This window comes from Centroberyx affinis, unplaced genomic scaffold, assembly GCF_046629955.1.
Source record: "Centroberyx affinis isolate AG114_WGS23_722 - 3 ecotype Tasmania unplaced genomic scaffold, CSIRO-AGI_Caff_v1 ptg002593l_1, whole genome shotgun sequence".
NCBI classification, from domain to species: domain Eukaryota; kingdom Metazoa; phylum Chordata; class Actinopteri; order Beryciformes; family Berycidae; genus Centroberyx; species Centroberyx affinis.
In genome coordinates this window covers 246,948-391,126 of record NW_027280796.1, presented here as the reverse complement: position 1 = coordinate 391,126, position 144,179 = coordinate 246,948, and the positions used below count along the sequence as shown (strand labels likewise).

Genomic DNA, 144,179 nt, shown 5'->3' with positions numbered 1-144,179 from the left:
ACATAGTTCCAGTAGGGCGGTGGGAGCATCTGAGACGGGAGGGGTCATGGGGGGGAGGGAGTAGAATAACTCTGAAAAAAGCTGAGCAACACTTTTGCCAAGCATGCCGTGGAGAGCAGGGGTCCTTCTGTCAGGCGTGAGGGTTGGAAAAAGTTGGTATTCTTTTCACGCATCAAATGCCTGTTAATGCTTAAGGCTTTACCAAGAAGCATTTTATCTGAAGCCAATCACATGTAGTTGGGTTTTCTTGTTTTGTGTGTGAATGGCAGGCTTGTCCAGTCTGCATGGGGGGGAATGTTGAGTATGCTAATCATTTGATAGATACCTCTTTGATGAAGAGTAATGGCCCCCTGAAGGAGGATCAGTCAATTTTGCACCATGGAAAGCATGAGTACACTACTATCCAACTATACTAACCTGTGGAGGTGGCAGAGGGCAAAGACCACTTTCACTCTATGGTCACTGGCTTCCCAGAAGCCCACTTTGACTCATTTTTTGGTATTGACAAGACCAAAAAACAATGAAGGCTGTCAAAGAAGAGTTTTATTGCAGGAAGAGGGAACAAAAGCAGGCTTTTGAGCTGCATTGTACATTATTGTTTTCTGGCATAATGCTGATTTATGTTGACTCTCACTGACCTATACCGGAAACACACCTATGATTCAGGCCTGCTCAAATTTATATGCCAAATGTTGGACCCCAAAGCTTCGATGGGGATACTGACTGGTTGACTGGAATGTTGAAGATGAAAGATGATGCCATCTCTGACATTATCCTCATTAGAGCCCCCATTTCATATTGTGTTCTCTCAAATGTCTCGCACCATTTCACCCATGCTTACGCTACACAGCTGCTTAGTGCTTTGCTTCATTAACAGCTAGGAGTTTGTCCAGGAGACCCAAATGAGAATTTTAACCCATGCAACTTGCAGTATTGTCAAGGTTTGTGTTTTGTTCCTTTGATGGTGGCCTCCTAGGGAACTAAGCTTTACTATGTTACGGGTATCGACACCAAAGCCTGAAGTATCCTTGAGCAACACTTAACCTCTACCTGCGTCAGGAGGGCCACACTATCTGGCCTGCACCCCAGTCAGAGGGCAAGAAGAGAATTTCCCCTTTGGAGGATTAATAAAATCCATCAAATCAAAATCTGTCCACCCTCTCCAGTGTATTCAGTGATGGCACCATGAGAGTTTTAAATGCTCTGCCCTGTCTTTGTCATTGCACATGAAGAAGGGGATGCTAAACTGTCAGAAGTAGATCCGTGGACAATTGGGAACGCATAAGAGCCGTGTCACTGTGCCAAGAAGGGGGCATCCCGACAAGCTGGCCGGTCTGTAGGTTGCCCGTGCCAACTGGCAATCGCCTGGCTCGTCTCCTGACTGACACCTGCTTCATCCAGTCACTCATGTCATTCCCATCCCATGTCACGCTGTCTGTACAGCCAGCATATATAATACACCAACCCTCCCAGACACCAACCAAACACTTCAAGCCCACGCTTCTGACCCACTTGTATATGTTCTCCAACTCTACTCTCGTTGTACTTTGTCTCTCTCCTCTCCCTCTCCATTCGTCAGTGCCGGCGTCAGGAGCTGTAGATGGGTGGGGTGTCTGCTGGTCACAGTGTCCTTGCCCCGAATCGACACCCCGTCTCCTGTTACCCAGCTGTCTGCTGCCTGTCCTCCTCCAAGTGGGAGGTTACCAAATTAGTCTCTGTCCAGGCTCCTACTACCACATCTCCCCTTCCCCCCATACAGCATCGGACATGACGCTCCATTTGTTTTTATTTGTCTTTATTATTGTAGCGCAGTTGCCTGGATTTTGCATAGGAAGTCGATCAAGACATTCTAGATGAATATATTTTCTGCTATATAGGCAAGACTCATGACCTTCTCACAGTGTTATGAATCAAACAGAATGGTAGCAATAGGTTTGACTAACTTTTTTTTCCTTCAATAAGGAATTTAAGCATTAGCTGAGAGAGAGAAGGAAGTGGTAGCGCCTGAGAATGCGACTCCAGATACAGTGGCTGCTGACGTTTTACACAGAGCAATTGAATAACAGCAGTCTAGAACAGTTATGCAACAGGGCGGTGAGATGATGCATGTGAGCCTTCTTCTCATGTCTGCCACGGATTCCCTCAAGCTCGACAAGATATTGAAACCCCACAGCTCAGGCCACAGGAATACTCGCACCTCGCACTTACTGAGGGCAGCTACGTTGTATTTTTATGAAGGAAAAAAAAAAGAAAGAAAGCGTCACACCCGTAACCCTCCAATAAAAACCACTGTGGTACAATGCAAAGAACATCCTGCCTTCTTGAGGGTGGTGTCTTCTGCATGCAGAGTTTGAGAGAATTATGCATTTTGTGTGATATGATTTTTTTGGGGTGGTTCAATGCTTCCATTAAAGTGCGCAAAATAGCAATAATGGAAAGTAGTTTTTGAAACCTTACAGCATTGAACTTCAGCAGTTCTTCCTACTCCACTGAGTATGTGTCAGAGGAAGTGAGAATTGGTTTGCAGCCTTAGAGGACACCTTTCTTGAAACCTACACGACTTGACCCTTGGAAGGAATCCATGTCAACTGCACTGACCTGTGTCAGAATAGCACAGTGGCAAGCTTCAGCTGTGTCCAGTGCTACACTCTTGAGTGTTAGGTGAGGGTGGAAGACGCCGGATTGGTCAGGATTGGGGAATATTTAAAATTTCAGACCCTTTGCCAAGATTCTTCATACTTGTCAGTATTACCTTTAGATATTGAACTGTTTCAATCTGGTAACATGAAAATTATTGGAAAAGTTTCATTATGTGCCTGGCAACAGAATACAATGACGTTACAAGTCTCTATAAATAACACCTTTATGGAGGACTATATTTATATCTTCTCTCTCACATTAAATTTGCCACCTGTCTTTAGAGAACTGACTTCGAGATGCAGATCACGTACATAACGTGAAGTTCAAGGAAATCTATTTGGTTTTTGCTTTTGCTTACTCTTTAACATTTAGATAGCTAGAATACTTTGAAATAAATGTTTGAGTAGGCTTACAAAAGTTGGAGCACAAAATTTGGCCATATTTTTTTTTTACCCTACCATTTATTTGTCTTTGAAAATGCTCATACATGTTTCCATTAGTTGTGGCAGCTTGGCGTATGCTCTAAATTTCATTTAAAAGAAACTGTTTTTTCAGGCCCATAGAATGCATTTTATAAACTGACGGCTCAGAGGGAAACCCAAATTGCATTTTGTACCGCATTTGTTTTGTTTGACATTTTAATGAAATGCTGAATAGCTGAAAGACAACAAGCACCACTCACATTCATGCTGATGATGAATCAGTGTCTGGATATTATGCATACTGAACTTTCTTTTGCAGGCCTATGTAGTGAGTGAGGGTGGAGGACTTTGCAGGACGTTGCAGCCACGGTGTTGGTGGCTGGTCTCAGCCCATTGAAACTGGAGCCAGCAGGGTCACGTGGACAGAGTGTGGTCAGAGCGAGGCTATAATTATACCAGGCTTGGTTGTCCATCTGCACCCTGTCAAACACCGAGCCCCCGCCCACCCAGGACACCGATTCAATTTCATCGAGTCAGTTCTTTGTCCATCTCCCTTCTCAGACCAGACAAGACATCTCCTAGCTTAGGCTAAACCCTCACAGGACATTTTAGCAGTACAAAATAGTAGAAAATTCAGCTACACATGTTAGTAATCATGCTACACCAGTGATGAGGTGGTAAAATAAAATGCGGGTAAACTATGACCTAAAGTCAGTGATCACCATGAGGCAAACAACCAATCTGAGAGGAGAAGCATAAATTTATAGATTTTTGTTCAAAGGGCCAGCTATCTTCTTGTACCTTATCACTTTGGCAATACTTAGTATGATGTCTACTATGAGTATACAGTACATTTTAAAGATTTATGTCTGGCTAAAAAGGCAAGTGAACTCTACTCACCTTTTTTGTTTGCATTGTAAACTGGGATTAGGTGGGTTTACCCTCCACCACATCCCTGCTCTACAGTATTAAGGAGTGAGTAATGTAGGCGTTGCTACTACATACTGCACTCTCAATAGGATTAACTGGACCAAAACACATGAACACAATGTGCTCTAGTTGTAAAATGTTTATTTAAGCATACGGAATATGTATCAGAGCAAGGCAGGTATTCTTGAAGCCTGCAGTACAGTACATGACTATGGGTCAATGAACATGTGATGTGACCACAAATGACATAGTGTACTGTGTAGTGTAACGTGAACCTATATCCACACATGGCTCAGTGCCACATCCCTTGGGAAAATATGCACATCTATATATATATAGAAAGAGAGAGGTATACACAGGTAATGGATTGACTCAAGGATTCCCTTACCATTTATTAGTGCCCAGTGTTACTTGAGTGGCTCTATTTTGAATGGGAGCTTTATTTTAAGTGGTGATCATTAAGTGTGTGGGTGCCTCTGGCCTGTCTTAACCCTTAACCAGGTTTGGAGGAGTTATATTATTAGAGGGGATTCCTGTTCATCCACCTAGAGTGGAGCTAATGATCACATCATCCCTTCTCCAGGGGTAAAACTGTTGATTCAACTGTCTCACCACTTGAGTGGATCAGCTCACGGAGCCAGAGGTCACCCCGAACACACACTGGTCAATATGTAAAAAAAACCCCACAATGCACAGGGGTGCAGGGGTAGACGACAGGTGCCAACTGTGCTATAAGGGCATCACCTGGTGTGGGGGAAGTGGTCGCAGTTTAAACACAACGCAGCCAACACAAACACATTTCCCTTTCACAGTTTGTGTCCTGTGACACATGGCATGGGCCATATAGCTGATGAAGGGAATTATTCCTTGTTTTTAAGTGACAGTGTATGATGGGGGAACCAATGGGTTTTATAAACTTTACAAGCAAATCTCCACACATTAAATGCATCCTACTCTTTGGTTTTATGAGTACATGTGTATAATACCTGTTATATGACTCCTTTGAACTTTTAAAGGCTGCTAGCTGTAAAGCAAATTGCCCTCTGGAGATAATATGCTCAGCCCAAGCCCAACTGTGGAGGGTAGAAGAAGCTGACACATGATGGATTTCTTTTTTTGTTTAAACACCTGTCCATACAGCAACACATGTCTAACATTTGGCAATGGCGATTATGTCCGTTACATAATCTTAAACTGTCCTACTCTGCAAACAGTGCCCGTGGCCTCAATCAAAGAGGCACTGGAACAAACACTTATCCCCCAAGCTTTGGCATTGCATTTAAATATAATCCACTTTCCATTGTGTGTATTCTATGAGCGCACACTTTGGCACAAAAGAGAGAAAACTCCATATTACTATATTGTGTTGGCCTGAATTAGCCCAGCCTTTAGAAACAGAATCTGCTACCCCCTGTTGTTCCTCTGGCTGTCTGCCAGCCATGTAATCCTTATAGGGTCTGGGTCTTTCTTATGTCACTGGCAGCTGAACCATAAATTAACCTCCACACCACTTCAACAACAATTGCAGATATAATCTCTCTCTCTGTCTCTCCACCCTCTAAAACCACAACCTAGATTTTTGAAATACCACTCATGTTTTAGGGGGATTTTCACATATGCAAGAATCCACAAATGTCATTCATATGGCCTATGGCAGCGCAACCAGTAGTGACCATGGACATCCCTCTACCAAAGCTAAACAAATTGTTGATCTTTGATGGCATACAGCAGTTTTGTGTTCACAGGTGTAGTATTTATTCAGTTTGGTAATGCTCACAAAGCGGAATAACCAACATTACATCATCAGCTGGTTGGCAGGCAGCAGTTGTGGCTTGCGATGCTGAAATTCTGGGAAATAACAGTAAAACTAATGTAAGACCTACTTTTTGACACGCTGCCATCTAAGCATTGATTGTTAAACTGTTCATGCTGCAATGTACTGTATATATATTTTTTCAGTTCTAAGCATCAGCCGTTTGTCCACTGGGCGTTTGCCACCTATTTTCAGTGATGACCCTGCCACCTAGAGGCACATTTGCTCACTCTTCAAGATGTGTGAGCCTGTGTGGCCTGTGTGCGTTGGTGTTTTGTTACATGGTAACACATAGTAATGCCTTCAGGATGACGTTCATGTCCAAAAATTGGCCGTTGTTCCACTTCAATTCAAGGTATGCCATTGCATTTGTCTCTCAGGAGCTGCTGTATGAAAAGCTCTGAGGAACTCAACAAACTAGTTACTGAAACTACAGTACTAGTTCTGAAAATTGTACTACACTTGAATGTAGAGTTTTTTCCTTTCGATTCCTAAATTAAAATCCAGAGGAAATTGAGTTTCATCAAACCTTAAATCTAGCTGTAAATGTATGTCTACATATACAGTATGAAGCTGAGTTTACAGTTGACTTGCACCTTAAAGCACGCTGCTGGAATCCACCAGATGGAGACATTTGCTGTGCAGTAAAACCACTCTGACCTTCACCGCTGTCTTTGCTGCACTGTGAAGACACTGTAAATGAAGTCATCTGAAGTTATCGTAATTCAATGTCCCAAAAATGCATGTAATTGATTGAAAAGAGGTGTTTTGGGAAGCTTTGGCTATAGCAGGACTGGGCCAGTGAAAAGCATCACCACACAGATAATGATGAAACTCTAGGCTTTCCATTGTCCTTCCACCTCATACATACAGTAAAAAAACATAGACAGGTAGTTGTATTAAACATATTTTAAATGAAAGACACAAATAGAGAAACAGATTGTGAAACATAAAAGAGAAATGTCTACTATTTTTTACTGCAGGATTTCAGTAGTGCTGCTATTTTTAGCTACTGAACATAAAGACAACACTTCTAATTCCTCCACTATCCCCTTCTCCTTAGTATTAGTCATTTACATTCAACTCACTAACCGTCCTCTTTAGGATATCATTGATTTCATCCCCAGTCGCTCTGATTTGGGATGCTGGACTCTGCTGGCTTCTCATTTTCACATTAAAGTGTGTGATACGATGCTGCATCTCATGTTCCTCTTCACATTATTCCTCTCTAAGGAAAAATTGAACATTTCACTAACAAAACACAAGTTTAAGAAAATAAATGCTAGCATTTTGCTAGCATCCAGCCTGTGTTAAGCTATACCCCAGACCATTGATCAGAATCCCTTCCTACTATTGATTGTTGGTATCCATTTTCACTTCCATAAACTCCCAGAGTGTATCTGAAAGTGTATCTTGAACACCTCGTTTGCCACCCACCTTGTTCTCCACTGTTTATCATTGGTTCAATAGCAGGAAGAGCAGGGACTTTGATGTGCATCTGAGTGGAAGCATCACAGAGTTGGCAGTAAGAAGTTTAATAATTGGTTGGCCAGCAGCTTCTTCTGTATGGAAAAACTTCTTCTGGAGTCTACACACTACACACAATGCTTTTTCCCAAGCTGGTTACTTCCGCTGCCACTCTGGGATTCACACCACTGAAGTTTCAGTACCTAGGATATTTAATAATAATGATAATAATAATAGTAATAATAATAATATATTTTATTTGTAAGTGCTTTACATAGTACTCAAAGACACTTTACAACAGCTAGGGGAAAAGAAAATAAATATATAAAATACATTAAAAAAAAACATTGATACAAAAGTGATGATAATAAATGAAGATGATAAAATCATGACAAGAGTGTGAATTTCAGTTCTGGAGAGGCAGTGGGAGTCAGGTATTGTAGGCCTTTTTGAAAAAGTGGGTTTTGAGTTTATTTCTGAATGAAGGGAGTGAGTCCGAGTTGTGAAGGGAGGGAGTTCCAGAGGGTCGGGGCAGCGATGGCAAAGGCTCTGTCCCCCAAGGTGCGGTGCTGGGTCCTGGTGATGGGGGTCAGGAGGTTGGCATCAGCTGATCTGAGGTGGCGGACGGGGGTGTGGCGATGGAGAAGGTTTGTCAGGTATGAGGGGGCGAGATTATTCAGAGCTTTGTATGTGATGAGGAGGATCTTGAAGTGGATTCAGTGCTGTATTGGGAGCCAGTGAAGGAGTTGAAGGATGGGTGTTATGTGTAATTTCATCTTTGGGATGGGAGAGTCCTCAACTTGGATGGGAATGGCAGTCATAACTGTATGTGTGCTGCTGGCATTACAGATGCTGTTTCTGTTGTTGCAAAGTGGCTGACTTGTCCATGGTCAGCTCCTCCCATGTTTGGCTGGTCCTGCTGATCCAGTTCTGTGTGTTCATGTGGACAATCTGTTGCATGTTCTGGCACGTTATGGTTCCCTCTGGCTTAGTATAGGAGCTACCTATTCCACGATGGACCAATATACTGATCTCAGAGGAATATTTGAATCTGGTATCATCTACAGAAGTATTTGCTCTATAGCTGGGATAGGCAGGTGTTTCTGGGTCTATACTGCATCTAGCCATCTAGACCTACATATTTTGTCTTGGTACATAAAGTTACAAGTAGAATTATGACTTAGCCTAGTTTTAGGATGTAGATTTCTGTTCCATCCAGTGTGTGTGATATAATAAAGATGACTTATGAAGAAGTTGACTGTTTGAGTAGGACACCACCAGCCTGCCAATACTTCAAAGCAATGTACTGTATACCAGATACTAAAGCAATGTTACTGTTTCTTCATCTCTACACTAAACCTTGCTTTCACATGAATATGACATGCAATTTATAATACAAAATCTCACAGAACCACAGCATCATGTCTGTTTCATCAGTAGTTAGACCCTTTCAAATATTTCTTGGGAAAATGTAAAAACATGAATGATGGAAGTACATTCAGGAATAGCCACATGGAAACAATGGAAACAACCTTTTCATTTATTTTGGTCCTGTGAATCTACTCATAGATCCTGGAAGAAAATGTCTGTGATTGTGTGTCATCTGCTTGCTGATTTTTGTTCTTAAACTTGTTCTTTGGTTTTATTAGTTTGAGGGAAACAGGTCTGCTGCTCTGTATCTGACCCCAGAGAGAGTGTTTCCCAACAGGGATCAATTTAGTGTCACATTATTGCCTAATAAAACCCTCACTGCACGGAAAACAAGTGATTTAATTTCCAGAGGCTTATTCCTCCTTTCACTCTTTTGTCTAAACTAAACCTATATTGTCCCTTTCTTTACATTTTGCTTGACTGCCTGGAGTCATTGGTACTATCATTTTGATCAGGTAGTTAAGGGGCATCAGTTAGTAGGCTATTCACAATACTGTGTGAGTTTGAGTTATAGTAATTAGCTAATTTATTTCAATCTCACTATTTTCCATGCACACACCGCTAAACAAACAAGCAAACATACACAACTACTACCACTAATAATAATAATAATAATGATGCTACATTTCACATACATTTCTAAATATGTTTAGACATTCATTTCGAAATATACACAAATTGCCAACAAAAAATATGTCCACATAGATGATATTCAGTGGAAATATTATTACTATTATTGTTGTTGTTTTCTTTTTTCCTTTCTTTCTTTCTTTCTTTCTTTCTTTCTTCATGTATTTATTTTGCAGTACTGGAAAACTTGCAACGTGCACATTTCTAAATAGTTACCAATCCAGACCACAAAGTGGTGTCGACAGGTTGTTTCCCCCAACTATTAGTAACAGTAACGACAATTTAACAACTGTAACTTTAAGAAGTCAGGGAGCAGGGTGCATTGCATTGCATTGCAACACCAGGGTGGGGCGTAGACTATCGACTATAATAAAACACCGTAAAGACTTCCTGGTCGAATGTGTGTAAAAGTAAATCGCATCTGTCCACAACATGTCCGCCGTTGACTGGAAGAAGAGATGCGAGGCGGAGTGGAGCCTGCAGGGCGCCCCGATGCCCGACCGCCTGGACTGGAAGTCCGTCTATGAAGCCAAGCCGCTGGGAAGAAATTTACTGAGGAACCCTTCGCCTCACGGTACTACAGCACTATTACAACAACACACATGGCTGTCAGTGTTCAGTACTGATCCAGACTGGGTTTTAATGCTCAGTACTAATCCAGATGGGTTTTTAATGTTCAGTACTAATACAGAGGGGTTTCAATGTTTAATACTGATCCAGACTGGGTTTTAATGTCCAATACTTATCCAGATAGGTTTTTAATGTTCAGTACTAATCCAGAGGGGTTTTAATGTTTAATACTGATCCAGACTGGGTTTTAATGTACAATACTTATCCAGATGGGTTTTTAATGTTCAATACTGATCCAGAGGTTTGTTTTTTTCCAAGTTTTGCAATATCCTGAGGAAGTTTTGAAATTGAAGTCTCATCCTGAAGAGTTTTCAGTCTTCACTATCTATCCTGAGGAGGATTCAGTATTCATAGTGTGGTGTCTAGATGGCCAGTACTTCCCTTTTTCATGTATTCTTTAACCCTTGACTCCAATGAACACCTTTTCTACAAACAGACTAATGGTTTGGAGAAGCGTAATGAATGGTCCTGATGATGATCCTGAGGGAGTTCCAATGTTCAGTACTGATCCCAAAGGCGTTTCAGAGCTTAATACTGATCCTGAAGGGATTTCAGTGGTCAGTACTGATCCTGGTCAGGTGTAACTGTTCAATACTTATCCAGAGGGGCGTTCAATGTTCAATACAGATCTAAGTGTGCACTTACCTGAGAGTTTTCCTCCATTGCTTTTCGTTTAACACACTATTTACTCCGACACAGATGAAAGGCCAGTGGCAACTGGGGCTGCACAATTAATAATAATAGTGATAATAAAATGATAACAAGTTCCTGGCCCAGTTCCTGGCCTATAAATTAAATTGCACATTGTAAAATAAAAAAAATAAAAGAACGTTCATTGTATTCACCCACAGCAAATATTAACATAGTTTTTATTAAAAATGTTTGTTTGCTGAAAAATCTAAAATATTGAAATATATGAAATAAATAGAACCCTAACCTAACCCTAACCCTCCACATCACTGGCTACATCTTAGATTAGTGACTGGGACAGGGATTTTCAACTGCTTTTGCATCAGGACCATATTTTGACCTTTTCCATGAAACTGTTGGCAAGATGTTAGTCAAATTGTTCTTTATGAGAAAAAGCAACAAAGTACCAATGAATGATAAGGTTATGCATCACAAAACCAAAACTATCCTGTATGTTTCTGGCAGGGCGGCGGATGCGGGGTCTTTTTATGCCCTATGGGTCTTGGAAATCTCACATGGCAATATAGGCAAGAATAAATGAAAATAGGTGAATAAATTTGGACACAGTGATGTCTGAGAGCTCCAGTGACCTCTGTTCATCTGTGTGAAAAAATATAAATGTAAAGTTTCTAAGAAGGTTTTCTTTCCAATGGGACCACAGACAAGCTTATCAGAGGCTAAAGAGCATCCCAAAATGCACGTATGCTGTGCTGGTGACTAATACTAAAAAATATCATGTGATTTTTTTTAAAGAGACACACCCAATGACTCTGTCAGAAAGATATATTCTTTGGTTTTGTGGTATGTACAGTGGAATTATGGTGGCTACAGTAGGTGTGGTGTCTTTTACAGTTGTGCCTTTGTCTCATGCCCTGCACAGGGTTGAGTAAGGACATTCCCCCTCCCGAACCCGAGGTGACCGGTGTGCCCAGAGATGAACCGCCGCGTTTTGAACCCGAAGGTGAGACAGAGGAGAGAACAGTATGTCTGACAATGGAAAAAGAAATTAAGTTTGTTAAAGCGATCCATCAATCTGACTGACCCCTTGACCCCCAGGCGACTTCACCGGCTGGACAACCAGCAGGGAAGACCTCCCCGAAGACACAAGCGGCATCCCACCAGGCGTTGCTGTCTGCCAGCTGCCCCAGTACAGGTGAGTGTTACCTGGGACCAGACATCAACCACACACCTGCTTATAACAGGGATTACCAGTAAACATCTGCTTCCACCACCCAGCTTTCCGGAGCACAAGCCACAGCAGCCCCTCTGCACCTCTTCACCACCTGTACAAAAAAACCCAGAAAAAAGTCACATGTGAAAACCCACATCTGAATTCAAAACACACTTATTCTGGGCATGTGTTGGTTTTCATACGTGAACAAGTGAAATTTCCCCGTTTCCCGTGCGAAAGTGACATTTGCACGTGGGAATTGACACTTTGTATGTGAAATTGAAGTTTTTACATGTGAAACAAATATGTAATGGCAGGTGAAAATGTGAAAAAAAAGTTAATGTTGAAAAAAACCTATAAATTGAAATCACATCTTAACTAAAAACTGTCACGTGATGTCAGAATTCAACATGAAAAAAATTGTTCACATATGAAAATGAACATATGTCCAAAAAGCACAAGTGCGTTTCTCAGGGGTTTCGTTTCACTCTCATCTTCCTCTCTGCCCTCAGCTGGTTTTCCATGGAGCAGCTTGTGGACCTGAAGGCAGAGGGACTATGGGAAGAGCTGCTGGATGATTTTCAACCTGACATAGTCATCCAAGACTGGTGGGTTACACCCCCTGCACCCCCCCCCCACACACACCCCACGGATAGCGGAGCGTTTGTGATTACTTATCACTGTGGCCTTATCAACTCTGTTGGCACCATGCGTCGACGTGATGCAAGACACCATGTACAGTATATGTTTTACAGCCTGTGCATTTGTACGTGTGTCATGTAGGTTTGCCACATATACTGTAAATGCTGGGATGGTTTGGGCATGGGCGGGTATTTATTATCAGCTTGTATGTATGTGAAGATATGCAGAAAATGGCTACGGCTATACAAACTTTACTATGATTGGGTACCAATACCAACCCACTAGTTGCACTCACACACACACAAACACACACACACACACACACACACACACAAGTGAGCCTCTTTTGAGTCAACAGGAAGAGAGAGCACTCATCAGACTAACTCATCAATTACATCCAGTATTTCATCTTAGTCACATAGTGCAAATCCCCTTTGACATTATGGTAAGGGGATTCATCAACTAATGTCCTTAATCAATAAAGCAGTGCACTAGAAAATCCAAATGATTTTGGGGGTTTAAGAAAAGGCCAACAGGCTGAAGGGGTCAGATAGAATTCTAACTATCGTTTTCATGCATGATTTTGAAAATCCTAACACTGATTTGTACAGAAGGACGAGATAATTCAATTTAAAATTTCAAAACGTCTGTCAGTTGATGGGGCTCTGACTCTGCTAGACACAAAACTGTGACGTTGGGAATGACAATCAAAGGTCAACCTCAGTGTTTTATGATCTGTATCAATATTCCTTTGTGTTCATATTTCGGGGTTTGGCTGCATTCAAAGTGTTGCGATTTGACCCCCTTTTGGATGTATTTGCATGGGGAGTTTGCTCCAAATAGAGATCCTCCTACATATCAAATGTCATAGTGATGGGTTCCCCGCCAACTCATAAACATCTCTTTATAAAATCTCAAAATTACAGGTAATTCTCTTGTTGTATGGCCCTCCTGAATGAACCTGTGTTTTGTCAGGTATGAGGAGAGCCAGCTGCACGAGTACATCTACCAGCTGCGTGTGAAGCTGCTGGGCGCCGACAAAAAGACGGTGATCTCAGAACACGCCGCCAACCCCACCGAGGACCGCAGCGCTTACTCACACACCTGGAAGGAGGTACGCTACCGAGCCCTTTGACAGTGAATCTGCCTGTATGGGAAAACACTGTGCTCTGAAATTCACTGTATGTCTCTCTGCCGGCCTGTAGGTGTCACATGTGTTCTCCGGCTACGGACCCGGGGTGAGGTACGTCCACTTCCTGCACCGCCTGAAGAACCAGTTCATGGTGGAGTTTTTCCCCACGCTGTTCACTGGCAGCTCAGTGATCGTCAGACCAACCAGATCCAACCGCTAGGCCGAGCCCCGCTGGAAAACCTTAATGCAGACGCAGTGTTCATCGCACTCAGCCCAATCAACACATATTTGCTTTTGGAATGATTATGTTTAATTTGGTTCAATGCATTTACGGTCATTACAGACTGTCCAATCAACAATCATTTACTTTGCTTTAGAATGCTGATTGTCTAGTTAGATTTTTCTTTCTTCTTTTTTTTGCATTTACTTTTGGTCATTTTGAAAATAAAGGAAAAAAAGGTGCCTTTTTGCAGCGATGTTCATAATTTCTTTCTTCACAACTATCCCAATACACAATCAGAGGTATAGGTTTGTTGATCTTCAGGGACTGTATGCTATTGTGCAATTATAAAACATCTACATTTTTCTTATTGCACAATTTTAGACATTTCACTTCGATAGTGAAACCTAAAAAAGTTTCCGTCTCAGGCAATGCAATGATGTCATGGGATTGCATTTTCCTTGATACTGCTATCTTCAATAGCCTAGTTGAACATTGAGCAATGTTTAGTATTGTTTGCCTAACCTGTCTAATGGGTTTGGTACTTGACTGGATGGATTCATGACAAGACAGATACACAATCTATGGGGTTGAATGGTGAGTGCTGGCAGTGCTGCAGCACATTGTTGCCCTGGGGCCCTTAGCAGAACAATCCAGGCCTGAAATCTAATGACTGAAAAATAATGGAACAGGAAGCAGTACTGGTAAAGTTTAAGAAAATATCTTCTTTAGAATAATAACCTAAAAGTCAATTTCAGTGGAATACCCCTTTAAAAACATCCCAATACTATGCCAACTCTCCACAAAACTGGGTTAAAGTTGTGTAAAGATAGTTTACAGCAGGTTTATTCGGTCATGTATTATTTTTCCGTAATTTGTAACAAGACAAACCTGTCCACATTCCTCAAATTCACCGTATGTTCTACTGTGCGCTCTTACAAGGCGGTCCATCTGGCACCAATGAAAAGACGGTCAGCTTGGCGGTTGCGCAGTTTCCCCTGCGTGTGCTGCCTTCGGGTGCTGTCGAAAATATCTAGAATGTGTAGTGCATACATAAAAGACCCAAACACAACTGGGAAGCGGGTTTATAGCCGCGATGTGTACATTTCTGTAAAATACTTCGAAATCATTTCCAAAATAAAACAACAGCCACCAAACAGTCTACCTATACGACTATTTCGTTATTATTTCCGACCAAAAGCACTCGAATGCGCCGACAAGTCGTGTTTACGACTACGGAAAGTCGGACGTAGGAGCTTACGACGAGTCCTTGAAGGCAGCATGTATTCCACCGCATGGACTCCCAGCATCACCGTTAGTTCACGGGAATGTGAGTTAACGGGAAAGTTCACTCTGTGAGTCCAGCTGTGTGTCTAGACGAGGATAGTCTTACCAGGGGTCTGTTTCCAGAGTTTCAGAAGCAATGCCAGCCTGTGGTGGAGCTGTGCCATAAGCCAAAAGGTAAGAGGCGATATTAAGGAAGGAAGGAAGGAAGTAACAGGTGCGTCGGTTGAACTAAGGCAGTTTGGGGTGGACTGCTATCCGCTACTCACCATCTGCGGTTTTGATTTATCCGATAGAATGCAAATAAAATAGCGTAAAATAGGTCTAAACTTATAGATATGAACTAGTTAAGTGCATTGTCGACGCTCTGACTGTTCTGCATCAGTGTAATGACAGAATAACTTAAAGCTGGGGCTCCCAAACTTTTTCATGTCAAAGACTTCTACATAGATATGCATTAAGGCCAGGGAGCCCCACTTGATACGAGTTTGTCCCAAAGAACCCTATCTAAGAGGGTTTTAATTGTAAGTTATGATTTAGCTTGGAATTGCATAGCTGTCTATAGTGTGAGAGGGAAGAGGGAAGAGGGAAGTGATGATGAAAATACCCATTCTAATATATTCTAACCTGATAGTGACATTATAGGGAAAGAAAACTATTCTGGAAACCCCTCAAGGGCCCCTGGAGGTCCCTGGACCCCACTTTGGAAACCACAGACTTAAGAGTATTCATACACTTGAGATGTGATGTGTTGTGGGAGTTTCGTTCATAATAGTAATACCTACACATACTACCTTACAGATAAAGCTGATACTATATCTCGTTACCTCATATGTCCTGACGGCACATATTGAGGTGTAGATCAATAGCCTTTCTCTTTGATTGTCTATGAAGTGATTGATTTTAAATGAATTAATATCAAGTTTATGATAGAGGCCGTTTGTGCGGTGCATCCCAAAGTTTTTGCCACATAAAGTGGTCACTATTTGACTGAGATGTGATTATAGTTTACAGGTGTGGCATTTTTTAGGCTACAATTTAAGTAAGTATTTAATTTTTTAGATTTCATCCTCTAAGTTTATGTGTTGTTATGCATGATGAAAGCTATTAGAAGCTGTTTTGAGACAGGCTCTGTCCAAAAGGCTTTCTTAATGATGAATAATAAATACACTATTGATTCTTGCTTCCATTTACCTTGGTTATTATACCAATTTTCTTTCATGTCATCCCATCAAGGTCTGTTGACGTGTTTCTTCATTCACAGCCTCAAGGTAGATTTGCAGCCCTCATCCTGCATTTATTGTAGCTGTGAATTGCCCAACTTTCTCTTTAAACTTCCATGATGTAGCCTCGTTTTCTGTGGTTCCACTGCAAACACTACGAAAAGCTTCCTAGTCTTTTCACTCCAGTTGCTATTCGTAGTAATTCCCATCAGTGTGTATTGATGTCTGTGTGTTCCTGCTGGACACTTAGAGGGCCTCTTATTGATTTTATTCAGTGAAAGATCTCTCATCTGCTTCCCCGCTGACATTTCCTGAAATTGGCTGAACTTCAGAGTTGACATTTAACAGGCATAAAAACATCGTTCATTTAGCAGATTGCGGCGCTATGTACTGTATCCCACTCAGCCATCTCTTGTGTCTGGCTGCCCATGAGCCTGTTCAGAGTTGATGATGTATGAGACATGAGGCGCTGACTGCAGGATACACCCCCAGTGCCAATCCATTGTGTTTGATTACGCACATGATATCACAGATATCACTTTTCAGAGAAGCATCGTGAAAATGCTCTGTGATGACTCTTCCAGTTTTCGTTTCCTTTTTCTCGTACTTTTGCATCCCTGTATTCTCCGACATTTCTCACATGTGTCATAAACATGTTACAGCCTTTATTCACCATATTCTGGACAGTTTTAAGAATGGATTCCATTAGTCTTTAATGATCCCTGTGGTAAAATTGTGTCCTTTCAGCAGCGAAGAATCGTAAGAGAGATCAGAACAGAACAAATAGAACGTATTGAAGATAATACAACACATAAATATACAGTATCTTTGCCATGCTAATACAGAACTCTCGCTTTGGTGACGTTGATGAGGACCGATCTTTATCAGCATCGAAGCACGTTGACGAGGTAGACAATATGTGCTGGGGTTCAGAAGCTAAATCCAAGCAATCTGCCACTAAAGCTCCCTGACACTTAGACTGAAATGCAACCGCCCCCCCGCGCATGTGTCAGCACAAGTAAACCAACGCTGCTGCATTGTATGCAGGCACTGACACGTGCCCCATCATAGGTGCCACAGGACAAAGGGTTAAGAGGAAGAGCTATACTACACCTCACGTTTCTCTCACATTTCCCCCATGGATCAATCAGTAAAACTGTACAGTTCATCAGACTCCCTACCTGAGACCTTTTCATCCCCTTGATTTAGAGAGGCCTACAGATGGGTCTCCTTTCCCCTGAGAGAATCCCCCTAACAGGATCATTATCCCTCCTTTGGTCGCCAATGAGTAATGCTGTTGAAGATCTCGGTTGATCAGACTAATGATTTGTGAATGTTATAAGCAGCTGTCATAAATTTGTCATTTAGTTCTCTGTAATAGCTGTCGGTCACAGCATAGTATAATTCTGTTTATTTTACACTGGGGGGATAATAAGACTGGAGCTGGCGTGTTCTTTAAACATGGGTTTACATCGCTTTAGGTTGTAGCAATGTGTGTTGTAGCGGGTCGTATTTACCAGTCTCACTGTGTGTGTGTGTGAGCGAGAGAGGGAGGGAGAGTGAGTGGCTGTGGGGGTCTGTTTTGTTTTCTTTCACCCCCTGGTCTATTGCTTTGTCTGTCCAGGCCTGCTGGCTGCCTCTGCACTTTTTGTTAGCATTTTGTTGTTTCAAACTAAATTGTTGTCCTGAATTCAAGCCGGCATGGTGAGGAATAAAAGGCGCCGCTACGAGTGCATCTGAGATAACATGCTTGGATAGATTTAAAAAAAAAAAAGAAAAAAAAAGTTTCAAAGGGAAATAATGGTTAGGGGCTTGTTAGATTCCTCTTCACAACATTTTGTGTTATCTTTTAGGTTGTTCCACCAATGGCATTTAATTGGTATGAACATTTTACTCAATATGTCAACTCAAACTGGGCCATAAGTGGACATATTTCCCTCAATGAGTCACGTCAGACAAAAAACCTACAAGCTTCTACCTCCATTTCAAAGAGTAGTGATTCTTCGTTGGGGTCTAGTGGCGAAACTCCTATAGCGTGATCGCTGAAAGGCAGGAGAGACAATGTTTGTCCATTTCTGACATGACCAGATTGTCATATCGCTCCTCGCAGCCAGCGAGTAGTGGGAATGCAGTGTGTACATTCTGTGTGTGTGTTCATTGTTTCTGATGATGTCCTGAATATTGCATAACTGGTGTCTCTGTCTGGGTTTGTACTGAAGTTGAGAATGCTGTTCCTTCTAAGGTGACAGGGCCGCCAGTGGCTGGGCAGGGTGACTCAGGTAATGGAAACCTCAGGAGCTGCTGTCTGCTGGCTGTCAGTGGTTTGTCTACCAACCCCTTTCTGTCGACCTCGCCTCCGGCCCCACGCGGCCTCCCCATCTCTCTCCTCGCATTGTTCCATAAGTGCCGTCCCGAGGCACGTGCGGAGCAATCCGAGGGAAAAGGGAAGCGCGTGAAGTTCATGAGCAGAGACTCCGGGGAGAGAGCCGAGATCCGAGAGAGCGTCTCGGAGATGTTAGATGGATCGTGTGCCTCGGTGCGTATCGGAGTCAAACAAGGGGAAGGAAAGAAGAGAGAACTGAACTCTGAACCGACCCCTTGAGACCTCAAGGAGCCCTGGGGTGAAGTCTCGTGAAATCTCTCAGTACGTAATCTATCCTTAACCTGAAATCACTCAGGGATGAACGCTGCGTCAGAAAATAGGATAGCATGTCAGGGTTTGGACAACTTGTTCTTCTCAAGTGATCAGATGCTGTGTATACAGTGCATTTACAAAGCTTAGTACAGTCCAATCTGTATTTTTGAACAATTCACAAATCTCTCTCAAAACATGAAACTAGAGACACTAATTTATGCCTAGAGTTGCTCCGTTGACAAAGAATAGGAGGCTGAATTCATGGACATTTTCTGATCTTTTATGTCCAAGCAGGCTTTACATTGTGGCAGTGCTAAAGGTTCCTAACCAGAAAATGTGCCTTCATTCTCCAAAAATCACCCTGATACTGTCACAGTCACGTGTTTCATTTGATATCACAGGGCAGCGCAAACTCTCTCTTGTGTTTCTGGCTATCGTAGACTGTCATAGATGTTACAAGTACAGGTCAAACTTTTCTGTAGAACAAAAATAACCGATTCCAAAGCTATATATCACTCGTATTTCCCATTAAGCTCATTGCAGTAGAGGTTGAAAATTCACCACTGGACTTGAGTTGAGCGGGTCAGAGGAATGGAACTGAATGGTGCCGGTTGAAAGTAGATCACCATACTTGAGCAGTTGACCGGCATGGCAGCGTGCCGGCCGTGCTGTAAACTAAGCCATGTGCTCAGCCAAGCTTGCACCACTGCTGTCCAGATTGATGGTAATTCTGACCCAGTGGACACAGAGAGAACAGACTGCGCTAGACTTGGGTTATCTTTCCACCGGCACGTCTACATGGACTTCTCGACGAATCAATTAATTCCTCTGGGATACTGATTGAGCCAGCCTAGTTAATTTACACACCGACTGACTTCACACAACACAGAGAGGTGGAGGAGAATTTTGAGAAGCAACAACAGCTAGGCCTAAATATTGAAATATTACTTGCATGCATGCTTAAGCGTAACTAAACCAGTGCGTGAAACTGCCTTTCTATAGGGTCACATTTTTCAGGAAGCATTGGACAATACTAAATGCAAAAGTCTTAGAAAAATACAAAAGGGCTAGAGGAAGGGTGACTCTAGTATAAACTGCACCATCATGAACAAATCAGTCTTTGAAAATATATTTGCATGTACTTTTTAAGACCCACTTCCAGATTCTACAGATCTTCGTAAATATGCAATTTTTATCATCCACATACATACATACATAGAGGAATTTTGGCTGTGAGAAACCATATTGGCTAGAGGAATCATTTTCAGAAAACCATTAATGATTTGCAAGCATATGCATTAGGAAATGTGTTTCGGTTCCAGGATCCAAAGATTTTAACATGTTTCAGATGTTTAAAGCCACAGTAGGTAATTCTGAAGGAAACATCGACAGGAAGAACGCACTTTGCTTTTACGGCTGAAATGCTTTCACATGATGTGATAAATTGTAGATAATAATCAATGTGCTTGCTATATTGTGTATGTTTGTTGTCAGGGATATTTGGAAATAGTCATTTATCTTTTCGGTTTATGACATTTCTGTACACTTTTCAGCTTTTTTGAAAAATAGTCAACAGAATTTATTTCAGCCATTTTCTAATGGGGCATTTTCTGATGCTTTCACTTGAATTACAAATGGTCCCTTTGCCATATTTCCAAAGATCTTCAGAGAATGTAAATTGTAAAAAGGATGCAAAACACTGTATGCTAGGGTCACACTACATGACTTTAAATTGAATTTGGGTGTGATCGGGATGTGTGCATGCTGACTCTGCTGTATCTCTGACGTTATCTCTCTCTACACTGCTTGCTCTGTTTTGTCTTATTGATGAAGATGCACAAACACAGTGCTGTATACAGTCTAATTTTGTGTGCACAAACAGGTTTAATGCTTAGCAAGTAAGCTTTGGCAGAAATGTCTCTGATACTCTCATCCTATAGCAATCTTTTATTGCTTGTTTGCAAGTTTATTGCTTGATAATTGTTGACTTGAGCCTGAATCAGGGATCCCTGTGGATCCAGTTGTTTAATGTTTGATCTAATGTGTCCCTTAGTTGCAAGGCATTCACACCTTTCTGACAGAATGAGTAATTTTTTGTTAAGGCCTGTTGTTTAGTATTAGATTCTCTCTGTTGGGATTTGAAAAGTCTTGCAGTGTGTGGCCAACATACCTTAACTTGTGCGTGGGAAAACTCTTAAACTTGTTTAAACATTTGTGGACATTATGCTCTGTGGAAAAAGTCACATAATGAAAACAACATAACCAGGGAACTGTTTAACAAGCCCTAGTTTTCTTTGCAGATGCTCCTTCTTTTGGACCAAAGGATTTAGGGCTTGTATGCATATAAATTATAAGAGTTCTGAACAGACTGATAATCATAGATCACCGCCTATTCTTAGGACATACAGGATACATACAGATCCTGGTTTAGCCTACACAAAAAAACATCATCTTGTGAAAGAAGTATGCAGATTTCTGACTTTGGGAAAGACATGTTCATGTTCTAAAATAGGGATTAGACTATCCGAAACCAAATGAGTGATATTCCCCTTTAACTCAACAGTCAAATCACAGATATAGGGAAATACAATATACACAATGTTATTAATTGAATTTCAGAAACAAAATATCAGCAGTTGAATTTGGGAATGAAGGTTGTGATAAGCCTTTCCTTCAGTCAGGAATTACTACTAAACAAAATCAATAGGCTACATCTTGCTGCGAAGTTGACAAGGCCTGTATAACATTTATCATGCAAAGGAGGAGAAGACAAGAAAAAAAATGTAGATGTATGTGTATATGTAGGTCATGTCAGGATTTGGCACCATCTGTGAGGACTGCCTTTTTTAGACTAGTCCAAACCATTAACCACACGTTCTGTTGCTTTAAACAAGACACAAAGGGAGAGGGCAGTCCTTTGTTTACTTCTTTGCCTAATGGCCACATACAAACTGTTCACATTTACATAGCCATTTTTTTAGCAGATGCTCATGTCCAGAGTGGCTTACAGTGAATGCAACAGTAGATCAACCCCATAAGATTACAAGTAACCGCTGGTAAGGAGTGCAAGGGCCAAAACCACAACAGACAATAGATGTAACAAATAATACTGTGTCCCTAGAATGATCATGTATTATACAGAGGTGATAGGTAAAGAAATAAGAGCCAGGCACATTTCTTTCTTTTTTTCAGACAGGAACAAAATGAGATCCAGGTAGAGGAGGAATTATGTTCAATCCAAAGAAGTCCACTGGCTTTCACACTCAAAAAGTGGACGCTTTTGGGCTGAGGTGCATTCTGTGTTATGGAAAGCGCCTTTAGTGTATTAAGATGTCTGTAATTGACTTCCAATTCCTTTGCAAACACCATGCAGTCGTCTTCTTCTGAGTCTTTTTAGTAGCGCTGTTTCTTTTAGGTTCAAAACACTATAATGGTGTTTGGAGACATTCTCTTCTACCAGGCTAATAAATGCCACAACAGTGGTTTGGCCCATTCCCTGTCTGTCTGTCTGTCTGTCTGTCTGTATGTGTTTGACCGGGACCAGAAGATGGATTATCTTACCCTCTGTGATTCATCTGGTTCCTGGATAGGTGCATAGAGCAGCTAGCCAAAGCCCGCCGTTACTTATTAAAGGGACGGATCTCTTTCCTTTCTTTAGTTTAACTGCAAACAGAGAGACGGTCAAACAGAGAGACAGTCTAACTGCCATGATTTGTGTGTAACTTGAACGGATGTCATTGTGCTGTAATAGATGTGCTTTTTTATTGCGCAAAAGGCTGCCAAGTAGTGAAGATGGTATGGAGGTGGACTCTGTGAAATCCCACTTGGAAAAGAAGGTGGTTGGGGTAATTCCCTTTGTATGTTACTAATTTGAGTTGGGCTCTTCTTCTTTTCCTAAAATAGTCTAAGATCCAGTCTGAAGTCTTTCTGTCTGACCCTCCAAATGCTTCCAACACCACCATTGGCATCTTTTCCCTCCTGAAACATTGACCACTTTAGGAGAAACAAAGGGTGATAAGTAATGATGTTGCCTTTGGGCCAGGAGGGAGCTATCAATGAACAACCAGTGCTTCGTGACCCTGACAGAACAGAAACTTTGTTTATTTTCCATTGATAAAATGAATGCAAATGGAAATGTCATGGATTTTCATTTTAAATGTCTTATAACACAATTGATTCAACCTATACCCAGTTCATGAAAGCTTTTACATTTGCTGATGTAAACACCGGGTGTCCGGGAGGTCTTTCCGGGAAAATTCCTCTGGCGCACAGGAAGTTTTACATGTCCAGCAGCAACAGCGGTTTGTTTGGAATCAATAGAAGAAGAACTGGGTAGTTAGCATGAGCAGTGATAGCCACCATGGCTGAACGGACAAAGAAAAGAGCGCCACCTACAGAAACTCAAACTTCATCAACAGAAAATCCAAGGAAAAAGACGTCACAGTACTGGACACTGTTTGATCTGTGGGTAGTACAGTGCAAAAAGAGGACCTTGGGGATAACTACTTTAAAGCCGTGGTAGGTACGTTTGAAGGAAAACAGGAAGACTAACGTACTTAGCCCCGCAATCTCCTCCCTCCACTCCCCACCCAGCCAGCGGCAATGAGCAACAGTCGATTGACAACTAGGACCGAAGCTCTCCTGCTCTAGTTAACCTCAATTGGTCAGATACCCATGGCTCAAAATTTACTTTGAGAGGAAAATAGAGCAATGACACTGCCAAATTGCCAAGTTTCTGATATATTGTCTTACTCATTAACCCTTTCACCCAACGTGGAGATAACTTTTTCTAAATTCAAACAAAATGTCAACACATGAAACCTACCCACAGAAGCTTTAAGATATTGTTTATGAATTATGAATAGCCTACTGATAATGTATAATATATCCCACTTATTTATTATTATAATATTCCGTACATTAAAAAGTTCCATATTGCAAACCCAAACCAATTTATGCTCCCTGTCTTGGAAGAGACATTTTACACAAATAGTTCAGGATGGAATGAACCCTGCAGGATCAAAAATCTGTTTCTAGCTGTAGAAAACTACTTTAAAAGTCAGGTCAAGTCCGGTGTGGATTTGTCCTTTTCCATTTTCCAAGTCAGTCATGAAACCTTCAGAACAGTCCTTATTGCATTTGATTTCAAGTTGTGCATACTCTAATGCTTCCATGTTTTCCATTAATAGTTTTTGTAGACTACATGTGGCCTTACAATGTCATCCCTGCACACTGAACAGTGTCCTTGGACTTTATGTATGTAACATCTTGTGTTACTTGACCCACAGATGAGACCATCCACATACATTACAGACTTTCATTCAGAATTAAGGTTACATCAGGATATCATATATCTTATTGTAGTGGTCAGCAGAAAAGGACTTAATGGGGCTCTGGCATGAATTAACATGTTGATTTGTGATTTTACGAATCATCCAGCCATAAGAGCCTGAAGAAATATTCTTTTTAAAAATGTGCAGCAGTGTTCTAGTGATGTGTCTAATGAGTGCCGCATGTGTTCTCTGAATGTTGGCAATGCAGTGGGTAGCTCCAGGTTTAAGTTGAAGTAGAAGCACTGGTTTTGATTGGTTGGCTGTGAAAGTGATACATGGCATGTCATTGCTGTACCTGTGCATATGGCTTACTTCCTGGAAAGGTGATCTTTGGCAACCAGCCTACAAGTTAATGTACAAGGCAATTTCTCCCTGTTGATGATGGATGGTGATTGGAGTAAGATGTGTGTGTTGTGGTACAGAATCAGGCCCTGGGTCTCTGCCTCTGACTGAGCTGTCAAGGCATAACGAGATCCGCATGTCATGAAAAAAATTTAGTCTCAAGTCTCAATCTCAAGTTTTTGCTTCAGTGTTTCTGCTTCAGTTCTCAGCAGTTTGTAGAGAGCTTTACATTTATTGGACAACATTCATGCAGTCTTCATACATTACCTCTTTGGACTACACAGCAACACTTAGTACTTCAGTGTCATTACACATTTGAACAAAGCTGAAACCAAGTGGAGTATGTCAAACTCTGAGTGAACTGGATCCCCAGATCTCACTAGTTCGCTAGCTGGTGGTCACTTTCCCTCTGCAAATATTCTCTCATTCTGCCCAGTACCTGGTACCTACTTGGCACCTGGAAGATCCCTTGGCAAATGAGTAAACACAACCAACCCTCCACTTGAGCTGACGAAAAGTGAATCCTTGTGTCCGTTTGTCTATCACCTCCCTTCCAAGTCTGACAGCTGGGCCCAAAGCCATATTGGAAAGGAATGCGATCTATTGGTGCTAATGTGGCATTACCAGTGGTGAACAAGACTATTAGTCCGTGAGCCAGGACCCCAAATTTGGGCCACCGGTACCATCTGGGGGGAATAATTCTCATAGTGATTTTTGGCAAGGTATACACCCCTAGTGCTAGAAAATATGTGATAGCATTGCAGTGGTGGTAGCTTTCTGGGTGTTATCACTCGATTTATAACCCCATGCCAAAACACACTTTTCAAAACTATACAAGAACAGAATAAAGCATTCTACTTCAAACTGATAGTTCTCTCTTATTATTGACCCTTTCTCTTTGAATGAGTGTTCAGATGATGTTCTGAATGAGAGAAAAAAAGTCCTAAGAAATTGTATGAAGGGAATTTTTTTGAAAATCACCTAAATATGACACCTTCTTAGCCTTTTTTTTTACAATGTAAGTCTATGGGAGGACTGTTCAAACCATGCCCACTTTGAACTCTAACTTCTCTTTCATACTTTAAGCTAGAAACTCCGTTCAAACTTTAAACGGGTCACCACTTTTAGTACTTTATTACTCTTATTCAACTGTTTGATACCTTTTGTACTTTTTGAGAAATCACAGTTGAAGTTTTATACTTTTTTCAACCTTTATAATGGGATCCTAGACTGCTTATACTTTTTCCTAAATTCACACATTTTCAAACTGTGACAGTTCACACAACTTTAACACTACATACACATATTATACATCAAACCCTTCTACAATCATATATAATACCACATTTCAGGGGTTTGTGGGGATGAGAAATCCAATTTTGAATTTATTTTGTAATTAACCTTAATCCTACCAACTGGGGTACCCGCAGACCCCAGAGGTATACTTTTATTCATATCTCACAGGTGTTTTTATTCTATCATTCCAATTTTTCATGACTTTGTCAATCAATTTGTTCCTAATGACTTAATATCATTGTTTTCTGTTTCTGTTTTAATTAGTGCTTTTTAAAAATACCAATGTATTGGGGTCCTGGGGAACCCCAGTCAAAAGCACCCAATTCCGCCTATGCAGTTTTAATAGATGGAACTATTTATTGAGGTCATGTTTGCCATGGGTCCTAATTTAAAGTATCACACACTATCGAGGGGGGGTAGGGGCCCTCTGTCAGTCATTTTGAAGGAGACAGACACAGATGCAGCAGACACAGATTTCCTCATGTACTCGACGGAATACTGCTCTTCCTGAGGTAAGATGATGTTCAAAGTCAGAAATACAATACATAATTTCATAATAAAATGTTTTATGACTATCAAATTAAATGTTTATGTTATATCATACAAGATAACACTGTAAAATAGTGTGCATATGATTGACATGCAGAGCATGTGTGAGTGTGGGAAAAAGCACAAATGTAGCCATTTTAGAGGCCATTTTAGAGGCTGCAGAGGGAGAGGGCAAGAAGGAGGTATGTAGTATGCAAGGAGAAGGATTTGAGGAGGTTTGCTCTGTTTCTCAGAGCTCCAAGATAAAATATGAATATATATATATATATATATTTTTTTCAGACGACATTAATTACATAACTAATCATGTTTTGAGAAGAAATAAGTTAACATTTTGCTATGATGGTTGTTTCTTACAGTAGTTTATTCTTGGGGTCCCCAGGGACCCCAGTCGGTAGTCCTTGTATGTTAAATATGTTGGTAGGATGAGGGTTAATTGTGTGTATTTTTTAAATTTTCAGGAAATGGAGGCATAGTTGATCAGGTATTTCTCTCCATACACAAATGTTATCTATTACTGGCAGTGACAACACAGGGACTATACATTACATGAGATGTACTTGTGTTTTTCAAATTTCCTGTGTTCCTCCTAAAGAATGAATACAATGTTTACATTCATAGATTCGAAGGACATTTATTATGACATTCAATAAACTAAATATAGTGTAAGTATGAGGCACAGGATAACTTTTACATCACCATTTATACATAGGCTACATCCACACTAATATGTTTTCTTGCTAGGCATAAACATAGCAAAAGTTATGTGTTTTAAAACGAAAACATATTAGTGTGGATGTAGCCATACATTAATATCACCTTTGCAGCAAGTGCTTTTTTCACCAGCAATGTTAATGTGATTTTTTCCTGTTTCAGGTACTGTGGTGGTGGGAGAGAAGAGTAGAGTATATTTACATCTGGAGTAGCTGAATTACTTTGCTTCAGAATGGAGAGCCATAAGCACAAAGAATCTATTAATAAACAGTGTATCATACACCAGAAAACATCAAAAGAAGATGATGATCATTTAGTTGGTCTTCAAGACTATGAATCCTGGAAAACATTACTTGAAGCAGCCAAAGTGAGAAACTGTGCCCCTATTTTAGACGTTGCTAAAGAACTTGGAGAAAAAGAAGTCCCAAGAATCTACTATCACCGAAATTGCCGAAGCCTCTTCACCATGAAGAGAGACTTAGAGACTCTGAAAAGGAAAGCCAAGGAAAGCATTACTGATGAAGCTGGTGAGAATACCTGTACATCAAAAAGGCCAAGTAGGAGATCTTCATCAGAAGCAAGGGTGTATGATCAAATCTGCATTTTTTGTAATAAGGTGAAGTTTCTGAAGGGCTCCAAGTCACGTGAAAAGCTTACACAAGCTGTACAACTCAGAGCTGACCAAACACTACGAGAATGTGCAACCCAAAAGGGAGATGAAAAGATTCTAGCACTAACAACCAGAGACATAGTTGCTGCAGAGGCCCACTATCATGTTTCATGCTATAAGGATTATACCAGAATCAAGAAAAAGCAACCTGAGTACAAAGAGAATGATGAAGAAACAGATGGTGATGAACTGTATAAAAGGATTGAAAGGGAAGCCTATAAAGACCTTTTCAAGTATATCAGAACTGATATTATACCCAACAAGATGATTGTACAAGTCACTTCTTTGGTCACAAAACTTGAATCTTTCATGCTATCTGGTGGAGTTACACTCCTCCAAGATTCTACCAGGAAGCACATTCGTAGGAAACTTGAATCTGAGCTGGGCAATTCAGTAGATATATTTCCAGATGACAAAGGAAAATTGTTGATGGTTCCTCAAAGTGTATCATTAAGGGACGTTGTCTTGGAAAATCAAACTCTACAGAGGGAACTCAAAGTTTGGAGGGCCAAGTCAACCAATTTCAACAAGATCATAGATCAGACTTCATCACATATCAGATCAATCATTAGACAGGAGATGACTGTGACTCCCTGGCCATTCCATCCATCTGATGTGAAAGATAGTGCTCATATCTCCATACCAGATCAACTAGAACGGCTTCTTGTTGGACTGCTCACTGGAAATCCTGACACCAAGACTCAAACACAGAGGGTCAGTGCTCTGGTTCAGTCATTTAGTCAGGACATAATATATGCTGTGACATGTGGTCAACATAAACCACCAAAGCACCTTCTACTTCCTTATGCAGTAAAAACACTGACCGGTAACACTGAGCTCATCCAAACACTAAACAAGCTTGGGCATGGGGTGTCTTACTCCCAACTTGAAGAGAACGACACTGCTCTGTGTCTCCAAAAGCTAGCAACAGCCTCTAACCAGAGAGTTGTACTTCCAGCCTCCATCAAGCCTCATGTCTTCACCAACCTTGCATGGGACAATATCGATAGACTTGAGGAAACTCTCACTGGAAAGGGTACATCACATCGAGTGAATGGCATAGTGGTACAGGCCAATGTCTATGGACCACATCTGCCAAGAGCTGAGCTTCCACACATTGAGAAACTGAAGCAGAGATCAGTCACCATTGAGGACCAAGAACTGGAAGTATATGTAGCAGGTGCACGTGTGGGCCCACAGCCTCTCCCAACCAGGGAACACTGTGTCCAGGAAACCAAGGAAACTGCTCTTCTTGCCTGCAAGAAGAACCTGGTGTGGACACTTGCAAGGCAAACAGATCCAGAGAATCAGACAATCCCAAGCTGGACTGGTTTTAATATCAGCACCAGGGACCAAGAACCAGTCTCACAAGATATTGTTGGGTATCTGCCAACCATCAATTCACCAGCCACAGAGTTGACCACAGTGTTTGAAATCCTGAACCAATCAGAGCTAATCAGGAAGGAACTGCATCTAGAAACAATAGTAGTAGTCATGGATCAAGCACTCTATGCAAAAGCCACTGAAATTGCCTGGAAGCACAAAGAGCGCTTCTCCAACATTCTTCTCAGGATGGGGACATTCCATACCATATGTAATGCCTTAGCCATCCTAGGAAAGCGATTTCGGGATGCAGGTCTAAAGGACATATGCATAGAGGCTGGAATTGTCGCAGAGGGGTCCATCAATGGAGTCCTTGATGGCAAACACTATAATCGTGCTGTCAGGGTCCACAAGTACATCTATGAAGCACTGATGAGACTCGCATGGGCAGAGTTCACACCGTGGGTTGACGACAATGTTCCAGAGAGGAGTGGGATGATCAAATCATTCTTAGACAATGTGACAGACATGGCCAGTGACTTGAACCAACAGAAGATGAACAATCTGCTGCAAAGTCCACTCTTAGCTGAGCTGATAACCCTGTGGACAGACTTTCTGGAACACCTCCGTCACAACAATGGAGAGCTCTCCACATTCTGGATGTCATACATTGACATGGTAGAGGACGTAGTACTTGGCCTTCTACGCGCCTCTCGTGAGGGGGACTGGGAGTTGCACCTCCATGCTATAAGAACCATGATCCCATGGTGTTTTGCCTATGATAAGATGAATTATGCCAGGTACCTGTCCCCTTACTTTGCTCAGATGATATATGGCTAGACTACTAGGGAAACATGGGCTTGTGGAATAAAGTACAATTGCTGTATGGTAATGAGATCATTAGTTTGGCCACATGAGTTATGACCAACTTGTAATGATGATTTATGCAGAGAGGTATTCTAAGCTGTTAGTTGTAGGCTATTGTAACGTATCAAATTTTGTGAAAATGCCCAAATTTCTTCATTGTATTGTAAAGAGAGAAAGGACGGCTGTCAGTTTCCAGCCCTTTCTCCCTCTCCAGTTTATCTCCCGTTATGGAAGCTTTAAATATCCATCTCTGTCTCAGCCTCTCACCTGAACGCTCTGCCTGTCAGGGTGAGCATCCCTCTTCCGACATTCCCCCACTGTCGGCGTACGGGCAGGAAATATTAAACAGTAAAAGGTGCTAACTCCCTTTTTGCTGGCGCTCCTATCAGTGTAAGTTAATCCGAGGCAATCACTTATCGGTGGCGCTGACAGACAGTGACCGTGTCGGAGGCAGTAAGGGGAGATGAGCTCGATGTTCCCGTGCAGCTAAGAGGCGATGGAGACCACGGACCTGTCAACACCCACGCGACCCCCGTGCCCCATTGCATAAGAATGAGTTGGAAGAAAGCGGTGTGAGATTTTTTTGATGCAGTTAGCTACCCTCAACTTTACCTTTTAGCGTGCAAGAAATGGAACTTTTTGGAAGAGGTCTGTAATTTTGGAACTGGTTTTGAAAGTTTTTTTTCCCCTGTGTTTTTTTTTAAAAGCTACAGCTAGACATTTGGGTTCCCTGTGAAGATGATTCCTGGGGCATAATCAGTGGACTTCAGTAGATATCACTGCAGAGGGAAGCTCTGATCTGCTGAGGGGAGGGCAGGGAGTGGAAGTCCTCTGACTGTCAAATCCTCTCCTTATGTGAACTCACAGAGTTTACTGGATCTCTCTACAGCAGAGACCAGGAAATACTCCCTTAATGCCATTATAATTAATCCATCAACCTCATCTCCACAATGATGTCTACAGAGTAGCTTGTAGGTGACATGAAAGGAAGAGATATGCTGCTATATTTAGGTGGAGGCGTGATAAATAATGCATCCAGCTCTTACAGCACTGGCTCCTTGATTAGCTAATCCTCTAATATTGCCCTCGTATGACTCTGCTGCATTCCACAGACCATCCCAGAGAAAAATGCACCACTTAACACACAGAACAAATCTCTTCCATTTGGGTCTTAAGCTTGTAAAGTGAAGCTACTTCAGTCCTCAAGGCCGACACACTGGTTGAGATAGTACAGGCAGTTTGAAAAGTGTATTTCCTGTGGCCTACTGCAGCTGCCCTGGGAGTATCACTGTACAAACGCTTAAGCATCTGGTTAGCCCTTTTGCTTTTTGTGTGGGAGTTGTTTTTGTTTGTAGCTCTGTGTATTGAGCGCTTAATTTCAATTTCATTTGAAGGGTTTCATGGTCCAGTATGGGTTATGAAAATTATGACCCTCTTGCTTATGAAACATTGGATGAATAAAAAAAATGCATGGTTGTCGACGTACGCTTGACTCTGACTTTTGGCCAGACATGCAGTATTACTATGATGGAGGGATGCTGCCCCGCCCACCCACGCTCAGTGGCTGAGGGATGTTATGTCCTGTCTAAATCTCGAAAAGATCTGCTATTCAGTTTGTAACTCCAACAAAAAGTTCCAAAAGGTGTGGGGACCTTTCCTGAAATACTTTCAAAACAGCCAGTCAAACTAAGGACCTATTCCCTCACTCGCTTTTTGTCTTTTGTCTCTCTGCTAATTCCTGTCAGTAATACAATCTGTTTCTTAACCCCCCTTCTTTTATTCATTTACTTGCTTATTTATTTATTTTCCTTTCTTTCTTTTCTAAATATAAAACCCTACTTCCAGCACCTTCCTGTATTACTCCAGGGACGAAGTACCCTTTTATATATGGAATTCCGGCTTGTAGATGGGGCTAGGGGGGGTGAGGGGTGATTGGGACAAGATTGCACGATGTGCTCCTCTATCATGGATGTTTTCTGCACAGTCGGCATTTCTGATGTGCTCTTTAAACTTGACATGTCTGTTGTGCACTTTACAAACTTCCTGTGTATATTTTGTTTACTTGTGTAAAATTCAATAAAAATATTCTTGAGGAAAAAAAAAAAGCATGGTTGTCAAGGTAAAACCAAGGCTGATTCTCTTAGTTCCTGAAAAATCGATATTTTGAATATACGATTATTTCATACGACAATGACAAGATGTTTGCTATATTAACCAGGCTCCTGTATCGCTCCACATCACTCTGTTACCTGTGCAGTATTGTTGTCCAAATGTGAATGGTGGGGAAGTTATTTTTGGTGCCCCCACCCCCCACAGCCCCCCCACTGGTGTAAGGTGGCCCTCTGTCTGAGGTCGTGGTAACCATAGCAGGCCTTGGAAAGTGAAATGCGATGCGGCGGACCTCTGGGCTGTGTTTCTGAATCACAACCCCATAATGAGCTGGCAGAGCACAGGCAGCATCAAAGATGCAGCACCCCAGTATCTGTTTCACCCCACAATGCACAACAATGCAGTCTCACCTATGCAGGGGGATTGGGAGGGAGGGGTGGGCCTGGGAGGACTGAGAGCCTGCAAGCTCTCTGCCGCTCGGCTATATTCACACCCATACGTTCTCTGACGTGCTTACACTGTAAACCACCTGCTACACTTTAACTTGTGTCTATTCAGTCGATCTCTATCTCTATTGTACCTTCCATTTAATTTGCTTCAACGACACTGACTGACTTGATAACTTTATGCAGACTCTGGCTGAGCTACATGTGTCACTCTTTGAATGCAGCTGGTTATGCTGTTCTGTTGTTAGTAAAGACCCTGGAATTAGATAAATTATAAATATGCATTTCAGCATCAATACATATCTTGTTCCATTAATTTAAGAACTCCTAATGTCTTTGCCTTGGTTAGAAATAGATTTAAAAAAAGATTAAAAAAAATAAATAAAAAAAATATACTGTATATATAAATATGGAAATAATAGTAGTTTTGACAGCTGAAAAAATAAATGACTTGTAAAAGAAAAGTTTGATTTTTTATATGGAACAATCCCAAGGAAATGCTACCAAGGCATGTTTATTTGAAAGCAGCAGCATGCTTGGTAACATCATGACTAAGTGATTAGTTAGAAGACCTTAAATGGTTAATAAATAAGTTATGGTGGCACGCACAACACACAAGGGTTACTCGTGCAGCTTACCTAGTGATGGGTGGTGAGGACAGTGACAGAGGTTACCCATAGGTGGCCTTGTGTTGCACCGACCCTGGTTAGCTAGGTTTCCATCCAAGCATTGTTATGATGTATCGGATTAGAAAAGCTGAAATGATAACATTTTGGTACAATTTCCTCAATATCACAGAAAAAGGTTTTATGCTTGCTTGAGGCGGCAATGTTTTTTGCTGATAGATTAGATAATTGCTAGCAATGGATGCACATTTTTGAAGCGATTCATGATTTTGAAGTGGTTCAGTGTGCTGTCTGTAGACATTGCCATGCCTCCTAACGTCCACCAGGGGCAGATAGGCTAACTGTGAGTGAGTGAGTGAGTGAGTGAGTGAGTGAATGAATGAATGTGAGTGAGTTACTTTCTGGATCCATGAGGTGCTTCACACCTAAAAACACTGCCTGAGTTTATACATTAGCTAGTACCTTGAATTAATAGAATAGTCATTCTCAATCTCTTGTTTCCTGCGTCCTTTTCATTCATCATTATCTCCTTTTGTTCCAAGGTACACAGTTTTTAGTCAGTATTCAGTATTGATCAGTGTTTTATTGCTTCTGTAGTTCACGTTGTGCTGCGTTTTGCAGTTTGGGATGTAAACTGCCACTCATTTGTAACGCAACAAGCTGTGTTGCAGGCTTGCGTTTATAGGTATAATCTTTTGTCATTGAATTTAGTTTTTTGCTCACACGTGTCCTCTGTCATATCAGTGTGCCTCATGTGCTGTCTTCATTTCTCAGCACGTGAGTGGTGATCTGGCATCTTGGCATTACTTGTTTCATGTGTGCAGCGTCTAGACAGATGATACATGATACAGACTTGGCTAACATATTCTTTTTTCACATCTAGTTACATTAAGTTTGAAACTAGAGAACCTCATGGTTCAGTGCAGTTGAATTTCAGAAATACCAAATGTACAAAACAGGGTAAGGGTGATAGATGGTAAAATGAAGGTTTTTAATTTTCGACAAGGGCTTCGACCAGAGAGAGACCAGAGAATGTCCGCCTGTGCCCCTTTCATTTTACACTTCACCCTAGTCTCACCAGCCACCCATCATTGCAGCCTAATTAGCACCAATGAATGATAACCACGGGAGCTGCATGGCTAAACAACCAGGCTTTAGTTTCTCAGAGGTAATTTTGACATGCAATTAAGATGACTCACTGGGGTCAGTTTACTCAGTCTTAACTGCTAATATTAACCCTTTGTGTTGGTGGCTATGGCAAAGAAAACAAAACAATCTGCATCCTGGCTGACTGTGCAGCACTGTCCTAAAAATAAACAGTATGAATGTGTGTGTTCATCAGTCAGTACAGGTACTGTGTGGCTCATCGTTGGCTCAAAGCGATACCGATGACTTCATGATTCAGTAGGGTTTCACACAGGAGTCTTAAGCAGTAAGGGAAGGAAGGAAAGGGCAACTTTGTCTCAGGTGATTGTGGAATTTGATTACTTGAATTATTCACAATACCACTTAAGTCCATTGAACTAAGCGGTAAACCCAAAGTCCAACAGCAACAGAAGGTTCCTATAGTAAGAACCATTTTTAATTCATCACAGTGATTCATTAAAGCTGCAATAAAGTTAAACTAATAAAGTAAACTGCAACATTTTCTGACCACTAGAGGGTGACAGACGCCGCAACACATTTGTAAATAACACACAGCAAAGCCACTGCACTACGGAGGCCTGCCAGGGACAAACATTGCACCATGCACAAATGTTAATAGCTAAGCTAAACGTAGTACCTCCGGAGAAGTCTCGCCGGTTACCAGTCTTGCTTTGCCAGGCCTGTCTCCCACTGAAGGCTATGTGTGCCACAAACAAATGACAAGTGAAGGAGTAGGTAGCAAGTTTACTAAGTTTACTCCCTCGCTTCATCAAGTCAGAGATCACGAGAAAATGTTCAGGAATGGGAGGGGGTGAGTGGCACTTTTAAACAGCGAGGGAGGAGCCAAGCTAGTTTTTAAAAATGGAAAACTACCGCATGGACCGAGAGGGCTTCATTCCGGACCAGAATTTGACAACAAGCTTTTGAAGAGGTGAAAACAGCAACGTGTGTAGAAATTTGTTGCTATCTCCACATAGCACACATTAGGTTCAGGATTGCTCATATGGTCTGATATCGCTTATTGCAGGTTTAAAGCTGCACTTGGCAACTTCGCACTTTGGTGGCCCCAAGTGGCTGCGAGAGATAACTGCCTGAATTTTTGAAAGTTTGATATTAGTAAACTGCGTACTACTTAGACCTGAATTTCTTCTTCTTTGTGGCTGGTGGGGGAGAAATTGGTGAAAAACAATCTTTTCGTAGCAGGTTAAGCTACTGTTGGTAAGTCCATCTTTCTCTGGACAAAGCACTCACTCACTCATGTTTAGGAGACAGTTTTGTATTTAACTCTTAAGTTTTGATTTGTCACTTCAAATCAACCTGAAATTAATTTGGGAAAATAGAGTGAATTTGCAGCGTCTCAATTAGGGTGAATGGGATGCTCTTCTCTGCCCACTTGTGATTTAGGCTGAAATTAGTTGCTTGTTCACGCACCGTCCTTTATTGCTGAGCAGTTACAAATGCAAAAAGGTGTGTGTGGGGGGGGAGTTGGAAGTGTCTTGAAATTCCAATGGGTGGGGAATTTATGTTCCAAAACAGTCTGGTCAGAAAATGAGTTTTGAAATCACAGCACCTAGGGAAGCAATCGCTGAGTCATTGGTATTGATCAACAACCCTATCAACCCCCTGCACATATGTGATGGTCATTTTGTGCTACTGTACAGTAATAATCGTATATATTTCTCTGTTTCTCCAGGAGAGTCTTCTGACCCAGCCGCTCCCCCCGGTGACCCCAGGCCCCACCTGACTCAGGGATAGCATGGGACCCCTCCCCTTTCACCCCTCCCCAGTCCTCTTCCTCCTCCTCTCCCTCCTCCTCCTCTGCCACCCCTGCACCTCCTCCTCCTTCGGGCCCCAGATTGTGGAGCGGGCGTCGGGCACCCAGCAGCCCCAGCCCCCGGGTAACGCCACGGGATCCGGCAAGCGGACGTGTGCGGGCCAGGTGGTGTGTAAACCCGGTATCCTGCTGCCGGTGTGGCTGCCGCTCAACCCTCCACTGGGGGAGCAGGCGGGGAGGGCGATCGTATACTTCGTCTGCCTCCTATACATGTTCCTGGGTGTGTCCATCATCGCAGACCGCTTCATGGCCTCCATAGAGGTCATCACCTCTCAGGTATCATTCAAGACTAGTCTTTTCACCATTTTGTCCTCATGTTTTTTTTTAACATGAAAACATGAAAACAGTGTCCTAATCAGGTGAAGCTCTCATGCTTATTACCCACAATAACAAACTGGGCATATGCAGACTGTAAACACATTATTTGTTTCTAATGTGTAAGCAAACAAGTGGATTTAACAGTTTTAACATCTTTGTCTTTTGACAAAGATGGGTTATTTTAAGGGTTATGATATTTTGAAGAGATGGGTGATTGCAATTACGGGACCTCACCATCTATGAAAAGCACTGTGAATCAGTAGGGCAGATTGTGCCACCGAGTGTTTCACAAACCTCTGTCTTTCTAGGAGAAAGAGGTGACCATCACCAAACCCAATGGGGAAACGACAGTAACTACAGTGCGAATCTGGAATGAGACTGTGTCCAACCTCACACTCATGGCCCTGGGCTCCTCAGCGCCAGAGATTCTGCTTTCCGTCATTGAGGTAGTACACAAGCGGCTTCACATCCTCTTAACGCACATACATCTAATTTGAAAAACAAAAACATAATCAAGAAGTTACCTTTCACTGTGAACGGGGTATTTAAAAAGTCTGAAAATGTATACAATTATCTAAATTTAAAGAGTAAAGTATTAAAATGTCTTACACATAGTTATTAGAAGTCTGAATATTTTCACCATGTAATGGCAGGTTTGTTTTTTAATGAATTTCATTTTGATGCAAATATCAGGGGGATCCCCAAGCGCCGGCTGCCGGCTATTTAGCCGTCTACTCACCTCTGTCTGGCCGGCTGCTTTTATAATTGAATGTCACTAAATGTTCACACTACCAGAACTTGGTAGTGACAACAGAATTTTTGAATGAGAGTGACTGCGCATGTCTGGTACACACTGGAGCAGACTGAAGTAAAATTTTGATTTATGCTTTCCCCTCCATATAACATACATCAGTTTGATACACATACTATGATGTACACTTGCTGTACACAAGAATTTTCAGTCCTGAAAAGGTGGGTAAACTGAGTTTACCCTGGGGTTAATACAATATGCCAGTCATGTTTTCTTTTCATTTGTGTCTGGTTTAATAAAAATAGATGGACATCATGTCGCTAAACTGTTGCTTAAATTTCCTTGTTTCATTTTTCATTTACCGCCCATTTATAGTTTCAGAACTTGCAGTATCTATGTTCAGACAGAAACAGGCCCATTTTACAGATTTTTGACAGATTGGTCTTAAATTCAATTCCAGGTAGCATTAAAACATCTTTAAAAAAAAATTATTTGGCTTTCTGCAAAGATTGTGACGTTTGATTTTTGTCTTTCCTTCTTTGTCCCTTTGACATTTGAATTTGCCAGGTGTGTGGGCACAACTTTCATGCAGGGGAGCTTGGTCCGGGCACCATTGTGGGCAGCGCCGCCTTCAACATGTTTGTGATCATTGGTGTGTGTGTGTGGGTGATCCCTGATGGAGAGACTCGCAAGATCAAACACCTGCGGGTGTTTTTTGTCACAGCTTTCTGGAGCATCTTTGCCTACATCTGGCTCTACCTCATACTGGCTGTCATCTCACCTGGAGTTGTAGAGGTGTGTGTGTGTGTTCATGCAGACTAGTTTGTTGTGTATTGTAATGTATTGTATATAACTGCTGCATTTTTAATAAATCAAGTGTGTGCTCATATTGCCTGGGTGTTTATTACCAGGTGTGGGAGGCCCTCGTGACCCTGCTCTACTTCCCGGTGTGTGTAATCTTGGCTTGGATCGCTGACCGTCGCCTGCTCTTCTACAAGTACATGCACAAGCGTTATCGCGCTGACAAGAGGCACGGCATTGTGGTGGAAATGGAAGGTGACGCGGCGCCCAAGGGCATTGACGTGATCATGGACGGAAAGTTCTCAGACAGCAATTCGTGCCCTGGAAACTCCTCCGGTGTGACGGTCTCCGTGCAGACGGGCAACGATCAAGATGAGGTAAGAGATTTGGATTGTGGAGAAATGGTGCCGCAGCCTCTCGTTGCAAGATCAAATGGTGTGATGTCATAATTATATGACTATATTTTCAATATCAACGTTTTCCTTGAAGGAGAGCGCATAGTCCGCTTCCCATAGTATTGTTTTTTGAGACCGCAGGAAAGCTAAGAGGAGTTCCCAAGCTTTTTCATGTCAAAGATGTACCAAATAAATATGCATTAGACTATGGACCCAGTTTGACAAGATGTTGTTCTAAGAAAGTCCATTTGAAATGATTTAACAACTGTCTATAGGGTAGTGTGTTAACAACAGTGCATTTACGTTTTTCTAATACAACATTCTCAGTTTACATCTGCATTTACGTTTCATCCACTGCCTGTCTGACCTGTGGAGTGCCCCAGGGGTCAATCCTCGGTCCTATACTATTCTCCCTATATATGCTTCCCTGGGCCATATTATCCGCAACTTTGGCTACATTTCATATCACTTTTACGCTGGCGACACCCAGTTATATTTGTCTGTTTAAGTCAGTGGTCTTAACAGACTAGCCACTCTCCAATCACAAGATTGGATGGCTGTCAACTTTTTACATCTTAACTCACTAACTGACAGAACAGAAGTACTCGTTTTGGGGCCGAATCACCAATCACAACTAATTAGTCAGTGCCTTGGTCCTCTTGGAATTAATACAAAGTTGTCAGTTAAAACTTTAGGTGTGACCTATTGTTTGTTTTTATCATGTGAAGCACTTTGTGTGACTTCTTCTCTGAAAAGTGCTGTGTAAATAAAGTTTTACTTACTTACTTACCTACCACTGATTTTCGTTGTGTCCCCTCATGGGCAGATGGTCCGCATCCTGAAAGACCTGAAGGAGAAACACCCCGACAAAGACCTGGATCAGCTGATTGAGATGGCCAACTACTCTGCCCTGGTTCAGAAGAAGAAGAGCCGCGCCTTCTACCGCATCCAGGCGACACGCATGATGATCGGTGCCGGCAATGTGTTAAAGAAACATGCTGCCGAGCACGCACGTCGCTCAGGTGCTGGCGGCCAGGGGGATGACAAGGCCACATGCTCCCACATTTTCTTTGAATGTGCCCAGTACCAGTGCACAGAGAACTGTGGCACTCTGAGCCTCGGGGTGATCCTCGATGGGGGCACAGGCCAGAACACTTTTTATGTGGACTACCGCACAGAAAACGGCTCCGCCAATGCTGGGGCGGACTATGAATTCAGTGAGGGAACCCTGGTGTTTAAACCTGGGGAGACCCGGAAAGAGATTAAGGTGAGAGAGGGGGAAGAGGGAGTATGAAAGGGAGGAAGCTTAAGTTATAAAGAGGAACTGCAAAGTATTCCAGGGCTGCGGTCAATTCAAAATTTGTCAATGTATTAAAATTACCTTCCCATAATTTGAACTGAGAATCATGCAGGAAATAGAACTGTTGAATTTTGATTAAGAGGAGTTAAAATCAATTCAGACAAAACCAAAACAGGGTTTTGAAATCAGAAGAATAATAAACATTCATTTTTGTTATTACCCTTAACTGGTAGTTAGCTCACTATGTTAACATGTGGTACAAAATTCTGTCCATGCTTCAGCTGAACCTATTAAACTGTATAGCCACAACCAATCAACAAGTGAACTTGCAACTTAAGGGGTCTCTGTACAGTGAAACAGCAGCGCTGCACCACCTTGTGATATTTACAACCAGTCAATTTTACAAATGATCACAACAGTCAACATTTGATGTCAATGGCACCCCAGCACCACCTTGTTACCAAACAAGCAAGAAAAGGGGGTTACTGGTGTCTGTGATTTTGAAAGTGTGAAAGTGTGATTTTGAGTCCGTTTCAAGTGTCTGCATTAAAAATGTCATGGACTAGTATCAAACCAGGCATGAGGAGAGTGACCCATCATTGTTCTCTGCTCTACAGGTGGGCATCTTGGACGATGATGTCTTTGAGGAGGATGAGCACTTCTTTGTGCGTCTTCAAAACCTGAGGTTGGAGGAGGCTGGGAATGAAGGAACAGGAACTCCACCCAAGGGCAGACTGGTGGAGCCGCTGGTTGCCACTGTGACTATCTTGGACGATGACCATGCTGGCATCTTCTCGTTTGGGCAACGGGTGTTACGGGTGAGTGAGAGCTCCGGCACGCTGGCATTGACGGTGATGAGGAACTCCGGCTCCAGGGGCACGGTGGCCGTGCCGTACTATACAGAGGATGGCAGCGCCAAGGCTGGGGTGGACTATGAGGAGGCCAGGGGGGAGCTGGAATTCACCAATGAACAGACCAGGTGAGGCATGGTCAACAACCTGAGGAAACGATTGGAAAGTTAGACTTTGGAAGCCACAGAGTCTGATGAATTTGATTCCTTGGAACATGAATCTATTCATTGCTAGGGAGGAAACAGCACCAGGCATTGACACTTAGTTGTACCTACCCAACCTCAACATAAGACAAGGGCCCCCAAACTTTTTCATATTAGCTACACATGCATGCTATGTGTAGCATTTTTAAACATCAATATATCATTATCAAATTAATTGTGATACCTTGACATAATACTGTAAACAAATGAGACCATGGTTGAAATAATTGGTATTCTCTTTCTCACACCACTGGTATTGTTTGTGTTAGTGTTTCTCAAAATTAATTCAGTCAAAGGTTTTCTCTTTGCTGTACTGAGGAGGATAAACATGTTGGAAGTGATTTTTCCATCGGCCTTTAACTCCTTCCACCATCTGCCATTGTGAGAAACTGTGTAAAATGCTACACTTAGCACATTTAATTCATCAGCATCTTTACTTTTATGTTCATATTAGACTGGACCAAAAGTGCTTGTAGGAAAGGAGCAACTGAACCCCAATGCAAGATTATTATGGGTTATCAGTCATCCACTCCAGATGGAGGAGCTCCTATTAGACAGAATTACCTGACGACTTGACACCTAATGATAATCCCTTCCCCGATCAGGCTTGGGAACCTCCCGTCACCCCATGTTAGCTGACAGATCCTTTTCCCATTAAATTTTCAGGCTATATAAGTTGTGTTTGCACATGGGCTAATTGCACACTTAGTGCTAAACTCTGTTATGTAACACGGTCTTACAGTAGGACCTGTACAGTAATGGATATTTGAAGACACGTGAGGATGATAGATAATGGGTGTGTGTGTTTACGTGTGTGTGTGTGTGTGTTTGTGTGTGTGGAGGAGGGGGGGGTGACTTATTGTTGACTTTTATTGTTTTTTTCTTTATATTTTGTCATACTGTGACCCTTATATAGTGTTTACCTGTACTTGTGACTCTACTAAGTTGTCACCCGTAATAGCAAGTTATCAAAGTATTCAACAAATTAACTAATTCTAGAAGACTCACCTAGTACTTTCCTGATATTCACATTTGAGTAATGGCTAATTTGTGGCATTGTAAGGCATTTACTTTGCTTGCGTGTATTGTTGGCCCCTATGTGCCGTTCCTGTGTGTGTGTGTGTGTGTATGTGTGTGTGTGTACCAACGAGCACACTATGTTTAGGCCTGAATTATTCAGATGTCCAATGTGATTAATTATTTAAGTCACTTTAGCTTGTGATGTGATTTAGATGGTAGAGCGTATGTAAATATTTAAGGGGTGGAGGTGGTGGGGGATCATTTCTGGAGTGCAAATTGTTTTCTATTTACGTGTATATTTGTATTTATGCACTTTATCTTTGATCACATTTTGTTTACCCTTGATTCTTTGCTAAAGAAATTGAAATGTCTCTGTTTTGTGTGTGTGTCTGTGTGTGTCTGTGTGCATGCTTGCATATCTCCACAGTCAGACCTTACAAGTGCGCATTATTAATGTGGAGGAGTACGAGAAGCAGGAAAACTTCTTCATCATGCTGGAGGAGCCTAAATGGCTGAAGCGAGGAATCTCCGGTAAGTGTGTCAGTGTTTTATATTTTAGCGTTAATGTATAAGCGACTCGCGTATTCGTGATTACAGTAGTAAAATGCAGCATCATATGACAGTCAGAGAAAACTCTCATTCTCATTCCCACTGACTAAACACTCCAAACGCACCGCAACAATATCTTGATCAGGATCAAGTGTCAAAACAATAACAACAGCTGGGGGGGGGGGCTGAATACTGGGCGTCTGCGTCAGAGGCAGTAACCGAAGATTACACGCTGCAGTTCACGGTTGTCTCTGTTTCACCGCGGCGCAGGCGCTGCAGCCAATTATGAATTTAGTATCAATTGCCTGTTCCTTGCATCCTCAATGTGCCAAGAGGGAGGTGCGGGAATTGGATATGTGATTGTTAGAGGAGGTAAAAAGGAATCGATTACATAATTTTGTAATGTAATTCATTTCATTCGACAAGAGGGGGAATGAAAGCTTGCAACAAGGGCGCGCCGTGCCAGCTGAACCGTTACTGAGAGAGATAGAGGGTTTTTTTTTTTACTGTATCTTTGCTGTAATGATGCTTTCTTTGTGCTCGTTCTCAGCAAGTGGCCAACCTACAGTATGGGCTCTGTCCAGACGTCATCACAGATTCTCTCAATTCGTTGTAATGTAATAGGCCCTGAAAATAGTTACCTGTATGTCATTGTATTGAATCTTTCTCTGTCTTTCTTCACAGCACTGCTGCTAAACCAGGGTAAGATGGTTTGCAAATTTGGGTATTAAAGGTGCTATGTGTAACATTTTTAAATATAAACATATCATTGTCAAATTAATTGTTATATCTTGGTGTAATTATTGTAAACAAATAAGACCATGATTGAGATGATTGGTAGCCTCTATCTTACACCGGCATTGTTAGTGCTACTGTTTCTCAAAATTTTCCATAAACCCTATTCCTTCTTATTGCAGAGGCTGTTGTTACTTGCCCTCCCTCTCCCTCCCTGGCGTCACTCCACATGTGTTTGTTTTCTCTTTCGGCTTTACTTTCACCTCCTTCCACCATTGCGAGAAACCCCTGAAAGCCTTAGCCGTTTGCGCCGAAAGAACAGCGCCCTCTTCCTGTTTTGTGCCGTAAAGCAATCCAGCAGATTTCCTATGAAATGCAACCTGTTGGCACACAATGTAAAACACAGTGTAGAAGCCGCCAGAGGCTGCCAATCATCTTGGCGATGGGCTTGTTTGTTTACAGTAATTATACTAATGTCTCAAAATTTATGTGGTAATGATTTATTGATGCTAAAATGCAACACGTCACACCTTTATGAAATATATATACCTTGGAAGCAGAGTGCAGTGTGTGGGATATCTTTTCTTTTGCATGTTTTAGGTTCTGTCCAGCACCTGTTGTTGAGGACAGGGGCATGTGTGTGCTTTCGTTTTTCTACGATACACTGACATTGACATATTTGGCTCTAATAATGTAATGTCTCCGCTCCCTGACAGGCCACCCCACCCCTGAGGAGGAGGAGGCCAGGAGGATCTCTGAGATGGGCAAACCCATACTGGGAGAGCACAGCAGGCTGGAGGTCGTCATAGAGGAGTCCTGTGAGTTTAAGGTGTGTGGGTGGGTGCTGGATGGCATTACACTTGCAGTAAGCCAACCATTCTTCATACTCAAGTATGTCTTTGAATACAAGGGCCAGACAAATATACTGTATTTTAACACTGACATGAGTGATGCATGCTAAATTCATTTATTAGCAGATATTTCAAAAGTGTCATTAAAGTGTTATTGTAATGTTGTGCAAATAAAAACAAATTTCATGTCATAAATTTGTCTTTGAAAGCAAAATTTGAGTAGCCTGTGTAAATTAAAGGTGAATTTGCTTTAAAATGTTATCCCAATGATTTAGGACACTGAAATTCACTACTGTCTCCATTAGCCAGAGATGTGAATAGTTTGCTCCATTCATCCCTTCCACCCCACCCAAATCTGTGATGTCACATCAATATACAGCTCCTTAGAGAATGAATTGGGAAAGATGAAAAAGTGAACTGTGTCAGTGTCCAGTGTGGTTTTCCAGGATGAAGGATACAATTGTCTGATTTGGACCTGATACAGTATCACCACTATAATACAAAGATCATTTGGATGTAAATGTCCAATCAGTTTGTATTAGGCTGCAAAATCTATCACACATTTGTTGTCAGTGGAACAGCTCCACATTTCATAGATTATAAGTTTTGGTTCTGTGTTTAGTAGCTTTGTGACAGAGTTGGTCATGTTCAGAAATACTGACTGGACTGTCCTATGGCATATGAATAGCATATGTAAATTGTTTATTTGAGTGGTATTCTCAAATGAGTCTGGCAATTTTATGCTATCCCAAAAAAGTTTGTGTCTATACAGTAGAGAGTAGAGAGTCAATAGCTTCTAGTAGTTTCTAATATATTTAATAATGTTGCTAATGGGGAGGGCTATTTAATACAAAAATATGTATTTTTGAAGTGTGTAAAGTGGCAGCATTTGTTTTGCTTCATTTAACAACTTTAACAACATGGCTTCCTCTCTCCCATCATACCCATCATATTGGACAGACTCCCAATGGAGTGCTAGACCCGGTACAGTTTCTGCCAGAATTCTGTGTGCTCTGGGATTGATTAGATAGGACTTTTATCTCCTTAAATTTCTTCTATTCCCAAACCTTTTCATGTTTCTGATTAAATACATTTATTATCAGACACTTTTTCTACATCCTGAACTTTTTCTCAAGCATGTCATGCATTTCGATTTGAGATGCACTGAAATAATGTGTGTGCATCAATATGTGCTGTGTATGTGTTGATTGGTTTGTACTTACCAGGGTTGGGGTCAGTTAGTTCTAAAATCAGTTCAAGTCAGGCAGCAGCATGGTGTAGCCATTAGGGAGTCCTTGTCCATCATTGAGAAGAATCTGGTTTAAGCTGCTGAAGTGTCCTTGAGCAAGACGCTTACTAGCTCAAGGGCTGCTGTTCTATAACTGACCCTGACCTCTGACCTCTCTGTGGAGGGGGGCAAGAGAAAAGATCCAAAGTATCACAAAAACGTGAAAACTTTCTCTCATTCTCAACTAGCCTATATAACAAGAAATAAGATAAAGATAAGATATCACTTAATCCCCTTGGGGAAATTCATTATAAGTAGCTTATAATGAGAATTTTCAAGAAAGAGGTTGTCAAATCTTTGTTTTTGAAGAAATTCCTGAATGGGTTGAAGTGACAGTAATTTGACCAAAGCCCTAGTCTATAGATTTATATGAGCTGTTTTCCTCTGCCTCTACTAACCCATTGTGTTTGTTCTAACAGAGCACTGTGGACAAACTCCTGAAGGACACTAACCTGGCGGTGGTGATTGGCACTCACTCCTGGAGAGAGCAGTTCATTGAGGCGGTCACAGTCAGCGCAGGTCACTCTTAATGCACTTTCATTTGCATAACGTTTATGTGTACTAGTTATATTTATTTTAAGTTTTCTTCACAAAGCCTTCAAAGAAATGAAGAAACAGTTCCAGGTCAAACTGAAAAATTTAAGTAACCACCCATATCTCCCAAAGCACAAGTTCTAATGACGTGGCATTTGGAGCCCATATCCTTCTAGCCTTGCTCTACAAATTTGCCTCCAGGAACCGTTATTGTCCGTGATATTTGTTATCTATTCACTGATTGGCCCAAGGGCTGACTGCATCATTTGCACAATCAACTAATAAAGGGCACAACAAATGCCAACAAGAACAGACTAGCAGACAATATTTGAATTGTTACATTACAGACTTGAAACGTTGACCTTTTTTATATTATATAGCTTGCTCCTGATTGGCCCAAAGGGTGACTGCATCATTTATAGGAGGCGACATGTTTACTGTTGCCTTGTTTAATGAATCCGCACTTTGTCTTCTATTAACAGGTGATGAAGACGAGGAGGGGGAAGAGCAGCGAATGCCTAACTGCTGTGACTATTTCATGCACATAGTGTCCATTTTCTGGAAGATTTTGTTTGCCTTCATCCCGCCCACCGAGTATTGGAATGGCTGGGCGTGCTTTATAGTGTCAATCGGCGTCATTGGCTTCCTAACAGCCATTATTGGAGACCTAGCGTCCCACTTTGGCTGCACTGTAGGCCTGAGGGACACGGTCACTGCTGTGGTGTTTGTGGCTCTGGGGACCTCCATTCCTGGTGAGTGTGTGTGTGTGTGAGAGAGAGAGAGAGAGAGATAGAAAGTTTTGTATTTCATTCATTTATATACCATTTTTATTTAATAGTCAGATTTTAAGACTCAATACTAAACTACATGACTTGGTAGGATGGACATTTTTACAGTATATCTTCTTCTTCGCCCCCATTTTTTTTTTACGCAGATACCTTTGCCAGTAAAGTAGCTGCCACTCAGGACCAGTACGCCGATGCATCTGTGGGCAACGTGACGGGAAGCAACGCCGTCAACGTGTTCCTGGGCATCGGAGTGGCCTGGTCTGTGGCGGCCATATACTGGGAGGTCAAAGGTCAGGTCTTCCGCGTGGACCCCGGCTCGCTGGCCTTCTCCGTCACACTCTTCACCATCTTCGCCTTTCTCAGCATGGGGGTGCTGATGCTGCGCCGGAGGCCGTCCGTAGGCGGCGAACTGGGAGGCCCGCGGATCCCCAAAGTACTCACTACCCTCAGCCTGTTCGGCCTCTGGTTCCTCTACATCCTCTTCTCCAGCCTGGAGGCCTATTGCCATATACAGGGCTTCTGAGAGAGCTGGCCGGGGGCTTTGATGGAACACACACAAACACGCATTAACCAGGGCAACATTCACCTGGACAGTACTCTTTATTACCATTGAGAAGACATATCTTCACTTGACAACTGCTGCCATGGTTCATGAAAAACACCTGACTCATGTAAACACACACAGACACACAAGCGCAAATCTGTATGTCACATCCGCTTGAGGACAGTTCCAGTCAGTAGAATTGATTGTGACAGTACCGATCATTTTCACTTACAGGGAATGGATGAAGGAGGGCAAATGGTCAGCATGTATTCTGTAAGTCACTGGCTTCTGCTTGATACAGGCTTGATGCCTGATGGTCCTTAACCTGAATTTCAAGTTTGGTCTTGTTTCTCCTCATGCTTACAGGGGCTCGTGAACCTCGGTCAGAGAACTGGTCTTGACAGACAAGGCTGCCTGTCCTACCTACTGAATAAATAAATCAATGTCAGCAGCTTTTACATAGATGAACTACATAAACTGAGCATAGTTTAGTTACAATCTACAGTTTGGGAGATAAGCTGCTGTTGTATAATATCTCTCACTGGAAAATTGTATATCTCTGTTGAGTTATGTGACAAGAGGCATAGTTTAGTATAATGTACCGCTCCTACTGGATTTGAACTCACTCTGAGTCTTCATAGTAGTAATGATCATGAAACACACGCCCAAGACTGGGCCCAAGATTGAAGCATACCAATGACAAAGAATTACACAGGCAATGAATTTCTAATCAGCTGTGGCATGAAAAAAAAAATGTATCTAATATCTGCCATTTAGAGTGACTGTGTGAAAAGCGATGATTCATTCACCCCCTAAGTCTTATCCATTTATTTATTAATTGTGTAATTTAATGTATTTGTAATTTAATGTATATGAACTGATATGGACAAAAATTATATTGTAATTTATTTTAAGTTGTCATAATTACAATGAAATTTTAACTGAGTGAGTCTCCACTTGATCCATCATCCAGACCGGTCGACTAAGTATGGTCTTAGCTCTTGATTAGTGCTCAACTGGGAAGAATGTTTTTTTCAAAGACAGCTTCTAGATGCTTGTGAGTGAGTTTTGAGAGAAGCATATAGACATTTTTATGAGGAAACAAGTGACGTTTGTTCTGGTAAAGGGCCCCCTGCCTTAAACCCTATTCATGCTCTAAATACCTGTGTGCCATATTCAATAAAAGACCGATTTTAGCTCTACACACCCGATGGAATCAAAACAGTGACACCACTGCTGCAGCTGGACTACGGGGAAATACTTTGATCCATAGATGGTTGTGACTTTCAAATATTGGTCAAACATGAGTTTAAAACACATTCAGAACACCTGAACATGAGCTTCATAAAAGCATTCACTTGTATTATCTTTCACTAGGTATTCATATAACGGGTGACCAGATATTTGATTTTTCCTGGGACGCTCCCATATTACAGCAAATTTTCAGGTATCACAACTTACATTGATAACATAATTTGACCTGCATTTTAAACAGACTGACTTTTCAAAGTATTTTCGAACTACAAGTCACAACTTCTCTGTTCAGCGTTCCTGTATAGCCATCTCTGCAAGACTATATACAGTATACTTCTCACACAGAAGCATCACCAATCTCCTAATATTTTTGCTGTCTCCATGAACTCAGTTCATAGCACATTTGTAACACCTGAACAACAGCTTCATCACAGCTAGGCCTACATGGCAACACTGATTCAATCCTGATTTCAGCTTCCATGTGTTCATGTAATACTTATATCAGTTATGAAATATAAGTGGAACCCTGTGTAATTTTTCCGAACACATTTTTCAAAATAAAGGTCCTTCTGGCAATTACCATTTTTAACTGAAAAACATACGCTGGATTTTAGTCATGAATATTGTGAAGCTGTTTTTCAGATGTATGGTTTTTGTCACTATCCATCATGCATTTGTTTTTCCAACAATACGTTGCATGGATAGTCTCAAAACTGCTGTGATGAGGAGCTTCCACAGGAAAGATATTCGTCCTGCGGAAATTGAGGAAACTCAACATCTCATAACCAGACTTGGTCCATTTTTATAGATCATTAAACCAAAACATCCTTACACCCCCATCAAGAACTGAATGATATCAAGGCAAAGAACAGAAGAAGGATTATGATCTGATGGAAAAGTTTTTCAGAACTTCCACAAGTCTTCACAACCTTTTGACTTCAGGCATTACGCACTATGACACTTGAATGTACAGGAATGTAGTTTCTCCACTGCACAATCATTTTCATGCATCTATCTATTAAGTACAACTTTCTCATGGTACACTGGCCCAATGCCCTCACTACACTTTACAGCTGCCACCATACTATGTACCACACTACTTGAGTATACATAGCTATAACAAATAATAACTTTTATTTGTAGAGCACTTATTAAAACAGAGACTTATAGAACAGGGACAGTGAAGAAGAAAATACAAAAGGACAAATGCATAGAATAATTAAATCAAGAATAAAAATATAAAAGACCATAGTTAATTTAAAAGCAAGTATAAAACGTGCATATCTAAAAGTGTTTTAAAGGACACTGAGATGGCTTGTCTGATCTAGTCTGGCAGGTTTTGCTGCATAGCCTAGAAAGCTTCTTCACCCTTAGTCTTTGATCTAGACTATGGAACCATTAAAATGACTGTGCTTGGACTCATAAGTGCTTAAAAGCTCAGAGATATAGCTAGGCACTAGTCCAGAGCATGCCTTAAAGGTGATCAATCAAACCTAACCTGCACAGACAGCTACTGAAGTGAAGCTAAATATGCTGTTTGTTGTTCCTTTGCACTGAATGTGATTTGTTTTCATTGGAGGTTTTTGGTCAACTTTGATTTCAGAGTTATGATAACACAATAGTTTAGAAATGCAAGACATTACTAAATGTACTGCAATGCCTTGTCTGCTGGAGGAATATGTATGCAGCTGGTTCCTACTGTATTTGATTATGGGAGTGTTGCTCGTGGATTAGCAGCTAAATCTCTGTTGAGGCTGTTAAAACATCTCCGATAGCTGCACTTTAGGTGGAGGTAGGAGAGATACCATTTGCAGATGGGTATCCCATGGGTTGCAAATTATTGGGTTAATCTAAAAGTGCAATGGGGTACACAACCTGCATGGATCCCTGTTGTGGCACCACAGTTGCTTGCATCTCCAATGGTTCACCTGCTGGAACTAAAAAGGAGAGTCAAAGTGGAAATTGATTTACTTTGTCTTATCATGTCGAGACAGAATATCCTCATTAATTGCAAATAAACACCTATGGATCAAAATATGCAGAACCGGGGGACTACAGGATCTACTTTTGTTGCTCCACAGTATAAAGCTACACTTGTAATGATCTGAGATTTTACACAATGGAGGTGTTTGCATTATTGATGCTACTGCAATGGATAGAAATGGTGAAACCTAGTAATTCTTTAATATGTTCAGATTCAGTAGGCTACTTGTCAAGACTGAGAGGATGATTCACCACTTTCACTTAAAAAATAGTTAAGTGAAAGTGGTGATTTTTTTTTTTATTTGTTTTTTATGAGTGACAGGTACAGAGTCGTTGAACAGAGTGTCCCCCACCAAAAAAAGCTGCATTCAAGTTCCATGGAAAAGAAGAAAGACAAGAACTTCGTACTAGATAAAAAACAAAACAAAAAAAAAACGTCGGCTCTTGGGTCGTAAATACTAGGCCTAATTGGGAACAGAAATACCTGTATCGAGCGTAGAGAATGAGAGTCTTTTCAAAATAAAATGTAGTCTAATTTTGCGATCACATTAAAATGCCATGGCAAGAGACAGACACTTTTTCAGTGTTTGGTTTGCTGTAAAACAGCAGCTCAAATGTATCATTCTGTAAGTGCCTGTGTGTTCTGTGTGATAGAGCTGATCAGGACAGGAGCAATACAAGTCTCCAGAAACTTCAGTCAAGGCGTCTTGGTGGGCACACCCAAGTCATTGGTTATTCCTGTCAAAACGTTGTCGCTGGTTTTTCCCTCACAACATGAATGCAGCATTAGTCGGGCACCGGGGACGGGACAACATGGCTGCTGCTGCGGGCCGCTATTACGGAGAAGGTGGCAGAGCAACGAAAAGACAGAAAACCGAGGACGGAGGGATGACAACGGTGAGAGTTGTATTGGCTGCCTTAGTAGTTTGAAGTTTATGATGAAGAATTCAGGTTGACTTTATTTTCCCTAGATAGGAAATTAGCTTGACATTGCGGTGCTAAGTCGGTACCTAGCTAGCTCATACCAAAGAGTCTGCTGCTCAAACGCTGACCAAGAGCTAACCTAAGCAAAACCGATTCATTCTTGCGTTAGTTTTGAGCAACGTTAACGCTGGCAAGGTGCTTACCTAGTTAACGTTAATGTCACCTACCTATATGGACGTTGTTAATAATATTGGCTAACGTGGCTCTTAAACAAATTACAGCTGTGTAAGGTCGCGTTAACAAATGTTAGTTTCAGCTGGCAAACTAGCTTGAGTTGTTGTCCTGGCTAGCTAACTGTAACGCTAACTAACTATATAGCTACTGCTCATCTCTGCGTGTCTGATGCCTTTATCGAGTTTAAATCAGTGATGTAAATAATGGGACCATGTGAGCATTTTGTCTGCTCCGTGTACAGGAGGGCTACGATGACCCTCATAAAACGCTCCCCTCCCCGGTGGTGCACATCAGGGGCCTGGTTGACGGCATCATGGAGGCTGACCTGGTGGAGGCCCTGCAGGAGTTTGGGGCCATTAGGTAATAATACCACACTGGACCATGCCATTTCCCGTTTTAATAAACACATGTGATTCCTGTGCTCCAGGTCTCATATTTTCCAAAGAGCTCCTTTTCTTTTCTTTATAAAAATGCATTATGATTCACTGGAGATGGGTTGCAGATTCTTGTTATCTGTCACAGTGAATTTACCTGCATGTGCTCCCTGCAGGGAAGTGGTTTGCTCATTCTCTTATGACATAAATTTGATAACTGGTGGCACTGGTGGCATGCTTAAGGGACAATATGATTTTGTTACTGATTGCTTTTAAGCAGTTATGTGATGCATATTGTGTATCAACCAAGCACAGTTCATAACCCAGTCCTGCTTGCTTGGTGTACGGATCCTGTAAAATTGCAGTGAAAGTGATGTTTCTTTTAATGTGTATACAGCTATGTGGTCATGATGCCCAAGAAGCGCCAGGCCCTGGTGGAGTATGAGGACATGAACGGCTCCTGTAATGCTGTTACCTACGCAGCAGAGAACCAGGTTTACATTGCGGGCCACCCTGCCTTCATCAATTACTCCACTAGCCAGAAGATCTCCCGGCCTGGAGACCCAGACGACACCCGCAGCGTCAACAACGTGCTGCTGCTCACCATCATGAACCCCATCTATCCTATCACCACGGTAACAGTACCACAGACACAAGACTTCTGTACAATGGGAGCGTAGAGTCATAAATTATGCAAAAGTGCGCTGAACTGGGTTAATTGCTGTAGGATGACAAATTCAGACTGGATCATACATTGGAGTACATTAATTTTTTTCCCCAAGCTTACATAGGAGCCATTTTTTAAAAGAAAAAAAAACGTTTCGCAGAGACATGGTAACTGCATTAAAGTAGGGACACTTGTTTTTACGTGTATTCATTCGCAGGAAGCACAGTTGGCTTCATGAGAAAAAAAATGAGGATTAGGTGATTTCTTTTTTACAAACTGCTGAAAAATACTGTTTGATTAGAGGTACTCATTCCGGAAATGCCTGATCAATATGCCTCAACAGGATGTTCTCTACACCATCTGCAACAACTGTGGGCCTGTACAGAGGATCGTCATCTTCAGGAAGAACGGTGTTCAGGCCATGGTCGAATATCCTTTTCCCAGAGCAAGCATTACCTGTTTGACTTATTTTCTTGTCCATTTGGGCATGTTGTATTATGTTATTGTACACAAATGTGTTGCTGTGAAAGTGTGCTTGGGCCTTCAGAAATCTTGAAGAAGAGTGTTGACTCATCAGTTCTTGCCATATAATCGAACTTCTCCTTGACTTGCTGCCGCCACATTCGACTCGGTCCAAAGTGCCCAGAGGGCCAAAGCCTCTCTGAATGGGGCAGACATCTACTCTGGCTGCTGCACTCTGAAGATCGAATATGCCAAGGTGAGTGCATGGCAATGTCTCGCAAACCTTTTTTTTTTGTATTTGATGAAGACACATTAGTGAGGAGAGCACGGTTTTCATTTTGGTTATGTGTTCCTCTCCATAGCCAGCACGCCTCAATGTGTTCAAGAACGACCAAGACACGTGGGACTACACGAACCCCAACCTGAGCGGCCAAGGTAACATGCGGTCCCCACCCCTTCCTCCCCCCTTTTTTTTCTTCCTCTTCTCCGCTCATGCCACTGTATGGGATGGTTAGGGTCTCCTGCCTCCTGGGGTATTGCCTTTGATCACAGCTGAATGGTTTCTTCCACTATTCAGCACGCTGCTCATCCCGGTGTTCAGAGGCAGTACTCCTGTGACGCTCTCACAGTCTTCATGCATTTTCTTGCCACACAGCAGGCACAAAGTAAGGGCACGAGGAGCAACCTCAAGGGCAGCCAACCTCAATTACAAGCGCATGCATGTTCAGTCGGCAACCTGTGAACGCACCCGTCACTTTAGCATATGCAGTCTCACCATTCCGCACATAGGTTCCCACTCCCTGTAGAGCATGCCACAGTCGCACAACCTCACATTCCTGCCTATTCTAGTCCGGTCAACACTCCAGAGCAGCATCACACCTTTGAGTATTTTCTTTCAAATGCCTCTGCACAACATACTGGAGATTTTGTCATAGCTTCCAGTAGGGATTCCGCTGAGTAGTTGACTTGTGAAACCACTAGGTACGCTTCTGGCGCGGTGGAGACTAGACACACACAAGCACACAAAATGTGTTTATGTAAAACGTAGAATACAAGCACGCTTGACGGTGTTAAATATGTTTTCTCTACATTGTTTAGCATTCAAACCTAAATTTATTAGTGACAATTAATTTGTATTGTTATGAGACACACTGGTCAACTTTGGCATTAGCAAGTTGTTAGCGAGTATCTTGCCTGAGCTCTTGTTTGTTTTACTTTTGGTATGAAGGTGGGTTTTTTCCTTAGGTTCTGTGTCTTATTGGTTAGCATGGTGAATTTTACACTTTTGCTGGGGGTTTAAGACCTGATTGTTGCAGTAGACTGAATTGCTTTACTGTAGCCGTGTGGTGGCGACTATGATTTTTTCCAGACACTGTAAAAACATGTAATTGTTTCTCTGGTACACAACCAGGGCCACAACATGTACACTATAAGCTTTATACAGGTGTATAACATGTCATCCTCTAAGAGATTTCTTGGTATTCCCAAGTTTTGGCTGCCTTGCAAGCAAGAGGTACTCCTTGTGCCCTCACTGTGCATACTCATACAGGCTCACCTCAACTCCTAAGCAGACACATGCTGCCAAAGCCACAGCGGCTTCTACAGCTAGAACACCACCCACAGCCACAACTAACGTAACTCCGCTCTGTGGCATACATCGGACACAGTGGGGCAACAGACACCGGAATCACACAACCTCAACTCTCAGTTCCTCCTTATCCCAAGTCCACCATCACCCCTATCTCCTCCACCTGACATGGGAATCCATTTTACTCTCGGTGGTGGACAGTAGCCGCCACGTTTGATCACATCAAGGCCAATGCGAACAGACACCCCGCATATCCACCACAGACTGATCTCTCGATACATTGATAAGCATCTACCATCCTCTGTACAAGTAAAGCACATCTCATCTCCAGAGGCCTGAGGATTCACCTTTTTTTTTGACACAACACATTGATGATGAGGGCGGGAGTCAGGTGTGTGTGGTCGTTGCGACCACGCCTCCCAGCCCTTGGGATCTGACTACTATAACACAACCACAGGGATCAACAGAGGACACACACTCAGCCTGACCAGGGAACAGATGACACCACATACCGGGGCAGTAAACAAAAACAGAGGCCACTCTCTTTCTCAGACGCTAATACCGCTCATCTCTTGACCTGGGTGTATGGGCTTCCTTTGCTATCACTCTCCCTTCCTGTGCTGAACACAACATGACAACACACCGAGCTGAATATCCACGGCAACACACAGAGCTGAATCGCCATGACAACACATCACCACGCAGATATTCCAGACGACTTATTGCCAAGCACTAGACGCCTTTTCACTTTGCCAGTGGCTGACATCTATTAAACAAAAAAAAAACAAGCATCATGTGTGCGGCCATTTGTACATGAGAAGAAACAAGCACGGGGGGGCCAACGAAGACACAAGCATCAAACACCCATCAAGCATACAAGCACAGAGGCAAACAGATTACAAATCCTTTCCCAAAGCTCTCTCTACATTTATGGACTCTGGTGCTCTGTTTTTTCCCCCCTCTACCTCCCCCCCCCATTTCCCCCCTTCTCTCTGTGCTATTCTTGTGTTGTTTCTGCGATGTTTCATTTTCCCTTTATCATGCACTGGCCCATAGTGATGCCTTTAACGCCTCCCGTGTGATGCAGGTTTGGCTCAGTGTGTCTGTGGACAGACAGCCCAGTCTCAAACGGTGCAAATATCCTGCTTTGCGCTCAGAGCACGGTAAGCTGGAAATCAGCCTCTAATAGCAACTCTAAAAACAAACCGGCAGCAAGTCAAAACCAAGCACGGACGTGTGGATGTACTTTCTCTGGTGGTGGGGATGGAAGGAAGGAAGGAAGGAAGGAAAGGAGGAGGAGGGAAGAATGAGTTGAGGCTGGAGTCACAGGGTTGGCAGGTAGCGTCCCTGCTGAAGAGCGCCCCCTACCTGCCCACTGTGTCCTGTGCTCCATGTGTGGTGCTGTAAGTACTTGTACAGACTGTCTTGATGGTTGAGTTACTGTAAAAGTAAAAGACTTGGCTGTTGTTGTCTATAAGTGTCAAGCCATCATGTGAATACTATTCTATGATATAAGCCCATATTTAAACCAGGTCTGGAATTTCTCAGCTATTTAAAAACAAATGACCTCAGTGGTGTTGCGATGGAGTGCAACAGATTGGCTCCTGATTCTCTTGGCAACTTATTGTTAATAAATGCTAAAATAGAATTTGATCAATAGCAGGTAATGGACTTCTTGAAGCTTATTATACCACATATTGGGTTGCCAGTACCCAGGTACCCAAGGGAATGAGTGGGGTCAATCAATATTTGAGAAATTTGGACTCTAAAGTGTGATATTTAGCTCACACCGAGTTCTAAAAGGGGTTGGGTTTTTCCAACTTGAAGCAACTAAGAGTCAATATGGATTTTTCACTTTGTCAGTGATAAAAGGGAGATTTTACAGACCTGGATTTTGTTTCACTGCTATTTGTTTTTCTTTTTTTTTTACTTTTTAAAAAATACATATATTTCTCAGGTTGTCACACTTTGTTGGTGACACATTACAGTGAGATTCATGAGATAACCACATGATTTTTTTTGTTTAGCATCTTCTTATTTAAAAGTAAAAATCAACCCAAGATTGACTAAGGATTTTGTTTCTGTTCATTTTTGTTGAACCAGAATATCAGTATTGTGCATATCCATGTTGTAGCAGCTTCCATGGAGTATGGGTTTTGGAAATCACACTTTTATATGACTACAAAAGTAGTCTTTGCACTTTTACAAGTCCCCATAGAAGGATTCATTCCAAACTTTGGGGATGTGTACCCCCAAAGGCATAGGATTAGCTTTTGGAGTGAGCTAATATTCACAAATCCTGCTAGAATATGTGGATTTGGATTTTTTCCTATAGTCAACTATTAGTGGCTGCATTCTGCACACTCATTGCTCAGTCCGATGTTAAGAGCTCCCTCAGTTAAGAAATACATTAATACTGTAGCATGAAGTTTCCCATTAAATGCATTCTATGCTATTAAATTATAATCCTTTCTTTATTAACACCAAACGGTGAATAGGCCTAGTAATATCAGGATAAACACATTGGGCTGTAGGTGTGATGCAGATCTCCCATACATTCCTTTAGTCCCATGATCACAGATAAGTCTGTGTTCATGAGGGCTTACGCCAGTATTTTTATATAAATATATTTTTTCAATGAACTAAAGCCTATTTACAATTTGGGTTGATTTTTCCCTCCAGACTGTCAACTGTAGTCCAAAGACTTTTTGTCTTTTCACCTCTGATGTTATCCTCTTTATCTTATCCTGGCTTGTATTAACTTTGTCTAGATCTCGTAGTTGTCAATAAAACATGCTTAGACTGTTTTCAGGTGCTATGCATAGTGTTGATGCTTATTTTATTCTTTGCAATCTTCTCAGGTTTATCTAGGTTTTAAAGGAATGTGTTTATACGTAAGTGTGGCCAAATTTATACTTTTTCAATGTTAATTTGGACTTGACGTGTGTATATGTGTACCTGCACAGATGCTGATGGTGAAGGCAATTGGAACAATTCACAAGGTGTGTGTTTGTATTAGGATGACAGATATGGGAGGTTACATTTAGAATTTTTTATGTTTAAAATCTTACAAAATCATTGTAAAAAAAATCTCCATTATGTTACATGTCTTAGATAACAAAAATAGAGCCTGCAGATTTTTTTTTTAACACGTAACATCAGACCCTTCTCTTGCATGTCATTCACAACCTTGTCACATAGCTCTTAGTAGGCCATGTGAGGTGCCTATTTGGTGCCTTAAGTGAGGAAGCTGTTTGATTGGCAACTTTTATCTCATGGTTTTAGATCCCAATGCCAATCCCAACAAGCGCCAGAGGCAGCCTGCTCTCTTGGGAGACCACCCACCAGATTATGGTAAATATCTAGGAAAGAATTTGGTCTGACACTTAGAGGAATGAGTCAGGCTCCAGCACTATATACCTACTCCGCAATATCTGTTTTTCCCCCGTAAATAAGGTGGCCCTCAAGGAGGTTATCACAGCTATAACGATGAGAGCTACGGGCCCCCTCCTCCTCACCGCATGGGGCCACCCATAGGTGGGCGCGGTCGCGGTAGCCAGCGCTACGGCCCTGGATATGGACCTCCTCCCCCTGAATACGGCCCCCACGCCGACTCCCCCGTCGTTATGGTGTATGGTCTTGAGCCCTCCAAGATCAACGCTGACAGGGTCTTCAACGTCTTCTGCCTCTATGGCAATGTAGAGCGGGTGAGTTAAGAGGGAGAAATGGCCTTCTGGTGCCGGTGTTGGGCTCTGTATTCAAAAAGTAATAAATTAGCCATTACCCATTACTTATTTCAAAACATTATTAGTTCACTTACTACTCCCTAGGAGCATCAGTTCGTTACAGTAGTCGTTACATTACTCTGCTATTAAACCCCCAAGCAAACCCCTTTCACTCAATAAAATCAAAATAGTGGGAGTGATGGAGAAAGAAAGCAAATCTTTCTGCTATATCTCATCAAAGCTTGCTTAGTGTGAGAGGACGATGACTAATATAATGATGGTTGGATATAGGTTTTGCATAATTCAACTTCAATCTGATATTTATAGGGGGGTGCTAACAGAAGTAGGCTTACTTTACTTGTACTTGTACTTTTGATAGGTATCTATAATGTTATTACTGACATTTAAATAGTAATTCGTAACACTGCATGTCACTGGGAAAAGTAACATTACTGTAACACATTGGCACCATGAACAAAGATTTCATGCTGTTTGTTTCTAGTCAGCTGGATGGTATTCTGACCCCATGTTTCTTCCTTCAGGTCAAGTTCATGAAGAGTAAGCCCGGGGCGGCCATGGTGGAGATGGGTGACTGTTACTCCGTGGACAGGGCCATCACCCACCTCAACAACAACTTCCTTTTTGGACAGAAACTCAACGTTTGGTAAGAGCTGCTCTGCAAACATACAAAATAACCAGCTTTACCTATAAAATGAACTGTGTGCAAGCCAGATGTACAGACCTGAGACCCCCATCGGTCTTTCCTTGCAGTGTGTCCAAGCAGCAGGCCATCATGCCGGGCCAGTGCTACGAGTTGGAGGACGGCACCAGCAGCTTCAAGGATTTCCACGGCTCCCGCAACAACCGCTTCACCTCCCCAGAGCAGGCGGCCAAGAACCGCATCCAGCACCCCAGCAACGTCCTGCACTTCTTCAACGGCCAGCCCGACATCTCCGCAGAGATCTTCAACCAGGTAGGAACGATGAAGAGGACTGGTGGTAGGATGAATGAAGGGCACTGGTGCTAGGGTGTGTTTTTTTTTTTGTAAAGTGTGCGTGTTCTCTGCATTGCTTTGAAATGTTTCAGTGTCACTGTTCTCTCCCTTCAGGTCTGTGACGAATTGGGAATTAAGAGCCCCTCCAATGTGAAACTTTTCACTGGAAAGAGTGAGTAATATCAGTTACACCTAGACTGGTTTTGTGTAATTGTACTTCCATATCACTTTTGAAGACTGATATTATCAATGATAATAATGGCTTTTACATAAAAAAACAAAAATAAAAAAAAAGTCAAAAGAAGTAACTTAAGTTGTTAGGGCTGGCAAATGTGTATAAGCATGGATCATGGTCATCTGTGGCACAAATAATGTACAGGCAATATATATATATATTTTATTTTATTTTATTTTATTTTATTTTTTTATTTTTTTTGTTTGTTTTGTTTGTTTTTGTGAGCAGTTCATAAATGAGAAAAATGTGTTGAATCCCTGACCACTTCTGCACAGAAGGCATAGCCAACAGGTGCACCCTACTGTACCCAAGGCCTTTTTCTTTCCCCCATTTCATCTTCTGCTTGTTGCCAGTTGGCAACAAAATAGCACATTCGGCTTCAGGCGGATCCAGATGAAAGCCAATCAAAAAACAACCCAATACTTCTTTTTAAATGGAATCTATTATTTCCTAATAGGGCTGAATGATTTTGAAAAAATATCTAATTGCGATTATTTTGACTGATATTGCAATTGCGATTTGATTTGCGATATTAGAGGGAATGATCATTTTTAAAACATTCTCATTTTCATTGAAAAACGTATTAAATTGATTATGGTGTGATGGGGGGGGGGGGGGGGGGAATCTGTACCAAACAAAGATGTTTTCTTAAGTCTGTAGGATATGATGTGTAAGCCAGGACATCTCTGCAGCATGACAATATTTAATTTAAAATGGTATTTTGACACACATTTCGCCTTTAACAAATATTGCGCCTCCTGTGAATTGAAAATTGCAGTAGGCCATATTGTGATTTCGATAAAATTTCGATTATTTGTTCAGCCCTATTTCCTAACCAAATATCTTTAAAAAGTGAATCACATTGATTGTGTCGATGTGCATAGAGCTGTTTGAGTGAGGGAGAGAGGGAAAGCACTGAGTGTGTATAGCTTTGTGCCTTTACTTACCAGTAAACAATGTAGTCCATATGTATAGTCTTTACTGTGCTGCATAATGTATACCAAATCACGGTTGGAAGAAAGGTAATGTTTCTCAATTCACTTGAAAGGTATTGCATTAAATAGATTCAGGTTTGCTAGATGTCGTCATTTTGGCTCGGCATGGTAAATAGTTAATTGGTTCAGTCCAAGTGTGTTAGCATACAATCTGAAGTATAATCTACTGTAGTAATCTAATCTGTTGCCTTGTGTGGTGCGATAGGTGAGCGAAGCTCGTCCGGCCTGCTGGAGTGGGAGTCCATCAACGACGCCATGGAAGCCCTGGCCATGATGAACCATTTCCAGATGAAAAACCCTAGTAAGTCCTCATCACGCAACAGGCCAATAAACATGTTTTAGTCCAGCACTCGATAAAACCAGGTTTCCCCAAATACCATTTTATTCTTCCTGGATTCTAGTTTTTACACTTTACAGTCAAATGTTCATGCCAATGATCATGATTTGTTTTCCTAATTTAAATAAATCCTGCAATCCTATGACATCATGAAGAGTCAATAAGACTGACCTCTACCTTTTGCTTTAAAACCCCTGTTAAGATGGCACATCTTGACGTCTTAATTAGTCATTATAAGAATAGCTCACAGGCTCTGACCTAACTCTGATTCACTGCCGTACCAAAATACTAATTCCAGTCATCCTGAAATGCATGCAAACAATCCCAAATCATTTTGTTTTAAGTACCACTTTTTCAGTGAATTGCTGAGTCACTGCTGTGTAGGATGTGTTTCATGTTTAAAAGCAATAACATCTTTCAGAAGCCAAATCCTGAACTAATTGCAGCTCTGAAAACAATGGAGAAATTCACTAATTCCCCCCCCACAACTCACTAATTGTTTTCCTGTGCTTGAATACAGTTCATGAACCCAGATTCTTCTGTTTTCCACATAACCAAAAACAGAGTCCTTGCTGGTATCATGTTTTATTTCTATTGATTGATGTCTTTTTCTCTCTCTTTCCTAGGTGGGCCTTACCCTTACACACTGAAGCTGTGTTTCTCAACCGCACACCACGCCAACTAAATAATGCTCTACCCTCCACCTATTTGTAAAGTTTTGTGTTCTCGCATAGTGTAAATTGCAGTTATGTTGTCACTTCCCGTTAAAATATTCAGTCAGTATTGACATTTTTGACAGGATTGATGTGCTGTAGAGACCATTTTACTTTAACTTATAGATTTTGTATGATTTACGTTTGCTTTCAGTTTTATTTTTTTAATCAATTTTTTCTGTTCATGACACTAGATTTCAAGAAGAACCCCCCACTACTCTGAAATAACTTCATTTCTATGTAAACTCTGCCCTTTTTTGTTTTTTAAATAAAGTGAATGGTAACCTACCTACAATTTTGGTGTTTTATGTAACCACAGTGGTGCTGGTCTTCTGCCGTAGTTTGTATTCTACATCGTGTCTTCACTCTTGACAGGGAAACATCTGAGGCTGTCTCTGTGTAAACAAAAACAAAAAGAAAAACATTGATTGGTGAGTTATTACACAGAAACAGCTATAGTTTTCTGGACTACACTACCATATCACATCAAATTTCTCACTTAATTGTGCTTGGTAAGTTGTTGAGTTGCCATCCAGCTGTTTGATACCTGGACTGCAGAAGTTGCACACTACAAAGACAAAAAGCGAAGATGGTCGTAATCTGGAAGAAGAGAGATCAGTCATTATCTCATGGTTTCACTTTACCTTACTAAAAGATATTGTGAATACAACCTTGGTTTGGAATTAGTCAATTTACTAAAAGTTCTCAGTTTAGATGCACCCATGCCAGGATGTAGAAAAGGCCTCTTCTTGGATCAAGCTAAAGGCCGTGCACACAGTGTAAAGCGTAATGCTTAGTCACAGTATGTACTCAGAGACGCCACATAGTGCTGTGGTTTGTACTTGGAAGCACTAGGTTCAATGAAATCAGCATTTCATCTATAAATCTGATGCTAATGTGCCCCACTTTGACCTTTTTAGTTGCTTAAATATTCACTCTAATATCAGATTTATGCTAATAATTCCGACCAGGGAAAGGCTTTAAAAATATATTTTATGGCAAGGGTAGACACAGACCTAGCTTTCCATTCTGTGGGTTTGACAGGTCATTTTTTGAGATTTTATCCTGTTGCCACTCCCAATCTGGCTTTAGCCTGAGTTCCCAGTGAAAGCTTTTCACTACCCATAGAGCCACCAAAGGAAGGGAAATTTCTACCGCACAGAGAGGGCAGTTTTATAGCTTCTATAAATGTATTTTATGTCCAGATCTCCTCTGCATTGGCTAGAGTATCCTTTGTGCATGCAGGTGGCTGGGGTATGATATCGCCTAATATGCCATATTTGATATGTGTTAGCTGCAATAGATGTCAATAGATCTGATTACCCTTTGCCAAGAGATAGCTTTGAGCTTTGGCAATTTAATACAGGTTAAAGAAATATTACATTTCCCTATTTGCGACTGTATCCATCCCATCCATTTGTTTTTGCACCTTCAGCACTTTTGAAAATGTTATTTTCAAGCTACATCCCTATGTTATTAAAATAGTAAAATTAATAATAATAATAATAATTATTATTATTATTATCTTTGGAAATACAAACAATATATTACTATTATTATTATGCAAGCTGGTTATGAGTAAATATGAATTGATTAATTTATTGTTTTTAACGGATGCGGGATAGAAGGTGACATTATGATTTTTTTCCGTGCAAAATAAAAATGAACTGGCGGGAAAATGATTCTCCTCTGCAACACTACAATTCCCATAATGCCCAGAATCCCTGGCGCGTAGGTGTTTCCGGTGTCTTATAACATTTTACTTCCTTCCACACAGACCGACACGAACAAACCGAGAAAGAAGACGTCGCTAACTTTTAAACGCTGTAGTCAACCGTCGCGTTTTCGTCTTACTTTTTGTTTAATCCTGCTCGTAAAATCCCGGGCATGTGGCGAATGGTGTCTGAATATTGAAGAATTGTTGAAAAACGAAGACCTTAACGCGTAGGCCTCCGAAGAAAGTTTGGTCGAGGGCCTGTAAACAACATGTCCTCCGCCTCGCAGGCTTCCTCTAGACGGCAATGGTGCTACCTCTGCGATCTGCCCAAGATGCCCTGGGCGATGCTGTGGGAGTTCAGCGAGGCCGTGTGCCGGGGCTGCGTCAACTACGACGGCGCGGACAGAATAGAGCTCCTAATTGAAACTGCCAGACAACTGAAGAGCACCCACGGGGTTTTAGACGGCAGGTCTCCTGGTCCACAGCAAGGCAAGCCCAGCTCGGGTGGGCCCATGGAAGTAGGGCGGCAGCATGGGGAACGTTTAGACAGGGGGAGGGGGGAGTATGGGGTCTCCTCTCGCCTCCCCAACGGTCTGCACAGAGCTGAAGATGTGGCCATATCAGAGGGCAGCCGACAGAGTCCAAACACTCGCCGGGCCATGGCTGGGGCAGTTCCTGCTCTACATGGGACTATACCCCATGCCTTGTTGGCCCAGGGGTTAGTAGGGCCCCCTCATGGCCTTTTAGCCCCATTGTCAAGCTCCAGGACTGGGGCCCCACCTATTGCTGTCTCAGCTGGCCCCATAATGGGCGATGCTGGCAGAAGACAGGCCGTGTCCCTGGGTGTGGGAGCCAGCACCTCTACTTTGGTGGGTCTAGATGCTGGAGTGTGGAGGAACAGTGAGGTGATGGCTGAGCTGGCAGAAAGCGCCCGCAGCCGGGCCGAAGGCTGGCCCAACCGCCCCAAAGCGGTCCGGGACGTGCTCGTGACCCTGAGCAGCTGTGTCCCGTTTAACGTGCGCTTCAGGAAAGACCACAACCTGATGGGTCGCGTTCTAGCTTTCGACGCCAGCACAACCCCTGAATTTGAGCTGAAGGTGTTTGTGGAGTATCCCAGCGGCTCCGGAATGGTCTTCTCAGGGATCCCAGACCTGGTCAGGCAGATGTTCCGTGACTCGGCCAAAGACGCGGGCAAAGCCGTGAACTCTGGGCTGCGCTACGTGGAATACGAGAAGCGGCAAGGCACAGGGGACTGGCGCGGGCTCACGGAGCTGCTGAACGACGGGGTGCGTTTGTTTAAGGAGCCTCCCATCCCAGAGGTGCTACCGCAGCCGTACCCAGACGCAGGGATGCCCATGGCAGCCGCCGGCCGCCCCGTACCTCCAAAGAGCACGGCGCGGCGACGCAAAGCCTCCCCGGGGTCAGAGAACGGAGAGAGCGACGGGAGGCCCGATCACCCGGCTAGGGAGCCGTGGCCCCGAGGTGCATACCCAGGCATGGAGCCCCTGCCCGGCATGGCCGCTCCCCAGGAGGGCCCCCCTCGTTTGCACAGCCAGCCCTCGCCCATCTCTGCCCTCATGGGAGTCGCCGACAGCCTGAGCTCCAGCCAGATGGCCAGGGACAGCCCCAGCATGTCCGTGGCCCACTCCTCCGCGGCCGGGCGTCCCACCAGCGGCAGCCCCTCCACGGCCTCCTCCTCCGTCTCCCAGGCGGCCATGGGGCAGGGTTCGAGCGCGGTGGGGCCGAGCAGCGCCGGCGCCGGGGAGTCCGCGAGCGGCGCCCAGGGCACCCTGCTCTGCTGCACCCTCTGCAGAGAGCGTCTGGAGGACACTCACTTCGTCCAGTGTCCCTCTGTCCCGCACCACAAGTTCTGCTTCCCCTGCACCCGAGGCTCCATCCGCAGCCAAGGCCCAGGAGGGGAAGTGTACTGCCCCAGTGGAGAGCGCTGTCCCCTGGCCGGGTCCACCGTGCCGTGGGCCTTCATGCAGGGAGAGATCTCCACCATCCTGTCCGGAGACGGCGACGTGACGGTAAAGAAGGAGAACGACCCCTGACCTCTCAGTCCTGTTGTGGTGAATGGTAAGATGGTGAGGAAACATGCATTTTCTGTACATCACAGACTCACACCTTTCATTTACAGGTGGATACAAAGGATGTGGGATGCAGCTGTCCTGAAAGAGTAGGCAGTCTGTGAAATGAGACTGAGTACGAGGTTAAAGTGTGTGTCAGCTTTAATTTGAGGCAATTATCAGCTATCTCAGATTAAGAAAAACTACAGCTCTTCCCCTTGTTCTGGACTGATCAAAACTAGATTCAACAAAGTACTAACTTTTAGTATGTTGTCAAAAATTCCCAGTGTGCAGTGGCTTCAAAGTTAGGTTTGCAAACCACAAGCATCATCAGGCTCAGGTGCACCTTTTCCCCCCAACATCTTATACAGATTCAGCTGTCACTTTACATGGCTTGAAATTACCTTGAGACAGAATATAGTAGAATCTTTGAATCTTCATGCTCCTGCTATAGAACTTAAAAATAGCATGAAAGCTTAAAGCAATTTTTCTCCCTACAAATGTTTTCATACTGTGCAATAGAAAATATAGCTACTTGTAACCAGAGAACAATCTGGTTAAGTATTTTCAGTTCTATCATGAAAATCAATAGCAGGAGCATGACCATTTAAATCTAGTTTGATAACTCCATTCTGTACTCCATACTGCTAAACTTCACACTGTGTAATTTCAAACATAGTGTAGTCATTGCAGAATTTTCATGGAGATGCAATGGAAAAAGGTTGAAAAAAGAACCTGACAATAAGATATTAAGATCACACGTTTTGGAAATGAGTTATGACAATACAACATAGTGTATAATGCATTTTAACAACACAGGCTTGTGCATGCATTAAAAAAATGCAAATGCACCTCTTGGTGGCAGCACACTATTAGGGTACAAAGCCAAGGTAGGCTCAATGTCATAATGGCTGAAGTTCAGAATTACAAGAGAATTGGCACGATTAAAAAATATTTTATTGTTCTTGTATCCTTGAGTGACATAAACAAACATTATCTCTGCCAACATTAGCTCATCATCTGGTTGGTAGGTGCTGTGTGTGTGTGTGTGTGTGTGTGTGTCTCGGGGGTGGGGTGTGTGGGGGGGGGGTGGTCACACAAAGTGAGAACATTGTAAATAGAAAGGAAAAATATTTCCTACATGTGAGTTCTAATAGGCATTTACTGTTCACATTAACATAAACAATACTTGGATTGCAGTGGAACAATACATAGCCTTCACACTATTTAATTTAGAAAAATTGGCCGTTGCTCCCCTGTAATGTGAAAATCCACCCAAAACATTTAATTCCTGTTTTTGGACAGCTTAGTCAGGATTTGTGCACATGATCAACCCTCTCATAAAACTCTAATAAAACAAGGATTCGGCCTGTCGTGGCATCAAGTGACACTTCTATAGTTGCTCTATTGACAATGATTTGGAGCTCAGGTATTGGCAAGAAAATGGGGGGAAAAGAGAGCTGCTTTGAGTTTCAAAAATGTAAGGGCAAAAGTCAGTTTTGGCTTGGGTGCATTAATGCATGTGGCTCGGCCAGTACAAAAGAACGGAGGGCTCCTGATCCACATCATAGTAAAAAAAAGTTATAAGCCATGGACAAAACTATTAACACTATGGTATACAAAACAATGTAAAACAAAGTAAAATTAAGCTCTTCACAAAAGACCCTATGTAGTCTAAAATGTCTTTTTGAGTGGTCTATCTAGCCGTAACAGACTCCCAAGGAGATGAAACGGAACAAAGGAAATGTTAAAAAAACAACTGTTGCTGCCATTAGACTTGGCTGGCATAACTCACGCCCTTATTTCTTTTATCAGCGTCACATCATGGCGTAAAGTCTGATTTCCGTGACATGGAGTCATTAACTTAAAACTGTATCCTAACAATGTACCGAATGCATCACTGTTGTAGTTGCCTCTTTGATTTAGACCACATCCTCTATGCTCCAAAACTGCAAATAGCCAGTGGTGATTTGTCATCCTCGCAAACAAACAAGTGCTTGTATGGTTGTTTTGATATTTTGGCTCCAGAGCACATAGCACAAGGAGCGAAGTTATAGGGGATACTCTTGGGTATGAGAATCTAAAACTATGAAATTATAAACAAAGATGACATAAATAACCGAGTTGACCTTAGAAACGTGTTTGATCATCGTTCAGTTGTGGAAAAAAACAGCACTTTCTAGCCTTTCAGTAGCCCATACTGTTTTTGTAATGTAAAAAAAAATTGTGCCCAAATCCTTATATTTCTGTCTTCTTTCTCCACAGTGGATCAAACAACACTTTGAAAGCACTTCCCTAATTTCTCACCCAGAGGTCCAGTTTGGCTGCGGTTCATTATGTGCACCTCTGAGCTGCAGTGAGAGCCCAGAATAACCACGAACCTAAAAGGACAGCTACAGAAACACCGTTTTCAAAAAGACACAACGAGACTCACTTTTGAGGAGAGGGGCCCATGTCTGTTTGTTAGGGCTTGGCTCACTTTCTGAAGTGTTGGCTGGTACATTAAGACCCATTCTTGAGTCCCGCAGTCAGAAATCTCTCTCCTTTGTCCAATGCAACAAGAGGCTTTTCACGAGGCCTTGTTTTAAAAGCCCAGGATTGAAAGCACAGGTGTGTTTTTAAGAATGACAATCTGTTTTTTGTTTTTTTCCATTTGTGTTTCTATTATATAAGTTGCATACTGTGCTCTACAAATGAATGACACCGATATTGATAGTACATGGTGTGACAGAATCATGCAATTATTCGAACTGAAAAACAAATGAATGTCCAAAATATGGCAAAACCATTAGGTCCTTAAAGCCAGGGTTTGAAAAATGTAATCAACACATTATGTCTCCTAGGTATGCTCCTTTATTACATATATTGTATGTCAAAAATGTGAATTTACTTTCAATGGCTATGTAATTTCTATTTTTGATACAATACAAATTTATATGTATTTGTTTATAGTAAGTGATAAGAAGACCAAAGATGGCTTCATGCTCTATGTAATTTTATTGTATTGTAGCTGTGTATGCTGTATTCACTGATAACCTTGGCATCGGTCACTAATTTCTTCATCTATCACAGAAGTAAGCTTGTTTTTGTCTAATATTTACTTTTTGAATTCTATATATGGTAAGATAATTAGCACCACAATCTTCAATGGTTAACCCACATACTCATGTGATCTTAATAGGTCAACTCTATAATAAATTACAGAATAGTTATTGTAGTTATGGCTGTCTTATTATTTTGCTACTGACTTGAATATTCAATATTTCAACTCCAAAAGCATGTTACACACAAAAGATGTTCATGTTCATTTTTGTAAAACTTTATTTGATAATTTGCTTTAAAAAAAAAAAACCCACTCCAAGTATTGTATGAACCCTAGACAATTTGCAGCCATGCTACATATGCACAGATATTGCATTTCTCCACAAATCTCTGCCCCATACCACAGTTAACCAGTTTTGTAAACACACTGCATGTGAGTAACAAAAAAAATGTGTAATGCAAAATGAACCAGAAAGTGATGAGCCATTCTTAATATAAAATGCATGACTTGACCAAACACAAAGGCCAGCACACCACACCAAGCAATGTTCAGATCTAAAAAAATATAGATATATTGTAAACCCATACCCACAGTTCTTAGGTTTATATTGCAGCACAACATCCTAATCCCACACATGTTCTCCATAGACATGTTGATCTGTAAACATTCGTACATAGAATGTAAATCCTCTGCTTGAATTTGGTTACATTTTACATCTTGTTCAGACCACTCATTTGATTATTAAATACCAAGCTGAGCAGTGGCACAACTGATCAGACACCGGGGCCGCCGGCGTCCCAAAACCCCACGCCTCAGAAGGGGCAACCGGTGTCCCGCAGGGCCTCTTGAGCTCCCTTCAGGGTCTCCCGCTTCACACATTTCCAGTAGCCGGAGATGCCGTGCTGAGGCTGCACCTGAGGGAGGACAGCGTCACATTTATCATGTCCGACAGCACTGGAACTCACTGTCAAGTGGGAAGTCTAATCAGAGAGGAATCTAAAAGTGTATCTACCACTCAGAAAAGTAGCTGTTCTAAGGATTAGGTCTGTCCAAATACGTTGGCACGCTGAAATGGAAGTGCTATGTATAAAAATGTAGTTTTTAAAACCTGATATGGCTGAAATTTCCTTAAAAATTCAACCTTATAGTCATTGTGTCATTTAACATCCAAAGTGATAAGAATTAAAGGGTGTATTTACTGTACAGATAGCTGCATACACTGCAAATATGTCTTAACAAGTCATTTAATCTAACATTGAGTCCTCAAATCTTATTCCTAAAACAAGTAAGTAAGTGACACTATGTCGATACTACAGCAGTGATCTGCCTTATGTCAAGATATATGGATATAGAAGAAGATATTTCAGGATATGTAGATCTAGTCAAACTGCATTGGAAGCAAGTGATTTTTTTAGTTTTAAGAAAAAAAAAAAGATTTAGAACTCAATACTAGATTAAATGTCTTGTTAAGATGGACATGTTTTGCAGAGTAGCAGACACTTCATCTACTACAACGAAAACACAATATAAAGGTCTTCCAAGATGGATCGACTCACCTTCAGACCTCGCAGTACTCTGTCTTCCATCACGGCGATGAACTCCTTGTGGCTCAGGCAGCTGTCTCCATCCATATCAAAGATTTTAAATACAGTGTCCAGCACATTCTCGGACAGATCATGGCCCGTGGCAATCTTCACAGCTCGCTTAAACTGGGCTGCATGGAGCAGAAGGGGAGAAAAACACTTGAGAGTCTGGGCATGCATGTCGTGTTAAGGAGAAGACTATCCAAATGTTTTCATCCATTCTAGCCAACATGAAAATGGTTAAGAGAAGCCTCACCCATTCCGATGGGACGGTTGGATTGACTGATCATTTTCACTGAAAAGGCAAAATCCTCCAGATTGTTGCTGAAGAGGCAGAAGGCTTTGAACTCGTCAAATGTGATGCTCTATGAGAGAAAATGTGTCACTCATATGATGCTTTCACAGCATTTTTGTTTCAGCTGATCGTGAACAGCAGAGAGGAAGGAGAGGAGAGAGATATGGGGTGGAGGACATGTGACACAGGCTGAAATAAAGATTCCAATTGACAATGCCAAAAGCGGTAAACACATCAACTTAGAGAGCCACCAAGGTTCACCAAATACACAACACTAACATGGTAATACACTGCTTAGATCAAGTGCAGTACAACATAAATTGGTTTTGCCTCTCTTGAAGCCCATTACCACCCTCCGTTCCTTGTACCTGGCCAGCGGGGATCCTCCTCCTCATGTTTTCCCAGTAGGCCTCATTGTCTTCCTCGTTGGTGTAGTGCAGCAGCCACTCGGCAAAGTCTTCCCTTCGCATGGTGTCCATACCCTTGGAGAACTGCAGGAACTCCATCTCCTGTACCTCGGCCTGCAGGTCCTCCATGAACCTGGAGGACAGAGACGGTTTACTGAAAATGTACTAGTGGATTTGTTTAATGTGATAAGTGACCATACAGAAACTATACATTAGATAGTATTTGGCATTCCTTCAAATCCAAAATCTAGAATCAAGGACCGTTCCTTACTTGCGGAAGTCCTGATACTGCAACTTGTTTTCTCCATTCTTCCCAAAAAAGAAGGCCTGCAGTGTGGTGTTCACGCCATCCCCCTCCTTGGCTGGCCTCTGTAACATGACATTGAGTTTCAACACTTTCTGTCTCTGCCATTTCCAAGTCCCAACATGCAGGGAACAGGAAACATCATGTATCTTTCACCATAAAAACCCTGTGATGGCCAGGCTTTACACTAGTGACAGTGAGAAGTGACATTTCAAAAGGACTACTATTTCATAATATTCTTAGTAGGATATTAACAATGTTACAAGCTCATAAATGTGATTGGTAATGTGATTACACACCTCTGTGTTGTCCTTGGGAACTCTCTCTTTTCTTTTTCCAATGATGTTCTTGAGCTTCAGTAGCAAAAAGAAAAAAACAATTATTTAGTTTCCATTTAACAAGACAAATCCCAAAATATTTTCAATATTGGATTTCTTTAAATGTTGTAGTTCACATAATACAGTAACGCTGACATCTCAAAAACCACAAGAAATGTCAAAAGAAATAGAGAATCATGTCATGATCAATCCAGACGCTCTTTCAGTTATAAGCAAATGGTAATTCATGCAATTCCACCCTTTTTCTTAAGCTTGTGAGCCAAGCTAGAAAATAAAAATTCTACACAAGGTGCACAATATGCCAACATGCAGTCTATTTTGGACAAACTAGCCTAGACTTCATCTAGACAGAAGCAAACAGAAGTCTCCTCTCGTTGGTCTGGTTGAAACTGATACAAAAGTCTCTAATGGTTTAAATAAACGGGCTAAACTGAGGGACTGACTCAGGCCGCAGAGATGCAAACACGTGGCAAATGAAACAGACTTGAGCAGCTAGCAGTCCAACTCTCCCTCACCTTTCATATGGTGCTGGTACCATGGGTCCATACTTACAACTGTGGTAGCATCAGTACTTGAGGCAGCATTAAAGGTGGCAATATTTTGAAATTTAAGTGTGCGCATAGACACGTGAACAAACCACAATTCTTTCTGTGCAACATAGAAGAATATCCACTCCCATGACTACAGTGGTTAAATATTTAAAAGTATTTAATTTAGTCATATTAATAAAATCCTAATAAAGTCCTCAAAGGTCTTACCTTGAGAAACTCCTTCTTGTCGACATGCTCATTGCCATCAATATCAAGCATTTTGAAAGCTATATGAAATCCTGTGCGTGGCTCTGAAATAGCAATGCATGTTCAGTTATCTCAGTTCCGTCTGTGCATACAGAATTTGACAATAATAAAGATGCTTGATTAGTGAGATACAGTAACATTTCTCAACACTGACTGGAAAACAATGTTGAGAAAAGAAAGAACAGAAAAAACGCATGCGTTTGCCGGTTCAGCCAAAACAAACAGATGCCACTATATCTTTGAGATATGCAATGTTTTGACAGACCATAGAAAAAGCACTGGCAAGTCAACTCTATAATATACATAAATATAGCACAATTTCAGTGAAAAAGAATATAGATACAACATAGTAGCACATGCAAGGTTTGGGAATCTACAACTTACTGGTCAGGATAGTCAGCAGGAACAGATACTCTGTGTAGGATATCAAACCTGCAAGGAACAAAACAATACAAGGTAACTCAAATGTATTTTAGGGACAAAATAAACATATCGATTGAACTTAAAAATGAATGAGCCTAAATCCATCATGACTGAGGGCGCCGTCTTTACCATCAGCACTATTCTGTTGACAGACCGATGACTTACCACTGTCTCCAAAGTTTCTGAACAGATCATTGCCAGCCCGTGCTTTTGAGGCAGCGGTCAACATCTTATTAACCTCCTGCAAAGAAGACCATGACAATAAGATCACGGCACAATCAGTGCAAATTGACAAGCTAAGAGAGCTCCACATGTGCAGATTGAATGACAATGTAAACACACACACCTCTTTGGTTAAAACTTTCTTTTGCAGCTTTCCTACATGAGAGGAAAAAAAGAAAAGAGACACAATTGTCACACAATGTAATAATATACCTTTTCTGCCTAGCTGTTATTTGTTGTTGTAGCACGTACTGTATCTATTATACTTGAATATTCTCAGGGCACAAGAAAATTTGCAAGCAGCCCCAAGTGTTGACCAGGTGCCACTGTTTTGACCCTTGCTCTCCTTGGTACTAGTTGTATGTAATGATGGCAATTTAGGAAATTTAAGCTTCTTCTACTGTACTTATTGTAAGTCACTCTGCATCCAACAGCTAAAGGCCTAAAATGGAAATGGGTATGTGGAATGGTGATGTTATGCTTGGCTGTAAACTGGGTCACGAGGCATTATCCCAAATAGAGGTTTGGGAGAAGTGTGTGCTAGTTAAGGAGGTGGGCACACAGCTGCAACACTCTATCAGTCAATGGCAGTTTGGCTGTCAGATTATATACATTTCCAGAAAAAGAGGTGGGTCTTTTCCATATAGCCTTGACTATTACTACAAGTTCTGATATGGTGTCTGGCTCTGCACTTCCAGACCCAGCACATGTGTCTCTGGGAAAAGAAAGTAGACGGACACCAGCGTTGCTTACGGTCAACACTCTCCAGCATCGCAGAGAACAGGAAGTCCCTGGGGGTCATGTAGGGCTCGTCTTCGTAGACCATGGAGGCAAACTGGTTGAAGCGAATCCTCCTGGCAGACAGCTGGGGCGCTGCAGGTTCCTGAAACAGCACAAGGGACACAGAATTAAGACCAGCATGAACACTTGAACCACTTTGACAGCTGAAGGACTGACGCTCATTGGCTTGATAAAGGAAGTGGCTTTGCTCAACCACTGTATTGTGTGGGAGTGAGAGAGAGAGAGAGAGAGAGAGAGAGAAAGAGTGTTTATGTATGAGAAATAAGGGCCGTTAATTGTTGACAGAAACTTGTTGAGAGAAGCTGCTACTTTGTATTTAGTTGTCTATCATATTTATCGTGAAATGCAACTTACGTAACGTACAGTATAACATGACCTATCTATGGTTCAAATCAGAGAGAAAACAACAGTTCACACTTTGCTCTTTCCACTGTCTATAGGGCATCTACAGGTTTTTAAGACCTTTATAATGGCAGTAAGAATAACACGTAAGGCCAATTTCACAACAAAAACAAAGACGAAGAGTAAAACAAAAACACGAGACCTGTCAGAACAGAGGTGTCATTGTCCGGGTTGATAAGAGAAGTAGCTAGTAGCTACGCCGAGCAAAATCAACATTTATAAGACCTTTGGAACTAACTTAAAAGGCTACAATTTACTGTATTTGTTTAATATCAAGGCTTGATTCAATAGATACAATTCAATTGCTGACATTTCAATACTTTTACAGCCCTGCGGACACCTTGTCTGTCTGTAGTCAACGCTGGAGTTATTTGAGGTTTACTTACTTTCTGCTTCTCAGCATGGACGGCGAACGGCAACGTCCGGCTGTTGGCGTGATACTGGTAAAAACAAATCACCCCGGTTCCGACTAGAGACCCCAAAACACCCGGGCCGAGACCACGGTGCAGCCCCACACCTCCCAGAGACCGAGGCCTCCTCAAAAAGCTCCTCAAAACAGCAGCGACCCTTCCCCAGCTGGCCATTTTCAGGAAGCGAGCTAGGTATCGCTGCGAGTCTGGACAGGCTCGAGCAAACAACACGACTTCCGCTCCGGTTTTTTCACAATAAAAGCACCATTCGTACTTCAGTGGATTCCTTGGCAATGTCCACAGGCGCAAGAACAGTTTCACAAGTAGCCACACAAATACTAGTAGGGGATGTATGGAAAGAGATTATCGCGAGCAGACATAGTATTTGCATTGCAGAAATTTCAATTTGTCATGCTCCTATTGAACCGTACAATTAAAAAATAGTCTTGGTAATGTTTTCAATTTAGGTTTTCCCAATTCAAATTAAATTTTCTTCTTCAGATTCACCTTCAGAAAAACACATCTGAAATTTTATTGTCCGCTCAAGTGCTTTTGGATTCTATCCAGATCCATTTTGTGTTGTGTGCCTATGGCGAAAATGAATGGGATTTTTGGATCCCAGTGGCCAATCGCTGTGTTCTTAAAATGGGCGAAATAATGTAATGACATGACCAAGTTATTAGGCTGCATATTTTAACACATTACTGAATTTTTAAAATATGTTTTGCCAGCAACCATGGTGCTGACGCATCCTGGCTTCTCAAAGCCACGAAATGCTGGAATGCGAAGATGGGCAGGGCACAGTGCAACTTGGCTTCTTGTAGCATTACATTCAATTTCAAATCGTGCTTTAAAAAAATCATTTTTTGAAGTAATTTATTCTACAAATCTTTTATTTTAATTCAGTGGTTCAATAGCATGACATGTTCAAATTTATGCAATTCAAATACAGTTCTCTGTTGGCACTAATCTCTTTCCATAACTAGGAATTAATAATATTTTCATAAATATAACTTTATACTCATTTTTCAGTTAATCTTAAATCTGGCTCCTGGCTGTGGCATAATGTGACAGCTAAACAAAAGGTTGGTTTACACTTGTCTGATGTCTGTAATCACTGCTGTAAAACAGAGCTATGCATTATCATAACCAGCTCTGGTGGGTTATGATAATTAAGAAAAACCAACAATTGTTTTCTATTTACAAGTCAGTCTCTTCATCTGACTTTAACCCAAATATAATTTAATCTGTCAAATAAATTATTGATTGTACCTGTAGAAGGATTTCTACACATTTAATGTTTTAAAATTCCGTATGTTTACACACCTCTATCTTTAGACATTGGACATTTATTGATCATTGTTTTATTACTGGTCCTGATAATAACCAGACACTTCACGTATACACTTCACTCTGTGTCTCTCTTTATGTCTCCCTCTCTGTCTAAAGCAATAGATGTGTTCAGTGAGAGCCTAATACTGAAAAGAACATCACATATTGCTATTACTTTAATACTGAAATACAGAAACATGATTTGTTAAGACCAAATGGTAAATGTAGCATACAGATGATCCACCAAGCAGCTTTTATTTCAATAAAATACAGTATCAACTTTTGCAGCTGGATTGCATGTTATGCCTTGGTCTTCTTTGAATTTTCATATCAAGTTCATGTCATGACTGTAATTGTAGCCATTCAGTGTATGTAACAATGTCCATCTTGCAATATTGGCTCATGCTTTAAACCTACAACAACAGAGGGGAAAAAAAGACAATGGCAAAATTAAGGGATGAACAGATTTTATGAGACAATACCATATTTCATATTTCCACAGACAGATATTGGCAGATGTTACTCAGTCAATTCAATAAACAAATCAGAATTAAAATGTACATTCTTAAAACATACATCGAGTTGTGCAGACTTTGTGCAATACCGTATACATGTATGTTTTTTTTTTTATAGAGTAGACCCTGCATCACCACTAATGTTTTACACTGTGCATGGGGCGATACTTTAGTGCAAAACAAAAGTTGCCTGTTGTTTTTTGTTTTTTTTCACATCAATGATTCACATTTCCACTCACATACTTTTTTATTGAAAACTGCATGTAGCTCTGATGAGTTTCAGCATTTCATTGATTGCTATAAGAAAGCCATAAATACAGCATAAAAATGTTCGTATTGTACCAATTACTGTATGTACAGAAGCAAATATCTCAAGCATACTGATCTGAAGCGTTTAGATAACCCCTTAACATAAACACAGTTTGGAAAAGACCAGCCCTTCAGTTGATATCCACCAATGGTTCAGTCCTGCAGTTGCTATAGAGCTTCAGTATAGTTCGTCTCTATTTCCTCGGGGGCGCTTAACACTTTAATGTGGAGGACACAGACAGTTTCTCTTCATGTTACTAAAAAAAAATACATTTTTCAACATTTTGATTACTACTTCAGTCGAGTGTGTTTACATAACAATGCCATATACCTACATATGTTACTATTACACCTGACGTATGACCCACAAAATTTGTTCCATAAGGTAGGAAGCACCAAGGCTTTAGCATAGAGTATATGGAGCTGATCATGTGGGAGTCACTGCTAATCAATGCTGCTGGCTGCTACCTGATGAGAATGTTGGCGGTGATGACAGTGTGTCTTTTCAAAGTAAGGTCTTCACCTTCCAATTCATATACTGAGAGAGCTGTGGTGAATGGTAACAGTTGGATGTATAGTCGAGTGGAGAATCGTCCCGCTTTCCCTCTTGACATTCAATACAGTTTTCAAACTGAATTCAATATGAGGAACAGATCATTTTCATAAAGCGTATGACCGTGAGTCACACCAGTATGGGGGATAATGCAGGTCCACATCAAGTCCACGTCAAGGTTGCATCAGCAAGTTTGGAGGTTTATTTAATGTCATAGCAGCAAGTTGTAATGTAAGGTAACAAAGACATACACACTGTAAGACCATCAATGAAGGAAACAAACAAATTTTGCACAATATCTTTTCTTCAGTCAGGATTTATGCTGCCTATTTCATGTAGAATGTTACTTAAAACAAAGTGGAAAAATCCCCTGTGTGTTTCATAAAAGTGATGGGAAGAAAACACTTCAAATGCACATGGTGATGCGGGCTAAATATCTGCCATAAGCAATGAAGTATCAGAACCATTACAGCCACATGAAAATACTATAGCTCCTATTTCAGTGATAAAAATGTATTGCAATGACAGGCTCACTGTCTGTGGAGTGTCAAGTAAAATAAAGTCATCTATGTTCAAATAACCAATTGTTTTCTCTATTAAACCACTCTTGCATGACATGGCACTTATGATAACCACTGAAAACAATTTGTGAACTGACAAATCAACATAACATTTACATCATAACATAGCTTATCGATTCGCGTTGGAATTTGAAGGCTGCGGTAATGCAGGCAGATATACTGACAGTACACTCCAGAAAGTCAGTGAATTCAAATGCTGCTGCATCTCCAGCCAAATGGACTCTGAAATATAGATAGTGTTTTTGGTCTGTCGATAATAAGGAAGACTGTTAAGAAGTCTGTTTGTTTACATAGTTTTGGTGCCATTTGACAGGATGGAAAATGGAAAAACAGTGTTACAACCAAAAGGACATTTAAAAAAAAAAAAGGGTCAACTGCTGCCTATGTTTTCATTGAATATTGTTTGTGTCTACTTTCTTTAAAGTAGGTACAATGTGGCCAAATTGGCCACATTGTACCTACCTTAAGGAAGCTTTCATTGTACTTATTATGTACAGTTAATTGCCATACATGACAGAAACAAACAATAAGAGGATTAATGCCTATTCACCTCTGGCCACAGCGTAGTTTAGAAGTGTGTTGCCTTGCCAAACTGCATCACCAATGCTTAGATTATCCAGAGCAGCATGTACTTAACTGCCCAGGCTAGTTGATTTTCACTAGTCAGTAGTAAATAAATTTAGCACACCTCTCACTGACACACTGACCACTCAATCAGCTATTTGAACAGGTTCTTATTTGGGGTGCGGAGGCGACTCCTGAATTTGATAGCAACCCTATATGAATAAATGGTACGCATATAAAAATACAACAAGCATACCTACAGTATGTCCTGCTGCACTCCCTTCCTCGGTAAAAGGTGTTTAATACAACTAGATATTGGTGTACTTATATACACTATGATATTTAATAGTGACTCCTAATTTGCATATTTTTCATTTAAATGGAATAAACATTTATATTATATTTGAGTGATGATTCTTTTTATTTCACTTATGTGGATTAATACAAATGTTTTAATTTTACCCATTTCAGTTCAGAGTATTGTTTTATTTGAGCACAGAATTTATTGGTATACATACAAAGATAGGTATATACAATTTATGACTTGAATCATGACAGTTTTACATTTAACTCGCCTGTGACTGAGAGATTCCAATCGGTTTGAACTTCAAATGAAAGACATAGGGGACGGAGCGGTTCACGCTCGGGTGAACTGTCTCAGGGTCGGACAAATTTGGGGCACCACGAATTCAATGGTGAAACATTGCACCGCTGAAACCATTACAATCTGTCGAAAATATATTGCAGTAATACAATACAAACAGCAGAGAGGTCACACGGCTTCTTAATTCACTTCACAGATCGAGGAGTATTCACTTCTCTGGTTTATCCTGCAATACACCCCCTTCTTCTCATGCTCACTGTGGATAGAAGACAAGCCTGTTTTTTTGTTTTTTTTTTGTAAAACTTACCTCTGCATTTTGAGAAGTGGACCATGATAGCAAATGACATTTTTTCCCCACTCACATTGAATTATTGCAATTCCAGTACTGCTCAAATTAGTTCAACAACATAAAAATAAAGGCATAAGTGTAACAGGTGCACTAATAGACTATTTCATGCAATGTTCTGATTTTAAGACGTGTAATGTATACAAAGGCATTGAGTCGCATAGGCTTAGTGTTGAGCATTGCCACTTTGAACACACCTGGGATCAATGGATTTTTCAGAGGTTGATGGGAAGCTTTTTTCCTGACATTGATCAGTGGACAAATAATAATAATAACAATAATAATAATAATAATACAAAATTAAAAAGTCATTGGTGAAACGTGTATTGATTTAACACCTTTGAGTTCAGGTGGGTAATACCAGCATTCCATTACATCAACATGATTCAAAGATAGCCATGTGATGGGATTAAATGTCATTATGATTAGTATACAGATGTGTCGAGTGTTTAAGGTGCAGAACTGCCTGGGTTAAGCTAAAGTGGATGTGACGAATCATAGAGTTCACATTTGCAACTATTTCTTGTTTCCTTTTCCCTTTTTCTTTCTCTAACAAAGAGAAGAAATAAAAAAGTATATTGCTTCAAAAAAACATCTTTTTTTCAGGTTTTTTTTTTTTAAATATTGTGAAACATTTTCATTCACCACTTCTTGGGTTGTCTAGATAGACAGAGCATTACATTATCAGTCAAAGATACATACAGAAAGATGCTGTGAATCCAAGAGATTAATGATCAATGATGGGACGTGACAGTGACTAATTCCTGGGACCACTTGGTGGAGTCTGTCTGTCTTGTCTGTCTGTCTGTCTCGGGCCAACCTCCTATCTACCAGCAGGGGGCACAATGCAAGCACTGATGTATTGCCTGGGTGAAGGGGAGGGGCTGAGAGATCAGTCTGTCACAGTTACAATAGTCAGTCCGAGGGCCGCGGCCCCGGTATGTTCCGGCTGCGCGGGAGAGAAAGACCGAGGATCTGCAAACCGAGCTGCACATGCTCTCCATCCGTCTCTCCCGCCCACCACCTCCTGCTCCTGCTGTCACTGGGCAAAGTTAAAACGGGGAGAGAGGGCTCCTCATTTGCTCTTTCCGGACGTGCTGGAGCCCCCCGCCCCGCCCTCCACCTTGTCGGCAATCTCCGACGTGTCTAGCTTCTCCGAGCCGTCCCCCTTCTCTGACCTCTCCTTCTCAGACCTCTCCTCCCCCTCGGCAAGCTCGGATCTCTCTGACCTGGCATCTGCGTCCCCCTCCGACTTCTCCTTCCTCTCCGAGCGGTCGGGGTCCGTGGACGAGGTGCCTGGCTTGTCCCACTTGGCCATCTCCTCATGCTCAGATATACAGGTGGTGATGTTAGAGGTCCAAGCCTTCAGGTCCTCCTACAGAGACCATGAAGAGACAGAGGTCACCTTTCATGTAATACCTTCCTCAGACTTCTTCATGTTGCTATTTGGGGTTTGTGCAACATTTCAAATTGACTTTAAAGCTGCACTAGGCATTATGAGTCTAAATCACAATTTGGGGCTGCAACAGAGGAGAGCGTCCACTCCCCCCTAGTTGAGACACCGTAGCTTTATTGTATTTGCCCAAATTAATTTCAAGTGTCGGGTATGGACACTCTGTTCCCAGTGCAGATAAAGTGACAAATCAAAACTTAAAATAAGCAAAATACAAAAACTGCCTACTAAACATCAGTGAGTGAGCGCACCGTCCAGAGAAAACTGGACTTTTTTTCACCAGCCACGCCAAGAAGAAATTTAAGTCAGAGGAGTGTGCAGTTTACTGAGATCACTTGACATTTCTGGGTAATGAAGTCCTTCAAATAAAAAAAAAAGTCAAAGTTACCTCCTGCTGCCACTTGGGGCCGCCAAAGTGCAAAGTTGCCTAGTGCAGCTTGAAAATGTCTTTCCTGCTAACAAAGCTGGAACCAGGGCCCTTCTGTAGATCGTAATTCTATTTCAGGGTGTAGGGTAGCCTCTCCATTTTAATATGCAAGCACAGTAAGGAATATATGCCCCACTTATGGTTTGCATTGAGTTAAGTCCCTGAGGTTTCAAAGAAAAAATAAATCATCCCCCTCCCAGCTGTCATGATGCGTGAAACTACAGACATTGCATTTTCACAGCATTTCCTGTCGTCTAATTTTACTATGTAAACCAATAGAAAAATACAGAAGGAAAAGCCCACTAAAAAGGGCATCCCCGTGTTTTCATATAAAGTATCAGACAAGTGATGATTTTTCTATTTGAATCCTAACAAGCTGGATTTAAATACCATCCGTAAAGAAAAACAGGTAAGGTAGGACTTTTCCTTAAAGCACAGACATTTCTCACTTGATCTAAGAGTTCTGGTCTCTCATAGAACTCCTATGTGGCACATAGTAGTCAAACTATAAAGTAAGACACATGGTTTATGTCCCAATGTCTGCCATTACATAAGCAGAGCTCCACTATTGTGTGCTCTAATGTGAGAATGGAAACACACTCAAGCATTTTTTAAGTACAGGTCTTCTTACCTCGTCTTTTGCATGGAATACAAAGTTATTTCCATCGTTCATTCTGTTCCAGAGAAAAAGAGTGAGACATTGTCAGTTCCTTCTGCCCATTACCAATGAATGACCTAATTCTGCACTTGTATTTTGATTTTCTGTGTTTTGATATTGCTATTTCTATTATGTTATGACTCAGCCAGAAAAAAACATTATTCTTACTTGACAACAAAGACATTCTTCTTCTTCTTGTATCCCACAGAAGCATCAAATGAGCAGACACCGAGGTCGAGGGGAGTCTCTCCATTGTAAGTTGCAGTGTGGTTCCTAGCATCCTTGTAGAAGGTCAGCTTTCCCTCTGTCAACACGCAATATACGTTCACCCAGGACTTGCTGGAAAACAAAAACGATAAAAGAAGTGGGAATTAATGTTAGAATTGATGGTGGTGACATTATATTTTTGCAGATAGCTTGGGAGGGTTGAGCAAAACACATATCCACAGCCAGATAAAATAAAGTATATGTTCTATTATATATTTGTTAAAGGATAAAATCACTGTTATTGATATGTGAATTCAATGGGATTTATATCTTGGTGAGCGCTTTTTTCCATTATTGAGATATTCTGTAACCGTTTAGGCTAATTCATCATTGCCATATTCCTGCATATCTGAAAATGTACTGAAAATCCATTTGGATGTCACTTAGACATCCTGGCTTGTGGTAAATGGGGCTCTTCATAAAAATAGTGACATCTGTCTGTATCACAAGTTGGATTTGCCTGAATGTAGAGTTGATTCAACAAGGTGAGAGAACTACAGTCAAAATCATGGATGAATAGAACATTGTAAAATTTTTTCAAGATAGTTTCATGAGCAACAGCTGTTGCTTAATGAAAGGGTATTGGTCTAATAGAAACAGCATGTCTGAAGTCCCATCATTTCAAGCTTACCGCATGGACTTGGCGTGTCAGTCTATGGTCTGAAACAAGTACCATTTTTGGTCAATTGTGAATACAGACATAAGTAGAGCACAGAGTTTGGATCACCACAGTTAGGATATCTTAAAACAAAAATAAGAGGGCAGAGTTATAAAGATAAAACAGGAAACCAAGGATTTAGGATTTGATTTTGTAATGGCAAAACAGGATTTTTCCTTTCTTTCCTTTCCTTTCTGAGATAAGACAGGATAGACAGTTCCAATTTTATTCTGTAATATGGCCCCTATGTCCATATTACTATATAACTATGTCTGTTGTGTGATTTGTCAGTGGTGGTCGTACCTATTGGGACTCCTCTGCTGGGCTTCAAGGTCAGAGGTGGTTGCCTTTTTGCGGTAGAGGAAGCCTTCATTATGGGCAGTGTGTGAAGGCGGCTGGGGTGTCGTCGGGGCACCGGTCGCTGGGGCCGAGCGAGAGCGCCGTGTCTCTTCAGGCTCTTTCGGACGGGGCCTCCTCCTCGGTTTGGGGCGGTCCCGTGCGCGAGGGCGTCCGTCAAAGCGAGTCACCGGAGCTGAGAGACTGCTGGGAGGCCGGTAGGGCTCTCCTCGTGCCTGAGAAGGCAGATACAGAAGAGAATGTCACTCAGAGACACAGTGAAAGGTGAGTTTAGACAACACGATGTACTCTAAGTGAGCTAACTCACTTGTGCTGCCTCTCTCTCCTGGACCTGCTCTACAATCTCTGCCATGGTAGATCTCTTCTCCCTGCAGTGGCAACAGACATGAGTCACCCAAACAGCTAACACAATCAATATGTGACCTTAAAAATCAATGCATTAGGATCGCTTTGGACAGTGCTGACTAGGCAAACTGTACAGACCAATTTCGTAATGAACATTTGAATTTCGCTGTCACAAACATGACTCATTCACTTACCCCGAGCGCTTGTCGGAGCCATCCTTAATGGAGCCCTCCAGGTCGCTCGAGTCTTGCCTCTGCAGCCTCTGCTTGCCGCTGCCCTCCTGCTCGCTGGACGACTGCCTCTCCAGGCGCCTCCGGTAGCGCTCCTGACGGACAATCAACGGCAGCTCGTTCAGCCGGGCCTGGATCTCCTGTTCGCTGGATGTCTGTCTGCCCAGCTTGTACTCCCTCTCTCGCCTCAGGTGGTCCATCTGGGGGTCAGAGCGACTGCCACGGGGGTCCCTCTGGAGCCGGCCATGGAGGAGCTCCAGCCCCGACTCTGGCCCCACCATGTCCGCCATCGGGATGTCCCCGTACTGTTCCCTTTGCGCTCTGCTGGCTTCCAGGAGGGGGTTTACGGCCTTGTGGATGTGGTTGATCCTGGGCTGCATGAAGTCGGCTTTCAGGTGCTGCCATGCGTACGCCATTTTAGGGTCCATGATTCCGCCACTCTGAGCCAGGAAACCAGAGCTACCCAGACTCCCACTGCCGTAATGATTTTGTGCCAGAAAGCCTGAACTACCCAATCCCCCACTGCTCGGATAATTTTGCGCTAGGTATCCGGAACTTCCCATGTTAGGCTGTTGTGCCAAATATCCAGAACTCCCAATATTAGGCTGTTGTGCCAAATACCCAGAACTCCCCATATTAGGCTGTGGTGCCAAATACCCAGAACTCCCCATATTAGGCTGTTGTGCCAAATACCCAGAACTCCCCATATTAGGCTGTTGTGCCAAATATCCTGAACTCCCTAAATTAGGCTGCTGTGTCAAGTATGCAGAACTCCCAATATTTTGCGGTTGTGCCAAATATCCAGAACTGCCCATATTCTGCTGTTGTGGCAGATAGCTTGGGCTTCCCATACCCCCACTGCTTTGCTGTTGAGCTAAGTTACCTGAACTTCCTAACCCGCCTTGATGGTTTTGCGTATAGTGGCCAGAACCGCCCACACACCCCGGACTCAGTCCAAGGTAACCAGAGCTCTCTGCACCCCCACCAGTTTGATGGTTCATCCCAAGGTAACTAGAAGTGTCTCCTCCACCACTCTGGGGGTTCAGCGCCGGGTAGCCACAGCCATCTCCACCTCCAGCCGCTTGGTGGTTCATCCCAAGGTAGGTGGAACTCTCCAACTTCCCACTGCAGTGCTGATCCAGTCCATGGTAGCCTGATCCGTTTATAACTGGAGCATAGCTGGCTAGGGTCGAGGACAATCTCTGGGCTGCAGGGGTGGCACCCAGCTCCAGACTGGTCTGAGTGGGCTTGGGTTCAATATGCGCCTGTACCGTCTGCCTCAAGAAAGATGAGGTAGCACTAGCTGAGGGAACACTCGGAGTCAGACAAGACAATGGAAACATCCTTCGGCTGGAGAGCGGGGTTGTCTTTTTCTCCTCCTCTTTCTTCTTCTCAGCCTAAAAGGTAGAGTTTAAATAAATGATAGTGTAGCATAAAACCAATAATAAGCTGAATAGAAATGTATGATAGATCCATGACAGCAGAAATAAAACACATTTTCAGGAATGTTTTGCTCCTTTCAAAATAGTTTTACGTCCGCTTTATTAGCTGGTGTACAATGGAGCATGACGAGGCAAATGGGATACAGTGAGCAAGGGTGCACGACATGCAGTAAAGGTCATGAGCCGGATTTGAGCCCACAATGCTGCAAGCACACGGCATGCGCCCCTGCCTGCTAAGCCTACAGGACACCCCAAGGTCACATTTTTTTCCTGTAGCAGCACTAAATTGTGACTACTGTATTGATGAAACATTTATCTACAGGCAGGCTTACAGCGGAAAGCTGGCGCAGGGAGCTGAAGCGTTCTTTCCAGGTTACAGCAGCCTTGCGAAAGGCCTCATGGCGGAGGATGAGCTGCTCGACCTCGTCTGTCTGGGCCTGGGCCTGTCCTCCCTCTGGCTCCCTGGAGGTGATCAGTGGCTCCTTGGCCTTCAGCCAGGCCTCCGCCTTCACCGTCTCTTGGGCGAACTGGAACATTTCCTGCTCTGGAGGGACAGCAGACACACGGCCCAATCACCATCACAGCACATTTTAATGCACAATAGAAATCTGTTGTTAAAATGCTTTTGTGTACATTATTGTGAAATTTTATGCTATTTAAGATAATAGCTTGGATGCGCAATGGTTTAAGTCATGTTCACAGTGAGTGTGTAGTGTTCTCTCGCTCAAACAAGAAGAGCTATTAGATTCATACATGATTCATGCACGATACATTAACTTCATATAACCGTTTTGATTTTGAACCCATGTGACATTTAACATTTTGTTGTGTTAAGAGTTGCTTTTGCTCCCATGTAGCTGTCTAGTAAGTTACTCACTGCGCTGTAACCTTTCCTGGTGTTTGTCCCATTTTTCAGCAAGATCCTTCTGCTTAGCTAGAAGGCTGTCCAACTTTTCTTTTATCTGTGGTGACAGATAGATTGCATACATGATCACAACAATATTGCCGTCTTGACATGGTAATTGTGTGGGTTTTATGAATTCTTTTGAGGCAACTGTGATTGCAATTATGATGTGCTGCACTGTTTGTTAGCCTGACCTCCTCGGCTGCAGGATTGCCTGCAGCCAGCAGGATCTTGCCTAGATCTGCACACTGCTGTATGGTCTTGCTGCGGCCGTCCATCTTGGCTTTCAACTCCTGGTGTTGTTTCAACATCACCTCCAGAGCCACCACATCCCTGAGGCAGGATAGGTCAGCCAGGAAACAGAGAATAACCAACAAAGACCACAAGGGAATGCTTATACCTACAGAGTTTTAAAATCTTACCTGTACACTGCACAAGTACGTACAAGTATATATGTATGCATACATGTATATACTGTATATGTTGATTATAAATTACATTATATTCTGAGTAAAATGATATCAGTGGACCCTGTAATTAAAGATGACGGCCTCCTGATTTGACATTTTTACCAGTCCTACAGTGACTATATGTCCATATATGTGTCCATATATCAAGAGCTGCTCAAAGATTTTAAGGCAAGTGTGGAAGTGCTAGGTGCATGGTGGGATTGGTTTGGAAAAATGACAAAAAAAATGTCAGTGATTACAGTGTAAAATATATAGCCTGCAATTACATCATATGAAAAATTGAATAACAGATGTCATGTGAAATTAGGTCAAGGTGGCATAGCAGCCTATTTCGAAACTATGCAGTAATGAACTTCCGTCTACAGGGATTGTACAATATACAAGACCACAGGGATTTTTAGGTCAAGTGAACATTGAACCACAAAAGGCAATTTCCTAAACTAGTTCACATATACAGTAGGTTTCCTGTACATCTCAACACAGACGACAAAACACGAACAAATAACTCAACTAACAAAGGAGATGGCAATGCTTTTGGAGTCTTACCTTGGTTCATCCCATCCTATCTGGCCCATGATGCCTTCCATCCACATCAGGTTTTCACGCACCACTGAGAAAAACTGCACCTTGTCGGTCACTGAGGTGACCTGGACGCGACTGGCCTCACAGGAGCTCAGCAGCTCCTTCCATGCCTCCATCACTTCCTGCTCCTTGATCATGATGGCCTCGGCCTTCTCCCCAGCGTAGATGGTCCTCAGCTGGGCAGCGTTCTCCTGCAGCTGCCTCACCTGCACCGAGCCAGGATGATGTTATTGGCTTCATCACACGTTAATCAGTGTCGGTATAGTCAGTGTGGCAGACTGTTTATATGGAAGATTATATTCATAAAGTTTTATATGTCTTAACAAATTCTTCTTTTGCAGTGACCTCTAGAGGCCTGTGGCCTCAAAAACACCACCAGACTCTGGATATCTTCTTTTCAGGTTCTCTTTCTAGCCATTAGCAAATTAATTGCGAAGGGGCTGGAATGAGGATCTGACCACAACATATCCAGTTTGGTGTTTTCTCTGGTGCAGACTTCTAGAAGCAGTACAGTGGCTATGTTTACATGCACTCCCAGCAGTCTTACATGCACATTCAGTCTTTAACCTGATTACTCAAGTAACACAATTATGAGAAACCCGATATTGGGTTACATGCCATGGGTTGTGGCATGGGGGGGGGACACCTCAGGTGGACTGGAGGATTCTGTTAATCAGTTTATTCATGGAAACTGAATAAATAGACCCAGAATATGGCCAATGGCATAACAATGTTTACTCCATACATGTAAACCTAGCCGATGACACATTTCGTGATCGGAAATGAGTATGATAACAGACATATCCACTCATGCTCGTGTCCCTCAACAGCGAGTACACTGTGTGATTGATAGGTAGTGCTCACCTGTGCGACTAGCAGTTGAAGGGCATGCTCAAAGGAGTGCATGAGTCTCTGCAGGGTGGCTGGATTGGCGATGCTGGCTTGGCACGCCCTCACCTCTGGCAGCTGCCTCATCTTCCCTGCGATCTGAGCCAAGACCTACAACACAGGACAGCGTCATCATCATCACGAGGACTTTAAAAATAGCAGCCGCATGTAATGGCTAGACTGTCTACCTCTGAAACGGCAGCGAAGAACATAGTGCAATCGAATTAGAGACTGATATTATTTGTGACTGTACCTCTTTGCAGTCAGTGAAGAACTTGTGCAGCTGGTGCGACGCGGCCAGCATCTGCCTGCGGGTCTCCATCAGCTCCAGGAGGTCGGCCCAGGACTCGTTCAGTCCGTCCTTCCACTCAGCGATGGTGGCTGCGTCTGTGTGGCCACAGTCGATCATCTCGTTCACCATTTTATTCACCTGTTCCATCCGCTGCTGGCCAATGTTGTTGGTTTCTGAGGAAAACTTGGTGAACTTCTCCTGAAGCACCTGGAACACACAGAAACCACCCAAGACTATAGGCCATCTATAGACAGGAAGAATGACAATGAGACATATTTAAATTTTTGGCTTATAAACCACCAACAGATCATTTTTACAATTTTTGTTTTTTCAAATGTTTACTTCAATGACTTTTATTAAAAGAGTATTCTATTTTTGAGACCAAACACTATAAGCATTTATACCTAACTCAACCTAAAGATTACAAAAAATATCAAGATTCATATTTGGTACAGTATGTGCATATGTATGCTTCAACTTATCTTCATGTAGCAAAACACTAATAAAACCAAAAGTTGCTTGGCTTATAGCTAAAATTGCTGTGCAGACAATGATTTCTTAAGCTGACAGTTTTGTTATATATGACATACATTGATTCTTTTAGACAAGTCCTGCTGAATCATAAATAATTTTTATGATTATTCAAAATTTTGTGTAAAAGCAACGCAATTAAACATTATAAGTAAAACTGACCTATTGGTGTTTTTAGGGGGGTATTCGGGGGGTCTTGGCTATTCTAGCATGAGAATGACTCAATCAAGATTTTTTCCATTCTGGTCTTGGTAATAGCTAGATAATAATAAGAACAGCATGTCCCAACGTGATAAGAGTACTAGTATTCTTAGTATTCTGGGTCCCTGAGCAAGACTAAATATGACCCAAAGTGGACACCAAACAGAGCAGACCAATGAAGTTTAAGATCCCCTGCAATTAGTGTAAGCAGCTACAACTGTGTTTCTCCAAGGACTGACCGTGACATCCTCCAGGTCATGGCCGAGGTCAGTGGAGCTGGCCACCGCCTCGCGCTCAGTGATCCACTTCTCTAACTCTTCCACCTCCTTGTTGAGCTGATAGAGCCAGTACTGCTGCTCCAGCTTGGTCTTCCTGTGCTCCACCATGTCCTTCAGAGACACATACAGCCGGTCTATGTGGGACTGTTGCTTGGTAATCTGCTCACTGTTTCAAATAGAGAGAAACACAGGGAAAACAAAACGTAACGTGATGTAACGTGTAATGAGAACTTTCGAGGACTCTTCTACGATACTCTTATCTAAGGTCACAAACTGTATATCGGTGCCAGAGGCTGTGTTTTGTAAGTCTGTTGCATTTGTGCACAAGAGATGCAATAGGGCCACCGAATGTAGAGACATGGCCCAAGGACAGTCACGTTTCTGCACTACCCCCCTGTCATTGTGGGTCTTCCAGCTGACTGCCAAACCACAGGCTCTATATGTTTTTCTATATATTACTGCCTTCCATCCTTCCTTGGTCTACAATGTGTATATTAACGGACAGGATTTGCTGCTTTGTGGATGCATGTGCGAGGGTGGGTCAGGCCACACCTTTCTGGGTGTCCCAGTTCCAGTAGACGCTGGCATTGCTGGGATAGCATGCCTACTGTCTCTGCATATGTCTCCACTGTTTGCTCCAGGGCCAGGTGGCTCTTCAGCAGCTGCAGGGTGCTTGCCTCATCCTGTAAAACAGCGGCATTATATTAGGATATTAGCCTCATATGTCCACATGGTGCATATATGCCAACAAATGTCTGTATGAATGCCAAGGTTGTCCGTACCGTGCCTTTCTCCTCATTGACAAGATGCAGCTTCTGACCGGACAGCCAAGACTCCACCTTAGCCGCCTCGCTGTAGTACTGCTGTGCCTGCAGCACAGCGTCCAGCATCACCGACCTCCTCTCCACCTCCAGCCGCAACACCTCCCACAGCTGACGCACGTGCCCCGCCCCTTCACGCACAAAGTCCACCTCAGGAGTCCGCAGAGAAGCGATGATCCCCGCCCGGTCCAGGACCTCCTCCACTCGCGCCCGCCGCCCCGTCAGCTCCCTCTGGAGTGTCTGCAGGACCAATCAGAGGCAAAGTTTAGGGTTGAGTGGGCTGAGGTCACATTTCAGCTGACCACAAATAAATACTTGATATTGATAATTGTGGTGGTAGGGGGGTACCAACAACACGTAATCTCTGACACTCACTTGGTTCTTTTTCACATGCTGCTGTACACTCTGGAGGTTATTGCCATATTCCTTAGAGGAGGCCAGGGGAAGCCGCTCCTGAATCCACAGCTATGCAAGAGATTGGAAAGGAATTAAAAAGGAGGTACACGGATGAATGGGACAGAGAAAGGGTGAGAGTAAAGGATGGGAAGCTCAGAGAAAGGAGAGTCACTCACTATCTCATCCTCCAGGTCTTGGGCGACTTGGTGCATCTCTTTGGAAGCCAGCAGGATGCGGCGCCTCTCCTTCAGGGGCTCAATGAGGCGGACGATGCGGGTCTCTACCACGCCTGACTGCTCGCCGCCTTCCCTGTCGCCTGCCATCAGCCCTCGCTGGGGTAGGCAGACCCCCTGCAAGCTTCCCAGCTCTCCAACATCCTTATAAAAGTCCCCTATCTGAGACTCCATGGTCTGTGCCGGAGGGAAGGGGAAGGTCACGTCAGAGCCAGATGAGGGATGGCCAAACACATCAGCGATTTTCTTATCTGAGCATTTCAATGTTACGTAATGGGTTGCCTCGCTTTAAGAACAAAGCATATGGTGCATTCTTTAATGCCAATGAACCTCGTGTGTAAAAACATGCCAAAACAGTGGGTTCTGTGGACACACTTTAGGGCTGAGGAAGATTACATAAACTACGATGACTTGAAGTATATGTCAAACACATGGCCTCTACCAAGGCAGACTGGAGTTTTAGTTACACAAACATTTCTCTGAAGCAGAGCTGCTCTGGAGGCAGAAATGATCTCATTGGCTGAGTCAGTGGGCAGAGCCAAAGAAGCACAGTTTTTCAAGCTACGTAACATTAGACTGAAGCCATGTGCAAAAGGCAAGGGCTAAGAGAGGAGGAAGCTTCTATATTATAAAACATAGCACTCCTGACAATAGCGGAAAAAGTCATACTAGCCATCTATCATACTAACTAGTTAGCCTAGCTAGCCATCCAAGTTCAAACGAGCCATACCAGCCTATAGCTATGTAGGCAAGCTAGTTTGTTAGCTTACTAACCTTCTAAGACCATATTTATATCAAAAATAGATGAATGAAAAAAGAAGTCATTGTCATTTATAATTTTTGTTTATATTTTGAGTTCTTTCTTTGCCATTCGAGTTTGCTTAACTGTTTCTTTTCCTCCGCCCATTGAGGTTTAACTCAACCAATACGATTATTTCTGCCTCCAGAGCAGCTCTGCCTCCGAGAAATATCTGTATAACTAAAACTCTAATCTGCTAAGTAAAAAGGAAAAATTCACATTGGAAGGAATCATTTGGGCTTTCGTAACACTGACTAAATGTAATATATGGTACTGCAAACAACTTCCTGAGAGACATCTGCCAAAGATAGCTCCAAGTCTCTACAGGAGACCCTCGAGAGCCTTGAGATTTACCTGGAATTTCTGGAGCTGCTCATTGAAGGTGGGCAGATGGTGTGCCTGTTCCAGCTGGGGGGGCTGCTGCTCCAGGTGGGAGAGCTGGTTGTCCAGGTCCGAGTAGCTCTTCATGGCCGGCTCAGGCTTGTTGTTTTCGAAGAGCTGGCGGGCCTTGGCCTTGGTCGTGCTCTCCAGGTCGGACCAGCACTCCCTGATCTCCTCTAGTTTCTGCTGCACAACTGAGCGCAACTCCGGCTTCTCCTGGATCAGCTCCTGACCCTCCTGGAGAAACAGAGTTGGGATGAGGAAAATGAACGAGCGAGTGGTTCAGTTTCCCATTTGGGGATAATTCAAGACACATTTCAATGTCTGTCAAAACATTGCAAGGGAGTTCAGGTGCAATCTATCAATGTAAGTCATTATCACTGTATGTTCACTTGTGTTAACCAATTCAAAAATTACATTAAGTCTTGGACAATCATATTTCTTGGCTGAGTGACTTTATGCTTCCTACACGTACACTCCTTTAATGTCAGCTTTTCCTTCAAGGGATGTTTCTTATGGGCTGAGATGATTGTTGCCTCATCTGGTAATATTAATACCACAAATCTGTGAATTGTGCGGGTTAGTTCGTTCTACAGAGCTGTCCACCATTTTAGATTTCAAGCATACGGACTTTGATGTCCATCAAAATGATTTTTTAAATAGTTTGGCTTCATCACACACCTTTATCAAACAAAGCTTTGGTCTAAAAAGCTATAGGTGCTAGTGACCCCACACGCAGCCCTTTGAAGTCACTAGACGCATCCCTAAACACACTTTATCCTAGACCATGAACCTCACCAAAGACAAAATAGAGAAGAAATGTCAAGCACCCCCTTTTTCACCTGCAGTGGATCTTTTATCAATGTATGCAACATTTCAGAAGAGGACTGTGACGAGAACGTGACAGAGCGCTAGAAACCGAGCGGACGAATTCACAGTTTTGTCCTCAGAATAACGGTTAGCTAGTAGGGAGGGACGACGCAGCTCCATGCCAAGGCTGGAGCCCCCTGCTTGCAAAGAGGCAGGTGTACGGAGCAAAGCTTGGCCTCGGGCTGACCTAAAAATCATGCATGGAAAGTCTAATAAACCCCTGTTCTGTCCATCGCCTGTGCTCTTCTTCCCCCCTCTAAATCTTGGGCTTTGTTCATGACGTGAGCTGGATGAGGAGATGCGGAGAGATCAAAGCTTGTGGCATTTTCCTTTGTGTCGATGAAGCTCTCTGTGGCTCCTTTCCAATTCCCTGAAATAGAATCTTCCCAGTCTCCTCCCATACTTAGACTTAGGGGAGTCGGAGGTGCTTTCCTAGTATGACGAGCTTTCGTTTTCGACATTTCTTCATCTGGCTCACGGAGGCCCATTTAATGTTAGCAATAGCGCAGACCTTCAGGACGTATGTGTAACAGTCTCTGATAATGTCACTGATTTCGTCAAATTCTAATAAACAGGCATCTTATTCATCGCATTCTTGCACTGCATATGATAATGAATGATGTTTATATTTACTAGAGCTTGCATTGGAGCAGTAACCTTGCATATATGACAGATTTTATCTTCCAAATCCTGCCTCTCTGCTTTATCTTTCACAGAGAGCTGGACCTATCCTGTGGCTTTCATAATGCAGTGCTGCATTCCTCCTCTTGGCACAGGCTCTCTGCTTAACTGCTGCTAGCGCTCACTCTCTCACATCCCTCTCTCTCCTATCTTCCTTCAGCCTCTCTCTCCCGCTCATAATGCAGAGCCAGCAGAAAGCAGGTCTCTCTCTCTCTCTCTCTCTCTCCTCTCTCTTGGCTTTACTGACACACAGGGAGAGGGAGAGGGAAAAGAAATCAGAGAGGGGGTGGAGAGAGGAAAGGAGAACGGCAGAGTAAAGAAATAAGGGTAGAAAAAGGAAAAAGAATCAAAGGTTTATGGAAGAGAAATCAGGCTGCGGGTGTGCATGGGCTGTGCTAGAGCATGGGCGCAGTTGGATCCAAAGGGCATCAGTGAAGGGAATATTCCAGGTAGCCATGGCTGACATAGTGCGATATTTCTATGGCTACCACAGAAGAAACACGCTATTATAGTAGTATCGTGTCGTCAAATTCTGCAGGCTCGCCCGTTTTGCTGATACAGCATAGTGAAATGGTGGGAAATGGTGGGTGGCATTAAACGGCTTGTTTTATACTGTTGGCACAAACATGAATGCATTCTCAGCCATGCATAAAAGTAACAGCATGCAACTTGTGTCATCATCTATTCTACATAACGCTTATGCTAATGGTGAATCCACAAAATATCTTTTAGCATCCTTGAAGAGGCTCACATGCAGTAAAACCTACATTATCTGCACTTCAGACATCCAAATGCACTGGCTAACCAAACAGGCATAATGCTGCAAATATGCTATCACTGGACCAAGATGACAGCTTCCTAGCTTGATGCCATTTTGTCCCTTCAGCCCATCCCACAATGCAACACTAGCGAACATGTAATATCGTTAAACTGGGAACTTTGAACGCTTGTGCCATGATTTGCAATTTTTGGATTTTCCCTCGATTCAAACAATTAACTAGCAACTGTGAATAAACTAGGCAAAACATTTCAGGGAACACGAGTATGCACCTTCGAATAAGCATTGGTCTGGTATTTAAGTGTACTTTCATAATATCATTGTCTTTTGAATTTCCCACTCCATTTCCAAAATATATAGGCTAAATAAGGTCATTTACATATAGATGTAATGCACTTGGTACATAGTACATGGTAAATACTCAAAATAATGGAAAAACTAGCAGAAAGACATACACCTAGTGGCTTTCAGTACTAGTGGACTACAGTTGATGAACCCACTATACCATTTGGGGATGCAGTTGTGGAATCTTTGTGGAAACTAATTTTGGATCTCAACAGAATTTTTAACAAAACGCATTATCGTAATGTTGGGAACTTGTCTTAGGAATGATTTATTTCCTCTCAGCAAATGCACCAAACATCAGCACAATTTGGATTTACACAATTTATTCATTTGGACATATAAAAATAGAGCAAATATAAGAATATAAGAATAAAGCCAAAACAAAACAAAAGCAGCTGATGTACAGGTGAGATAAAACTTCTATAAAACATCAAAACAAAAGAAAAAGATGACAGGCAAAATGCAACCAATGGAAATGACTGCAGAAATTGTACATTTTTGTACATTTACATGGAACAAAAACAATAAGACAAGTAAGGAAAATAAGGTACATGTAGATTGAAGTAGACCTAATGTGGATAGTGAAATCTATGGGAAAGCGAGAGTATGGTAGTGAGTCGGAGGGTGTGTGTGTGTGTTTTCAAAGAGAGAAAGAGAGGCAATCTGTGTGTCATTATACTGAGGGAAAACATTTAAAGTCTACATTTGAAACTGTTGAGAGATGTCAATTAACTGTCAGTGTAGATGCAACTGCTTCTCAGTCAGGATCTTCTACATCTAACAGAAGAAGAACTGACAGCAAGTGGTGCAAAATGTGGGGAGGTGCAGGTAGTTTGACTGTCTGGTGTGAATTAAGCTGAAACTATGTTTATGATAAAGACAGAATATTTAGTGGACAAGAGAGTGGTACTCAATGTTCAGTCCAGCAGCTGAAAGTGGAGAATGGTAGTAAATATGGCAGGCGAAGCAATGTCACAGTATGTGAGGAACATTATACGACAATGCGGTGTTAAAGGTGGGTGTTGACCCAAGATGCTGATTTTACTGATGATACGATGAGACTTTGTCGCTTTGTGGCAAACAATGTGAGTATTAAATCTGGCTGATGTGGAGAGATGGGTGTTCACAGGAGTATCTTTTGCTTTTTGTGCTGTGAAAACTATAAAATTAGATTTTTACATTTAGGGACAGTTTCCTTAGTTGGAGCCATTTGGACATGTTTTTCTAAACCAGCACTTGCCTCAGCTATAAGTGAAAAGATTTTTTTATGTGATAAGCTCAAGTTGGTATCGTCAGCAAAAACAACAGAAAGCATTGATGACGATGCAGCAGCTTGGTCACTGATGTAGACCAGCAACAGCAGTGGAGGCCTGCAGGTTATCGTTGCCCTATCCAGTGTCCATTTGCAACTACATGGTCGTCTGCTGAGAATGGATTTGCTGAGCTATTTGCATGTTTCTCCATGATAGAATCACCAGGATGTCACTATATTAATAGTTTAATTAATAGTTAAAATGTATCCAACACCTCTCACCACTACAGAACTAAAACCTTTTTTTGTATTGTTCCAGGAGTCTTGAATTGGTGTTACCTTTATTTTGATCATATCCTGTACATACATAAACAATCAACTGTCAAGTTGAGTACTTATAAATCACTGCTGTCCATGTAACACTTTTATCCTGCATTTGTGGAGCAAGTCACTAGAACAAAGCTAAACCGAAAAAAAATGCATGAAAATGCATTGTGTGATGTGCAAAAAATGTATAGCAAAATCAAACAATTTTATACATTCATGAGAGGGTTGTGGAGATACAGAGTTTTCAAGGGCACCAAGAAAATGTTATGTTCAGTAACAGAGATAATGTTGGGGAATGTTACTTTTCAGTATTCATGCAATTTGGACATTTTGTTGGAGTTACCAAAAACAAAAAGGAAGTGGTTATACTGTTGCAGTTGTTGTTCATTTTATATAGCAATGAATGCAATGCAAACAAATTACATTAAGCTGCAACCATTGCATGTTACTGTTTTAATAGCAGTAGCATGATATGACAATCAGTTTAAATGAAATATAAATTGATGGTAGACTGACAAGATATCATAGGTATAGTGTTAACAAAATTGAATTGAATTGCCTTAGTTGAAAACTAATGGGATAATTTAGGTAGAACTATTAAAAAATATCTGTTTTAACTCACACATTACTCCATTACTGGACTGAGACTGAAAGAAAATCTTCGGATGCAGTTTTTCCTGTCCACTGTTTTACTTCATTCACCAGGTTTGAATTTCATGACATAAGTAATTGCAATAACCGATGCACAACAATTTTGGAAACTGGTCAACTGGGACATTATTTATGCCACTCAGGACAGTAAAATCACACAAATGACAGTCACGTGGACACAAAACAACTTAATGCACAGATTAGAAAACTCAGTTAGATGTGATCTAATTAAGGATTTGGCAATTTTAATGGCAATGTGGGCCATCACACACTACAAAGGGCTACAAAGGGCTGGTAAATGCACTACATGAACATGTACTACTCACCCACAAGGCTATTAACAGGACATTCACTACCTCACACTGGGACAACATGCATTTTTGATAACAATAGATCAACAGCATCTGGGAGTCTCACATCATACCTACTCTGATTGAGAAGATTGGGTATATAGCATTCCTATAGCTGGAACATGTTTGGAGAAATTAAATGTTTCTGAATAGTAGCATGAGCCTTTAAGAAGTATTTATCAGCACTATGATGTGTGAGTAGTAACTAAAGTTTGGATTGATAGAATGTAACAAATTAAAACAGCCAAAACGCCCTAAATTCATATTTCATATTGCAATTCTTAAGACCTTCAAAAGACCTTGGCGTATCTTAAAGACAGTGAAAAATGAAAATGGCAGGAAACTATTTTTGTAGCCTTGAAGTCCACAAAACTCCATCCTGGCATATGGTTACAGTAAATGTTCTTCTCATACTGCACCTGCTCTGAAGCCTTATGATCCTAGAAGTAGCCCACAGTTCAAATTTCTGTGTGACATTACAAAATGTCACACTAATTCCAGAGAAAAACACTGGGTTCTTGTAAGAATAGGTGAAACCAGGAAGCTGTAGCACTATTGATTCGAAGCTATAGCAACTAAAACCAAGCTTCAGCAACCTCTGTGTTAATCTGACAAGTACAATGAATGTAAAAAAAATATTAGGGACAGTTATCTTGTCATGAAGTACACTGATGAGGTGCATCCTGGTTGAATCCATTATTTCCATTATTTTCCCTTTTTAAATCTATAGCAATCACAAAGGAGGAGATGTAGACAAATAGAAGCGAGTCAGAGAAGGATTTTTAAGATTCAAGACAACTGAGATGTGGATTGTGCAAAAGGGGCTGAAACTCAATATCAGGAAGATGTAACTAATATGTTGTACATTCACTGTATGCAGAAAAGCTCAATGAAAAATAACAGGCTCATCTTTCTTAGCACACAATACTGAATACTAGACATACATGATGTTAAAGTCGATTTGGGCACTAGCGCCTAGTAGGACAGAGGTGACCGATTGCTATGGGTGCTGTATTTAGCCTACATAAGGGGCGTGGGTCCATTAGCCCGTCGCTGATCTATGTGCTCCAGCGAGACGGGCCCACGGTTTGTTTGTGTGTTTACAAGGCATTTGACCCCTGAGCCGTTGGCGGCGCTTGGCACAAGGTCAGCGGTGAGTCCTCTTACTGTAACAGAGAAGCACCCACAGATCCTCCACAGACACACGCCGGCCTGGGAGCCTCATGTGCTGAGTAAGTACCGAGGGCAGAGGCGGAGGCGGGAACCCTTCCAAAAAGGACGCCGAGTTCTCTGATCGCGGCAGGACGCAGCGTCATCTCCCCCCCCCCCGGCCGTCTCTCAGGTAACGGCAGAGAGAGAGAGAGAGAGAGCGGCGGGGGCAGATGGAGCGATGTGAGCGGGGCGACGGAGACACAAGGGTCTCTGGTGCGGAGAACTTTTACGAAACCACGGTGGTCAGCACCGGAGAGACGAAGCTGGATGTAGCAGCCATCTTCTGCACTCAGTGTCAATCCTTTCTGTTTATGTATCTGGTATTTGGCATGAAAGGTTATACAAATACGCTGATGATTCAGAAGCAACGCGGTATCCTGTTTCAGTCCGTGTTCATTTCGAGCTGAGATGTCATTCTGGGTGGAGGGCCTCTCCATGTCAGCCTTAGCGGCACAGTAGATGTACATGATAAGCAGAAGAAGACTGCATTTCTATAATTCTGGGAATGTGAAAATGTAAGGAATTGACTGTGCTCATTTCTAACAGGCTGCTGGTTTAAAACTGTGGGTCACACCCTACTGGTGGGTCCCAGGAGAGTCGGGTAGGTCACAGATGAAGACAAAGATAATTGCAAGAGCGAGGTTACTTCCTTATCCAATGATTTGTGAACAAACTAGACAGGTAATAACAAGATAATAACAGGTAATATTATTTGTCTCAGAAAGATTCAAGCCTCCATTTTGCATCTAGCTGCCAAATCTGATGTAAAACTAAGAAATAATTTAATTATATTTCATCGATAAATGTTGGATAGTGAAAGATTTTTAAATATAATTGCTTTTGTTCATGAGCCTACAACTAGTTTTAGCAGGCCGTCATACCCAAGACTTTACTGCCATTATGATTAGGAACAGGTTTAGTTTGGAAGTACATGACTGGTGACTCCAAGTCCTTGTGTTTTTTTTTGTTTGATTACCTTCATCCCACTGATGTATATTTACATTCATCATGCTTTGGGTGATGACTGACTTGACAGTAAAACCAAGCACAGCACATGTCTATGTCTTATGTGTTTTTATGTATTTATGTTTATATGTTTTTATGTATCTGGCTGCAAGGAGGACTTCCCCTTGGGGACAATAAAATTGAACTGAACTGAATTGAATTGGTCAACCTGAATCCCTGCCCCCAGTCATGAATATATATTAGAATAGCAGTAAACTGAGGACAGCCATTATAATATCATGTGGGCCAAGTAGACTCACTCTCCTGCACACCAAGCATCCTCAAGTAAGACATCTTGCTTCTCACTAGTTGAATGACATGAATATGACTGATTGTTGACAATAGGCCTTCCTGGGATGGTTTTATTTTAACACATAAAGATAGTCATGATCCCACTTGACAGCTACCAGCTGTCCAGCAATATCTACAAATTTCCCTACCATCATCAATATTCTGCCAATTATAATTCATTGAATAGTAGAGTAGCTTTTTTGTCAATGTTTGATCTATTAACATCAAACAAGGCACATAACATTCATAACCTGAGATACAAACAAACCAGACAAGTTGATTAAACTGCCACAACTTGTTCAACCACAAACTTGGTATTTGTGATGAAAGGGAATAACCATGTATACAAAGACATTTTTAAATCAACCAAAAGGGAGAACCACAAATGTATATCTAAATCTAGCAGACCAAATTTCATGAAATTCTACCAAATTTCATAAAAGACAAAATTTCATCAAATTCGGTACAATTTATGAGCCAAGTATTAGATAATACATGAGTTTTGGTTGATACCTGTCACCCAATTGCCTGTAACTCAAAGGGAATTTGTACAATCACTTAGAAACTAAGCGTTCATGTCAGGACTTCTATTTTGATCATACACTATTGTGTGTATGGAAGCAAATCCAAGCAAGGGAAGCCAAATAGTGCCACTTGGAGTGTCTAACTGATCACAGCCATGCATGGATGCAATCTCTAAACTGCCATAATGAACTCACTATGGACACCAAATCTGTATTTTTAGCATTTCCATATAGCCTTTGACCCTTGACAGCATTAAATCTTTCACATTTCCATTTGTGCCCCCCCCCCTCCCTTGAATTGCAATTTGTAGCTGTATTTGATTATTGACTTTCCCTTGTACAAATGACTTTTGTCCCTGTACAAAATGTTTGGTGGCTCCCAAGCAAAATAACATATCTCAAGGTGCCTACCATGAAGAAGAAAATGTGCCTCTGCTAGAGTTTACTGTATATTCAACTGGCAGTATTTGAACATTCAAACCTAATACTGTGCACTAATTAGCCATAGGTTGTGATACTGTGGAGAACACGGATGAATATGGCTGCAACAATTCAGTATTTGTAGCACAAACCTATCAGCCCTACCTGCAGCCACACTTCAGCTCTTTTGCGTGGTCACTGAACTAAATCCAGGTGGCTGCTGGCTCACTAAGGTCTAGACTTGCATGGTGAACCTCAAAAACACATTTCACACATGGACAACCAAGATGGCTAATGAGGATTTCCTCATTAGGTAATGTACAGTAGTAGGACTTGTCTTCAAGGGCCACAGTTATAATTAGTTATATTGGTATAAGGTCTAATTAATTTTTAATAACATATCCTACAAAAATAATGCGTAAAGATCGATACAGTCTAATTAATTTCTTAATGTATCCTACAAAAAATATTAATAATTGAATACACAAGAAAATGTCAATAAAATATCAGGAGATTATTATTGAGATTTTAAAGACATTTCAGCAAGGTCAAGGAGAAGGTCTGATAAATATGTTGCCTTAGTGAAGTCATGTAATAAAAAAACAAGTTCACCAAGACTACAGCTAAATTATTCAGGTAAAGCCTCATAAAATGTGAGTCTAAAAGCTTTAAAACTTGACTTGAAATATGCTTTAGTTACATCCTTTGCTATATTGGCTGATGCAGTGGATTGATAGGAGCCACTCATTCCATACTATGGTTTATTAATATAGTATAAGTTTGTCATACGTACATAGTGACAATTCAAGTATCAAATAATCAAATCAAAAATCATAATGCATTGACACATTTTGCCTTAGTGTGGCTTTTGGCCATTACAATACATGGAAGGAAATGAGCAATCTGTTCATTGACTTGTACTATGAGAAAATAATGATTAAAACTATTAATCATTATAATGAAATAAATTCTAAGATTGTACCTAAAAAAAATGCTTTTTGCCTTACATTTTGGTAATGTTCATATTTAAATTGGTACATAGGGCCTTAAGTCAAATGAGCACTTCCTGGTTCAGCAAGAACACTTTTTTTTAATTTCAACATGGCACCCAGCTGAATAACGTCTGTTATTATACTATAATATAATACTATATAATTATATACGACACCTCTACTATAATACTTAAACTTAGTATTTAGGAATTAAAATTCAGTTAAAGTGCTACAGTAATATGATCCCCTATCAAGATACATTAAATCGTACTGAACACAACTGATATGTAAAATTGATATTTCTACATTATGTTTGAGCAACAATTATTGTTTAGTCATAATCAGTGTTTTCTCTATCTTTGCTCCTCTTCTGAACCCTGTTTGCAAGCAGCACTCACACATACTGTATTCTATACGTCTCCTTATCTGAAGCTTGAACTGTGACTGAGCTGAGCATCTCATTTTTCTGGAGCGGAGCAGCAAAATGTTTTGGACTGTAACAGATACACGCAATGTGCCATTGACTGAAATGGAGCCTTGTTAACTAATTTACATCTGAAGAGCCCACCTGAGCTTCAGCGAGGCAGAGGGCATGGAGAACATTCTCTATGGATGGGTTGTTGCCTTGTCAGGTTTGCAAAGCATCATGGGAACGCAGGAATGAAATGGATCTGAGGATATTTGCATGAAGGGGATTCACCTTACATCAGTTTTATGTTCCTAACAAAAGCAGATGCCATTTATAATTACACGATTATTACTGGAGTGTGTAAGCTCTGTATGTTTGGCCTGTTCAGTGCTGCAAAGCTTTTCTTGCCCTCTGCTTAATTCTCTGTAACCCACGTAAGCAATGAAATTCCAACGGTCCATCCAGCCTGGAGAGCCACAGAGATCGCATCACCTGCCGTCCTGAAAACAACACGGCCACTTTAACAATCATAACCTTGAGAATGAAACCCAGGATGTCCCCAAGCCAAGCGACAGAATGAAAGCTGAGCGATGACACCTCTCCCACGATCATCTATTCCCTTTTACTGCCACCGCACCCACCGTGCACACGCTTCCCCAGTCATGTGCTCTCGTTGGCATATGACCCCCCACCCCACCCCACCCCCAACCCCCAACCCCCAACCCCCGACTCACCTGCTCTGCCTATCTGACCTCCCCGTTCAACCCTCCCCTCCCCTCCCTTCCCTCCCATCCCCATGCCCTGGTCACCTCCACTCACCTGCTCTATCTTGGCCAGCCATTCTTTATTGCGGGCCAGCTCTGCCATAAAGGCCTGGTGCTTCAGCCACTTCCTGTGTAGCTTTTGAGCCTCATCCCGCGCCGTGTCTCGGGCCATAAGCATCTTCTCTTCCACCCGCTGTCCCCAATCACTCAGCTAGGGGAGACAAAAATAGCCACCATCAGGAGCCCAAAGCCTGAGCCAGCCCCTCTTCCCCCCTCTCCCACAGGACGTCCTGCCTGCCTCCTCTATGCGAGAGCCACCCGCTCTGGCTCTGCAGGGGCCTGGGTACCTGTGCTGTCACCACCCACCCCCAACCCCCACCAGACACCCTTTTCTGGAGGAAAAAAAAAAAAAAATCAAGATAAGCACCTCAGCAGCAGTGGTAGCAATGGAAGCACTCAAGCCCTTCCACTGGGTCGCCCCTGGGTCCTCATGCCCTACCGCTTCACGGGTCTTGCGGTCCTGATGCTGCAGTGCCTGCTAGCCAGTCTCAGATAAGGCAAAAACAAGCAACGAAATAGAGGAAATGCGCCAATGACAACACTGGTAAAGAATGACACACACATCCAAGATTCCTTGCGGGGTTCTGGGGTATCTTTCCCCCCCTCCGAAGCTCGATTACAATCCAGCCGTCAACGAAGGTGTAGATGTAGCATATAGCCACGGCAGACTCTTTCAGCCGGGGCAAACCTGACCATCCAGCGCTCGCCAGTCCCGGTCAATCTGTAGTCCTGCCTAATGATGCCGTAGACAGGAGGAGGAGGAAGAGTTGGAGTGGGAGGAGCAGGGTGAATGGGATGCAGAGGCAGTGCAGAGGAGGCCCGGAGAACATAAGCTATCCGCTCTTGAAATGCATCGTTCCCACCGCTGCAGAGATGCACACGCAGGCTGGTGTGAGATACTACACTCTCTCCTCTCCCCAGTTCCCCTTCCTCATGTCCCCGAACAGCTCAGCCGCGGTTGGTGCATGCTGCTGCAGTCCTTGCCTCTCAGCTACACTCCTGTGTGTGTGCGCGCGCTCGCGCGTGTGTGTGTGTGTGTGTGAGCGCGAGTGTGAGTGTGTGTGTGTGTGTGTGCAATCACAATCAGCACTGCAGTGCCGGAGCAGAGAGAGAGAGAGAGAGAGAGAGAGCGAGAGAGCGAGAAGGAGGGGAAAGAGGAGGGGGGAGACAGCAAGAGGAGAGAGAGAGAGAGAGAGAGGGAGAGGGAGAGGAAATGGAGAAAGGGGGGGAGCGCCAGAGCAAGAGAGAAGGGGAGAGCAAGTCAAAAGAGGGAAAAGGTGGTGTTGGTGGGGGGGTAGTGAAACAGAGAAAGGAAGAGAGAGCCTGCGTCATCCTTCAGTGTCACCAGGGACATTTCTCTGCACTAGAAATGACTGCACTCGGAGCGGGAGCAGGATTTAGGAGGGGGGGGGTGGGGGTGGGGGGGTGTCGTTTTAAAACAGCTGAATGAGAGGGGAGGAGGACGCAAGCACACATGGCCCACAGTGCAGCTGACTGATTTGGATCACTGTTCACTCTCCCTTTTTAAGGGGACCTGCATGCAATTTTTACTGCCGCAAATATGTAATTCGGTTACAGAGGGGTAGACGCATTTTACCACGTAGCTGATGCCGTTTCCTCATACCTGAATTACACATCGACGGTGCAATTTTACGTGATCGGAAAATTTGGTTCGAGTACAACTCCAATTTGCAGTCTGCATTTGCACTGCAGCAACAAGAGTGTTTTTTTTTTTATTTGTATATAAAACTAATACTCATTTTTTGATCACATTGTATCATCATACCACCGGGAGGTAATTAAAATTTCATGAGCAGAGGCTGAAGTGGAGCACTACCCCAAACCACCCAACTACAACAATGTGAATCAAAGTTTTCTTGTTCAAGCTGGTTGTGGTTTTGTTATTACGTTTCTATCACACTTTCATAGATAATCATTAATCAGCTTCATTTCTGTATTTTCTATATTCTGTAAAACCTGCACCTATGATTTATAAATCAAGTCTTTCACCTTTCATGTCAATATAAAGGGAGAGCAGGAAAATGTAATGCACATTTTCAGGTCAAGTGTGGATGCACAATAATCTGATCTCATGTCTCAATAATTGCATTGAAATGCCAGGAGTCACCATAGCTTACAATACACATGAACATCACGAGGAACGTGATTTGCATCTGGATATGCTATACTGATAATGAACAATGCGATCACATCCTTACATTTACACCTGGTATTTATATGCGTTTTAATTTTCTATATTCTATCTGCATTGTCATCGTATCTCATTTTTGCTCATACTATGCAAAGGAGGCGAGTTGGTAGGGAGGTGGCGAGTCTGTCTATTGCCAACAAAAACAAACATGGCAGGTGTTGGGTCACCAGAGGTGATGTTACTGTCTGTATTTACTTGTTCCACCTTTGCTCTACTCTACTCTACTTTACTCCACTAGAAGGAGGATCCAACAGTGGAGCTGTCTCAGCTTAAAGGGGCTCTGGGTGGGGCTTCTACAGTAGTGGTCAAGAAAAACATGACAAAGGAGTTGTCCAACCTCAGAAGAGAAAATGACAACATCATCCATTAAACTTCTAAAATCGTCCCTACTGCGCTCGGTCTGGGCCTCTGTCTTGTAGCACACACTGTGAGGCCTGCCCTCTCACTGTCCAACCCTATGGCACTAAGACACTCTGTTTGACTAGTTCTAGGCCTGATCATCATCGTCATCATCGTCGTCATCATCATTCCCAGAGCACGCACATATCTCCACCACTGCCATCTCTACTGAGTGCAACCCTGTTATTACTCTGAGTCCACAGTGATCTCCAGAGACCCTTCCTCCTCAACTTCTCTCCCCGGCTTCCTCTACTGACCCACTGCCTTCACATACTGAGCCATGCAGTAGTTTGCAGTCAGCCCAGAAGTCCCTGCACTTTTACCATCAACTGCTGACACGGCTTCCACGCTCTCTGTCTGGCCGATTCACTACAATATCTTTTGCTTTACCAAGCACAAGTAAAGCTGAAACACCACTGGTACTCATTGTAAGAATAAAGAGCTAACTAACCAGTGGGCTGGGATAGCTAGCAAGCAGCAGTTTATTGGTTGCAAAACTGAAGTCCAGAGGAGAGGATGAGAAGCACATGGCTAATACAAAGGGTGCATATGGGTGGTGCACATACAAAGCAGCATAAAATGTCTGAAAAACAGCTTCACAACATGATTTTTCATAATTTGTTTCTCAGTTACAGGAGTATTAAAGGTCCAATATTTTACTCTTTTTTTTGTTTTTTATTTAGCAATTTAACAATTCCCTGTAGTCTTTAAAAAATGTCTGTGAAGTGTATAGCAAACAAACCCACCTAAATCCAGCTTTTGTAGTGTGTGTTCCAGCCTCTCAGTGTCACCATTGTGGGCGTTGGTTTTATGCTAATGAACCACTGCTCTGATTGGCCGCCTCGTCCCGGGGTTGGGCTTTTGGCTCTGACGAGAAAAGATAGAAAAATGGGACTCAGTGAGCGGGAGTGGCTATTCACCTTGAGGCGGTCAAATGCAGATTGTCAGGCCTGATTGATGTCTCTAAGGGCTCCAAATCAAAACAGCTTATAGAATCACATGATTTTTAAATAAAGAAACTAAAATGTTTACATATGGAAGGGCAAGGAAAAAACTGTTTTGTAAAATATGTGATCTTTAAGTAATCTATGACCTCTATGGGACAATGACCTCTTACACAAGTCTCTGGGTTGGCCCCCAAACCCCACCACCCTGCCCCTCTCATTCCCACAGTGGCCTTTAATTGACAACAATAAAGTCTAATTTTAACAATGGAGACAAGTAAGCTAGCTAATTACAGCAGAGATCCAGCACAAACATCTAATAAAGAGGTAACATATCACAATGCAAAATACTGTAATAATAATACATCTTTGTCATTTGTTGTTGCTTGGGAGCAAGGATTTTTAGCCTTTGTAGCTGAAATGGGTTAAGATGCTGGTCACTAACTCATAGCACCATACTCCATTAGCAGATGGAAATCAACAATGCGTCATAAAGTTTCGTAAAAATGAGCATGAACTCTGAAATGTAGATTGCGTGTTGTGGACACAAATTATGTGAACATTACGTTCCTGTTCATCACATGAAAAGGTTAGCTAAGGCTAAGGTTTAAAGGAATAGTTCAGCCAAAAATTAAAATTCGGTCATTATCAACTCGGGTGAGTGTTTTTTCTTGCAAGGCCACCGTGGCCGCGCAAGGTTTGTCTGTGCAACAGTGCGCGACCTCCATCTTGTGAGGTTTGGTAATGTGGAAGTAAATTTAATGCCGATTGACTTGGATTTTCGTGAAACAATGGATCAAATTTCGTTTTTTCAACTCATAGAGCGATCCCCAGAAGAAGTACATAGCAGCGTTCTCCAAAACAACTGAAGTTGCCGGAGACCTGTCTTCAGACTTCAAAAAATAACGTTAAATAACCATAAAATGGCTCCATGCAGCTCTTACAGGATAATCCAAGTCTCTTGAAGCCAACAGATCTCAAAGTGACTTTTACATCATTATTTAGCTGAAACTGCTAGCTGTTCATTTCAAAATACGTCACGTTTGTGGCGTCGATAGGTAAGACTAGCTTGAATTAGCAGAAACAAGACCTCCGGTTTGGCCGTTTAGCCTTCAAAATAAAAGCGCAACATTTTAAAATAGGTAGAAGGTACTGTTTTACACCAATTACTTTGTATTTAATCATCAAATTCAATAAGTGAGCACCCATATTAATGTTTGATGTCATAATAATAATGGAAAATGCCATAAAATGTGCCATTTGCATGCTGCATGTATTACACTGTGCAGAATAGCCTACATACAGAACGGAGACTAAAGTGGACATTAAAAATTAATATGGGTGGTCACTTGAATTTGACGATTAAATACAAAGTAATTGGTAACTACAATTGGATCTGGACACATTATCAATTATCCAAGCAGTGTAGCAGCCAGTGTTGCTCTTGTGCCTTCAGCTCACCAGTAAACAGTTCCCCCCCTAGCAAAAATGTCTTCCCCGGGCCAGGTAATTTGGCTTTCAATGATTTAACTTTTGGAATAAAATTAGACAATAAAACCACTTATGATAAATATTGTGTATTATAAATAATAAATATTGTGATTTGACAGTAACAGCAGCCTACAGTGTGTGCCGCTAGCCTATCAGTCAGGTTGGCCATAAAATTATTAGCGGCACTCGGCTTCCCAGCGCAGGAAATTTTTGACCTACCCGGTCAAAAATGTCAATAGCGGTCTATGTAGAGCGTCTCCAATCATGGTAATACTACCAATTGGTATTGTGTAACATGACTCCACGGTCCAGATGGATAAAATAACTATTTATTACTGGAAAAAAGTCCCAGATTCAGATTTTGGTTATGGTTAAATAAATAAAAAAAACTTTGCTAAAAATGTAAAAGGTCACTCACATGAGAAAACTTGTTGGCATGAGGTGGGAACTGAAGCCGGCTTGTTGAAGTTGAAGGTAAATGTATCCACCCATCCACCACCAAAGCCATAAATCTCAGCACCTGGCAAAGAAATCATTGAGTAATCATTGATCAACAACCCTGTCAAATCTCTGCAGATATATTATGGTCATTTTAAGCTTTGGGACAGTGAAAACCTTGCTTATTTTCCCTTTAAAAATAGCAATTGCTAGTAGGATTCGTGCTTTGAAAATTATCCTCAGTAAAATGACTCTGTTCCATTGCTGTGCCACAAAAAGACACAAGAATTCATTCATTCATGAATGCACTCTTTCTGAATGTTTCTGTTGTTCTGAACGTATTGTAAACCAAAGTAAATTGTTACCTTATTTTGCAAACTCTAACTCCAAGCCTCTAACTCTAAGCCAATTTCTCTTCTTTTGAACATTCAGCATAAACTGCTATTCTGATTGAATCACTCCATACTGCACACCAAAACAAAACAATGCACTTCCTTGATGTGTCAGCTTTCTTGTGTTTACATGAACTGTGTACACTGCAGTATGTCAGCTTGTTCACATGTGGCTTTATGCATGTTAGCTTTCATTTATTATGTATGTTATTACTATACAAGTGTTAAGTATATCTTTTTGTTCAAATCAAATCAAATTGCACATTGATTGTCTATCTTGTAAACTGAAAAAAAGCCTTGAAAAATGAAGAGTAATTGATTACAGCTGAATTAAGATACATCTCTTTCATTTTTTGAGATTGCTTGATACATTTCCAGTTTTTTACAAATTATGACCTTTTGCCCCCCACTTGTCCTCCTTTTTGGGTTTTGACTTAAACACCTCCTGCCTCTATCTGTATTGCTATCATGTGCTTCAGGTAGGTAATGAGTCCAAAACCAGGAAATTTGTCAAACTATTATCTATTTAATAAATAGCATATGGTGCTCACTCACACCACCTACAGGAGACATTGAGCCTGTTCACACACCAGGACCAGGTAGTTCTCTAGGGCGGTGGTTCTCAACGTGGGGTCCGGGGACCACCAGGGGTCCATAAGGGGGTTCCAGGGGGTCCCCAGCAAACTGATGAATTGTTAAACTTCAACATTATTTCATGTACAACATGTATGTTAACACAATTATAGAATGTAGAAGAATGACTGTTTTGGTCATATATTCTCTGTTATCTCTCTACCTACAATACAGATAGTCATGGAATTCTGGACAAAATCATATCTAACAATAAAAATATTCTCAGATTTGGGTCTGCTAGAAAAAATATAATCAAATGGGGGTCCGTGGCCCTAATGTGGACTTAATTAGGGGTCCTTGATATGAAAAAGGTTGAGAATCACTGCTCTAGGGTTACATGTTTCTGTTTCAACTATTGAAGGCCTACACTGCTAAGTGCTAGGAAATTGTCATTATATATCACAATGAAAAAAGCCGTAATGACACATTCTAATGCTGACAAAAACGTGAATGTTGCTGTTAAAAAAATAGTGCCAGTTATTTGTCCAATTTAGTAGATCATGGAGTTACCTGCAATATCTATGAAACCCCCTCAGCAGCATGTTGACTGCTGCTGGTCAGATAAACAGCAGAGGAGAGGGGAAATGTATTTTGTATTGTAATTATGATCATCTGATAATGGTTATAGCAAAGATGTGAAAATATGAATTTATCATTTTTGTCAATTACAGGTTGCCGTAAGATGTGCCAGAGACCTGTTCAATTCCTTGGCCATGGATAGAGCATGATAAAAGTCATAAATTACTTACTGCCCCTTTAAATTCATAAAAGTTTAAGAATAATGAAAGATAAATAAGCTATTTTCTTGGTCCATATGAGATACCTTATGGGTAAATTTAACACTGCTGTGAGAGATGCAAGCTAAATTTATTCAAAATTCTTATCTTTATGTATTTGCATAATTAATGAATGTTTGGCAGGTCCACTTCTGATCAAAGTGTAAGTGTTCCCTCTGTCAATTACCTTATAAGACTGCATTATTTTAAACTGAGAAATGTGAATATTCCACTGATCCACAACTTTACTGTGACCGTTTTGTCTGTAGCCCACTTTCCCACAGCTCTTTTGTCACAGCACAAAGGGCAAAAATCAAGCTAACCCATCCAATGTTTGACAATTACAGCCCTTACAAATCATGTCTGTTGTTCACTGAGCATTTAATAAAAGTATTCACAGTGCTATTATTGTGAAATATAACCTTAACTAGTAATCTTTACACCTTGGCTGCAAATTTTCACACTACCACAATCCTCTTCTCACATTCAGAAAGAACTATTCCATCCACTCTTGTACTGTTTTAGGCTGTATACCAGTGGAAATACATTTTATCTACCAAAAGGTAGGACACAATTTACAACTCTGTCTGACGTGGATTATGACTGATATTTGCACTTCTACAATCTGTTTTCTTTTTTTATTATTGTTTTTAGCTAGCTAGCTGTAGCTGCACAATGTGCCATGGGACTGTACAGAAACTGTGCACGTTCAAATGAAAGCCATATTGCACTCCTAGGCTTAACGTTACCTCCTAGCATAGTTCTCCAGAGGGTAACGGTAAGTGTGGGACCTGAGTGTTTCTGTCACTAACAGCTTTCTTGTCACTGGGCCAGTGCCACCTTTTGAACCGCGTTGAACCAAGGAGGTCTATATTAACGTTGAACATGCACTTGGCCAGTCTGCTTAAAAGCACAGGCTTGGCTCCCTTCATTCTTAATGACTACAAGCACATTCTCACACTTACCTTTTTGTTTCAAGAGGGCTACCAGAGAAATGTGTTTACCAGCAATATACTTCTCGAGTATTAATGATTTATTCAAAGAAATCCAATCTGAGAAGTTGGGTAAGTTGCATTCCAGGGCAGCCATCCCTTCCACTTTGCACTGACAGTTTTTCAAACTTCGGCATTGCCTTCAAGGTGGTCATGTTCTTCTTCTCTAAAAAATATCCAGCACGATAAAAGCTGCACCAATGAAGTATCACCCCCAACAGGACGCTACGATAAACACTTTTGTTTTGAAAGCTAATGCTAGCATTAGTTTTGCTAATGCTAGCTGTGACACTGCCTAGCAAAATTTCCATTGGTGTCTTTTGTAGACTGTACGCAGTTTGTGCATGTGTATTTTGCTATGCAAGTGCAATTCACACAGCAGTATCATAACACACGTAATATATAAATATTAAAATAATTGATTGCTAGTAGGCTAATAAAAAGGCACATAGCAGAACAACAGAATCAAAACAATATGAAAGCTTGGACATTTTCTTTAGTGTGTGTGCCACACTAGACATGCATAGATATAAAACGCAATCAGTGCAATCAATCACTAATTAATAATTACACCATACATAACTATTATCTCTCTTAAATAACTAATGGAAATACTCATAATTAGGATCACCTTGATAAAAAGGATTTACTCACCAAATGCCAGTGATATCTGAGGTGATAAAGAGTAGCAGAGGACACACATGCAAAAAGGAGGCTTATAATCACACCTGTAGTTCCAATGCAGATTCACACTAGAAACTGAACTTGTGGCTCAGAAAAGAAAGAATTTGATACTGTACAAATCAACTGACCAGTTTTTTTTGTTTTTGTTTTTAAACTTCACAGAAAATTTACTTCTTGAATGAATCAGCTAGATGGGACGTGGCCCAAAGCAAATACATGCATCAAGATCATCCATGATCAAGATGGCTTACTAGTTGTATGTATGATCTTTTTGCCACTAGAGGGCAATCTTTCCCACGTTTCCCATCCTGCTCAATCTCAGTAGTAGGACCAATCCAGAAGAGGGCCACAGCCCGGGCCACACAGGAGCTGAGGTCCAGTTATGAACCAATAAGAGCCAAAAGACAGATGCAAAAGCTTGTTTTGATCAAGGGAGAGTATGTGCTCTCTACATCCAATATGGATGTATATGGATGTGTAACAGTACAGGAGAAGGAAGACCTGAAAATGAAGTTTAACTCTTTCAACAGCAAATCACACTCATTCATTTGTGCAATAAGACACTTGAAAGCTTATTTATCTTCCTGATATAATTTCTTTTCCATTTTGTCCAATAATGACACAATGGAAAGGATTTTGTTGAGAACAAATAGTGTGTTCACACTTTCTACATGTCACTCTTTTTAGAAATGTGTTTCCTGGATTGACCAAATACGTTTTGGTTAGCCAGTATTAGTAATTTGTAACGTTACATGTAAAGTTACATTTTGTGTTTCTGTCCATTAGAAAGAATGCTAGTGCTTCTGTTGAAAGTGAATACTGTGTATTTAGGTCTCAAATACAATCAATGTAAATGTTTAAATGGGCTATCTGAACCAGTCTGAATTCAATGTTCACTTAGGAGACAATATTAACTCTATTGGCAGAAAAAGTGTATTAAATTATTTGGTTCTTAAGATTAAAGAGAATATTTAATTTGAGATATCCTTCCAGGCTTTCATAATTTGATGGAATGAGGTCAAACTCACAGCGCTGTCCTTAAAAAGTGAGCATATCCAATATAATTACATCTATAGACCTCTAACAGGTACGGCGGCTTCAGCAATCAGCCCTTCTCAGTGGGAGAGAGGTTAACGGCCAAAGGCAAGGGAAGGTTATGACCTCCACAGGACTGACCTGAGGAGCAAAGCTGCAATTATCAATGACCACGTAATGACGATACTCTTCAGTTTGATTATAACTTTCCTTTGTTCTATTTGTTCTACAAATAGGCTGCTTGTCAGCCTTCTTGTGTGGCAGGGGAGCTGTCATGACTGGATGTATTTTCATTTTAGACTTTGATTTTATCTATTCAGTCAATCAATTATTCCCTCTATCAAATCACTGATTCCTAGCCAATTGTAATCAATTCCATCAGGGCTAAAATTATAGGAAGTGATGCATTCTCTTAACATTCCTAAGCCTTCAAGAGAATGGAAAGTCTTCTATATCCATTTAAGAGAGTGTTGTAAGCATATTAAACTAATTCAACCATGGTACTGCTTCTCATGCAGCGTTACCACTTCTGTGGTCAGAGGGCAGCACTTAAACTGCTGTGGGTTGTGTGGGAACTAGCCTACAGACACTTAACCTTGACCACATGTTCCAACACCCCAAATGGACCCTTTAATGATAACCCAGTGTAATTACTGAGTTCTCTTTGAAAGGAATGCACTATGAACATACAGCACTGCCTTTTTGGATTTGTTTTTTTTAAGCTACATAATAAGATTTCTGTTCATGAGCAAACCCTCAACATAAACATGACATGAAATGATGTACGGCTTAAGTGAACAGCTTTATGTCCACTGTCCTGTGCAATAAATAAACTGATTTTCCAGCCTTTGGTTTGCAATTCATATAATGATCCTACGGTAAATACTATCCTGTAAAACTGAGTGATTCCTATCATGATTCAAGTATTTAGGGCAGGGGAGGAAGTGTGCTTACATTCCTATAGTGTAGTACATGGAGGAAACTGTTAGACATGTCATGACATCAGTACTGACAGATTTGCATGGTTTCGCGACAAGGTGTAAATCACTAAGAAGAGAGGCTGTACTAATGTTCTGCTTATGGCTAGATTAAAGAGCGCAGGACTGTGAGCGAACGCATGTGCTGTTTTCCTCTACATGTCAACCTGCTTACATAATGGCAATTACTAAACAGGGAGAGTTGACATTAACATAGACTTAAACCTTCTGTTTTAAAATCACTGTTTCTTTTCAGGAGAATAAATGCTCACCTGATTCATAAATAATGCATAGATCACTGAATAAATTAGCAAGATGTTCAATTGGTCTTTCCCCAGTCAAATAGGCTATATTTTAGTATGATTAACTGCTTCATGAAAAATGATGACAACATTTATTTATTTCAACTTTGATCAAAATATCATAGGCTACTTCTTTTCAAGTGACCTTCTACGCTTGAGCTTTTATCATTAAGGCAAGCCCACAACATTTTCCCTCAAAGAAAACCATAGTGCTAAACCATTGCTGGAGTTTATTCTTCAACATAACCTTATGATTAATAGTCAACATTATGACATATTCTGTGAACAACTCTCTCGATGTTGAGCTGTGTGTGCTGAATCACCTGGGGCGTTTTTCTCCCCGACATTTGAGATTTTATGGCTGGTGTGCAAGCTGAAAGAGATTACAGCAGCCAACGGCACGTAATTGCCAGTAATTTCAGACAGAATGATTCACAATTGTTGTGTCAGTAGGCTTTTCTGTTTTCATGTTTTGTTTCAAACATGTTGTGAAGGATCTCTGATGGAGACTGCTCACATTATGCACACACTCAGTGGTGGATTTCCCTGAAGTGTGGTTGTGTTGTACATGTTGGCAGACGAACACAACAGCACATGCTAAACTTGACCAAACTGCACATCAAAGTGACAAGTTGTTGTGTTTTTTTGCAAATGTTTGAATGAGCCTCAAACGCTATGTGTCTCACTCTCTCCATCACCAAAGAGGAAAATGTGACAGTCCCAGGTTGACTCAGAGACGAGGCCCGATCCTCCCCTGCTCTTGATACTATTGGCCGTGACAGGCGGCATTCGGCGCTGACAGCAAAGATCAAAAGTGATAGACGGACAGAAATCTGCTGGGATGGGCAGTTAAGAGTGAGAAATGCTGGAGCTTGCTGTCCGGCAACAACACAAGCCAGAGCCCAAATTACCAAAGATCACTGCTGAGTTGCAGCCAATAGACTTCTATGGGCCTCAGAGAGCATATGTGTAAATGGCTACTAGCAGAATGTATGCATATTTTGGGTTACTTCTGTTCAAAAACAAAAGACAGAAATCCCAATTAATTAATTAATTAAAAGTTTGTCAAATAATAGTCAGAAAAGAACAGAAAGGATGTGGTGAAATACTGTAGCGTTTGTGTTGCATAAAGCCATAATTTTCAACTTCAATTCCAAAAGAGCAGTAAGTCTGAGAAATAAGCTTTTTTCTTTTTTATGTCTCTTCCACTAAAGTGTAGGTTTATTCTTCTGCCAAAGAAGTAGCACCATGTTTTGCAGTATTGTAATAAGAGAGATTAGAATCTGACTAATAAAACAACTGCCATAAAATGACCACAGAATAGCAGTGTGCAGTTGATAACATTAATTTTTTAGAGGCATTAACAATTCCAGAGGCATTGTGGTGTGACAAATAGTGGAAGGGCAGAGATAACGGGGAGCCCTCCCTTTGACTGGGGGCTTTTTATTGAGGTGAGAAAATTCCATGGCAGACACCAAAAACATGCATTAACATACCACTGCAAAGCCAAGGTTAGCGAACCCAGACCTTACTCACTTATTACCCCTAACTACCCCTTTGGAAATATACATCTATAACGTTTGGCACACAGACCTCTAATAACGAACGGGTAACAACCAGTCATTATGGGGGCTTGAGCAGGAGATTTACAAATCTTAGGTTCAGCGGCGTTGGACAGGTTCCCCTTGCTTGAAAATGGTTATTGCATCAAGGGCACGGCAAGCTACATGATAAAATCTTGTGATTTATTCCCGGCGGCTGATAATTACTGGTGTCTTGTCACCTGTCAAAATGAATGGACGGGGAGAGTCCGAGGCTGCAGTCTTCATGCTCTTTACACCACAGCAGTAAATCTGACATGTTTGTGAAGCCATAAATCAGAGCTTGTGATAAAGCCCGCTCACTCCTTGGAGCTGAGCGGCTTCATTCTGGCGTGGGCTGAACATTTCAAACAGTTTTAGCCATAAAGGTATGCAGAAGACTTTGTGGTGTATCAGCAGGATGATTAAAGGTTTGCTAAGTACAGTGGTTTAAGTGGTTAACTTATGACTGCTGAAGAAATGGACAGTTGGTTGCAGAAATGGTCGGCTGAATGCAAAAGAAAGACAAAAATGTATCCTTAGGTGAAATAGACTGAAATACTTTTCATTGTATTGCTTCAGCAGTTTGTGCACAATCCAAGCACTATAAAGGCTATATAGTGAGTACATATGTATCTGTGTGTATACATACGGAGACTGTATGAGTGTGGATTCCAAGTGTACGCTTAACTCTCGGACACGACAGTGGAATGGTCAAGCTAAATGTTCCCACCTCAGATCAATAGTTGTGCTTTGAGAGCTGAAACTCTGGGCTGTAATTGCTCTAAAGCTTGGCGTCTCAAAGCCGCCACACATACAATAAAAAGAAGAGGGCAGGAAGGAAGCAATGCTTCTCAACGACCCCCAGTTCACTGTTTGAGGGCCTACCCTTTAGTTACCTGACCCATTGCACTTGGCCAGAAGCTTAGCTAAAGGTCAGTGCAATCACCTTTCACTGTCCACTACAATATCTGACATATAGATCTTTCCTGTGGATGCAGGCCTTTCCCCTTTTCCACTGCTCAGTTCTAGACTTTTTTGTGTTAAGAGGAGTGAATAAAACATAATACAGTGTCCTCTTATACATCTAGTGGACATTTGATTAGAAAGTGAGATGTACCTCAATCCAGTACCGTACATGGTAATCAGCAAAACTCAAAAATCATGACAGTTTAAATCTTACCAGTATGGAAAAAAAGTCTGAACTAGCACTTTCCATAAAAAGATTATGAAGGATCGATAACCTGAGCCAGCAGCCAATTGCAGGTTCTAATTGTAAAATATTTGCCCTTGTTTTTTCCCTCTCTTTGAAGTCGAGGGCCTGCTCTGCTCTTGTCCTCAGGTGCTGCCCAGGCCTGATTTATGGGGATGGGTTCCAGGGAAGCTACCTTAAATTACATGGCCCCTAAACCAGAGCGGAGAGAGAAAGAGAGAGAATCGCCACTCTGGAGACGGCTAATTGCAAGGACAAATCTAACCTACGGTAGATAAGAAGGTTCCTCTCCTCCCAGACCTGAGAAAAGGGGAAACAAGCATAACAGATTACGCTGCTCGAATAAACACTCAATTTGTCATGGACGTCCCTGAGACTAATATTCATGGAACACCCATTTAGATGAATATCATGAAAACCCTCAATTGCTGATGATGGAGAACAGTGAGAGCCACAATGGCACTGTGTCCTTAAGAAACAATCTTTTGGTGCATTGTGAAAGCAGAAATTCTAAAGACAGGAGTTGAACCAAGTGTCTGACATTACCTTAGCTTTGCAAATGCTACAGCTTGTGGAAAAGTCTCAGGTAAAACCACAAAAGGTCAGGGATTACAGGAGCATTAATGAGAGGAAAAACAGAGGAATCAATTCCTCTATAAAGCAATGAAAGGGTATATAGTCAATTGACATTCCCAAATAATTAGTATGTTTTTGCTTATGTATTACACAGACATGAAGTGTTGAAACGCTTAACAGATCCTGTAAGGGATGAGAGGGAGTGTCAGAGTAGGAGGAGGAGGAGGTGACAGTGCCATTTGCCTGGAGGGCGCCCATAAACCTAGAGAGAGAGAGAGAGAGAGAGAGAGAGAGCGCACCATTCCTCACAGGTGACTATACCATGTGACTACAAGAGCTTTAAAAAGCAGGCCAACCTGTCTTGTAGAGGTACAAGTAATCACAGGGCACCAGAGGAGTCAGAGGAGGAGGAAACCTGGGCTGTCGGCGCTGCAGCAAATACCGACAGCCCCACAAAACAAGCCAAGGAGCATTCAGAGAGGAGGTTCAGCAGGTCGAAGCCAGCAACGCGGCGCACCGTGGAACCTTGGTACGAAACAGACCAGATTTAGACGGCAGCGACTCTTCAGTACAACTACAAGACAAGAACTCAGCTGTGTACCCATACGTGTCTAGCCTATTATCTACGCAGCTAGTGACGATGAGTTGCAGCAGTGTTGCAGAATCAGAGTTCTCGGAGGAGGAGCTGGAGCTCGGCGTGCTCGGCCAAGGTGAGGATGAGGGAAGTGACAGAAGCCCCAAGATGCCCTTCCAAGACAGCGAGGGCTCAGCCAGCAGCCCAGGTGAACCAGAGGAAGGCCAGACCAAGAAGCGCAGTCGACCCGTCCGCTCGAAGGCCCGGCGAGTGGCCGCCAATGTCCGCGAACGGAAACGCATCATGGACTACAACCAGGCCTTCAACGCCCTGCGTGTTGCCCTCAACCATGACCTCAGCGGCAAGCGGCTCTCCAAGATCGCCACGCTGCAGAGGGCCATCAACCGCATCTCTGCTCTCTCGGTATTCCTGAACTCAAACCCCCCCAGCAAGCCCTGCGCCCACCGGGAGTGCAACAGGTCAGCTGTGGGGCCGGCTGCGATGGGGGGGTCTCGGCTCGAGCAAACCAGGGTGGCGGTTCCTCGTCTGGAGCCCCAGAGTTACGTCCCCTGGCACACGACCATCTCTCACCAGATGCAGCCCCAGCAAGGCCCTCACATTCACAGGATGCCCGCGGAGCCACACGTCTACATGGATAACATTGGCTCGTCGTGCCCCCCGTCGCCACACTACCCTTGTTATCCCACTGAGGGACCGCTTTATGCCTCACATGGACACTGCGGCAGCCCCCCTGACCATCCGCCAAGCCCTCTCAGATACCCTCAGATGGGTGAGAGCTTGGGGTACCAGCCAGGAGTGTGGGCCTCCTGCACCCAGGGCTACATGGACACTTTTGTGGAGCCCTCTCCGGCGCTGGGGCTTCCCTGGCAGGTGAGCTACCTGCAGGAGCCAGGAGCCCAGCACAGCCTGTCCCTGCTCTGACACACTGTAAAGCCTGCAAAGGCTTCATCGACCACTGTGAGCCCTGAAGACTGCTGGAAACACCAGTGAACTGTTAAATGATCTCAGGGAAAAGACTGATGTGAGGTTTTTTGTGTTACCGCCATTGCAATCAATTCAGTATTACTGCACCACTGCACTCTCTTATTGTAGAGCAGAGTCATCTAAAAGTTATTAACATATATAAATAAAAGTGCAATGGCAATCTAGACTGCAGAATGTTGTATATATTAGCAGTTGTATTTCAATCTTGCTTTTCAACATGTCAAATCCAAAGAATGTTTCACTAACTGCGCTGTAGGACTGTCGCCTGCAGAAGAATGTCCTAGTCAGTGAATAGATTTAGATAGATTTACTTGACTTATTCAGTTGTTGAATTGATTGAAAATTCTGCTACATTTCTTTTGCCACGCAAATGAACGCGACCATGCAACATGACCATTCTTGATCTAGTGTGTAGTCAGAACTACTGCTTATAAAGAGTGCTGCATATGTGTGATGTTGACTAAAAAAGTCAGGGAAAAGTACATACTAAGGAAATGTGACAAAATGTGATGAAAACTGTGGAATTCACATAGAAATGCAAACTGTTCAATCCTCAGACCCACAATCCCACATGAGGCGATGTATTTGGTTGCTGTATTGCATTAAAAAATAATGACAATACTGTTTGTGTATATATATATATTTTTTCAACTTCATAATTAAAGATTATGATAATATGACTTTCTGTTATGCTCTTCTTTCATAACAATGATGTTTAGCTGGAATTGTTTTGGTTCTCAGGAATTTCGTAGTGCTTACACCACACTTTGCTTTACAAATGTGTGTGCGTGAATGGGCGCATGTGTGTGTCTGTGTGTGTGTGTGTGTGTGTGTGTGTGTGTGTGTGTGTGTGTGTGTTTGATTATAGCCTAAGGTAGCCTCCACCATTCTGAGACTGAGATGACAGAGGTCCTTCACTCAGTTGAGAAATGTCCTTACAAGTCCATTCTTGTCATTTTTCTAGCAAAAGAAAAGTCAAGGTGCTGTTTACACACTGCAAAATAAACGTGTGGCCGGACAGGGAGGACAATACCATCTCTGGTTTTTGCTATGCGAGCCTCAAATCAAGAAGGAATGCAGGTCGTACAGTGTGAAACACAGAATGTGTTTCTTGACTTGAGTTAGATTTGAGTTCAAACAACTGCTGTGCAACAACAGTAAGTGAGAGCATTGCTAGTAATAGGTCAGCCAGCCTTTGTGCAGATCAAGGAGAATAAACTCTAACCACAACCTTTCCTCCCAGTCCTCCCAGCTCCTGTAGTCAACAACAGCTTTCCCTCCCCTGCTGAGCAGTATGTCATGGAAACAGCTTTAATATTAGACTATAGGACAGAGCCCACCGACAGATTTATGTGGGCTCAGGAAGGAAGCCTGTGCCCCGTCATCATCGCGGTGAAATCCCCTGTCGGGCTGCGCTGGCCCGCAGGTGGAATTGGGTGTGTGAGAGTTTTGTTGTGTTTTTTTTGAACATCCTGGAGGTCTCCCAACAAGGTGCCTCGAGATGCTGCTGAAAAGAGCTGGCCTGGGGAGAACTACTGCAGGCACTGCGCAGAAATAAATGGTGTGCTACAACAACAATTAACAGGCAGGAAGGAAAGGGAATATGGACAAAGAGATGAATGGAGAGGGGGAGTGTAATAATGGGAAGAGGCTGGTGAGAAAAAGGAGGCGGGTGACTACGACTTCAGCCCATCGCTCAGCTCCTTCACAGACGTGAATCACTGGAAAACCTTGACTCACCAGTCATAGACGAGTGTGACTGACAGCACACAGTGACGGCATGTCTCTTTCTCCTCCCTCTTTGGCACGACACCAGGCCCGCTCTCGCTACAGTGCCAGCTTCTCCGCTTGTCTGGGTCCTCGAGAGACTCCGGAGTGAAAGTGGGCTGGTCATACCGAGCAACTGTGTCGAGACTACAGCACATTTGTTTTCTAGCTGTTATTGCTGGTTCCTGTTTTTTTACAGAGGGAAATGCATTGCCTCCACATCAGGCAGCTTAGAACGAAAAGAGAACAGAGCTCCTGGCCATTTTTCCTTACAAAAACATGGAAAAAGAGGAAAGAATGGCATTATTGAATGATGTTTAAAATCCCATTTACCACAAAAGATATTACATTTTATTTAAATTTGATACTAAATGGAGTGATGTTATCTCAGATTGGATTTGTCCTTGAAAAGTTACATAATCCTATTTAGATTCATCGTGTTTGGTGTTGTAGAAATAGAATCTGAAATTATAAAAAAACATCTTAATCTGAACCATCGCATTGTGAGATGTCATCAAAACCGCATGTATATTTACCTAAATCGACTTGTGACAAGGTATTTGCTATTTAGAATCAAAATCCCATAACTCTGTCTGTGCAGAAAGAGCTTTCACAGGTCAACTTTTTCATATTGCACCGTGACTCACCTGAGGATTTACCTCACTTCTCCGACATGCAAGCCTGTCAGTGATGCATCTTTTTTCAGACTGTTCCACCTCCTTGACATCCTCGGCTGCCAAGCTGACGGAAAAGAAAACAGGCAAACATGAGAGAAATGATGCCAAAGCGCTAGGGTGTGTTTGCGTGATATATGGGAATGAGTCAGCCTCCAGAGTCAAGACGCATGCTGATGCTCTACATCACATGCCACACACACACACACACACGTACACACACACAGTAGTTGCACAAACAACTATGGCGCGATGACATCATTGGTGAAGGTGAAGGAAGTGAAGGTGCCAGAGGACATGATCTGACAGCCTTTAGTTTATTCCCATGACGCGCACAAACAAATTCATTATACCTACATTATCACCGACTTTCTTAGACACATGCGAAATGTGGCAGGTCAATAAATCACATTACATATCTGTTAAGTCACACAGTGTGGTTCAACTGCAAAAACTAAGATCACTCAGAAGAATAAAGTTCTAAATCAATCTGGATTATACTGAAGCCCTGGCAGCTCCAGCGGTAAGTCGACTGTTGATAGCCACAGCCTTTATTTTGATATGAGCCTTTTTACTGCCTTTAAACAGCTCCCATAAATCTGCGAGTGAATCAATACACACACAAAACAAAAAAAGCAGGCCTCTCCTGAAAGTAAAATGCTTTACTTATTGTTCTATCCATTAATTTACAATTTGGAAAATAAGATAACAAAAAACATCAAGGATTGTTCAAATAAATGAATCAATAAATCAATGAATCTATCTATCTATCTATCTATCTATCTATCTATCTATCTATCTATCTACCAGGGCTATGAGTGACCAACCCAGTTCCTATATTAAGAACCAGAGGCATTTCCTAATTGTCGCTTACATAAACACCCCTCTAAAAAAATGAAGCAAAATGAACAAGTCATTTGGTGGACATTTTTATCCAAAGCGTCTGTATTATCACTGCATACATTTTAGCATGGGGTCTCTCTAACCCCCGGCAGTTAGAACCCATCTCTTCCTCATATTGTTTAATATGCGGCTGTAGATCATCACATCATGAACGAAGGAATGTCTGGCAGTTGCTATTTGACCTGTGTATTTTATCGGACATGATATTGGCTCGATTGGGCTGGTTATGTACTTTCTCAGTATGACCTAAATATTGCTTCATTCTTCAGACTGGAACATGACCTTTAATGTCATCACACTTAACTCTTGCTGCAGACCAGCCTCCTGAAATTCCTGGGTTTCTAGGTGGGTTCTTGGGGGAACATTCAGTTTGTGCCTCGCCAAGCAATTTTGCATTTTGACATTCTGTTTTTCGGGGCTAATCCCATAAAATTACATCTACATCTATAATTCAATAATATTGCCAAGGCCTGGAGCGTGCTTTAATGTGTGGCGTGCATGCAGCGCATACGAAACAGAAACTTGGGATGTTAAACACAACAGCCACTAATGTTCAGCTAAATCATGATGCCTATGCGGGAACGCTTTCTCAGCCTCATGCATACCCATGCTCACCTCCATGACAACATCATCCAACATACCATCCTAAACATTTATAGTCACAGTTGCACTGCTTAAGATCTGTGAGCAGTTAGTCTCTTTGTTTCGTTGCCATGCTGTTGCATTAACCCAAACTATTTTCTATTTTCCTATCGGATTTCTATTTTTATGTTGGATTCAACTGCAGTTTCATTTCATTTTTTAATCCTTGGGAAATCCTTGCCCCTGTCATCCATGAAATATTTCTGCTATTTCTTTATGATGAATAAGACATGATCAGCCTGTGTCACTGATCTGTTTGAGTCCACAGCCCAGTAGGCAGTTTCCATACTGAACACTAGATGGAGAGGCAGGACAATAGAGCTCTATAGTGCTGGATGTTCAGCCAGTGAAGAAATGAAGGGCCCAAGCTGCACCGACGTGTTGTAAACAACTGGTGGTAGCACCAGATAAAATTCTTGAATTCCACCTGGGGACAAATAAGAGTCACAGTTTTCTTTTAACAATTCACTGTGAAATCTGGCTGTTATGTAGGTGAGTTCAGTGTCAAAAACGGTATAAATGAGCTGTAGGATTTAGTATGAGCATCAGCACACAGCCTCTCTGTCCTGTGAAAGTACGCAAGCCAATGTGTCTCCCATAGAGATTTAACGGCTTAAAATCTCAAGGGCTTATTCTGTGTCCCAATGCCATCTGTGGGACAGGCAAAATCACTGCAGCCTAATGTCTATTCAGATTACACCACTTTGCTCAGTTTCAGAGTTTTTTTTTGTTGTTGTTATCCCCTGTGGGATATTAAGAACACATTTTCCCCGAACCACTGTCTTTCTGTCACAAACAGAAAAGTCTCTGGCTTGAATTTCCTGCTGAAGCCAGAGTAACAAGGAAACATCTTGTCAGATGAGGGAACATGAAATCTGGAGGCAGAAACTGGAAAAAAACAAAAAAACAAGTGCATACTGTTGTAAGTTGCATGCAAAGTGAAAAATATAGATTTTGTGTTTTGCTTCACAAATGAATTTGTAATGACTCACTGCAAAACATGGCAGGAACAATGAAGCACAGACCAGCTTAATGTAGTGTTAATGGAGAGGTGCAATACAGCTCACAGTTGCAGATATTGTGATATATGTTGTGAGCATTCTGAGTTATTTTTGAGATGATTCATTTTTTCAACCTTGAATGAAGTATAGTACTGAGCTTTGGCACAAAGGTTGGCATAGCTGCTGTTTCAATGGGGCAGAAATATCCGGCTCTGGAAAAACCTGATCCCTGAAGACTCAACCTTTAAGATTTCCCTTTAATATTTAATGTGTGATTGATTTATATTGAGATTATGTTTAAATTTGTGTGTCCCGTCTTCTGCCACTGATGTACAGAGTTTTTGAGTGTCTAGAAAATCAATTAAAATGTATATTATTATTATTATTATTATTATTATTATTATTAGTAGTAGTAGTAGTAGTATATCTATTATTATTATTAGTAGCCTAGTAGTAGTAGCAGCAGTAGTGTAACAGTCTAGTAGTGGTAGCTTTAGCTATAGCAGCAGTGGTGGCATTAATTTGCATGGCAAGCTGAGCGTCTGACTGAATTCTGTGACAACACACTTGACAAGGAAATAAAGGCTCAAGCTTACAGACTGTGTCAGTGACAGCTCAGCCATCTTTGTTTACCTTGTTTAGTCCTCTCAGCTTTGCTCTCAAGTGTTACTCCTATTTGTTAGCTGTAGGTACAGTCGACAACTGGCAGCCCTAAAATTCCTCTTTCTCAGCCTGTGAGAGGAGGACCATGTCACAGGCTGGGAATAGAAAATGCGCATTTCACTGGTTAGCTGTGTCTAGCCTATTGCTGGCCTTTCTACTGGTTAAAAGTGGTCCCTCAGGTTTGTTATTGAAGGCTAGTTTGTTTAGCTGCTGCCATTGCTCCAGGGCTGCCTCGCAGCTTTCCTGTTGAATGATACTCATGCTTGATTTTATGGGGCTAAACTCAACCACCACCTTACATGGGGACAGGGAATGACTGGTTTACGAATATAACCCTGTTTCCCAGTTGAAACAGTATGGGGATAGAACTAAAACTACACAATTCACATTTGCATAATGCGGAAATTTGAAAGAAGGAAATTTTGTGTACATGATATGTAAATCCATATGGTGAGGCCAGGAACTCCATTCATGTACAAAACACTTATTGACATTAGCCGTATTTGTTGACAAAAGGTTTAAGTGCTTTATCTCATAATGTGTATGCTGACATACATGATACACAGTGCGTTCATATGCAAAGTACATACATGTCACATATATGTTCCGTGTGTGTGTGTAAGTGTGTGTGTGTGTGTATACATATATTCACAGAACAATATAGTTTGCCACATATATGCACATGTATGCTGACATAGTGTATATGTCAAGCTGTCCTTCAGGGAACTTGGGTTATATTCATAATCTCTCATTTTCAGAACCTAACCCTTTTTACCTATATTTGTATTTGACATAGATTACGCCATGATGCCATGCGAATCTGTTTCTGTGACTACATTTACATGCGCAGAGAATTCAGTTAACAAGTAATCTGGTTTTGGATCGGTGCAAATCTAAATGCCATAATTGTGTTAGAATAACTTGGGCAAACTCACACTGATTATGAGAAACCTGTTTAAGATGCTTGGCTTACTATGATATTAAAGGGCTTACTGAATTGGCAACGTCTTTCTCCTTTCACTATTGGGTTTTGCTGTCTGCTCAAACTCAGACTCACAGAGTGTTATGGGTACATTTTGACATCTACCAAAAACACGGCATGAGCAGGACTTACTATTGCTATTATTGTTGAGATCATCATTTCTGTTATATTTGTGGATGGGACACCACAGGTAGACAGGAATATTGTGTTAAATGATTTATTAATAGCAAAATGGATCCTCAAAAAACAAGGTATGAAAAGTTCACGTTTACCCCGAATAGTACCTAAACCACATTATGGCCAATAGCTGGATTACTCTTACTGTGCATGTAAACGTAATCTGTGTTAGTCCTGCTATGGACTGGCGGCCTGACATCACCCTGCCTTCAGACCAATGTATGCTGGGAAAGGCTCCAGCCCCCCATGACCTGGAAAAGGAATAAGCAGGAATGAATGAATGAATGAATGAACTTCTGGTTGTGACCTGTACTGCCTCAGCAGCAACTGCAGCAACTTCTCAGGTGATCTTGAACAGAAGGTGGCAGGTGTACAAAGGTGACACTTTGACAGGATGACACATCTCCCAAAGGCACTGTGGATAACTTGCTTGGCTGACATTGAGGTTACAGAGCCACAGAGCTAAGCTGAGAATGGAGCATGGCAGTTCTGGCACTGGGACCAGAGGGGCGGGTTGCGGTGTCAAGGTGAGGGAGGTTTTGTTTTTTAACTGGCCCTTCCTAATGTAGTTTATGCCACCGTTGCTGTCCAACTCCTAACACTGCTGCCAGCTGCTCCCATAGCGGTCTCTCATTGCTTATAACTTGATATGTCTTCAATTTTCACTCACAAGCATTCTGTGACTCAGTCCCATGATGCCCGTCTTTGCGCTTCCATTAAATTCAGGTTGTCTTTATTTGCTGGCACAAGGTGTTTATTCGCTTTGAGATGGAAATAGGCTCGTCAGCCTTCTGTTGATATGCAGCAGGAAATAACCAGGTGCTGGGAAATCTGATGACATCTGACTCTTTTGGCCTACAGACCAAACATGTCTAGTATCAGCCGAAGCGCAAAAGTTTGTCACATACACAGAGAGAGAGAGAGAGAGCGAGAGAGAGAGAGAGAGAGAGGGAGAGAGAGAGAGAGAGAAAGAAAACACCATGTTCGATCTATTTACTCAGTGCTGGCTATGTATTTTTATATGTAAACAACTATATTCAGCTGTCTTCGCTCTGTTTCTGTGAGAACGCTGCCTTCAGCTTGCCCATTGATTGTTCTTCAAATCCAGCTCTGAGGACAGTCTGTTCCAATTAGGGCTGCATCACAAACACGAGGAGAGAATCTGATAAAAAACACAGTCTGAAAAACACGCGGGGCATCTTTCAAAATGTCTGCCTCCAGACTGGGACTGTGAGAGAGCGGCTCCTCAGATCTCTGTGTTGAGCCCTCTCAGCAAAAGCTTCCTGAACCTCTGCTGCTGAAACCATAAATTAGCTCAAAACACACAACCGCTTGCGCGCTATGGAAACTGTTATTCATAACTGCGAGCAGTACCGAGCACATTGAATTAGAGTGGGAAAATTCATCCATCCTTTACAGCTTTTGTCTCATTGAGATTCAAAGTTATTTTTTCAAGAGAGAACTGTCTAAAGATAAAAACTTAGGCTATAATACAGAGCGCATTACGCATAGAGCAATCATCACAAACAACAAACAAAATGTTCTTGTAACCTGTCCACATTTCCAATCTGAAGGTTAAATATTTGAGTTCAGAGGCTCAGACAAATGTCATAGCACTTGTTTCATGGCACAACATTTAGCCCATTTATCCCATTTAGACTTTGCCAAGAGAAATAGAGCATCTCCCAGAGAATATTTTCAGTCTCAGGGGAGGAAGAGGTGATAACTCCTTTAAGTATTGTAAAGTTTCAGAATAGATTCCCCGCGACGAAGTGAGGCTGAATCTCTTTAAGTTATGCGAAACAATATGTGTTGACGGGCCACACTGAGACTGCTGTGCGGCTTGATCTTACAGCGTTCCTCCTCCATCTTTGACACTTTTGTCACTGCTTTTCTGTCTCACCTTGTGGGAGTGTGTGGATGAATAAAGGTTAAGCAAAAACTTCCCCCCAAAAAGGGAAAAAATCCCACTTGTCCGACCTGAGACTTCAGTGTCCGAGTGTCCTGCTGTGATTTGTCCATTGGCCTGCGCTCTGGTCATTAGTCTGTGTTGAGTCCACTGCCCTGTTGGCCTGAGCGCTGTTCACTTGGCTTCAATTTGACGGAGTACAAAAGAGCTGCTGAACTGCTGATTGCACTTCAAAGCCTGTGGAGTTTTCTTATGTAAATGTGTGTTGTTCTAATAATATTACAGTTACATAGCGGAGTGCTATTTCTGTCTTTAATGGAGTCAGCAGAGTAAGTGTTTTTTAGAGTATGCTAGCCAGAAAGTTTGCAAAAATAGTACAGCAAGCACAATAGTGCTCTGAGACAAGTGGACATATACAGATATATACAAGAGGACATAATACACAAAAAAAGAGTATGATTTCTCATTTCTTCTGCCTCACCTTGAGAATATGAAGATGGATGACGGGTGGTCTCTCAAGGCACCTTCTAACACCATTAGTCAGGATGCCGGGCAGCGTAGGTGGGTAATGTCAGACACAGCCACTTACCTCGCTCCCGTCTGAGGTGCCACGGGTTTTAGAAATCTCAAAGAATCTTATTTTAAAGATCTTAAAGAAGCATTTGCTCTGTTGATTGACATCTGTCTCAAGAGCAGTGTATCCTCGTTGAGGTTATCCTATGGAACGAATAAATTCAGCCGTTAATGAGGTCAGTTGACTTGAAAATTCACCTATTTTATTTTTTTTTTATAAATTTGACTCGTTTTACAAACTTAACACCTAATTCTGCCCAAAACATTCTAACTTGTAGAGACGTGTTACACATAGGCTCACATAGAGTTTGTGAGGCAATCAATACAATACCTTTTCAGAGCTGTGGACAAGCTGACAGACAGATCCTACAAGTCTGTGCCAATTACATATACTCCAAGGTCAATAAGCATAAACCCACACAGAATACGCTTTAAGATTCAGTCAATTGCTGGTATTTTCAATGAAGTGCTTTCATTTCAAATGTAGCTCGACAGTAGTTTTCTGCACAAGAAATTCATCCTGAACAATTTAAAGTTGCAGCTATTTTATGGCAGAAAGTTAGCCATTTTTATTGAACTAACACCTTAGAAGTAAATTCATTGGCATGCTGTGTGAGCCTGCGCCTCAACAACTTAAGGAGGGCACAGACTCTAGATCACTCCAAGTTGGTAATTTAGCTAATAGAGTGGGTCTAAATAATTGTGAAAAGTAAATTGGGCTTTTAAAAGGTTATCTGTATCCTGACATTGGGCCACCTCTCAGGAATATTAAACGACACCTTGTTAAGTGATTGGACAGGCTCATTTCAGCGGGTATTTTCACTGGTGCACCCCTAATTATTTAATTCTCTCCTCCTCTTGGAATCAACCTCTAATGGATTGATTTTTTCCAGGGAAATTGGTTTATAAAACATCTATGAGAGGAGAGGATGGGTGGCAGGGAGGCATCAGAGGAGAGGAGAGCAAATAAGGCTTGAAGAAAATATACAGCGTCGGTAAAAAGTGAAGAAGGGAGAGAAGCGGCTGAGAAAAGTGTGGTGGATAAGTGGCTGAAATACAGGTTTGAGCCTTAATAGGCTCTCCAAGCAATTACAGCCTAATATATCTATCTGGTATTGTGTAAGCTCCTCCGAACCATTTGTTTGAAACCATTTTCATCACGGTCACAGCAAAGTAAATGAACATCACTGATGCAACCTCAACACCCTGAGGTCAATTGAGTGTTGCACCCAGGCTGAACTCTTCCACAGCGATATAGATTTTCACACATTTGTACAGTCTCACTCAAATTAGTCTCCCTGGGGAGAGATAGAAAAGGGGTCCAGCTGTAATGAGAATACAAAAGAATCTGTGTCATTAGTCATAGATAAAGATACATTATATGCCAGACTTACTTGGCCTCTGGGGTTTTACTGTATTTTTCTTTTACTGTGTTTTTTCTGTTTCTTCTTTTGCCGCCGAGACTCACAATTTAATCAATTCCCTTCTCTGAGCCTGAGAAATAGAAAGAAATGGAAAAGAAAAGGCAATTACTGAGAGAGAAAATATGATAAGGGGAAAGAATTGAACCTCAACTGTCAAAGGAAGATGGATTAGTTTTGTTCGGTTAGGTAAGTCAAACAGGCTCTATTTACTGTGTGGTTAAAGAAAATGAAACCCAAGCATCATAAACTCAAGGTTTGCCTTACATAAATAAAGTTGTACACTACAGGGATTCATTCAAGGTTCTCTGTCTAGAGGCATTCAGTGAATTCAATAATCTAATGTAAATTTAGCCTACATACTGTATGCAAATGACAAGTCAACTGAGTAACAGTTACATGGCATGTTTCATGAACACTGTATGTCAGCTTTCATTGTGTGTAAGAAATACTTGGGTCATTTGTAACAATCAGTTACAGTATGCCAATATGAGTAACATTTTTTGAATACTATTCCTCCTGGCAGCTGTTATTTTTAACTGAAAAAAATGCCTTGGAGTTAGCTGTGAAAATGTTTGTTTTTGAGCTTCCCACCTGTCCGCTCCTGGGTGTGATGACCATGAGGGCAAGTCCTCTTCATTGGTGCCAAATAAGACATGCCAAGTCATTCTCATATGGTAGCAAAGGGTAAAAAAGAGAGAAAAATACTGGCATTGCAGATCAGAGCTGTGACCTGTAGTCAGATCCAAAATAGTCAACGTCAACATAGGAACATAACTGTCATATTATTGGCCAGCCAGCAATTGAGCTAACAGTTCTGAGTCATTAGAGAGGATTTTGTAGCCTGTTTGTCCAGCTAAGTTAGCTAACAGTTACAACATTTTAGGAACCCCCCCTTGCTGTTATGCTAACACCCTGGCATATCAGGAGCCACCCTGGTTAGTTATTCTCAAAAATATTAGGGAATAACAGAGAATGGAGAAATAATCATAGGAAATAATAGAAAAACATGACCGTCATATTGGCTAGCCAATTGGCTAGCTAGCTATTGAGCTAACGCAGGTATGACTCATTGGATTATTGTGCACCATATCAGATAAATTAGTTAGGTTAGAACATTTTAGTAGCTGCACTTTAGCTGTTATGCTAACACCCAGTTGTCCTCACTGTATTGGCAGGAGCCACGTACCCTTTTTTTTGTTACTCTCAAAAATTCCAAAATAAACAAGGCCTCCTAAATGCAGCTGGTGACATGGATTTCTAAAAGTTTGCAGCTGACTAGTTGATGCTTTTAAAATAAAAACAGCCATAAATTTCTCTCGAGATTTCAAGTGTTTATTGTGTCCACTACAACCTGGCTGCACAATGTCTGTTGACCTCCACCAACCAGAAGGGCACTGAAGCCTCGTCAGACTGCACAGTCTATTATATGCTTTGCTCTGGATTCTCTACCTTTCTTGCAGTTTGATCTGTCTATGCACATGACCTGTACATAATTGTGTAGCCTACATGAGCTTGTAGGCTAAATATTTCTGGATGAGTTACACTGCACATAGCCTACTTTGCATATTCTATATTCTCTGTAAATCTGTGTAGTGTGAATAAGCAACAATGCACATCATCTCATACTGGACTGTAAATTTGTTAACTGCAAACATCTGTAAATCTGTCAGTAGCATCATAATTAAGTATTTTTGGTCAGTAGAAACTGAGATTCTTTCTTTAATATTATTTAATATTATTACATTTTATGTATAGCCTATTTGTTACTACTGCAATGGCCCAATTTACCTTCAGAGGTCAACAACTCTTTCCAAAGGTCAGAAACAGAGAACTAAATCTTGAACCTGTGAAGGAATTGGGCTGCTTCAAAGAGAATGAATTGGCATCTTTCCCAATTCATTCTTTATCGCCCATTTATTGTCTATGGAGCAGCGTTAGATTGTACATTTCAGTGAATCACATCCTCATTAAGCTTCACAGTGCAATATCTCTGGTTTCTGTTGGGCTATGTACTGTTCAGTAATATTTAGCAACACTTGATTTGAAATCTGGTCAATAGCACAATACTATCTGAATGTGAGCTTCCTAACAGCCACATTTATTTCCACATTTCCACAGATATTATTCATTTTTTTATGAGTTTTGGACATTGGGGGCTCTCAGCTAATTGTAATCGGTTAGAGAAGAGGAAGAACCGCAAGAAAAGAAAGAAAAGAAGGAAGGAAATTTAGGTTGTACAGATGGATGATAAATACAATGAAAAAATAACATCACAACAAATTTTATGACTAACCACAAGGTTGAAATGGCAACTTCTAAGACATTTTGGGCTGCTAAATTGGCACACCTTTCAGATGTTTCTTTACAGTTGAATGGGTATTACATGAACACTGTATGAAAGCTGGCATAAGTCATGAATTTGCATTCATGAATGTCAAGAAATTGTTCTGAAGTCTCTGTTCAGGTGCTTTGAATGTGTAAACAGGGTGTTGAATCAAGTGTTATGAAGTATTTTCCCATTAATATGCACTCCACAGGTAAAGGTTAAGGAAATTCTCATATTGTGTTGTTTTTCATTGTTGTATGCTGCATTGTGCACGACAGTCAAACTCACCATGCCTTTACTCAATAACAAGGCAGCTTTTCTGTTTTTTTAATCCCCCTGGACTGTCGAGCTTCAATACTATTTAACATACAATACTTAACATTTGAAACGGACAGCATTTGGAAAGGATTTCTTGCTTCATCTCTTTCCCTTGCACCTCTATTGTTCTGTAATTGCCTTTGAAAGTGTACATGCTGCAGAACTAATGTGCTTTGCTTGCTTGATGCTCTTGAAATGTCAGCTTGTTTTCTTAAGAAAGAGAGAGCTCGCTGGTCAATGATCCTCAAAGACAATTCAGTTGAATTGCTGAGTAAAAAGATAGCTGCAGGCCCTCTCTTTGAAGGAGGAATGCCTTTTCATTAAAATATTCAGCACACACAAAGAATAAATACCATGCCTCCTCTTTGAATTATGTTGTAAAGAAAACACTATTTACATACAGTTTTCATTTATTCCATTGATTTCACCAAGGATTTTTTCCATTTGTCTACAACGCATAAAGAATAAGTATAATTCCTTCTGTTTGGATGTTATTGTCATGTCAAAACAAGCCCTATTAACATAAGCATTGTTGATTTATTATGTACAACTTTTTTCTGCTACAAGGGTATTATCATTACAAAGAATGAATGAAGAAGTAATCGCAGCACAGTTTAGAAATTACATGCAAACACAAAACACCGACTACATCCATCTTTTTCTGACCACTGGCAGCTTTTCAGCATCAAGCCTTTTGTTGAGCCTTGGTTGACTGGACCAATTACGCAGAGAGGTAATTATAATGCTGGAACGTTACCATAGGACTGCCAAGGTGGGAGCTTCCACCCAGAGGGCAATTACCCTCATCTAACTACTGTATGCTGACTGACTGAACAAGTGAGCGAAATAAAGGCAAATATTCACGACAGGGCATAGGCCAATTTGTGAATGTGAAATTGTTCATTTAGCCATAAACCTGTGGGAGACTCTGCAGACTGTTATGACCTGCCGTGGGCTCCAATTATGTTGTTTTGTAGTGTTACGACAAAACTAAAATATTTAGCACACAGTTGAAATATGATGTTATAATAGAAAGCACACATAATGACCGGCAAAAGCTTGGTACAAACTTGTGGTATGTAATTTGTTTTATTTATGTGATTTTACTTGATTAGCATGCTGCTTCTTACAGTATGTGTGTTCGATCTGAATAAGACATACAGTGCACACCACACTAATGAGGATGGTTGGACCTCTCATGATAATAGATTGCTCATGACAATATCATGTATAACTAGCTCATTAAGACAAGGGCAATTTACAATGTTATCAGACACTGCAAGCTTCGTCTGGCTTAAAATAGCACATTAACTCATGGCACCCAAGTGACATACTTTGACGTATGTGTGAGCAGAAAGCAAGCAGTGCTGTATCTGAAACACTAGGGTTAGGATAACATCAAAAAGGTCACTTTACAACCAACTGCAGTATTGGGTAGTCTTTCAAATTACAGGCTGTGGTTGATCCAACAAAGTAGTAGCTTAAGTATTGATAATTAGACAACAGCTGATGATAACTACTGTTTAAAGCTGCACTAAAGCTAAAGCTAAAGCTGCAAGATTTGTATGTAAAAATCCACCCGCCTTACCAGCCTAAATCACAAAGTGGGGCTGCAACAGGGAAGAGCATCTCATCCCCACTAATTGAGACCCTGTAGATTCACCCTGCTTGCCCAAATTAAATTCTGGTGTCTGCTTTGGTCACTTCCGTGCCCACAAGAAGTGATGCATTGAAACTTAAAAGTCCAAACTGTCTCCTAAACCAGTGAGCGGCGCTGCGTCCAGAGAAAGCTGGACTCACCAACATTACATTTTTTGCCTCTCTCGTCTCTTTGGTTTTCTTTGGTATAAAGCGATCACAGACCAGCTGGGTAGGTAAATATGAACATGCTGTGTGCAGTTTACTCATGTCACATGATTTCTGGGTATTGAAGTAAAAAAAATCAAAAATCAAACAGCTGCCATTTGGGGCCGCCAGCGTGTGAAGTTGCCCAGTGCAGCTTTAAGGACATTGATTTTGCAGTTAATTATTCCAATAAATTAACTGTTAGTTATCAAGTACAGTTCTGCAAGGCCTAATGAGTGATAGCTATATTTAAGACTTATTTTTATGTTTAGGGAATCAAACTAACGAGTTGTATGCAGTAGAGGCACAAATGAGGCCCAAAATTTCTAATGTTGATCTTGTTATCTTACAAACCAGCCACTGCCTGTCTTCTGGCTGACAGGTTTTTGAGCATGACTTTGTGCATCCTGAGCTAGGCTTGAGTGGATGGCTACCAATGTCTGATGTTAATTTGTTCAAATATCCACTTAATTTCATTTTTGGCTATATCCTTTCATGTGAGTGCAAATTCTTGCTAATTGATTATCCATATCTGTCATATTTAGGTTAGGTTAGACAAAGATAGAGACATAAACAAATGAAATCTGCTCGTATGAAAACACAGCAACTTAGACAGGTGGCTTAAGGTTATTCATGCAAATTTGTGTACAGTACATTGGCTACCAACAGGATACACACTGAAGTGATAGCCCTGCTCTGTGTGAAACAACAAGCACAGAGTGGGTCAGATTTTATCAGGATGCTGCAGCTGCTGCATGGAGCCGTCTGCCTCAGCAGAGCCAGTGGACAAACAGCCTCAATTTGAGCCTGGGGTGCGATCATACCTACAGTTTGTTTTTGTTTTGGTCCAAACCATAGCACAAAAGTTTACTGTGTAAGGTAGTTTCGGTAACCTATCATCCCATCTGGTTAGAGATTTTGGCAACAGGGGGAGTCAAATCTCACAAATCTGATCTGACACATGAAGAAATAGCTGAATATGAGCATCAGTCCAGACCGCAGTTTGCCCTTGGCTCATTTTGTCAACCCAGGCTTTCCACGCACGAGGAACTGCTGGCTATCAGATGTCAACATCCATCTCCTCATCGGGATTGTTTCCTGCTGTTCCTGCGGTTCAGATTCCGTTCTCACTTCTAATGAACCGCACCACAGATCACTTGGAAGTCAGAGGTCTCGGCGGTTATTTGCTGCCACAGCGTGGTTCTTACCTGCTCAAACAAACCAAACTAAAGGAGACGCTCCAGAGTTTGAACAAACTGCCCCACACATGCTTGATGTGAACGCACTCTAAAACTGCTTCCAGCAGACCAAAAACTTAAATCCCCTCCAAAAATTTAATTCAACAATTAAGTGATTTTTTTTTTTTTACCCATCCTCCCTTTAGACTACGATTCATAATAATAAATAACTTTGTCATGGCTGACAGTCTGACATCTGGCTAGGGAAGAGATTAAACTTTCATTTTAAAAGGGGCAATGGCTTCAAAAGTTTGAGACGCGCGGATCTAACTGCAGTTCCCTGTGGTTCTCCAAATGCGCCGGCTGCCGACTAAGTGGCCATCCTTACAGTCGGGCCCCGAGGAGCCGTCCCGTTTCAAGGATGTTATCCAAAGTGGCACAGACAGCACCCACAGGGACAGAAAGGGATTTGTTGTCATTTTGGGCAGCTAAGAGTCAGCCTTGAAGCAAAAAAGCCTATAAGTCTGAACAGCTGCCAGAGGGTGAAGTTGGCCTCCATCAGCCCCCACGTTCAGCCGTGCGGCAGCGGAGGCCGGTGACAGCGGAGCGGTCGATGTGAGCCGCGGCAGAAATAACAGCGGGGAAGGGGAATGGTGTGCCTTCAAAGATGAATGGACCACCCGCAGGCCCGTCGTAACAAGAAGGTCCACCAACCTCCATTATCGCTGCTTAATATGCAGACAGCAAAACTGCGGTTCACATCGGGGTGTGAGTAATGTGGGACGTGTTAATAGCTAGGGACAGCAGACACAAAAGTCAGTGCAGTCAGCGAGCAACATGACAGCGTGCTATCACAAGAGGCCTAGGTACATAATTAGAACAAGAGTAGGAACTAGAGCAAGGCTTTACTAGTTCATGTAAATCAGCAAAGAAAAAAATATATACTCCAACACAGAGTAGTTGACACTTCGGGACTCGAATCTCAACCGTTCTTTTCAAAGCATTAATGCATGAAAATGCAGCTGATTAAAATGCATGTGAATTGTAAAACAGATAAATAGGATTTGATGAGTGTCAAGGACAATTTGACGACTGATCAGTTGTCACCACCGTATATTATTCATCATTTGTCATTCGCATGACCGTCATACAGTACATACTGATTCCATTAGAAATGGCCTGCTGAAACAAAGGCATTTCTGTTGGGATTGCTTAGGGTTTTTGTTTAAAATGAATGCAATAAAATGCCTGGGGTAGAACGGAGCTGTTGGTGGTTCAAGGCGATAATAGAATCTTGTTAAATGTGATGCAGCAACCAAAACCAAACAGCGTGAATCAAGAGTGAGCAGCGTTCTCGCATGTAATTAAGGACATCGATCACACTTGTGATACTATGTCTGTGATTGATTTCTTGAGGGCAGAGTGTTGAACAGAGAAACAGTGGTTAATTAATGACAAACATGTGCCCACCCAAAGGTCATAATTCTCTGTGTACTAAATACTAAACAGTACTAAATAGCACATGAGGAGCATGTAGTGTTATTTTCTATATATTTTATGCTTTTCTGCACTTGCTAATGAAGGAAGGAGCCAGGAAACTACAGGAGGCTATTTATCCATTGTAAAAGTCCCCTATAATACCGTAGGCCTATATTTATATTGCAATAGTACGGAAGAGGATTAGGGCCAAATGTGAAAAAAATTATTTGAGTTCATTATTCTCTTGTGTATTTGCAGCGCGTTTGTCTATTTGGTTGTGTTGTGCGTATTTGCAGCGCATGTGTTGTCAAATTGATGAAGATGTTTCCTTAATTTGCTTGTGTTTTGTCTATTTGCATGTGTTTTCTTAAGTTGCAGTGCGTTGCGCTCTCTCGGAGTTTAAAGCCAGAATTCTGAGAATAAGTCAGAATTTTAAGAATAAAGTCAGAATTCTGAGATTACGACTTTATTCTCAGAATTCTGAACTTCAATAAATTTTTCACATTTTTCTAATCCTCTTCCATACAATAGCACTAGAGCAGTCTGTTATTTTCTCCTGGGAAAAAAGGGAAAAAACTCCAAACACTTCTTCTCCAACAACAAATGAACACTGCAGCCAGCATCTGCCACAGTGCAACAAGCTTCTGTCATGGCTACAGTCTAGAGAGAGAGGTAAGAATCCTTTTTGTGTGAGATACACATCTCTCCCATTGTCAGTGAAATAGGCAGATGTCTGGAGAGTATTAAAGTGTTCATCACCCATACAAAAAGGCTTTTGATTGACTTTCACAAAGCAATTTATTGATTCTACACAGATGTGCTTCTCTTCCCCCCCCCCCACCGTGTGCTTGTCAAATGGATTTACTGTGAGTTTTATCGAAAAACTCCAGTTTCTGAGAATACAGAAAGTGCACCATGCACAATAATCACAGCTTACACTAATTATGTAGATCCCCAGACTTTGTCCCTTTACTTTTCCCCTACTCTAACAAGATAATATGGGGAGAAAGCATCCTGAAAAGCCTTGCTCTGAAATGTTTAAAGAAGAGAAATATGGCTTGGTGGCAGAGAGAGAGAGGGAGGCAGGGGGTAGGGGTGGGATGGGGGGGAATAATGGCATCTGTCACATGCCCTGAATCAAGGTGCACGCCACAATCACAAAGCGTATGGAAGAAATACAGTTTTAATAAACTCCCCTTCCCACATAATCAGATCTGCTTTATTAAATACAGCCTGAGATCCATTGAAGTTATTTACGACTAGGAGACGGCATTAAAACAGAATTGAGTTTGTGTGCCGAGGGCCTGGTGAGCGAGCTCTGCCTCGCCGCTGCCTGCTTGTGTACTTACCCTGATGAGCCGGCTGAGAGGCTGAGATGACTGCGGGCCAATGGAGATTGCCGTCTGCGAGCCTATCCATTAGCTGACATTTAGTTCAGCCCAACAACAGCCCTCATTAGAGGATAGGTCCTAAATTGAAAGCTCGCTTGAAAATTGGGCCCCCTTTTGTTAGCCTATCTTCTGATTCTTATCATGGCAGGGAGGCAGATAGAGTGCGCGGCACATCCAGGGAATGGAACTTGCAGCTAATCTATTTAATTTGCCGCTAATGCACATAATGACAAGCGTGCTTATGCTTTCACTTGCGTGGAACATCATTGATGGGCCTTTTCTATGACAACAATTAAATGTCATTTTTTAGAGCCAGAGTTTTCACCACCAATACATTGAAAACCTGAATGCTTAGCCTGGTTCAGAGGACTCAAGTTTGCTTGGAAAGTCTCCAATGATCATCATCATCTGGATTGTGAGCCAGCCCACTATTCTATCTGTAAATCTGATTTCTTTGTCTGAAGAAATAATCAGCAACATTTTTATATTTAGAAATCTCTGTTTTTCTACTCCCTATTTCTGACGGATATAACACAATAGTGATTCAATCTATAGCCAGTTCATGAAAGCTTTTGCATTTGCCGTTCTAAACACCCGCTGCCTGATAGCTCTTTCCCGGGAAAATCATCTGGCACACAGGAAGTGCAGCGTTTTATGTTTCCAGATGCAGCCACAGCGGTTTGTTTGGAATGAACAGAAAAAGAAGTGGGTAGTTAGCATGAGCAGTGATAGCCACCATGGCTGAACAGACAAAGAAGAGAGTGCTACCTACAGAAACTTCATCAACAAAAAATTCAAGGAAAATTAGTTTGCATGTTTGTGTGTTTTTTTCCCCACAGTCCAAACACGTGCATGTCAGGTGAATTTAAGACTCTAAATTGCCCATAACACTGTGGGCAAGGGCACAATTCTACTTAGCTGAAACTCAGACTGTAGACTTGCAACCCGTTTCACACATGCAGCCTCTTCCATGTATGTTGAGTAACGTCTCCCTTTAGGTGTCGTGTGTGAATGACAGCCCAAGTCAAAATTTAGGAACATTACTTCTGGCAATCTGCAGTGTCACAACCTTGTCACATTTGCATAGTCGTTCCGTATTGACATATGTGAGAACATATTGTATTAGTTATCAGTTGGCAGCTAATGTCTTTAAATTGGACAGTTGCCAACATGAAGGAGCTCCTCAGCATCTAGGCAGCAAATGGGATGGTTTAAAACAGAATTCTTACAACTGAAATCCCTTACCTTTAAGCCTTAAACAAAACAAAAAAACAACAGAACAAGCGGGCTTATATCGCTTTATATATACAACAAAGCCTGACTGCCTGGGGTTGTGTGAAGAATCTGACCTTGGCCAGAATCCTTTCATCTACTGGGAGGAAAATGAATCTGGAAATATTATGTATTCCATGTGTGAGAGGAGAGCTAGTATATCAGACATCAGGCAGCTCGGTAGCCACCAGTGTTCCTCACTCAGCCATATGCAGAGCTCTCTATTTCTCTGATTCTCTATTAGTTCCCCTGTGACTGTTTCTAGCTCTGTGTTGTGCTGATCACAATATCCAAAATAATAGAATAATCATTGCCCTCTGAAAATAAAACTTGAATTAATTCAGTCGTTTGGTCTTGTGGTTTTCCTTTGTGCTATATGCACTTAGATGTGAATGTTGAATAGTAGGCACCACTAGTCATGGGAGGTCAGCTACTGTCAGGCCTGTATTGAAGGAAAGGGTGTGTGAGGATGAGTTGGACATGATGATATATATTCCAAATGGCATCTTAATACCTTACCTCTTACCTCTTAAACCTTAATACATACATATATACACAGTACATAGGGATGTATATATTATAATTTATGCTATATTGTATAAATGCCATATGAATAATTTTCATTGTTTATTTTAAGCAGTTGAATTCTGGATATCTGGAAGGCCATAGTTGCATCATAATGGGTCTACACAAATTGTCAGATCTCTGTGTCTGGATGTCATTCTGTGGTTGGTGTTGTAAGACCAAAGGCGCGATAAGCATTGCTTTTCTACTATTTTCCAGTATTTTGCATATTTTTTACTCAAAACAGTGTCATTCAACTTACTGAGAGAAGCTCCACATCTGTGTATCTCTGCAAGCAGAGGAAGTACGGGATTTAGGTGAGTTGGTGACTTCCTTTTCTGAAGCAAAGGGATGGTGATACTGTTGGAAAGTATTGAAATATTTCACTTAACTAAAAATTACTCCTTGGGCTTTTTACCCAAGTCTGAGGTAAGAGTGAGAGTATACTTTTCTATAAAGTTCAAATAAATTAGTGTAATTAGTATTTAATAAAGTATCTCACTCTTTTCTCTCTGTTCTCTCCACCTGCTCTCGTCTCCCCTCAGCTTTCTTTCACGATGACAACTCGTCGTCTGAGACGCCTCCAGCCCGCTCGTCCCCTCCAGCCCGCTCGTCCCCTCTCGGTCGCTGTTGCGCCCCAGCAGGAGCCCCGCAGCAGCAACTACAAGCTGCAGGCCGACCTGGGAGAGGGGAGCTTTGGAAAAGTGGTTCGGTGTCTAAAGCTAGACACCAACGAGAGCGTGGCGGTGAAGGTGTTAAAGGATAAAGAGGCCTACGTCCGTGAGGCCGAAAAGGAGGTGAGCCACTTAAATGTTCTTGATTTGCTTCAGTAGCATTTGTCCAGCTGGTCAGATTTTACTTGACCCACTGATGAAATTGATTATGTCATATGTGAACTAAATATTGATCACATAACCATCTCTTACTCTTTGTGTACTCGCAGGTTGCCATGCTGAAAAAACTGCGCCATTTGGACCTGGACAAGTACCACATTGTAAAGTGGCACGACTGCTTTACGCTGAGAGGACACACTTGTCTAGTGTTTGAAGAGCTCGACATCAGCCTGTGGGACTACATGAGGCAGAGGCAGTCCAGCCCTCTGCCTCTGAAACAGATTAGGCCGATTGTTCAGCAGGTACAGTGGATGTAGTTCTCACAAATAGATTGCAGACTAATTGAAACGATCTGAATCCCCAACTTTTGTCAGAATCCAAATAAATAGCTTTTTCAATGGCATCAACTCTACATTTCTATATTGTACCTGCAGCTTTCAATGGCGTTGGACGGCTTGAGGACTGTGGGAGTGATCCACACCGACCTCAAGCCTGACAACGTCATGCTGGTGAACCGCCTGAAAGAGCCAATCCAGGTCAAACTGATAGACTTCGGCTTGGCCATACCAACATCAGCGGCAAAGATCGGCTATGTTTGTCAGCCCCTGTACTGGAGGTGAGATCTCTAAAGCCCTGCACTGATACTCTACTAGTCTGTCTCCTACAGTCAATAAGCAGTATAATAATGTCTCATGTTGTATACTCTTCTTCGCCCCTCAGGTCTCCAGAAATCATCCTGGGCCTCCCGTTCAGCGAGGCCATAGATATGTGGTCTCTGGGCTGTGTGATGGGCGGCCTGTTCCTCGGCCATTCCTTCTACACAGGGAGGTGTGAATATGATCTGGTCAGTAACCTTCCTGTCTACTCTATTCCTAATAGATCTAGCACTGCCGCATCCATAGATACTCCTCCTGAAAGATCTCCAGGAGCCGATCGCAACGGACACGACCTCATGGGATCTTGATGTATATTCTAATGTGACCATGTGTTGTCTCTCCAGCTCCGCTTCATCATGCACACCCGGGGAGAGCCAGGGCATCACATGCTCAGCGCTGGAGCAAAAACCACCTCCTTTTTCAGGAGAGAGGCTCCCCACAACCTGTGGAGGCTTAAGGTACCACAACCAAACAACATCTTCTCATCTAATAGTGCCTGTGGATTTATTTAAAAAATAACAGTAAATGAATGACAGTGACCAAGAGGTGTCCTATCTATGTTTTTCAGACCCCAGATGAATACACAGCAGACACAGGGATAGAGTCTGGTACCCACCTCTTCTATCCCTTCAGCTCTCTGGATGAACTGAGAGAGGTAGGTGTTGTGTTGTACGAGTCAAGTCAAGGCTCCGTTTCCATAATCCAGGAAGTTGATTTATCTGGTTTCCTATTGGACTTTGCTTCTTATTTCCAAATCCAGTTCTACCTGACTACGGATGATGGGGCAGAAGTCGAGGACAGGAGACTGTTTGTTAGTCTGCTGAAACGGATGCTGGAGATGGATGCAGCTAAGAGGATTTTGCCTGGCGAAGTCCTCAGCCATCCATTTGTCACTCTGAGCCACCTGAGTGACAGCAACCACGACTGCTCCCAGTAAGTCTGTGTGTGTGTGTGTGTGTGTGTGTGTGTGTGTGTGGTTACTGCTTTGTTTAAGTTAGCTGAAGGTGAGTGGTTGACTGATGAATGGATTGATTGAATGTCATATCTCCTCCAGTGGAAAATCCTCCTCCCTGGCTCCCAGCTTGTTCGCTGGCAGAAGTGAGGCAGTGCCTCCTGTCATTGAGGTGGCGCCTCTTGTCATTGAGGCGGCGCCTCTTGTCATTGAGGCTGCAGATCGGCAGAACACTCCCTCCTCCTTTCAGCCCAGAAGGGGTCGAGCCAAAACCAGATCTGAGGAGAGAAAGAGGAGGGCCAACCTCCTGAAGAGGAACTCAGAGCAGAAAAGCTCTCCGCTGGCTTGCATGGTGGCAAGGTCTCCACCTAACAACAGCAGCAACAGGTAGGTACACTTTGGAACTTGAGGGAAATAACTGAATGGCATTTTCAGCCAAATTTGATGGAGCAGTAAATGTTACTTTAATTTGTCTTTGAATATTTTTCACTACAAGTAATCAAGTGAAAGTAATCGATTTTGCTTCAATTCCTAAGGAAACTGACTTTGTGTTTATTGTCATTCAGCAACATCACCTTGACTCCACCTCGCTGTACCGGCCAAACACACCATCACCATCATCATCATCATCACCACCATCACCACCATCATCATCCTCAGACCGGTCTCAACTCCCCTCTGCCACCGGCCAACAAGCACCAGATGAAGAACACCAGTCCAGAACACCAGGACTGTCACCTTCATCACCATTATCACCATCATCATCACCATCATAATCACCAATCCATCCTCAACTCCCCTCTGCCACCAGCCGACAAGCACCAGGTGTGTGAGGACCAGCAGCACTGTGTCCACCATCATCATCACCACCATCATCATCATCATCACCTTTCCCCAAATTCTGTTCTGGGAGGGGGAGAAAGAAATGGAACAGGTGAAGGAGGTGCAGGAGGAGGAGGAGGAAGAGAGGGTGGAGGAATGAGAGGTGAAGGAAGAAGAGAATGAGTAGAAGGAGGAGGAAGACATGTCTTTACTGTCCCCATCCATCACACCTCCATCACCCCGTCCCTTAGCATCATCATCATCATCATAAAAATACATAAAAATTATGATGATCAAAATAATAATCCTTTCTATTCATTTGTCTTAATCTAAAGTCAGTTTAGCCTTCATTTCTGACTCTGGTCATATTCATTGTACTCTTTGATGTAATTGTAGACTTCATTGCTATCAATTCAGTTTTAATTCGTTTTGTGAGATGTAGTGATTTTTAATGTGAAAAAAACAACAACCAGAAAATAATTTGATTCAAAGAACTTTTGGAGAATAATGTTTTGAACAGAATTGCAGGCGGTGTCTGGTAATGGGGTCAAATTATTCAGAGTTCATTGAAAATTGTATGGCACAGCAAATTCAGCAGCCTCTAAACAACTCTAAGAGAGTTGATTTCAACACAAATGCCTATATGGGTCTTTGTATAGTTAGACTGTAACACTGTTCAACACAAGTCAGTGTTAAATCCTCTTAACACTGGTGGTAAGTGTTAAAAATCAAATCTCTCATATTCTAATTAGCAACTCTATTGGAGTTGCCTTCTGACACTGTAGAGGAATCAATAATGACACCCCCACCCCACAATG

The 144,179-nt window shown here is 41.9% G+C and overlaps 7 protein-coding genes across 20 annotated transcripts; 5 read left to right on the top strand and 2 right to left on the bottom strand.

The window, feature by feature from the left end:
• Positions 1 to 9,695: 9,695 nt before the first annotated feature.
• On the top strand, positions 9,696 to 14,728 carry nccrp1 (P1, F-box associated domain containing). The gene is made up of 6 exons (XM_071534643.1): positions 9,696 to 9,907; positions 11,534 to 11,614; positions 11,710 to 11,806; positions 12,337 to 12,432; positions 13,442 to 13,580; positions 13,672 to 14,728. Exons 1-6 carry the CDS (start codon positions 9,766 to 9,768, stop codon positions 13,816 to 13,818), a joined length of 702 nt encoding a protein of 233 aa, XP_071390744.1. The 5' UTR covers positions 9,696 to 9,765; the 3' UTR covers positions 13,819 to 14,728.
• Positions 14,729 to 36,137: 21,409 nt separating this feature from the next.
• On the top strand, positions 36,138 to 47,152 carry slc8a2a (solute carrier family 8 member 2a). Of its 11 annotated transcripts, none has more exons than XM_071534630.1 (12): positions 36,138 to 36,491; positions 36,842 to 36,979; positions 37,852 to 38,079; positions 38,196 to 38,462; positions 39,307 to 39,747; positions 40,398 to 40,759; positions 42,282 to 42,385; positions 43,088 to 43,105; positions 43,855 to 43,967; positions 45,697 to 45,796; positions 46,294 to 46,563; positions 46,746 to 47,152. In XM_071534630.1, the coding sequence occupies exons 1-12, from the start codon at positions 36,138 to 36,140 to the stop codon at positions 47,120 to 47,122; spliced, it is 2,772 nt and encodes a 923-aa protein (XP_071390731.1). In that variant the 3' UTR covers positions 47,123 to 47,152. The 11 variants fall into 11 exon arrangements, with proteins under 11 accessions (XP_071390731.1, XP_071390742.1, XP_071390738.1 ...); XM_071534641.1 differs by lacking the exon at positions 43,088 to 43,105 and adding an exon at positions 43,387 to 43,438 and having other exon boundaries at positions 36,411 to 36,491; positions 42,282 to 42,377; positions 43,872 to 43,967; XM_071534637.1 differs by lacking the exon at positions 43,088 to 43,105 and adding an exon at positions 43,387 to 43,438 and having other exon boundaries at positions 36,411 to 36,491; positions 42,282 to 42,386; positions 43,872 to 43,967.
• Positions 47,153 to 51,158: 4,006 nt separating this feature from the next.
• hnrnpl (heterogeneous nuclear ribonucleoprotein L) lies at positions 51,159 to 61,908 on the top strand. 3 transcript variants are annotated; one of them, XM_071534646.1, is made up of 14 exons: positions 51,159 to 51,277; positions 51,780 to 51,898; positions 52,310 to 52,547; positions 52,923 to 53,010; positions 53,203 to 53,297; positions 53,404 to 53,476; positions 57,596 to 57,631; positions 57,915 to 57,983; positions 58,086 to 58,336; positions 58,897 to 59,018; positions 59,126 to 59,327; positions 59,463 to 59,520; positions 60,784 to 60,879; positions 61,542 to 61,908. In XM_071534646.1, the coding sequence occupies exons 1-14, from the start codon at positions 51,194 to 51,196 to the stop codon at positions 61,598 to 61,600; spliced, it is 1,590 nt and encodes a 529-aa protein (XP_071390747.1). In that variant the 5' UTR covers positions 51,159 to 51,193; the 3' UTR covers positions 61,601 to 61,908. The 3 variants fall into 3 exon arrangements, with proteins under 3 accessions (XP_071390747.1, XP_071390749.1, XP_071390750.1); XM_071534648.1 differs by lacking the exon at positions 57,596 to 57,631 and having other exon boundaries at positions 52,923 to 53,008; positions 53,201 to 53,297; positions 58,098 to 58,336; XM_071534649.1 differs by lacking the exons at positions 57,596 to 57,631; positions 57,915 to 57,983 and having other exon boundaries at positions 52,923 to 53,008; positions 53,201 to 53,297; positions 58,098 to 58,336.
• Positions 61,909 to 63,408: 1,500 nt separating this feature from the next.
• LOC139656976 (interferon regulatory factor 2-binding protein 1-like) lies at positions 63,409 to 68,592 on the top strand. Of its 2 annotated transcripts, none has more exons than XM_071534652.1 (2): positions 63,409 to 65,424; positions 67,680 to 68,592. In XM_071534652.1, exon 1 carries the CDS (start codon positions 63,615 to 63,617, stop codon positions 65,397 to 65,399), a length of 1,785 nt encoding a protein of 594 aa, XP_071390753.1. In that variant the 5' UTR covers positions 63,409 to 63,614; the 3' UTR covers positions 65,400 to 65,424; positions 67,680 to 68,592. The 2 variants fall into 2 exon arrangements, with proteins under 2 accessions (XP_071390753.1, XP_071390752.1); XM_071534651.1 differs by having other exon boundaries at positions 63,409 to 65,432.
• A 125-nt stretch (positions 68,593 to 68,717) lies between these two features.
• micu2 (mitochondrial calcium uptake 2) lies at positions 68,718 to 74,648 on the bottom strand. The gene is made up of 12 exons (XM_071534650.1): positions 74,416 to 74,648; positions 73,580 to 73,709; positions 72,951 to 72,982; positions 72,770 to 72,845; positions 72,566 to 72,613; positions 72,143 to 72,225; positions 71,346 to 71,399; positions 71,014 to 71,111; positions 70,704 to 70,875; positions 70,297 to 70,405; positions 70,014 to 70,171; positions 68,718 to 69,371 (listed from the first exon to the last, which is right to left on the bottom strand). Exons 1-12 carry the CDS (start codon positions 74,611 to 74,613, stop codon positions 69,270 to 69,272), a joined length of 1,260 nt encoding a protein of 419 aa, XP_071390751.1. The 5' UTR covers positions 74,614 to 74,648; the 3' UTR covers positions 68,718 to 69,269.
• Positions 74,649 to 80,318: 5,670 nt separating this feature from the next.
• On the bottom strand, positions 80,319 to 102,905 carry sptbn4a (spectrin, beta, non-erythrocytic 4a). Its single transcript, XM_071534642.1, has 20 exons — positions 102,783 to 102,905; positions 91,830 to 92,093; positions 90,620 to 90,853; positions 90,423 to 90,512; positions 90,009 to 90,287; positions 89,779 to 89,909; positions 89,188 to 89,392; positions 88,178 to 88,423; positions 87,901 to 88,035; positions 87,001 to 87,242; positions 86,179 to 86,317; positions 85,958 to 86,042; positions 85,413 to 85,624; positions 84,581 to 84,912; positions 83,603 to 84,112; positions 83,371 to 83,431; positions 83,010 to 83,278; positions 81,950 to 82,120; positions 81,755 to 81,797; positions 80,319 to 80,618 (listed from the first exon to the last, which is right to left on the bottom strand). Exons 1-20 carry the CDS (start codon positions 102,903 to 102,905, stop codon positions 80,319 to 80,321), a joined length of 4,071 nt encoding a protein of 1,356 aa, XP_071390743.1.
• A 15,166-nt stretch (positions 102,906 to 118,071) lies between these two features.
• bhlha9 (basic helix-loop-helix family, member a9) lies at positions 118,072 to 118,947 on the top strand. Its single transcript, XM_071534659.1, has one exon. It carries the CDS (start codon positions 118,072 to 118,074, stop codon positions 118,945 to 118,947), a length of 876 nt encoding a protein of 291 aa, XP_071390760.1.
• Positions 118,948 to 144,179: the final 25,232 nt, after the last annotated feature.

Bases quoted from the DNA above. Each gene is read 5' to 3' on its own strand.
- slc8a2a (XM_071534630.1), top strand. From the start codon at position 36,138: ATGGGACCCCTCCCCTTTCACCCCTCCCCAGTCCTCTTCCTCCTCCTC. The intron at 38,080-38,195 runs GTGTGTGTGTGT...GTTTATTACCAG, and splicing joins TCTCACCTGGAGTTGTAGAG to GTGTGGGAGGCCCTCGTGAC. The intron at 39,748-40,397 runs GTGAGAGAGGGG...TCTGCTCTACAG, and splicing joins AGACCCGGAAAGAGATTAAG to GTGGGCATCTTGGACGATGA.
- bhlha9 (XM_071534659.1), top strand. From the start codon at position 118,072: ATGAGTTGCAGCAGTGTTGCAGAATCAGAGTTCTCGGAGGAGGAGCTG.
- sptbn4a (XM_071534642.1), bottom strand. From the start codon at position 102,905: ATGCTTATGGCCCGAGACACGGCGCGGGATGAGGCTCAAAAGCTACAC. The intron at 90,854-91,829 runs GTAAATCTCAAG...CCTCCGGCACAG, and splicing joins AGCAGCTCCAGAAATTCCAG to ACCATGGAGTCTCAGATAGG. The intron at 86,318-87,000 runs GTAAGACTCCAA...ATCCTGCCTCAG, and splicing joins ATAGGATGGGATGAACCAAG to GGATGTGGTGGCTCTGGAGG.
- nccrp1 (XM_071534643.1), top strand. From the start codon at position 9,766: ATGTCCGCCGTTGACTGGAAGAAGAGATGCGAGGCGGAGTGGAGCCTG. The intron at 11,615-11,709 runs GTGAGACAGAGG...CTTGACCCCCAG, and splicing joins GCCGCGTTTTGAACCCGAAG to GCGACTTCACCGGCTGGACA. The intron at 11,807-12,336 runs GTGAGTGTTACC...CTCTGCCCTCAG, and splicing joins TGCCAGCTGCCCCAGTACAG to CTGGTTTTCCATGGAGCAGC.
- micu2 (XM_071534650.1), bottom strand. From the start codon at position 74,613: ATGGCCAGCTGGGGAAGGGTCGCTGCTGTTTTGAGGAGCTTTTTGAGG. The intron at 70,406-70,703 runs GTACAAGGAACG...TTTCTCTCATAG, and splicing joins GGAGGATCCCCGCTGGCCAG to AGCATCACATTTGACGAGTT. The intron at 70,172-70,296 runs GTGAGGCTTCTC...TGCTCCATGCAG, and splicing joins CAACCGTCCCATCGGAATGG to CCCAGTTTAAGCGAGCTGTG.
- hnrnpl (XM_071534646.1), top strand. From the start codon at position 51,194: ATGGCTGCTGCTGCGGGCCGCTATTACGGAGAAGGTGGCAGAGCAACG. The intron at 53,298-53,403 runs GTGAGTGCATGG...TCCTCTCCATAG, and splicing joins TGAAGATCGAATATGCCAAG to CCAGCACGCCTCAATGTGTT. The intron at 59,019-59,125 runs GTAAGAGCTGCT...CTTTCCTTGCAG, and splicing joins GGACAGAAACTCAACGTTTG to TGTGTCCAAGCAGCAGGCCA.
- LOC139656976 (XM_071534652.1), top strand. From the start codon at position 63,615: ATGTCCTCCGCCTCGCAGGCTTCCTCTAGACGGCAATGGTGCTACCTC.